General features: G+C 43.7%; 7 protein-coding genes across 11 annotated transcripts; 2 read left to right on the plus strand and 5 right to left on the minus strand.

Moving 5' to 3' along the window:
• Positions 1–24,304: 24,304 nt before the first annotated feature.
• Positions 24,305–26,400, plus strand: otx2b (orthodenticle homeobox 2b). Of its 2 annotated transcripts, none has more exons than XM_061083151.1 (3): positions 24,305–24,410; positions 24,972–25,138; positions 25,777–26,400. In XM_061083151.1, the coding sequence occupies exons 1-3, from the start codon at positions 24,305–24,307 to the stop codon at positions 26,398–26,400; spliced, it is 897 nt and encodes a 298-aa protein (XP_060939134.1). The 2 variants fall into 2 exon arrangements, with proteins under 2 accessions (XP_060939134.1, XP_060939135.1); XM_061083152.1 differs by having other exon boundaries at positions 24,305–24,401; positions 24,987–25,138.
• Positions 26,401–48,713: 22,313 nt separating this feature from the next.
• tmem260 (transmembrane protein 260) lies at positions 48,714–75,219 on the minus strand. The gene is made up of 16 exons (XM_061082880.1): positions 74,860–75,219; positions 71,246–71,277; positions 69,612–69,763; positions 60,605–60,782; positions 60,401–60,514; positions 59,311–59,490; positions 59,172–59,212; positions 57,213–57,299; positions 56,046–56,154; positions 55,364–55,536; positions 53,950–54,121; positions 53,030–53,169; positions 52,235–52,411; positions 50,967–51,020; positions 50,594–50,678; positions 48,714–50,455 (listed from the first exon to the last, which is right to left on the minus strand). The coding sequence occupies exons 1-16, from the start codon at positions 74,966–74,968 to the stop codon at positions 50,210–50,212; spliced, it is 2,049 nt and encodes a 682-aa protein (XP_060938863.1). The 5' UTR covers positions 74,969–75,219; the 3' UTR covers positions 48,714–50,209.
• Positions 75,220–86,412: 11,193 nt separating this feature from the next.
• Positions 86,413–96,974, minus strand: peli2 (pellino E3 ubiquitin protein ligase family member 2). The gene is made up of 6 exons (XM_061082624.1): positions 96,699–96,974; positions 91,708–91,837; positions 89,543–89,644; positions 88,369–88,566; positions 87,901–88,089; positions 86,413–87,776 (listed from the first exon to the last, which is right to left on the minus strand). The coding sequence occupies exons 1-6, from the start codon at positions 96,773–96,775 to the stop codon at positions 87,198–87,200; spliced, it is 1,275 nt and encodes a 424-aa protein (XP_060938607.1). The 5' UTR covers positions 96,776–96,974; the 3' UTR covers positions 86,413–87,197.
• A 4,498-nt stretch (positions 96,975–101,472) lies between these two features.
• On the minus strand, positions 101,473–120,155 carry ktn1 (kinectin 1). Of its 4 annotated transcripts, none has more exons than XM_061082235.1 (36): positions 120,042–120,155; positions 114,431–115,116; positions 114,047–114,205; positions 113,830–113,943; positions 113,590–113,720; positions 113,352–113,456; positions 113,089–113,229; positions 112,870–112,976; positions 112,472–112,616; positions 111,531–111,627; positions 111,248–111,432; positions 111,042–111,131; positions 110,911–110,948; positions 110,724–110,814; positions 110,351–110,419; positions 110,199–110,236; positions 109,992–110,082; positions 109,770–109,838; positions 109,645–109,682; positions 108,959–109,049; positions 108,760–108,872; positions 108,591–108,675; positions 108,324–108,364; positions 108,131–108,221; positions 107,309–107,395; positions 105,718–105,807; positions 105,520–105,606; positions 105,346–105,435; positions 105,175–105,267; positions 104,984–105,052; positions 104,786–104,869; positions 104,271–104,354; positions 102,978–103,061; positions 102,787–102,882; positions 102,571–102,681; positions 101,473–102,442 (listed from the first exon to the last, which is right to left on the minus strand). In XM_061082235.1, exons 2-36 carry the CDS (start codon positions 115,113–115,115, stop codon positions 102,413–102,415), a joined length of 3,819 nt encoding a protein of 1,272 aa, XP_060938218.1. In that variant the 5' UTR covers position 115,116; positions 120,042–120,155; the 3' UTR covers positions 101,473–102,412. The 4 variants fall into 4 exon arrangements, with proteins under 4 accessions (XP_060938218.1, XP_060938217.1, XP_060938220.1 ...); XM_061082234.1 differs by having other exon boundaries at positions 113,830–113,946; XM_061082237.1 differs by lacking the exon at positions 107,309–107,395 and having other exon boundaries at positions 113,830–113,946.
• Positions 120,050–123,936, minus strand: LOC133015746 (homeodomain-interacting protein kinase 2-like). The gene is made up of 6 exons (XM_061083014.1): positions 123,553–123,936; positions 122,978–123,159; positions 122,738–122,861; positions 121,932–122,113; positions 121,635–121,817; positions 120,050–120,284 (listed from the first exon to the last, which is right to left on the minus strand). Exons 1-6 carry the CDS (start codon positions 123,934–123,936, stop codon positions 120,050–120,052), a joined length of 1,290 nt encoding a protein of 429 aa, XP_060938997.1.
• A 3,324-nt stretch (positions 123,937–127,260) lies between these two features.
• Positions 127,261–133,944, minus strand: msh4 (mutS homolog 4). Its single transcript, XM_061083328.1, has 20 exons — positions 133,701–133,944; positions 132,783–132,947; positions 132,520–132,683; positions 132,294–132,404; positions 131,957–132,072; positions 131,694–131,867; positions 131,412–131,584; positions 131,246–131,313; positions 130,977–131,051; positions 130,785–130,849; positions 130,523–130,692; positions 130,285–130,421; positions 130,025–130,128; positions 129,366–129,490; positions 128,599–128,799; positions 128,392–128,531; positions 128,180–128,308; positions 127,800–127,974; positions 127,630–127,718; positions 127,261–127,458 (listed from the first exon to the last, which is right to left on the minus strand). Exons 1-20 carry the CDS (start codon positions 133,942–133,944, stop codon positions 127,261–127,263), a joined length of 2,823 nt encoding a protein of 940 aa, XP_060939311.1.
• Positions 133,945–135,411: 1,467 nt separating this feature from the next.
• Positions 135,412–136,900, plus strand: vcpkmt (valosin containing protein lysine (K) methyltransferase). The gene is made up of 5 exons (XM_061082752.1): positions 135,412–135,680; positions 135,790–135,903; positions 136,022–136,094; positions 136,234–136,353; positions 136,466–136,900. The coding sequence occupies exons 1-5, from the start codon at positions 135,424–135,426 to the stop codon at positions 136,568–136,570; spliced, it is 669 nt and encodes a 222-aa protein (XP_060938735.1). The 5' UTR covers positions 135,412–135,423; the 3' UTR covers positions 136,571–136,900.
• Positions 136,901–143,466: the final 6,566 nt, after the last annotated feature.

A 143,466-nucleotide genomic window follows, 5' to 3' on the forward strand; every position in this document is an offset into this window, starting at 1 on the left:
CTGGCAACTTCATTATCCCACAATAACAGACTAATTATTGTGTTTGTTAGCAACAAATCAGAGCACAACAGACTGCATGTTCCTGTCCTGTTTTGAGCATCTTAATTACTTACACACACACACACAAACACACACACCCATCCCTTTCTCTGCTGCCACTGCTGCTGTTGTTATTTTGCATATAAAAGGCAACAGCTAATTGTCTGGACTATAAATATTCGGCATGCAATTAGCGTCCTGGCCTGCCTCTGCGTTGTGTTATCACCTCGCTGTTTGGTGCGCGGTGCAGACCGCACACTCAATTCTCCATATCTAATGGGAGTTTGATAGCGCCACAGAACCTTTGTTTCGAACAACAAATGACAGCGAGCGCCTCCCTGTTGTCTCGCCCCTCCACTTGGCTTTTGAGGAAGGAGCGCGTCCACATCGTCTCTTGAGAAGGAGAGCGGTAGAAGGTTAATGCCTCACAGATTATACCTATGGAAGGTGTGCTAGGGGAAGACTTAAATGGACATGACCATATCAGACAGCTCTGGGTAACAACAAAGCTGGCTCTGAGATTACATGTGAACGGCTGGGAATAAAAAAAGAAACCCCACTGGCCTCAGGGACAAGGGGAAAAGAGCAAAAGCACGAGAAAGACATGAGGAGGGGGCAAGAGGGTCAAAACACCAGGGTACACCGACACTCTTCCACCTCACCTAAAATCAAAGAGAGCGGGGTAGGGGAGAGAAGAAAGACAGCTGGGGCAGACGGGTAAGAGGGCCTTCACGGATGGCTGCAGCCCAGTTTGAGCTGCTAAAGTGCGGACGTTGGACCTCTTTCATCTCGCTTCAGGGTCACTGTCCACGGAGGGAAGGGTCCTGTCATCCTGCTCTCACTCTCCAACCGCGAGCTTACCAGACCCTCGAGATTCCCACCTATAGCAGATCCACGGCACCCCATGAAAAAAACAGTAAACATAGCAGGAGCAACATCAGAGAAAGTTAAGGTATCATGTGGTCTGAAGCAAGTCAGAAAGAGGCCTTTACTTTCTCGTCAAGAAGGATGAGGCTCAATGTAGAACAGGTCTGCAGAAGGGCCGACAGTGATCACCGGAGTATAACCTATTTGTGGAGAAGCTACAGTTCTTGCACATGCACGTTTTTTGCACACAACAATGTTAATGAGTTAAAATACAAAAGAAATATTCTCGAGACCACTGCCAGCGGGCCAAACTAGCAGGTGAGGATTTGATGAGGAAAGAGGTGTAGAATGAGTCAGACTGACCCCCCAGTCTGTGTGGAGAGGCTGACTGGAGCCTGGACACTCGTTATCCTGAGGGCTCCTAATTGGGCTGACCAAGGCCCGGCAGTCTGAGAGAGCGAGAGAGAGAGAGAGAGAGAGAGAGAGAGAGAGAGAGAGAGAGAGAGAGAGAGAGAGAGAGAGAGAGAGAGGGAGTCAGTCTCAAGATCTGAGTTTGGAGAGGGGGAGCACTAAGGGGTGTGGGAGTTAATGGCGAAGGGGGCTTTCCAAGTCACATGAAAGTTTGTGGGGATGAATGTACACTAATTAGATTAATAAGTAGCTTAATTTATCGCAGCAGAGGATATCAGCGGCTCCACACTAGAGGCAGGCCAGCAGATTAGCCTCGATCGGCGTTTCCAAAACACGATTAGCCCCCCAGCACAAAGACCAGGCTCTTTCACAGGTTCCTACCACAAGGGCTGGGATTAGAGAAACATGTTGAATAATCAGCAGTGGCCCTGCATGCTCCTCAAGTCGGCACCGCAGCTGGGGGCACGGCGCAACCCTGTGCCCCCTCCCTGCCCTGCACACAACACTTATCAATTAGACCATTATAAGGCCAATTAAAGTCAAGAGCAGCGACACTAACACCAGGTTCGCCTGCACCACCCAGGTTCAGACACAAGACCTGCACGTTCACCTGTACCTGCCAATACATGAATCATCCTTTAATCATCTCAAGAGATCCGGTGAATATTCAACCAGTGGCATTTGCCAAGCAACTTAAGCCCATTCGATTTGCATCTTGGGGTGTGTATGGTCACTAAGTCATTTGGAATATCCCAGGAGCCCCTGGTGACACACAGCTTCATGGCTAATTGATTGTTCCCCCAATCTCCTCCAGAATGCCAATAAAGACCTCAGCATATGTTCGCTCCAGCTCCATCCACCGTCCACATGCTTCATGAATGCGGCGCTCTAACTAAGCTTTAGATCCCTTGATCCTCTACATCCTCCACATCCGGCCTCTTGTTTAACAAAAAAAAAGTGGATGAAAAAAAAAAAAAATCTGATGGGCCCAGAGCCAAGATCTTTGCAGAGTAGCCCGTCAATAGTAGAGAGGTTGCAGCTGGTGGTGATATTTTGGCAAAGCCAGAATGTGCGTATTACCTCAAAAGAGAGAACACCAGCACTTTACGACCTCTGAGCACCACACACAGCATCTAATGCCACTCCTGCTGCTTCCTATACTCCTATACTGCTGCAGAACCCTTGGATTGCAATGGCAATAAAGATATCTATCAACAAGAGACTGCTGCAGATCTCTGAGTGTGAACATCCAGTCATGAATACAGACCTTCTTCACCTGAGCATTGCTTATAAATCACCTCCCTATCAGCGAGACAAGTCCTGTTTACCCTTGAAAAACCAGCAACTTTTCCATTTCCCACTGCTGTGCCACCGCTGCGGGCCAATTATCCTGTGTGACTATGCAGCGCCATGCATTGGTGACAATGTGCGCAGAGTCAACACGTCCTACAGACTGAGCTCGCTGGCAGGGGCCGGCCCCGGCGAAGCCCCGGCCCACCCTGCCTCACAGGTCAGTACAGCAGGGCTCACCTCTGTTAGCCGAGCTGGAGGGAGTCCGTGGATGAGTGTGTGTGTAAGACTTTGTGCTTAGGTTGTTGGGTGTAGAGATCTGAACAGATCACATTAACTCCACCACTGTTCTCCCCTTACACACACATATAGACTGTTTGGAAGCTACTACTACTACCCATGCATTTCAGATATGCAGTTAACCCCATCGTGTCAGTACATGTTACTACAACAGCATCTGAAATGTAGTGTCTTTGTAAAATACTCTTAAAAGGGATTTTTACTCTTCAAAATAAATCCGTCGTAGACGAAACATCTCCACGCCCTCCCAAAAGCCTTTGTATCCGGATCCCGCTAATGAACACGTTCTCAGACCGTTTTTATAGCATCAAGTTTTTTTGCATGTTGCGTTTTGAATTTCACTCTTTACTTTACTTTTTTACATCTTTTATCTTTTATATATTTTTATATAGATATGTTAATGTCTAAATAAATGTTACATTGCATAAATATTAGAAAAAGTGAGTAAATAAGAAGTAAATAGTGAGTAAATATATATTGTTTTTTATTGTTTTTCTTATGTGTGGTGTATTTATTGTGTTTTTATGTTTCTATGTTCATTGTATGCACCAATAACCAGAGTAAATTCCAGGTTTCTGATTCTGATTCTGATAAAAGCTAAATTTACCTTAAAAGAAGAGCACTTGAATAAAACATCAGTGTGATAAGAAAGAGCTAAATGACAGATTCCATATTTATAGATTTTTTAGTCCATGTCCCATCCAATAACATGGGGGAGTCAGTTTTCATTATCTACACTGAAGCCAGCCATCAGGGGGGCGAATAAAACACTTGACACTCTGGCTTTACTTTTGGGGGGGCTGTCATGTCGTCCATCTTTATATCCAGCATGAGATCGACCTACTATATTTGGTGTCAGCAGTTTCTTATCCACCATCATTCCTTAACTAAACCTTTCAAGCTCTTTATTATATGAATTAGTGCTTAAAGTAGAAATCAAGCTTAGTTTCTCTTTTTAATTGGTATCTTGACCTTTGAAATCCCTCGGTGGCATCAGATTGTCAAATTCAAAGGGTGGCTGGAGTTAAGGAGAGGACTTACCCAGAAGGAGCGTCACCTGAGAGGAAGAGACAAAAAGTTGTAAGTGAGAGGTCATAAAAAAATTCGATAAACAGTATGTGCTGCGAGAGACAGGGAGAGACTTTGATGAAACATACTTTAAATCCGACTTTAATGGGGCCTGAAAAGAAATTCTTGGATGAGAATAAAGAAGTATCTAGAAGTTAGCGTTGATAATGTACCGAGCTATGATTGCCTTTATGGAGCCGCTGGGTTTGCCGGCTCCACCAGTGGTCGGCCAGCTCTCTCCGAAACCTCAGCCCAGCATCACGGCCCAGCACCCTCTGCTCTGGGCTTGTTAGATAGCAGCTGCTACGCTCGTTCCCGGTGAAGCAATGTCTGTTGCTGAACAAACGAGGGGAGAAAACAAACAAACCCTGGGCTTGATCAGGCCACGTGCAGCGTGTGGCGTGTTGCGCGCCCCGGCTCCGCTCCGCTAGCTACCCCGGCAGCTAGCCTTCGCTGTGCACCAAATTAGAAACCCTCGCCATCAGGCAGACAGCTGGCAGCCGTCCCCGGGGAATGCCAATTAAGTTTGTAAAACATTTAGACAACAAAACTGTAACAAGAGAAAAAACATCCCACGGAGGCGGTCGTCCCCGCAACTCCCAGCAGTCCTCACCATGACCCCCAGTGCCGCCACGCATCCGCCCCCCCCCATCTGCAGCTCCGCCACCTCCGAGCCCACGCGGGCCACAGAGGACGGCAAATATGCTCGGAGAAATACATGAATACCAAATCAAAGCCATTGATTTTGTCATGCTAATGTGTTGTTATAGCAAATTAAGAGATGATGTTTTATTAATAAGTTGGTGCCTTCGCCGTCAGATAACGATTGGCAGCGGAGTCTTCTCCCCAACAGTCACACGTTCACTGACAGCTGCCGCGACGCCGTAGATTTGACACAGTCGCTCGCTTTGACAGTTGCAGACCCAGCGGAGGAGAAAGAACGGCCATTGTTGGCGTCTTGTACCACACACGGTGTTGTAGCAAACTCCTACGGTAAGTGCAGCTCCAAACTTCAGCACCGATCAAGTGTCCAAAATGGTAACCTGAGATTTTGGCCTAGGGAGGGAAAAGTAAAAAGCTGGGGAGGGATTAGAATAATACCTAAGTAGCTTTCTGAAAATTGAACCCTTGAGTAGGAAAGGAATATGGTGGCCTTAGGCAGAGAGTGTGACCCACGCTCTCTGCTGCTGAATGCTCGTGCTGAGACTTTTTGTTTGTTCATCCAGTCGGCCCACTCCACAGCTGTATCCGTGTGACACACCAGGAAGTGACAGACAGAGTGACAGCGCGAGTAACTAATTGAGACGGGAGCCTTAAGTAAATGGAAGTGGGAGAATGCCCTCGTCTCCCTGCACGCGCGCACACACACACACACACACACACACACACACACACACACACACACACACACACTCACGGAGCACTATCCCTGCTTAGGGCATCTCTATTAATGCTAATTAGTCGAGCAATGATTAATGCAGAAGCTAAATGAAGTTATTTCATGTAATCAGTGTTTCCTTTGAAAGATCATTCATTATGTCAATACAAGTCTGTTTGAATTCCTTTAAGACAACATTGTTACAGCGGGAGCGGAGAGGTGACGGATCTGAGAGACCGAAAATGAAGAAGAGAGGCAGCGATGAAGAACGCAGCCTGCAAATTATCGAGCTCTCCACACAGACTCAAGTCATTCTTTCATGACAGAGGTTTCCTTTCATCTATCTCATTTCAAGAAAGCAGGAGTTTCAACTAAAGCGCCCTTCTTCACTTTACTCTCTGACAAACACTGATTCGTTAATGTTCACATGTAAAGTACTCGTCGCTCAATTACACGTGTTCTGCTTCACGTCTGTGAATTTAGATTCACCCCAAAAACAACTGGTGCAAAATATCTACAGCTGTGTATTAAAATTTGCACTTAGCGCAACATGTTAAAATGATTATTAACAAATTTTAAATGCAGTGATGGATTTGAACGTATTGGACGATCCCAGTGTTTTTGTATATTTTACCCAATGGAAGACTAATCATAAACATAACATTATATTGTTTTTTATTGGGGGATAAAGCATTTAAAAAGCAAGTACTGCAAGTAAACTCTAGTCAAATAGCAGGAAACAAGCGATAAACATCACACTGACTGTTTATTAATGTATGAAGTTAACATGGTGGAGAAACTTGAAGTTGTGGGCTGTGATACCAAAACAATCGACTGAAAGACATTAAAACGTTTCAGAGCTGAAAGGAGCTGTTGACTTCAGTTAACCTGCTGTTTCAAATCACAGCCTAGTTTTCTGATCGACTGCTCAAATTAGATTAGAGAAGCCGTAATGGTGGAAATAATGTCCACTACAAATGCAAATCAAACAACCTCCAGTAAATGATTCGTTGACCCTGATGATTGCCAACAAGAAAACTGATACTGCACCAAGGCAGATTGGCAGATACATGTATTCAGATACATATAAACCATGTAAACAGACTTAAGATATATGTTCCCTGATATATATAGTGGAAAATAATTTGTCTTACCTTAATAAATATCACCCCCCTAAAATACTTGATTCACAAATACCAGATCATTATCCGGATACGTGCCTTATTTCCCCTGTTCATAGATAAAAGCCCTCTTCACGTGTTTTTTATATATAAACTAGGGCTGGGCAAGTTAGCTCGTTATAACCGTGTTAACTCATCAATTATTTAATGCAGACAATTATTTTATCGCGCATTAACGCAGGTTTTATTATTTATTATATTATTGTGAAAGTCAGGCTTTTATTTTGTGAAAGTCTGTTGCTGACCGGAACCGGAAAAGAAAAGAATTGGCGAATAAACAAACATTGAGAAGGGTACGGAGCTTTTACATGGCCATTTTCATTTTAAAGCTCTTCCAGACGGCAGAGTCGACAGAACCAAAGTTATTTGGTTCAGTTTGCACAATAAATGTTATGGCACTTTCGTTCATATGGCAGAACCTTTAAAATAAAAGTGAGCTATACACTACTTTTGAATTCATTATTGGATTTTGCGTATAATCGTGATTAATCAGGGAAATCATGCGATTGATCGCGATTAAAACTTTGAATCAATGCCCAGCCCTAATATAAAGATATCAATATAATTACTTGATAAATTCATAAAAATTAAAAAAAAATTGCCCTGCATCAAGCCCCTTCATCAAATCCCGTCAAAAAGTTATTGTTATTCCATTAAACTTCCACCAAGCATCAAGAAAACCAATTCAGTAGTTGTTGCATAATCCTGTTAACAAACAAAATGACTTATATAACCTTGTTTAATCTCTGCGATTACTCAAGGTGCATTAACAACAACATATTTTTGACTTGATATTGAGCATTTAAACTGTATCGTCCTGAAGAAAGTGCACATGGGTGGGGCAAAACTTTGGCCACCGGAGGCAGTGCAGCACCAAGACTCTACTTCTAACTTTCCAGCGCTCCGACTCTCTGTCTTGTAAATCAAGAGCAGCAATCAGTAGATTAAACTGTTGCCATTGTCGGCGTCTGTGCGCCCGACTTCCTCCTCCTCCTCCCTCTCATCATCGCCGCTATCAGATGACCTCTCTTTCCACCGATGGCACCACAGCAGACACTGACAGCTTCATAATTCCCCCGACAAACAGCTCAGTAAATGATCACTTTGGCCCTGCGTTCACCGCCAGACTGGATGTGAGGAGCCAGGAATGAAGCCACACAATTTAATTTCAGCCGACTGTGCGCTCCATCTAGATATACTTTTATTAAGAAATGAAAGCTGCTCATTTTAGATAGAAGCAGTGTAAATGCACAGACGGCTAATGGAGTTCCATTTTAGAGAGGGCCTTCTGCTTTTTGGGGCTTTTAGAATCTAATCTAGTCTATTGTCAGGAGGGTCAGGGTGTATAATCATCCTTAACCTTGCATCAGTGCCATAACCCCCTTCTCTTTCCTCGCCCTCCAACAATTTAGACATGATTTTAACATAATAACGGGACTTTCGGCATCCTAGTCTCTGCACCTTCTACCAGAATAACCACAACTAATGGGATCTAATCTATACAATACGAGACATTAATATATATGCAAATCAGCCGGGGCTACGTCTCTTGCCGGGGAGATACAGGCCGAGTTGGCATCCACTTGTATCAATTCTGTCACGTGTCACTTAGTTGTTAATTACTGTTAACGCTCCTAAAATGCAAATATGTGCTTCTGCAAATGCTGCGGCACATGTATCCTTAAGTAATAATGTTCAGAGGAGGCAAAAAGGGCCCCCTTCCCCCCCCACCCCACCCCTGACTGAAGGTCCAGCAGTGTGGAGGGAATTTGAGGCACTGGGGGTTGAGGGGTTGCAGGTCGGCTGTTCAAAGCCACTCTGTGCATTGTTGGGCAGTCGGGGATTAGGTCTCTCCGGGCTGCAGAATTTGCTTTCTAATTAAAAGGGATAAGATGTAGAAAAATAGCGAGGGGGGGGGCATTACTACTGTAGAAAAGAAGGGGGTTGGAAAGGAGAAATGCTGAAAAGAGGGGATAGAAGTTTGTAGTGTCACCAACTGGTGTTTGATCACAAGACTGAGCAAGAGTTACCAACCTCTTGTTCTGCTGCTCGCTGCCCAGTTTCCCCCCCCCGCTCTGCAGCTCCAGTCTCATTAACACGACCACTTTCAACCTCAATACAAAGACTGTAAAGTCACATTTTTTCCCTTTTCACAAACTATTATTGTATAAAGGTGGTAAACATTCATTTTTAGTCTATTCCAATCTTTTTATTTACTCTATAAATTATCCAGTTATTAATATAATGATTACAGAGTTGACACAAAGGACACTTACTGTAGCAGTAACTTTATTGCATGTTACTGGGGAATCATTGATTTTTCATTTTGCCATATGCAGAACACATAAAACAAATTTGAGCAACATGTACTTTACTTGAATACAAAAATGATGCCTCATAAAGGAACATTTGAGCATTTTGGGAAATACACTTATTTGCTTTCTGCTGTAGAATTAGATAAAGAAGATTAATACAAATCTCATGTTTGTGAGGTAAATAGTAAGCTGCAGTCATCAGACACTAGGATTATTTGAGTCCCAGGACTGGAAACAATGAGGAAATAACAACTACGCTCCATCCAAAGGTCAAATCTGTCCACTAATTTAACAAATTGTATCTAGATCATCTAAACTGATCAAATAATTCAAGTTTAAAATTCATTGGTTTGCAGCAGCTTACACTCCCGGCCAAGAAACAGTCTGACACAAAGCTCCCACTGAAGATGGATGAAAAGTTTTCAGTTTTACACTTTTGACCTCTATGGAAGAGTATTAAGGGGCATAGCGAATCAAGGAGGAGAATGTTCTTTTTTGTTTTGCAATTTGAGAAAAGTCTAAATATTAAGAGTAAAGTTGCAATGTAGAGAATGAAGTCAAGGTAAATCAGAGGATGATATTTTTTGCAATTTAAGAATAAAGCTGAAATGTCAAGCGACTACAGTGCCGTCTTTCCAAAGTTGTGCAAACTCACCGTCTGAAAACCAAATTGTTTTTATGCTAAAAGCAACAATTTCACCAGTTCATCGTCGACATTGGTAGTTTGACTTTGTTAGATTTTGCCTTTATTCTTCACATTTCGACTTTATGCTTAAAATGGAAACAAAATAACTAATCTCTTATTATGCCTGGCCCAAACAGATAGATATATATAGATAGATGGATACTTTATTAATCCTGTGGGAAATTCCATAGACATCTGCATACAGTACACTCATAGTTGTCTCCACATTTCAAGTCTGTGTGCTACGCCAATGGACTGCAGTGTGTTGCTATATATTTAAAACCTAAAGTATTTTTTCTGATAATTCTCTGTACCTCTATGTAAATCAGCGTTAAGATGTAGGACTTAGAACAGAGGATTTTTTATACTGTGGTATTGTTACTTTTGTTTCAATAAAAAAACCTGAATACTTCTTTCACTACTGATCCAAAATGAGACCAGATCTCCAGTGAGGATTATTGGGTTAAAGTGAAGCATCAGAGAATATGGAAACACTTGATTTGAGCCACTTGACTGTATAATAGTGAACCCGGAGGGGAGGGGGGGGGGCCGGTCTGTGACCCAGCATGTGTTTTTATTTAACCCTTTGCTCCAGTGTCCATCCCTCCTCCAGCCAGCAAGCTGCTGTTTTGTTACCTCGTCCTCCACCAGGGGGGGGGGGGGGCAGCTCTCCGCAGGCACCTTACAAACGAACCCTGGGGTTTTAAGCACACACAGAAGCCTGATTCTTTTCCCCCTGAGCCCTGGGAGGCTAACGACATGCCAACGACATACCAGTGGAGAACAAGACCTCTGCCTCCCCCCCCCCCCTCCTCCTCTTTCGGCCAACCCCCTTTACCGGCGAGCACACGCACACAGGGATTTCTTGGTTGTTCTGCACCAGCACAAAACCACTCTAACACCTCCAAGCCCTGGAAACTCCAGCTCAAACAGAGCTCATTTCTTGGTATCTGTATCTGTATCTTCTCGGTGTCTGGTTGCTGGAGCCCCCCACCCCTCCTAACACACACACACACACACACACACACACACACTCACACACACTCACCCACCACCAATACCTCCTCTATTTTTACCAAGCTCCATGAAGCTCTCACCTTTTACTCCCAGGCAATCCGATCCTATTTGGAGTGTGTGACGAGGGCCATTCTCCATCACCTCACTGATCAAGAGCCCCCCCGTCAAGCAGGCCCAGGGATGAGCAGGTACAGATTTGGGGAGAAGAGGGAGTGGGGCCATGTAGTGAAAGAATCTGCAGTGAGCCAAGGAGAAGATTAAACGGTGGCTAACCGTCAGTACTCCTCACCCCCCCCGCCCGCCTCCCTGGTCCCTCCGCACTCCCTACTACTTCACTGGTGTCCTCGGGGGGGAGGGAGGGTAGAGTACCAGGGGGAGGGAGGGGAGGAGAGGCAGAGGGAGGCCGCTGGCACAGTGGTGGCTGAGCCATCTTGTCATCATAGCAGGACAAGCGCATTCAACCGTGTCCTCTGTACCCTCCCATCTTATTCCAGGCGCTGGTATTGCCCTCTGCTGAAGTCCATCAAAAGCCCCCCACCCCCCTTGTTGGAAGAGTGCTCTCCACTGGTGTCTTTTCTTTTTTTTTAAAGGGCAGAGATGAGTCCTGGGCTTCGCAGTCTTTTCCAAGCATCCAAATTAATTTGCGTCTGGGCAGCAACATAAAGCAGCACGGGGCTATTTGATGAGAGTGTAGGGCGATGACATGCACTGGCAGTCACGCCTTGATCTCTTGCTTTCTTCCCTTGTCACTTTGCACCTCACCTTAATGCCAGATTCACGCCGGCCTCATCCACACGGGCGGCACATGAGCCAAGACTTGTGCTTCTGAGAGGAGTAATAACTGCCGTGCTCTGGTAAAAACACTTCACATCTCTGCTTTTGTGCGTGCATCAAAAATCCTTCTTAACGTAAGCTTAAATTACCAAACCCCCTAAAACCGCCGGCGGCCCGAGAAGAAACAAACAGCCCACCAATCATAAACCGCATTGTCCTAACAGCGGATGAAATGAGGATGCACTCCATTGAGCGTTTCCTCGAAAATCCCTTTGGCTAATTTACTGATCAATACCTCAAGAACAGATCGATTTCACAACAATAAACACACTAAGGACATCTACAAAACAGCATTCCTTTAGTTTGATAGATGTCAAAGTGAACCTAATGCAATTTGACATGCATTTGAAGTGGTGATCCAAAAAGGAGACCACAGTTAATGCCTAATTAGCGTCCCTAAATAATAAAGCAACTTAGACTAATAATCATTGCATGTAGCCATTCTACCAATTGCACTGACAATTAACCTTTCTCAACTGGTGATTCGCAATTTGAGTAAATCCTGTTATCAGCAAATATAACACATGGCGCGCACACACACAAACACAAACACACACACACACACGTTTCAAACACCACTCAAGGAAATCTATGCAGTGTTTACGGTAGGGAAGCAGAACAACAAAACAAACAGCAGATATCCACTTTCAGTAAACACCACCCAACCACTTATGCAGTATCTTCCCAGTGGCTTAGAGTGGGTGGGGAATCAACTTTAGGTGGCTGCTGTGAATGTCATTGAACTACTTGTGTTTACGCAGGCTTAATATTGCTGGAACAAGGTCTCTTTAAACACACAGCGAGCGCAGCTGAATGTATCGAGTCAGTTTTACCCCAAGGTCTTGTTTTTATAAGAGACTGGCGTTTGCCGTCAAGAAACGGACAAGTTGAAATGAACAGCCCGTGGAGAGGTGGGAGACGTTTTACGAAGCGGCGATGGAGAACCTCACAAAGGAAAGTGCGGCCGACTCGGTCTCTGCTGCTGACCGGCGCTCACACGACAAACGCTGACCGGGTCCCTGATGTGAGATCACTGGAGCCAGAAATACAATTACCCCCGGGGACAAAATAAAGGTGAAAAGCGTTTCTCCCAAAATGTCTCTCCTTCTCCTCCCCAATTTGGCAGCACTTGGCTGGTTGCCCACTCACATTGTGTGGACGGCCCTGCCACTGTTGCCATGGGGATGTGTAGACCGGTGCAGGGCCCTGAAGGCAGAACGGGTCTGGTGGGGTGAGGTGGTGGGGGGGGGGTTATCGTCAGCAGCAGACTCTACTGGGCCCCCGTCCAGAGGCCTGGTTTGCAGGAGGAGCTGCGAGTTCTGCGGAAGTCACCCCCCCCCCCTCCACCTGCCTCCCCCACCCAACCCACCCCCCCGGTGGATGCTGCCATAGATATATATGAAGACTAGATGTCTCGTTCGACGGAGCCGGACGTCACCACATGGCGGCCATCTTGCCAGAGGTTGCCCGCTCCCCCATAACATTGTGTTGGTTGGTAGTGGTAAATAACCATAACTTGCTTAATTTCAACCGATTTCGAAACGGTCTGGTTTGTTATAAACATCAGAGATGTAGATATGACACTGTGTACTTCTGAATAATTATGTTATTTTCTAAAAAAATTAATAATTTATGCAGTGTCAAAACTACATCTCTGACGTTTATAACAAACCAGACTGTTTCAAAATCGGAGCGAGCAACCTCTGGCAAGATGGCCGCCATGTGGTGACGTCCGGCTCCGTTGGCCGGCAACGCAGACGAGACATCTAGTCTTTATATATATATCTATGGATGTTGCCGCTGTTTCCCATCCCAGCGGCGGCTCCGCGGTGGGACTCCGTGGTGCAGGGCTCCAGCCTGTCCACTGGGGGTCGGCTGCCTGACTCCCGTAAGCCCCGGGGCCAGACGGGGTGGGCCGAGGTGAGGAGGGGCCCCGGCCAGGCGAGCTGGACCGTGGCCCAGTGGCGGTGACTGCCTGTCTGCCCCGGCGCTGGGCCGCGCTGCCACTCCTCCCTGGGCTCGTGCCCCTGCACTTGGATTTCAAAGGGGATGTGACAGGGGGGGGGGGGGGGGGACTGGCTCTCTCTCTCTCTACGTTTGCAGGATCCCTGCCCCACCGGCAGCTTCTCCAAAGCCCCCTCTCTCTCCCAGCCCCCCGCCCAAATGCCCCTCCAACAGCTTTTCTGTTTCAACCATGAACCCAGGCTCCCTCTCACACTGTGCCATTCCCACCACTGCTGCCTCACATTTTGGGGAGGAGGGGGGGGGGGGGGGTTGTGCTGCTACACTGCACCCATCTGCCCCATGTCTCTCCATGCTGTGGACCATGATGCTGCAGCATGGCTCTCTGGGCGCCGTAAAGACTTTGGCAAGTACACCGGGGCCTTCAGGCACCCCCCCGCCCTTTGTACGCTCCCTGTCCGCCTAATGCACACACTGACGCACACCATCTGATTTAAAATGTATACTTACACAAAAAACAAATGCATGTGATCCTGCTGGTGTATTGGAGGGACAGATGGTTTATTGCAGATGGATGATCTGGACTCAAACTGCAAAAAAAGGACTAAACTAAATTATTTTCCGATGCTGGGACTCATAAATTGTTTAGGCTACCTCTGGTACACCCACTGAACCCCCCCACGCCATCTGAGGGAGATCTGAGTCAGATGTGGTGCCACCGTGTCTGTGTGGCAACCAGCTCGTTCAGCCACTGGCCCATCATCAGTGAGCATCCTACAGAACCCAAACATGACACTGACAGGCTGCATTTCAATTGGCTGAGATCTCCCTTTTCTCTCTCTCTCTCTCTCTCTCTCTCTCTCTCTCTCTCTCTCTCTCTCTCTCTCTCTCTCTCTCTCTCTCTCTCTCTCTCTCTCTCTCTCTCCCTCTCTCTCTCCCTCTCTCTCTCTCTCTGTCTGTCTGTCTGTCTAGGTTTCTCTCTTCATCGCTCGCCGCATGGCATTTCTCTGGCAGGTCCTTCCAGTGAAATTCCTTCCCTCCTGGTCTCGGCATTCCCGCAGCCAGCCTCCCTCCCTCCCTGCCTGGGCAGAGCGGAGTGGCTGGGGCCGGTGGGCAGCAGCCACGGCCGCTCCCCCCGAGCCGGGTCCCAAGCTATAAGGCTACAACTCCGGGCCACAGCACATTCCTCCAGCTGCTGACCAGTCCCCCCAGCAACCAGGAGAGAGGTGAAGAGAGGAGGGACGGAGGCTTAGGGCTGGTGTGTTATACACTATCTGCTGGAGTTCAGCACGAGTGTAACACCGGTTAGAAAATGTGCATGAAATACCTCGGAACTCATCAGTGTATTGTGCTGTGAAGAGCTCTCAGATCATCTTGAGTGATCTTTGAATTTTTCTACAAAGATTTGGTTTGATGAAAAACCTCCACAGTGATTATTTGATCCTCAAAAAGGAACCAATAGGAACCTGAAAATTCTCTTCACATCCTCAGAGTAGACAGTCCTGTCCACTGCAGAGACGTGACGGCGTCCCCATCACACTCTTGTCAGTCCAAAGCTGCTCCTGGACAGCTCAAGCAGCAGTAGGACAGGAGCCGGACGGTCCCCTCCTTCTCCGCTCCCTCCTACTTGTCTCCCCCCCCACCCCAAAGCTGAGCCAGGCACTGTGTTTACTCTCCTAATTACAGGGGAGGGGCCGGCTGACAGGCGAGCCATCACAGATTCCCCACAGGCCCGGGGCTGGGAACGCTACAAACACCCGCCGCTGTCTCCCGAATGTGACGGCGATGTCCAACTGTCACTGGGGAGCCTTCACTGGCAAAACCCAAGGGCCCAAAGAGAGATATTAAAGACATAAGAGGGATTGGCAGAGTTGGCACTAACAGGGGGTATGCTTGAGAAGTCGGGAGTGGGGAGCTGGTGGCACCGCCAAAGTGTCATTCAAAGCAAAGTGGGCTTTGGACAGGGCACAAACACTGGGTTTACACACACACACACACACACACACACACACACACACACACACACCATGGCTTTCGGTCTTATCGAGCTGAGGCGGGAGAGTTACATCTACCAGACAAGAAATCTATCGACCGGAGAAACCGATGTGATGTTGACAATGTTGGTCAAGAAAATTTCATTTCAAAGTTCTCAAGTGAAAATGCTGTGCAGTGACTCTTTTTGCATCTGCATCAGCAATTATTGGTTTTGTAAACACACACACAACTTATTTTTGTGACTAAGAGGCACATGATATGTAAAGGAACTCCTTTCCTCCAAAATAGGTTTTGTCTTATTGTTACTTTGCTCAAATGTTTTACCGCCACTAAAGATTCTGACACTTGAAGGCTGTTTTCAAATTCTAGTTTACAAATTAGCTATAAGTGGAAATATTTATCTGTGTCACCACGCCTTAAATCTGAGGTATAGACTTCATGACATCAGACTGGGCCTTGCAGTCATTACTGGTCCAATGTGCAACTTTGAAAGTATAGAAAAGCATGGACTATGCTGGACAGAGGTGATGAAAACCAGAAGATAAGAAAATATCTGCAAACAAGGGAGACACCTAAGTTGTTATGTGGTGAGGAAGGGCCCAAACGTTACTGAACTGGGATATAAAATAAATAATCCTTACAGTTTCAATAGGGCCTCTCACCATTCGGTGCTCGGGCCCTAAATATATATATGTGGGAGCATCGACTGGTTTCTACAAATGCGACGTGGAAACTGTGCCGAGCCACTGAGGATGGACTTTACAGTGAAGATCGAATAATATCTTGTTAGAACTTTTAAAATGTGTAATATCTTCCTGTTTTTAACTCTGGACTTTCGATTTTTTTGACAAGGGAAAGAGACTACATGTTTTTTCAAAAATATTTTAATAAAGCAATGAACTAAATTGTGGAAAAAACATATCACTTAAGTATGTTTTGAATATGACTTATAATACTTTCACACAAAAATAAATAATAAAACAATACAATTTCCTACTTAAACATAGTATGAAGGATTTGAAAGGGCTTGATTAAGAAAGTAAAACACACACTTACATAACCTCTACCTAAAGAGTGTGTGTGTGTCCGTGTGTGTGTGAGAGAATGTACACTAACCCTTCTCCCAGGGAGGTATAATCCACTAGAGGTTGTAATGGTCCAGTGCTGTTGGGGGGGGGGTCTGAGAGAGCGACTGACCCTATCACATATTCAGGTCAAATAAACAACACCGTGTTGAGAGAAAGGTTAAAACGTCCGAGTCATCCCTCCACCAGCCTCTCCCATCCGATGGCAACAGACACCTCTCCCCCCCGGAGAGGCAAGACAAGAAAACCATTTGATAAATCATGAATAGTCACAGTTGTGCGAAGTGCTGTGACCAGTTCTAAAAATGTATTATGGGGATTACACACAAAATCACACAATGTAACCTTTTTTCAAATGTGTTATGAATGCCTCCCAAAATCCAATTCAAATCCTAGGTTACCAAATAAGCCTGAACAAATCCCCCCAACATTGAGTTCCTTCCTCCTTTGAAGACTGGAGAGGTCCAGTCTGCAGGGCAGGTTTTACCACGCCGTGCACACACCTCAGCACACAGGGGAGAAGGCTACTGGTGGAGAGGTGAGCCGAGAGAAGGAGAGCAGAGGGAAGCTGTTCAAAACTGATGTCTTTATTTTCAGAAATCATCTTTAATCACTTCAGAGACAAAAGCGATGACACTTAAATACAAAATTAATTTTCAATGGGAAAACAGTGTGTGTGTTTGTGTGTAGAAGAGGCAGACGGCAGCCGTATTGTGTGGAGATGAGCTCCTCACACACTTGAGTCAGTCAGTTTTAACCTTGAGGCGGCAGAGTCTTCCTCCCGCCTTCCGTTCGTCCTTGACTGTTTCCTGCCCGTCTCCACTTTGCCTCCTCATTGATGATCTGAGGGCGAGTGTGTTTAATTGCATCCGTTTGTTGGCAAACTCCTGCACAAACACAACACAAACAATTATAGCACTAATTAAAAGGCATGTCATGTTAAATGCAAGAGCACACTTGGCAAACACACACACACACACACACAGAATTTACGGAGAGGCACCACATTTTAATTCATGGGGAGATCAGTTTTGATTTTGTGATCAGAACACCTTTTCATAATAAAAGCACAACCTGAGAATTTGAATACAGATTTATTATTATTTTGTATCATTTCAGGCCAAAAAATGTAACTTTAACTAAATTCATAGGGATAGAATCTGATGCAGAGTGCAAAACTGATCTCAAAACAGACACTCAATGAGGTCTCACCCTATTGATCCCTGGGGGCAGCTCTGAATGTGTTTTGATGACCTCTGGGGTCACTTACATGTTACACTACACAAAGGTTTAGCTCCTTTGCAACAAGGGAACAGTGTGCAGGGGGAAGCCCTCAGTTTAGACGTCTTGCTCACTAAGCAGTGCACCTATTTTTTTTTTTCAGCAGAAGCACCAGCAACATATCCATCAAACCTGCCAGGCTAATTAAAATACAGCTTGTGATTATCCTACTTCAGCTCATCTCTCTCACTCACACACACACACACACACACACACACACACACACACATACACAGACATACACACTCACACACACACATACACACTCGGTTCCACTCTACAATAATTACTGTGTTAATTATTGTGGCTCTTTCCCCAGTAATTTTATCAACTCCACTTTTAGCCGTGCCCATACCCCTAAATCTTATAATAAGGAATTGTAATTTATTTTATTTTTTAACTAAAAAGTGTAAGAGTTTTAAAATTTTCATATTTTGAAAATCCTGTTAAAGGAGGCTTAAGAAGTAAAATCAACTTATTGTCCAGCTCAGAGTTGAAATAGATAATAACTTGTAATATTTTTGATATAAGAACAAAAAGACAATTAATAGAGTTAAAATAAATAAAATTTAATATAAAATAATCTGAGGGTGATTTTTGCTTGTTTACTGTGACACGGCAACAAGTAAATAGGAATATATAAATCCCAAGTACACCAGAAAAAAGCTTTTCCTTCACATTACAGATTATCTACATTTCTATATAAATATGCTTTATTGGATTTTATCCCTTTTTTTTCTTTCTCTCTTTTTTAAAGCTCAGAATGAAATCCACCAACACATTCCCCAGATTCAGGCATGCGGTTATCAAACATATAGGAAGAAGAGGAGAAGAAAACTGCCTGCTCATTTATGTATATAAATAAATATGTAAATATGCAGCTTTAAATTCAGATCACTCAACAAACAGGATATGTGATTTGTATTATGGTTGTTGTTTATTTTGCAAAAGAGGCAACGCTTAAATTCCCAGACTGTTGTTTTTATTTGTTTATTTAGAAATAAAACATATATTCAATCTATATTGTTTTCTTCTTATGTGTGGATAAGAGGCAGAGCAGAAAAAGAGGAGAGGGCAGCCTGACTATTTCATTATCCAGTCCTGACATGCGAATTATTCCTTTTCAGGGAAAATCAAACAAGGGTTAAAGATCCAGGCCTGGGCACTTTGATTTTGGAAAAGCATGTGTAGGCTTCGCATTAAGTGGAAGAAATCACAGGTTGGAGCAGGCCTGCAGAAATCCTCAGCCTCAGGTCGAGTGCAGCAGAGGCGGAGATAAAAAAAAAAAAAAAGAAAGAAAGAAGAAGCCGTCGTCGTCAATTAGCCGCGAGTCAGAGGCAGCGCAGCCAGAGGCGTTTAGCTGCTTCTGCCTTTAAACGTCCTTTTAAAGATACCCGGTCCCCGCGGAGGGCCCGGCTCCACTCTTTCATAAATTATTTAGCTATTGAAACGCTCAGATCCCGCAGATAACCGCATCACACGTCACCATTCTCCACGGAAAGACTCGCGTTAAAGGCGCATTACCACGCATCTGCTAGACGTGGGGGGAAATATTCACTTTTTCCCTCTGTTGGAAATTGTGTTTTACGCAGGCGAATTGTTTGTGTGATGTCTCCAGATGTGAGAGAAGTCCTGGTGGAGTCAGAGGAGGCAGCTCTTAAGGTGCGCGTGTAAAATAATAGGCTGCAGAAGCTGAATTTCATTTAAACTTTTCATTCTGAGTTAAAGGGGACGATTTTTAGCATTGAGTCTGGAGTGAGAGGAATAAACTGTAAGCTCAGCAATATGATTTAAAAAAAACATAACACACCTACAGATGTTCTATGTGTCCCATCTGACACTTGAATCAATATTTTTAGAATATTCCAATAATACATTGGTGTTAACAGAAATAAGCATGATTCAAATTAATAAAGGAAATAAACAAAACGTGGATACCTGGGTGTGTTGCAGCTCCTCTCATCCAAACTTCTGCTCCATCGGATCCCAGGTTGGAAAAGAAATCCAGACTTTATGATCCACACTTCATCTGATCGAAATCTGTCAAAAAAGACACGTCAGAGAGTTTGTAAAGAGTTGATGCAGTGTATGTAAATCAGTGTGTGCGTGTGAGTGCGTGTGTGCATGTGGGTGTGTTTGTGTGTGTGTGTGTGTGTGTGTGTGCGTGCAGGTCGGAGTGGAAGCCAGTGTTTCCCAGCAGCTGTCACAGCGCACCTTTGACTCTGGCCTTCCACACGAGCCATAAAGAGAGAGAAGAAGAGAAGGAGAGAAAGAGAGAGGGAGAGGGACAGAGAGAGAGAGAGAGAGCGAGAGGGAGAAGGAGAGAGAGAGAGAGGGGCAAATGACGAGTCACATAAACCCACGGTCTGCCTGTGTTTATAAATCTAAATCAATATTCAAATCTGTCTGAAGTGAGCTGGTGTGTCCGTGCAAAGCGTGTGTGTGTGTGTGTGTGTGTGTGTGTGTGTGGTGTGTGTGTGTGTGTGTGTGTGTGTGTGTGTGTGTGTGTGTGTGTGTGTGTGTGTGTGTGTGTGTGTGTGTGTGCCTGCGTGTGCGTGTGTGTGTAGGTGTTCCACAAAGCCTCTTAAGATGATACATTTACCAAACCGTGACAAAAACCCTCTGCACATTATTTTGAGATGGGCACGCAGGTTCAAATTTCAAGTGACGTAGAGGAAGGAGGCTGATGTGTAGCCAGTGTTCAGCTTGTAGTTCTTCCACCAAAATAAACAATGCAATTACAATACTGCATCGCAATTATTTATTATAATTATTATAATTATTAATATTATATCAATGGATTATTACAACACAAGACCGAATAAAAAAATGGCACTTTCTTCCCATCCAATATAAAACAGGCCTACCTTTATACAGAAGTCTGTTATCCTCTCTCCTCCTGCAGTAGAAAGAAGTGGAAGTCACCAGCTGCACATCACATCAGGCCTATGTCTGTGTTTTCTCCTTCTTGTGTGAATCCTGCTCTCTGGATGATGGAGGAGCTCCGGTGCCCGTGCGTGCGTCCTCGGCTGCTCGGTGTCTCCCGGTGGGAACTCCCCTGTAGTACCCATTGTGGGTGATTTTTGGGGTGTGTGCGTGGTGCATGCAGGCCCGCATCTGGGCTGGTGGGAGCACACTGGCTGCCTCTGTGAATGGGAGGACAGTTTTAAGGAAATAAGTCGCTCTAAATCCCCCTTTTTACGAGACGCGCTGGAATGTGAGAGGACAGAGCAGCAGAGTCCTGCTCAGTCCAACCGGCTTTTTTCTTCCTGCATGTCTTTTTATTTACCTAGTACTCTCAGTCTTTACAACAGTAAAAGTTTCACGTTATTCCTGTTGAGATGACAAATAAAAATAGCCAAAATATCCAATTATTTTATTTCCTTTATTGTTCCTTTGATAATCCCCATTGTTATAGTTTATTAAATCGTATTTCTAATAACTGAAAATATTTTTTGGTGTATTTATACATTCTCAGCAGAGGTAGTTTTTATACCAGTATATATTATATATTCCCCTCCTCATCCAGCCGGTCTTTATGTAACACCTCAAAGCTTAATGCTTCCGTTGACTAAAATCAATGCTTGATATAAAATTAAAAATTAAAAAAAATATGAGAAAACTGTCTGTAAACTCCACTTCTTGTCATCCACTTTTTATACTTATTACTCTCTCTGCGGTGGGATGGGGATGTTGTCAGTCGCCCTGTCAGCTGCCATTGGCTGAGGACTGTGCGTCGAGAAGAAAAAAAGTAGCTGGAGACATTTGTTTCCCAGAGAGAGAGAGAGAGAGAGAGAGAGAGAGAGGAAAAGAGAGAGAGAGAGAGAGAGAGAGAGGGAGGGAGAGAGAGGGGGGAGGGAAAAAAAGTCCTCCCCACCAGTGTGAGGGACGGAGACAGAGAGACAGACCTCAGCTCAGTCCTGCGGCTCCCATTGGCTGACACTTTGTACAAAATCCAAGTCAAACCACTTCACGCACAACACATCAACAAATCCTAAAGGCGTACATGCAGCCGGCTCCATCCCTCCGCCGCCGCCGCACCGCTTCACAACCTGATGCAGGCGCACGACGCACAACTTTCCTCCGCACTGTGGTTCTCCCTGTAAAGACGCCTGCTCCTCCTGCTTCTCCTGCTTCTCCTGCTCCTTCTGCTCAATCTCCTCCTCGGTGCTTTTGTGCGCTTTTATTCGCCAGGACGTCGTTGATCTGTGCTGACTTTTATTATTTCTCCTGGAGGAAACCCAGAAGACAAAGAACTTTACACTCGTCGATACCAGGGTAAGTCTTTTGCGTCCATCGTTATTATTATTATTGCTATTATTATTATTATTATTATTAAACACAAAGAAAATAAGCATTCGTGTTCCATTAAAATACAAAAATATAGGCCTATAGAAAATTACAGGAATAGTAAAGTCACACTTTAAAATAAATATATATTTTATCTTATTATATTACAATGTTTAAAAAAGTACGTGCAGAAATAAAATCCACAATGACACTTAAACAGAGAAATGGCACAGAAGAGGGCTCCAGGGTGTTCAGAGGCACCAAGAAGCATTTGATGGTTCCTTAAAATGTTATATTTTATTTCAATTTAAACAGAGACAGTTATGTGTGTATCTCTTCACTAATTAAAGCTCCCTGAGACCGACAGGAGCCTGACAGAGGTAAAATGGTGCAAAAACAAACCAACTTACACTATAGTTTATTCTGGTGGAAGAAAACATGAGCGTCTCTGGTATTCAGGATTGGAGTTTTCCTAATTCCTGGAGCTCTTATATTTGATCCTTTAAACACTATCACAGGATTCAGGGTCCATGAGAAGTTTCAGGCTAAAATGGAGCCGATTCTTTTTTTTTTGTCTTCATCTGCCACACACTTCTCCTCGCTGTGAAAACCAAATGCAACACAAAGGGATACTTGTGGAGGCGTTAACCTGAAAGCTGCACTGCAGGAATAAAGAAAGAGCATTTACAGGCCTCAATACTCTCGAGAAGAACGAACTGTTTCAGGCCCTCTCTCTCTCTCTCTCTCTCTCTCTCTCTCTCTCTCTCTCTCTCTCTCTCTCTCTCTCTCTCTCTCTCTCTCTCTCTCTGCTGGCTCTGCGGTGTCTCCAATGATTAATAATTCACAGGGTAATAAACCAACATGTCATATTCCATATGTGTTTACTCGTGTTTTCCAGAGCCTGGTGACAGATAGCGCGTAATTGGGGAGTTTAGCTTGATTAAATTAAACATGATTTAGAATTTCATTTTGAATATTTGTTTCTGACGGAGTAAAAATTTTCTAGAATACATATCTGACTAGTAAATATTTAAATATAACATGGCCGCAATTCACGCACCCAGACGTGCACAAATTATTGAAGAGACAATTACAATGAGAATTCGTCGATACCAAACAGCAGCTACATTTGGATGCCACTCGGATTATCTCGTTAATTCATCAACAGAGGAGAGAGAGAAAAAAAAAAAACATTTATCACAATCAATTCTGGGACAGGGTAATTATTATTGAGCGGGTGTGTGCGGCTGTTAGACGGATACGTGTGTTTAAAGTGTGACAGATTGGGATGAGGGGGTTAAAACCGTTGGATATTGAAAAAAAAAAGTGCAACTAATCAAGACGCACAGTGGGGACATAACGGGTGAGTGTCAGTGAGGCTGAAGAGACACAGATCACACGTTTACTCATCAACGTTACAACCTTGATTTGGACCCGAATAAAAAACTAATCAAGTGTTCAATGAGGAAGCATGTGTTCTTTTTATGGAATTTAACTGCATCAAATATTTTCTGGTTTGATTATATTTGTCTAATACGTAATGGCCTTGATGATTATTGTCAGTTTTATTTTGAAAAAAAAATTTGTAGTTTCTTCATGAAAATAGGTTTATCATCTTAAATAAGAAATTATGTCTGCAGATAATTATTTTAGTCGTTTTACAAAAATTCAGTTCCTTCTTTCATAATCTGAATGGTTACTTGTTTAAGTTTAAAAGACGAGTTATATTTTAAAAAACAAATTTAAAGTATTAGATAAATTAAGTTTAAAAGTTATGCCCAAAGAAAATAAAACACAGTGAAAAAGATGTAACATTTCTGCCTTGGAAATGGAGGCTGAATGAGTGCATTTATTTTTTCAGTTATATTTTAGGAGCCTTTGCTTCCGCATATCAATCTGTTAAATGTTCCTTTATTTGGTTTAATTGTGAACAGGAAGCAGTGGCTTTATTTTAACTTTACACTTTACAGTGACTTGTTGCAGTTACAGGGTTTTTCTTTTAGAGGAGGGGGCGGTGTTAGCGATAAGGACAGCTGGAGATGTGGTTGGTGCAGTTTTGGTAGAGCGCCGTGCGCTCTGGAGAGGGCTCATTTAGCCACAGCGCCATTTTAACAGACCTAAATATTGAGTGTCTTTATTTTACCAGGTCACAATCTGATCCATGTCTTTTTCTTCCTCTTCATTTTGGAACAGGTGTCCGGTTTAACACGGACCACTGCCCGGCGAACAGAGAACACCAAGTGCACCTTGGAAGCTCATCAGTTTTCAAGATTTTTTCCAACTTCAGCCCTCAGACAAACATTAGCATGATGTCGTATCTAAAGCAACCACCTTACACAGTCAATGGGCTCAGCTTAACCACGTCTGGCATGGACCTCTTACATCCATCAGTGGGCTATCCAGGTGGGTTCACACTTTCTAAAGAATATATGATAGGGTTTAAATGGCTTGAGGCTAAAAGTATAATGAAGTGTGTGTTACAGTGTGTAACCAGCAGCTATTTCAAGAACTTTGAATTTAATGATGACTTCTGAATTTTGGGAGATAGAGAAAAAAATAGTAATTGATGTCAGTATGTTTTAGGTCAATCAGTCAAACACATGAAATTACACTGATTATTTTACCAAACTTGAATGAGCATAGCTTGGAGTGAAGACCAAATCATCCTGTGTGATTTTTTTATATTTTTAGATTGGCCTCTCGAGTGATTTACAGGCAAATTGCTTTGATTTTTCTTCCAACTGCATCAAATTTTAGGTCCACTAGACTCTTAACTATGTCAAGTGCTACAATTTGCCAAGGGCGTTTAAATCTCATAGGACTTGTGCGTAATTACGCACACATCAAAAATAAATACTGGGAGCTACATCTCTGCCTTTGATTATTTAATTTATCTTTTTTGCTCTCTAAAGGTTTTTTATGGATACATGAGTAACGTATTCATTTGATTATATAATTATATAATTATTTTTTGTATTTTCCCTGCAGCAACGCCGCGGAAGCAGAGGAGAGAGAGGACTACTTTTACGCGCGCGCAGCTCGACATTTTGGAGGCGTTATTCGGAAAAACTCGGTATCCGGACATATTCATGCGCGAAGAGGTGGCGCTGAAAATCAATCTACCTGAGTCCAGAGTACAGGTGAGACAACCACGTGATCTGTCAAGTAAAAAACTGAAAAATATCCAAACTAATTTATTAATCCTGAATTCTACTGGGCAATTATTTTTCTCAGAAACTTGAACTTTATTTAATTGTTGGATGAGTCTGATTGAACAGAGTGTTGTGTTAATTAAAAAAGATGGATCATAAACGTAAATCCATATCTCATAGAGAAATAAATACAAGTGAAACTTTTCAAAAGTCTACTTTATAACTGCGCTGCGGGAAACATTCATCTTAAGCCGTGACTGGAGCTTACAGCATTTTGTCTTCCTTAAATCAAGTGGAAAACTTCTGCCAGTGGGGCTGAGATAATTCAACTTAGCGATAGATTGTTGTGTAGAGAAATCGGCCAATTAAATGAGACGGATCAGTCCACTGGTACCAGAATATGCTAAAATTGAATTTGAGAAAAGGTCTGGAAACAACTTTATGTTGATTGGTAACAAATTGAATTAGTCAGTTTCTTTTTGCAGACAGTTTGTTTAGAAATAAGAACAGACATTTTGATTTTAAAAGGGGGTTTTACTGGACCAAATGTTGAACTGTAGAGTGATTGGGGGGAAGTTGTGTGTATTTGTTCATAGTAAAATAATTGTGTATGATTTTCTAATCAGGTCTGGTTCAAGAACCGACGGGCAAAGTGTCGCCAGCAGCAGCAGCAGCAGCAGAACGGAGGTCAGAACAAGGTGCGACCCGCCAAGAAGAAAAGTTCCCCGACCAGAGAAGTGAGCTCAGAGAGCGGGGCCAGCGGACAGTTCACACCCCCCACCAGCACCACCACAGTCCCGGCCGTCTCCACCAGCACCGCCCCGGTGTCCATCTGGAGCCCGGCGTCCATCTCTCCGCTCTCAGACCCCCTGTCTACCTCCTCCTCCTGCATGCAGAGGTCCTACCCCATGACCTACACCCAGGCCTCGGGCTACAGCCAGGGCTACGCCGGCTCGACGTCCTACTTCGGCGGCATGGACTGCGGCTCCTACCTCACCCCCATGCACCACCAGCTGTCGGGGGCGGGCTCCACGCTCAGCCCGATGAGCACGAACGCGGTCACAAGCCATCTGAACCAGTCCCCGGCGTCCCTCTCCACCCAGGGCTACGGGACGTCCGGCCTGGGCTTCAACTCCACCGCAGACTGCTTGGATTATAAGGACCAGGCGGCGTCGTGGAAGCTGAACTTCAATGCCGATTGCTTGGATTATAAGGATCAAACTTCCTCGTGGAAATTCCAGGTCCTGTGAACAGAGCCATCAGCTGTTCAGAAAAAGTGCACAAACAGTGACGATCACATCAGACACACAGTGCTGCCATCCCTCAATAAAACGCACCAGACTGGTTGAAGTGGGAGCCGGGCGAGGCTGAGCTCTCAGGGGCCTCCACGTTTGTTTTTGTTTTGTTGGCATGATGGTCTTTGGTCCTCCTAGAGGAGAGGTTTAATTTATTTTAGCACTGGCAAAGAGATCCCCCCCACCACCCACCCACCCACCACCCCTCCTCGTTCATTCACAGGTTGTAGCCCCTCATCCATGTCTGTCAGTGTGTGCCTCTGTGCGTAGGAACACCTGTTGAGGAGAGAGCGCACAGAGAGAGAAGAACAACACAGCCACGGAACTAACGTTTGTCCAAGAACTCGAGTCCAGCTCACTGTGACCTGGTGAAGAGCTCGGGATGGACAGACCCTCCCGTCAGCTTCTCACACTCAGAGGGACACGGGGCCGGCGTGTGGACATGGATGCACTACTTTATTTAAGAAAAAAAAAGTGTTTATAAGGAATCAATATGTAGTTTCTAAGAGACAATCAGTGTGTGTCTTATATAAATGGTACATATGTGTGTGTTTTTTTTTATCTGTGCTAGCCTTCGAAACTGTGATCTGTTGTATTGTATGCAATTTGTGAGCCCCCACCACCCCCCCCTCTCGCATCAGACTCTCTGCTGTGATTTTAATAGATTTCTAACTTTTTTTTTGTCCCCCTCCTCCTCTGAACAACAAAAGATGCTAATGGTTAAATCACCGGCATCACAAAAGAGAGACGAGACTTTCCAGGCGCACGGTGGTCGTAATAATCCAGGGTTAGCCATACTGGAAAAGACTCTCGGCTGCTGAGAGCTGCGCATTTGCTCCCCTCCATTGATCTGAACGCACGGTGATTGTGGATCCTTTATTGGCTCCAAAGATGGTGTGACCTCACCGCTGAAAAGACATGAATAAAGGTCCTGTGAGCTTATACTCTTTCATCGAGAAGCGATCTTTGCTTGTGTGTGTGTGTAAAAGTGTGTTTTGTTTTTTAAAACTGGATTTCTTTGGGTTCCGGGAATATTTATATATTTATTGACCTATTTTACATAATATAGAAATACATTTTGGCAAGATATCATTAGGTGACAAAAGAAAATGCAGCATTACATGATAATATGACTCAATATTATAGATTTTCAAAAAATAAAAGCTAATGTTAATTTTAATTCTTTGGTTTTGGGCTAGGGGTGGTTGGATAATAAATCGACTTTTACATATTTACCATATTTTCCAGTGCACTTATGCCTGTGCATAATTTGGACCAACACTATTTTAGTAAATATAATAAGATATAAATGTGTCCTCATGCATCAGCAGTTATTCCAACACACATCAACTTCAGTTCACATCTGCTCAAATCTACTAACTTCTTACTTCCAACTTTCCAACAATTATCTTAATCGATAGGAATTATAAAGTAAAACATATTTAAAATATGAGTCTGGTGTCTATTAACGAAAAAAAGGATCTTTCTTTAAAACATAATTTCTGCTCAGGTGGTAAAATCATTATGGTGTTTTCTTTTTTCCCCTCATTGGTTTCCGGTGTAGTTGTATCGTCAGACTGTCGAAACAAAGACGGTGCATGTGCGCCTCATGGAGAAAACAGAGTTTAATCCCGCGGCCTCCAAGTAACGTTAATCCCAATATTTCCCCGGCGGGGGTTTGTGTGGTGCGCAGCAGCAGCGTGGCCCCATTCAGAAGCCACCGCGTGGTCCCTGCGAGCCTCACATGATCAGTGAAATGTGCCCCTTCAATATGAAGCTCAGTATTTCATCTCATAATAACACAAATCATGTATATAAGCAGTAATACTTAAATAAATAAAGAAAAATATAGAGGATCCTAAAGCATTAATAGTGTTGTTAGCCCTGCATTCAAGGAGAGGACAAACAACTTAAAACCCTCAAGAATATTAGAGTTAAAATGAAATTTAAAAATTCTACTGATGATTATGTTAGCTGATCTTTTTTTATCATAGTCAATGAAGCTTATTATCTCTGGGTTTAAATAAAAAACAGCATCCCAGAAAAGGAGAAACTCAACACTATGCCTGCATAAAGCAATTCCATGTGCTGTATTTCTGAACCTGAACTCTATAATGATCATTAAAAAATATGATATGGGGTTTAAAGTATTTTTATGACGTTGAAACACATAAAATGATTCGTTTTTTGCCTATATTATCTTTTCTAAAAGTACTTTTCTAAAAGTACAATTCAGTCATTTTCACTCCACTCTCAACCTCACAGCAGATGTTGTGGCTCCTAAAAAATAAAATTAAGGAGTTTGTAGGTTAAAGGCTGCTTTCAAAAAGGAAGTCTTTTTTACGTTGCCTTTATTTACTTGGGCTGCTCCAACTCTCTGGTCCAACTCCACCCGTCAGACGTGAGGACATGAGCGGCTCCGGGACGCGTAATGAGTCGACATGGCTCTGAGGTGGACTAATTGTTAGAAGTCCAACATTCAATTAGCATCCTTGACATTGCCAATAATCTCTCTTTCATTGGAGTCTCTCGCTAAAGGAGCGCACTAATTAAAAGCGTTGCTTGAAATAATCGAAGCGTTAAAGAGAAGAGCGACTTTGATTCCACTCCTGCAGCCTGGACACACAAAACAGGTGTGTGTGTGCGCATGTGAGCGTGTGTTATTGAAAGACTTAATTATACAATAGCCCATATCCATGACTTATTCAAGGGTGAAGTAGAAATAGCTGTTTATATCCAGGTTCTGACGCGTGCATAAATTGTGTTAATATATCGGGTTTTTTTTATAATAATCGAGCATCGATAATAAGATCGCGCAACGCAACGCCAAGTTCAGCAGCGTTCACATGCAGCGTTGTGGGAATTAACAATGACACAATTGAACTTGGAGACAATGGGGGCGCGCACAGGCCTGAATATTCATGAGGTGCGTCTCCTTCCTCTCTCAGCGTCAACAATTCCTCCATCCCTCCATCCAGACTGATGCTGGAGGAGTGGGAAAGTGTCGCAGGGTCACTTTGAGATGACACAACTCTTCTCTCTCACCGAGGAGCAGCGATACGTGCGTGGGAGGAAGAAGACAGAGCCACGAGAGAGGTCTGAAGAAGAGGAGATAAAAATAAAAAAAAAGTGGGACGGGCGTCATTTTGAATCCAACAAAAGGCTTTTATCATCTTTATCTAAATAAATCCGGATGATTAAACGACATTTCCATCGATTGCAAGACCTCCATGAAAAATGAACACTACTTAGAGTCATGCAAAGTCACCTAATTGGGCTGCAACAACTATTTGTGTGGCCCCCTCGCCGTTAAACAACACTTGTCACTTTGAGTTTCAGTTTTAAACAATGCACCAACATGTCCTTAATCACCGCTCACTGATACCTCCAATATCAAGTCACACACAAAGGCCTCGTCCAGCGTGTTATCGTAACCTCGCGTCTTCAAAGTGCACAAGTCAGGAAAAGGATTAGAACACGCGGCCCTTCACAATAAAAGTCCATACATGCACTGGGAGTTTTTAATCAAGTCCCAGGCCGGAGCTGCGGGGTCGAGGAGCATATGGGCCCAACAGACGCGGAGGGTTTAATCCCTCCTGGTTGTGGTCTGACAGCGGGGCCGCCCGGCGCCCTGTCCCCGGCTCTGGTCGCTGTCCGCCCGGGCACAGACACCGCGAGTTCATCCGCCTGCGTGAGAGCAGAAGGCCGCAACGCCTGCATGCGAGAGGCTGGAGGTTCAACAATTCCAATGAGACGGTTTAGAGACATCTGATTTATAAAGAAACACAAACACACACAAAAATCAACAGACTATTACTGGAGGTGGTGGTTATTCGAATAAGGCTGTTACGGTTCCCCTGCAAAATCCAGCAGGTGTTTTCACCCAAATCCAAGCAACTCAAATCATATTATAATCTACTTTACACTGAAACTTTAAATAAACATATGTGTCTTTGTATTTGTGATGAAAAGGCAAACAAAAATATTGACAGAAAGACAGAGGAGAGATTCTAAGAACTTCCCAACAATATGGGACAGTATGTTAATATTGCAAAAAACAACTGAAATCTCTCAATTCTTTCATTTGGATGAAAATTAGTTGCTTTTAGTTGGTCTTCATGCAGGCTGCTTTATATTTATATAAATACAGCATATGCATGTGTGTTCAGTGCGAAATATTGTATTGGAAATCTAAATAAAAGCAATAACATCATGATGATGTGGGAAAATGTGCTAAAAAAATAAATATAAATAAATAACATGTTTTAAGCTAATCCAGCGGTATCCCCTTGAAAGTGCTTATCCAGGCTTAGTCAACATTTTCTGAAATTATTTAAGTTAGTGGCATCATCAATGAATTTGATAATCTTGTCAAAGATTAAATTAAAAGGGGTTTTGTGAACCCCACATAATAACAGATTTAGATGTTTTAAAAAATGAAATCTAAAGAGATTTGAAGTATAAGCGCAGTAAAAAGCATGTTATTTTAATTTCTCAGACTGCTCACACAAATCCACGGATTTACCGAGATCCAGAACTGATAATGATACCAGCGGCGGGAGGTCCGATGCAGGGAACGGGCCACACAGCCAGTCCTGCAGCGGCAAGAGAGGAGGAACCAACTAAAGAAAAGAAATCAACTCAAAATATTTCAGGTCCCTTCTGTAACCTGCAGTGAGTCATTGCCTCCGGCCCATGACTGGATGACTTTTTCCACCCACACAAATATGAAGGGACACTTTCACACTGTGGCAACTGGAGAGAGTTTATTTTTCCAGCCGGGTCCTTTGTCTACATAAGTGCTCTTTAAAAAACTGTCTCTCCAAACATGCCTAAACATTTGGCTTATGATGTTCGTATAAGCCCCACAGGACACAGAGGGCTTATCAGTTCATTAGCCACTTGATGGCCTATTTCAAGTTATAGTAGGTGGGAGGAGGGCAGTGGATGAGGATAGCACCATCCATTACTGAGGCATATTTTTGTTAAGCTATTCAGAGGGGCAGGGAAAAAAGCCTGAAACCCATAAGAAGCTTACCAGATCTCAGCATATGTTCAAAAACACATTATTACTATGCTTATGGGTCGAGTTAATACCTAGTTAGTTAAAGCTCACCTAGTTAGGACTAAAGAGGCTGTCCACTAAAAGGGACATTTCTGCTCAAGTTTCTATGTTTCATGCTGACGGCTGCGACAAAAGCCGTAAATCAGCTTTTTCTGAAGCAAACGTCAGAACAAAACAACACATTTAGTTAATACACATATGTTGGATGATCATTAATATGGAACAAAGTGTTCCTTGACGTAGTGAAAACATTTAAACGGTGACATGTAGCGGAGTAAATACTTTAAGCTCGCAGGTCTTTCAACCTCCTTGGATTAAATATTCCCTGGTCATTAATACAAAAAATATATATCTTTATGAGACAAATGGAAGTATTTTCACAGGGGATTACGCATCGGCCTAATGGTGATGTCCCACACACACACACACACACACACAAACACACACACACACACACACACACACATACAAACACACAGAGCAGAAAGCAAAGGCCTGATAAATAAGTTATCCCTAACTGATGACTAAAGGTCAATTATAATGCAGAACTCCCAGAGTTAAAACACATTTTGGCAACTCAATATTTGTGGAGTCACATCTAGATTAGTTTTTATTATTGTAACAGAGGTTTCAGTTAAATATACACAGCATTTAATGAAGATAAATCCTTTCATATGCAAGTTCTTGTCAAAAACACAATAATTCCCCAAACTCTCTATTATTGTAATGAAAATATGAATTTAGTTTTGCCAAGCTGCTGTTTCCCAGGGTCGAGGATGAACCTTGCAGCTCCAAACCTTTCTGCATGGTTCAGATCAGAGCGTGTGGTCTGAGCTGAAGAACCGTCAGACCCTAACCTACATCTGAAATCCAGCTGAGTCGGAGCAAAGTGAGGATTTCAAGGCCTCGCACGAGAGCCGGAAAAAATACAGCACATAATAAACCTCAGTGTTTGTATTTAAAAGCCTTTACACAGGAAGCTTTTGATATTCTCCACTGGCTTAATACTTACTTTCAACTGAAATTGGGGGGAAATAGCAGGAACAAGTGACATTTGACATCACGTGTTAAGCCCTGATCAAACTCCATAGTTAATGGCCTGAAAAACACCTTTTGATCACAAATAGCTTACAAATTTAATGACTTCATGGTGAACGCAGCCAATTTCTCTCCATTTTTTTCCCAAAGTCTTCTCACCACAGGCTGCACGGTGTATCAAACAACAGTGTGTCTGAGAGGAGAAAAAGTAGTGCAGCAGCATAATGTACTAATTTCACATTAATCCCTCAGCCCCGTGAATTCGGCAATGTCAGAGAATTAATTTGTGAAAGACGGGGAAATCACCACCACCAGTGACATACAAAACCAACACCGTGTGGTTTCTCTTTAACAGTTGTTCAGATTACGTTTCGTGCATCTGGTTCCCACTGAGCCACGGCGGTGTTTACCTGGGAACGAGATCCACTTCTCTCCTCCTCCGCCGGCCGCTGAGCTCATGAGACCTGTCATTACCACAATTAAATCAGGTGCATGCGAAGAGGCCTAGCTCATCATTTACACCTTTCTGACATACACTCTATCTATTAATCTCCTGCAAACACCGGCTCTCTTGTGAGACATGGGGCCTGCAGGAAAAAAACCTCAAATTAATTATCTGTATCCAACAGATTGGAGCTCAGAGGAACCCCCCCCCCCCCCCCCCACACACAAACACACATTCACACATGCACGTACACACACCGACACCACGAGATGGACAACAGTTAGTCAGGCTGCAGTGCTCAGGGGGAGGGGAAAAAAGCAAATGAGAGACAGAATCTCCTCTTTTCCTTTTGCCTATTTCAATATTTCATTGAGTGTTATACATCAATGAACTGTTTCCAGGGTGTCATCGCACGAAAAGCTAAGCCCTTTGAATTCATGGCCCACGAGTGTGTGCCTCCACCCAACGTGCCCTGAATACATGAGACAGACGGCGCCTCCGAACACACAAAAGTTGAAAACAGAACTTCAGAACTTCCAGAAACTGCACTCCAGCAATTTTGCAGCACAGAGACTCTTCTTATTGGTTAAATACTTTACAGTATGTGTTTGTACATATATTTTTTAACTAATCTTGGGTCACATACGTGGTATTGATGTTTGGTGTTTGTGTCTCCTAATCAGATACTACACATTGTTTATCTATGATATGTTGTAAGGTGTCCATTGGTGTCTATAAAGGTGATGTGAGATTAAATGCATTATCATCATCATTATATTCAATTAAATGGTTGTAAGCATCACTGAGAGCAGATTTTCATAAAGATGGTGCAGAAATCCCAACGTTGTTAAGGCTTTAAATTCAGTAGATGCCAGTTACGTCAATGATGAGGCAAAAACAGGAAGCAAAATACAGGTGGATGGACAGTAGATGAATCATACGTGGTGGCTCACTCAAAGAAATTATAATAGGTACTAATTTTCCTTCCAAACTGTTTTAATTGTTAGTGTCAAAAGGTTAGAAATCTCATATTAAAAGTGAATACAGAAGAAAAAAATATCCATATCGTTTTGAAGTATTTGATACAGAACCTGTGCCAATAGTTTTGTCAAGTAACACTTTTGAGTTTAATTGTATTAAACACAATACAAATAAAGTGATGTATGGAGGACTTTTCACACAAACATATTGACTTGTCATAATTAGGTGTAAATAAAAAAATGTCTGTGTGCCATTTGGATAATCCAATTGATAACTATGGACACTGTAGCCCAAGACCTTTTAAAGACCTGGCTCCACTAACCTTTGTCACTGCATCTTTATCCTCTGCATTCGGTTTATGCAATTACTTTTGCATTCAGTCACAGTTAATAATCTCCCATCCTGATGTACATTTGTTATTATGACAATAGTTTCAAGCGGAAAAAAACCTGAAAATTTTGCACAATATGTCTCAGATTGAAAAAGCTTTCTAAAAAATACAATGCATCTATAATAACTGTCTTTCCGATATCTATCAGGATAGGTATTTGATGCAAATGAGTTAAAAGCATTTGGAACGATATATTCCTATACAATATATAAAGCAGCTCCATGTTGTTCTAACATTAATCTATTTCCATGACCATGTGATTATCCAAATAAGCCGTAGTGTTGTTTTCATCCTGTTAAAGCGTCTAATCTCAGCTTTTTGCACCTGACAGACGCCAACATCTCTTGTTGGCATTTATCTTGTTTTAACAGCTGTTCCAAAATATCTCAAATGAAACTTCTACACATACTCTAACCAGAACTGAGATGCTGTGGTTATATTGTGGTGAAATCTCTACTTTTTGCAAACATATTTTTTCTCTCAGTGCCTCTGGTATTTTCTTACATGTTAAACCGATATCTGATGTTAGACATTTACTCATTTGGAGTTTTTGACCAAAAACTTGGTCAGTACCCGAAAACCCAACTTGGTCCAGGGCCTTTTAGAGACCTTCACATGTTAACCCACAGATGAGGTTGTGGTTTGAAAACAGAGCAGCCGGTGTGAACACACAAACACAGCGACAGTTGCCTGTTGAGGACTTGACGCTCCGGGGCCTGAGAACCACAAAGACCCCCGGGGCCGAGGCAAGAGACCTGCTGCTCCCGCCGATGGCCAAACATTGAATATGGCTTAAGGGTTTAAGAATCTCGTCTTAAGTGAAATCTTCCAGGGACATTCAAATCTCTCTCCTTCTCCTTATACAGCTAATTTGACAGTTTCAAAATCCCTCTATCCTCCGTCGTCTGATCAACTTTACTTCTCTTAATCCCCCCGGTCCTCCCTCCACCTGTTAGTCTGTGTCTGCATGCGAGTCTCTCTCTCTCTCCGGGGAGCATATGGAGCAGTGGCTGACCCGGGGAGTCGTTGAGAGTGGGGACAGATGCAGCTACCCCCCCCATCCCCAACCAACCAACCCTCGCGCCCACTCCTACACCCTAACCCCCATCCCACCCTCCACCCCCCCATCCATACACCCACCACTACCAGCCCTTCCCTCTCGGATCCACCTGTTTGGGTCACAGACCAGGGGGATGAGTGGCTGTGCGCGTGCCACACCAGCGGCTTGGCCACTGCTTTGTTATCCCGCCCGAGACAAAAGGGGTATTTAGGGAGGCCGGCTGCCTGCCCAAGGGGGGGGGGACACAATGCCATGAGGCTGGCAGGCCTGTGGGCTCGGGGGCCGCCGATCACGTGCCCGCTTTCTGTGAATGAGCGTCAGGGGGCATCTGGTGTGAGTGTGTGTGTCTAACCTGAGAGATTCTGCCAGACGAAGGGGCATGAAACAAAGAAAACGACGGGTGTGTGCGTGTGTGTGTGTGTGTGTGAGAGAGAGAGAGGCCGGGGTGGGGGGGTGGGTGGTAAACAATTGCATCTATTATAATTAAGTGCGGTCGAAATGTGAATGCATCATTGACTAGTAACAGGTCAACTTCTGTTGCTAATTGAAATTCATACTGGACTACTTAGACCCATTTATTGTACAATGAATGTGTTTAACTAATTTTAGATACATCGATGCTGCTTTATGAAAATCACTATTTAATCACATAATAGTGGATATCAGTAAAGTGTGAGGCTCACTGACGATAACACATCAAACTGCATTCAGAAGAGTCCATAGAGGAAAGTGAATACAACCGAGCTCTAAATCTGCACATGAGGAAACAGTAAACCTTGGTCGGGGAAAAAGGTCAGAAACTTGTGTCTCCATCTCCTCTCCTCACGTATATCGCTTCACAGATCGATACAATTGATCCGTTCAAACAAGCCATGATTAGCTGCCTCCCATCGGCCCCCTGGTTGTGTGACTGTGCCGCTGTGTGATTTATGAACTCCAGTGGAGAGAAACCACACTGACACAGCAGGGGGCCTCAGGGTCAGGTCAGCTCAGGTCACCAAGGTCAGGTCAAGTCGAGCCCGTCCAGGCTGCGTGGATCTTGACCTCCGGGTCGGCGGAGGAAAATTAAGTAACACAACACACGATTCAAACTGTGACGGGGGGGCTGTGGCTGCTGGTCCCTGACAACAGTGGTGTGACTTCAGATTAAAATGAGTGAGATGTTTCACGAAAGAAAGTAGATCTGACAACTTCTTCCACAGAGAGAATCTTTCCGCTGATCATGACTTTATTCAGGATTATTGTTGTGAAAAATATGAACAAAACATTCTACTCAAAATATTTATTTCAAAGACTTATGAATAATATTTCAATGCTGCAAACAAGTACTGAACTGTATGTAAAAGGCTACCAGCTCTAACCTTACACTTTACCATCCTATTGAGACCGATGATCCCAAGGAGTTTAACTTCTTTCCAACTTTATATTCACAGTTTTTAGCCACATGGGCAAAGATGCAACTTCTTCTCCTCCGTCAAGGAGGTTATGTTTTCACCCCTGTCTGTTGATTTGTATGGTTTTGATGGTTTGCAAGCAAGACTATACACAAAAATACTGAACAGATTTCTATAAAACTTGGTGGAGGGGTGTAATACGGGTGAAAGATTTTTTTTCACTTCCTCAAACATTGCGAGATAGGATCTAGATTCTTACCGATTTACCAGATAAACATTCATGGATCTTAATGAAAAACATCAAGCACATTTAGAGAACTGACATCTATGAGTGTGTGGATTTTGGTGCAGCTTGATTAAATTAAAGGCGAGTGTTGAATTAAATCTTCCTTTTTGAATATTGTACAAAGTTTAAGGGTCTTTGGATCTCCATTTATGTTAGAAACTCTTTTCTGCTGAACATAAATAAACTGGAACTGCATTTAATGAATCTTTCCTAAATGGTATAATGTTTACATTTCATAATAATGTCGTGTTCCTGTAATTTTTTTCCACTCCTTGTTTGTCTGATTTAAAAAAAAAGCCATTAATGCATGTGTTTGGTTTGTTTAGTCTAGACAACGTTACATCATTCTGGCAGGCCTGTTTGTATGTTATTGTGTCTATTGTGGCTTAGTGCAGCGTGTCATGCTCTCTCGACAGGCACGGTTACACATGGCTTGTGGCGCCCTGACCTACAACTCCCCCTCTTGTTTGTCAGCAGTTGTTTGGCCTACTTTCATAAAGACAAACAAGGCCATTTGTTTTGTTTTGCATTTCCATGAAAATGGAATAAACAAATGGCAGCGAGGGGGGACAGTTGGAGCCGGGGGTTTTTTTCATGTAAGGCGGGGCACGGCCAACGGGAACAACCTGCAAGCACTTCATAAATACTCATCCTAGAAAGGTTCATTAGAATTTTTTTTTTAATAATATTAGCAAAAAATATATAAACTATGAAGACCAGTTTACCACTCTAGAATACAATCAGACCTTCTGGACTCCAACTGAAGTGAGTCCCCAGCAGACCCTCAGACTGGATCCACCCCTCCCACCCCTCCCACCCCTCTTCTCTCACTCCACGGACAGTAAGGATGCTACAGTTCATTATAATGAGTCCGCTCCATGGCTCCTTAAGAGTCCTTAATTAGTGGCACACCGACACTGGCCGCCCGCGGGAGGGGAGGGGCTACCCGGAGGAAAGGGTAGGCCTGCTGGGGGAGGGGCGTCCAGTCCACATGCCTGCCTTTATAGAAACGTGTCTTAAAAAGAGAATGAAAATCTAAAAAGGTCATGAATCCTATTCTCATCTTATCAGTCCGCCAGGGTGAGTCGGAGGAAAATCAATTGTTTTGACACGAGGAACTTGATCAAACAAAATTGATTAGGTCTTTGAAAGGGTGTGACATGGATAGCACTGTGGGGCTAGGCAGTGGACTGTAGCAAACACGTGTGATTGAAAGGCTTTAAATGGGTGTCAAACAAGCAGGGGACATAATGTTTGACTTAAATTACCAGTGGTCCCGCAGGAGGCTCCTGGACGCTCCCCAGGGCCCGGCGTGTGCACGGAATACCAAAAGGGGATTCGCCCGGTGACCAGCGGGTCAGCGCTCGGGAGAGGGAAGGGCGTGTGGCGCTCCTGTGGGACTTGGACACATTCCTACAAGCGCGTCTTTTAATTTGCTGGATGTGAACACCCCCCACCCCCACCCGACACCACCACCCGCCTCACCCAACCCCAGCAGGCGACACAAACACGACAGACAGCACTTCTAACATTCAGCCACAGTTGCTCTGACTGTGTGTTTGTAGAGAGAAGGGCAGGTGGGGGGTGGGGGGGTGTTGTGTTGGGGTGTGGGTGGGTGGGTGGGTGGGTGGTGGCTGTTGTAGGGTCCCAGATGGGTTAATGGGGGAGTTTAGCATCAGGATTACAATGCAACAGTGTCGCTGCGGATTGAGTAGTGATTATTACTCCAAGCTCACTGTAGCTACCCCCCCGACCCCCTTCTACTGCTTACCACCACTGGGCGAACAACACTGGACGAGCTTGTATCAACAAATAATATGTATAATTTCACAACTTTCAACGGTCTTTAACGAAGCTAAATTAAATTAGCAGAAATTGCTTTATGTGTGGCCAGGAAATGTAAAGCAATGACTTGGAAGTCTGATTCCCCGACTCTCATAGACAGATGGTCTGTGGAAATGAACAGTTGTTTTCCTCTTGAAAAGATTACATATAGTCTCAGCAAGAAATATTAGTTATTTTTGAAAATATGGCAGCCTTATTTGGAGTACATGGATACACCACCAACGGTACCACAGGACTGTAACTCTTTGGAGCTCTGAATTACATTATGTACTCTGTCATTGCGGTATTTCTCTGTGATGTGTCATCCTATGCACCAACTTTTTTTTGTTTTTTGTTTTCTCTTTGGGTGGGGGGAATTATTTACTTTATTTATTTAATTAGTTTTATTTCATCTGTGTGTATTTTTTTTAATTTTGTTATGTCATTTTCTGTAATGTTTAATGTAGAGTGTTCTGTATGCTCTGCATGTTCTCTTGAATTGTGAAAATATTTGGAAAAAATAAAATATTCTAAAAAAAAACAAATAATATGTATGGTCAAAGTAATCTCAGAATACTTCTAGAATAACATTCAGACGTACTTAAAATTTCCACGGTGTTTTTGACCTAAAAAAACAAACAGATGCTACAAATGTCCTTTAAAATCATAATTTTTGCAGGATATATGGAAATTCAAAAACCAAAACAACACATAAACAGTGTTTCTCCAGTTTAGCTCTCGTTTAAAAAAGAAAAACAAGATATGGTCTCACCCTAGCCGAAGCTTGTCACTGTGAGTTTATTAAATCAACATATACAATTAATGATGTTTCTTCTCTGTCTTTATGTTTTTCATCCTTTCTGTGGTGCTCCATCACCTCTCGCAGCCTGGAACACACTCCACCAGAGTGCTGGACTAATCTGTTTGTCAAACACGTGTCTTGGTTCTGCACCCTAGATACCCCCTGATCTCCCCCTAGCCCCCCCCCCCCCCCCCCCCCCCCCCATTCCTCCCCAGCTGCTGGCCATCGCAGGTCCAGCTCCGGCACCCTGCACCAGGCAGCTCAGCAAGATTGAAATGTTAAGGGCAGGGACAACAGCTCCACTAATTAAATTCCCCAGGTTAATCCCCGTCGATCCCCTCATCGCACTCTTCAACCAGGCCCCGCAAGGAGACCGGGGGGGTGGGGGGGAAAGAGACTGGGGGTGAATGACAAACAAACATTCAGCTTTGACAATGGGCACGAGGGTGGGGAAGAGAAAACCAAAACAAAAATGGAGGATGGATGTGAAAATGAATAGAAAGAAGTGCTGCATAAAAATCTCGAAATTAGTACATAAAGCACTTCTGGCAAGAATGAGTGTTATAATTTGGGAAATATAATTTAAGTGTGTATTTACAGAAGTCAGTATTTATGATTGAAAATCAACAATTACTATATATTATATCACCTCAATATGAACAGCTATGTACCACTTCAGATTGTCCAAAACATTTCCTTGTTCTTTCATTCTCATATTCATACAGACGACATTGGTCTTCAAATATATAACAGGCTATCTAGATTTAATTTTAAAATACAATATTATAAAGTGTTTTTTTTTTTTTTTTAACAAGCAAATGTGTGAACAACACACATCACCGGACAAGCATGTGCACATTGCTACATCCCAAGTGGATCACCCTCTTTCTACATCCTCCTTAAAGATGAAGTGAAATCCGGATAAAAAGCTCCTGCAACGGCTGATTTGTTTATTTGTTTATTTAGAAGGATCCCCATTAGCTCTACCCTAAGACACAGCTACTTTTAGTGGGGTCCACACATACAGATATCAAACATTTAAAACATACATTACAATACCAATATCAAACATTTAAAACATACGTTACATTACAAATATCAAAAGTTAAAATACATTTAAATAATGATCATACAATTTTATATTACAGATATCAAAAATTAACTTAGTGGTTATGCAGTTTTACCTTTGTCACTGATATATCCAATTCCATAGAAGCAAAAACTGCAAACCATGTAATAGAATGCTACACATTTATGTACAGTACAACACCATCTAAGGTTTAAACCCCGACAACAACCACCGGGTCCACCGGCTGCTATGTGCCCTCACATTCCTCGGGACTGTGCCATGACAAAGTGTTCATCAACACCGGCCTCAGAGCCGTCATCTTCTCAGCGTGTACAGTGGCCTTACGTCTGACCCCCGTGCCACTGTACTATAGAGGACAGCTGACATGCTGGCCGACGACTGGAAAACTATGTGACCTCGGCTGCGTCCCACAGAGGCCGATAAATGCCACCGCCTCACACGAGCAGGGGGAAGAAATTACTTTTCAGAAAAACATCTCACTATTCTAAAAGGCTTTTAATCTGACAGGGACAATAAATTGGCCATAAATCATCATCTGAGGCATAAGGGGAGGAAAGGAAATCTTAATTTGTAATCTATCAAACCGTTGATTCAAGCTTGATGAGCCCCTTTTCCCATCGTGCTGTATTGTCAAGCGTGTTCGTTTATCCTTTAAGAGAAGAAGAGCCGAACTCGGTTTGCTCAATCAAGAATTTATTTAGGAAACAATGAACAGGTTACAGCAAAGCAATGGGCTTCCAGTACACTAGTTGTATCAGAGCGCCACGAACATCCGGCGTCTATCCATTTTATACCAGTAGATCTTCGTTCCTCCTCCTCGGAAGTGCGCAGGCGTAATCCATCCTCCTGGCTTTTGGAATACGGAAGTGAACAGGAGACACTCCCAATGACGTTCCTACTACTCTGATAGTTGCTAGACAACTCTATCCTGACAGTCTGATGTTGTCTCCTAACCGAGCCTTGAGTAGAAAATGTCCTGCTCCTGCCATCTCGGCTGCACCAAATGAGCCATAACAAACTCTCTCTAGACTCTCCTATCAAGACAGCTGTGAGACTGACCATCGTTGTGACGCACACACATTTCTAATTTGTAGATTAAACATTATAGGAAGGAAAAGGTTATTATTAAATAATTTGTAGGAAGCCTAATATCTAGCTAAAACTACTTCTAGCTTTATTTGGTTGGAATTCTGTCAGCCCAGACTGTAGTTAAAAATTTGAAATCCTAACAGTATGTCAAAGGATTGAACTTGAACTGTTATTATGCTGAAATTTACAAAGAAATCTACATACTTTTCTAACTTCTACTACAAACAGAAGATGCACAATGCAGGAAACAGTGTGTTATTATGAGAAATGGTGTTGGCTGGTGGAGGGATGTGGTGGAAAAGAGCAGGTGCTTTCATCCAGAGTGGGCGTGGTGTGGAGGTAGACGCGGGCGTATTACACATTGTGGGCGTGCTGCGTCACACACAGCACGCGCCTGCGTTGTGGCTTCGCTCAGAGGTGTAATGCCTGATTAGGGGATTACAGGAAAGTGCTTCTTTGCAGTTCTGTGAGAAACAATTATTAACATGTTGGTGTCTCTAATCCTGGATAAACACAGCTTTTCAAGAACAACAGCGAGTCTTTCTTCCCCTCTTTCAAAAAAAAAAAGAAGAAATGTGTTTAAACCCCGTAGTCACTTGAACTCCAAAGCCTAAGTAATACCAGCGGAGGAGACAGGCCAGCCGGGTGGAACACTGTCATTACAGAGGTTGTGCACTTGGTGGAAGACATGGCCGGCCAGCAGGCCTTCACGTCAGAGGGGAAATCCAAATTGAGCTCAGGGAGAGGAAATCATTGTGTTGTGCAGTGCTTGATGAAAGGGCTTTAGACTGAAACATGTTCACAGCCTGTAATCTTTTATTTGTTTGTACACTTGTCTCATGTAATCTGCTTTTCAAGTAATACAGAGACAATTTCCTAAGTCATGCTGGGGAGCCCATGAATAATGGATCCAGGTGGGACGGTAGCACAGAGGCTAATGTCAGGTTTACACTGCGTTCGACTGACTTTAGCATTTCTGTTAGTTTGTTAAGGTGTGGGACTTAAAGTGGTGTTAGTTTGCATGATTCAGTTTGGTTTGTCTGTTAGTTAGCAGGAATATATGCAAAACTATGAGACAAATTATCATGAAAACTGGCAGAAGGATTTTGTATAGGTCAGGGAATAACACGTTAAATGTTGGTGCAGATCCAGATCAGCACTGTGAGAAAGTACGTTTGTTTTTACATTTCCGCTTAATTCATGAAACATTATGAAAAAAATCTGGCACATTTAGAGACTGATATTTATGAGTGTGTGGAATTTGGTGCAGATGAAAATCTGGATTTAGTGAATTTAAATGTGGTTACATACGGGCTCTGTGCCTTTCTAGTTACATATAAGAGGCAGCTTAGTCTCTTAGTGGACGACTAACGGGTTTGTTGTACTTTTTTTCCAACTTTATTTAAAGATTGATGATCACAGTGAGGCTGAACTGACACAGTACCAGGCCACAACAGGTCAACATTATGACTATCAGACCTATTGGCAGTAAAATCCCAGAGAATCACTGAATAAAACAAATTTCCTTTAGGAGTCAACGAATTAAACATAAAGAAAAAAAAACTACATTTCCAGAACATTTAGTGCCAGTTGTGTGCAGTCAGTCAAGCAGGAAGCAATCAACACACTGCTGATGCCTGAGCTACCAATCTACAGTTCCCACTCACACACACACACACACACACACACACACACACACCTGCACACAGCTACAACACACACACACACACTTTATCATTTCAGTGTTGCCTGTGGCTCTGCACATCAAAACAACCTGGGAGTTTCATTTCCGACCCCCTAGAACCTGCTGACTGGCCATTTTGTCCCCTAGCTGCCACTGTGAGCATCTCCTGCTGCCACTGTCGCTCGGTTTGGTCCTGAGAAGAGATGGTTGACTATGCATTCACCCACGTGTCTAAATACATGTAAATATTAATATAGTGGTGTAAACCTCATCTTGAGGGAGAAGTCAGTTTCATAAATGAGATGGATTTGTATGAGCTGGAGGAGATTTGTTTGTTTCTGTCTCCAACATCATCAGAAGCATGAAATGTCACAGAAATACACTGAACACAAAACTGTGAAATTCTTATATTTTGATGATTGTGATGATGTGTTTCATTGACTTCTGTGTAGGTCGAGAGTCATGCCAGCGAGCATCACCCTGGGTCCACTCCACTGAAGGGGGGGGCAGGGCGAGTGGAGTCCTAAAGGTGCTTGTGCTCGATGTTGAGGATGTGTTGTGCCCATCTGGCAGGGTTAGGGTTTAGCCCTAATCCCAGAGGCCCTCGGCAGGGGAGCCCCAGACTGTTGATCGCTGCCCCCCCGCTGGCACCCCACACACACTCCTGACCTCCTCAGCGCACAAACACACAAACCCCTGGCACAAGAAAACACACAACATCTGCACATAAATCGCACAGCCCACTGATGATGGAGTGTGCGAGACCTTCATATTCCACAAATATTTTCCTCATCTTTCAGGTTGTGTGTCAATAGCGACTTTATGTGCAGCGGAGCCGTAACAGGCTTAGGGAGCTGCAGTGCACAAACACAAACAGACAGTGGGAAAGAGGAGGTATGACCCCGAACAGGGAAACACAGAAACATACCAACACGCGTGCAGATGGCGACCGGGCTTGTTTTTGTGAGGCAATATGGAATCACACATTTATCAGACACACAAGTAGAGTAAATACACACACACACACACACATAATTACAAAAACATAGACAGATAGGCAAACACACAAAGACACCCAGAAGCAGTCACCCAGCCATACACACCACACACCTAACCACCGATAATCCCCTAGACACAGGAACACACACACACACACACACACACACACACACTCACAGAGCATCATTATGTTTATCACTGTGAACCAGCCCACCGACACCCATCACTCTAATTCCATTTGTCTGTTTAGATTCGTTTTGCTTTAATCCTCCCTTGTTTGTGCACATCTGCAAGCACTGCAATAGTACAGACGCAGGGAGATGAGAGGGAGAGAGCGAGAGAGAGAGAGAGGAAAGAGACAGAGAGCGGAAAGACAGGAAGAGAGAGAGAGAGAGGGAGAGAGAGAGGGAGCACTCCCTCTACTGACACCCTGGTCCCCGTAGCTCCAGCAGAAGGGGGCAGACAGGCGTATCTCCGTGCCCAGGGAGGAGCTCCCGGGCCCGGCCACCGAGCCGCCGCCAGGCCCGCAGGCCGCGGTAATCACTACACACAGTCACACACACAGTCACACACACAGTCACACACCCAGTCACACACACAGTCACACACCCAGTCACACACAGCCTCACACAGCAACACAACATTACAGGCTTTTTACACAGTATTACACCACATCTTATTATCCCATTCAAGTCCCTCTATTAGCTCAATTGGATGGCGGGATTTTCATTTGTAAATTGGGGGGGATTTTAGATTAGCTCGTCCCCCCCCCCCCCCCGAGACTGTGAATTATGTGACCAATCACATGTGAATCAATGCGTACACACAGGAAGAAATGAAACTACTACTTCAAATCCAGATTATGTAGAGTGAATATGCCGCGTCACAGATTTGAATCGGTCTCAGCTCTGTAGCTGCACGGTCACAGGTTACATCCGTCACAGTCCCCCCCACCCAACAGGATGCGGAATCATCCTTAATGAGTCCACAAAACGGGAATGACACCATTCTCCCTTGTAGCTGACAGTGAGCAGTGCATCATATTCAGGTCTAATGGAGAATTATTAAAGAGATACACATTAGCTGCTGTACACACACACCTAGCAGCAACATTATGCAGAACTGAAAGCGGGTTGGTTGAAAGGAGGCAAATGAATTACCCCCTCTTCCTCCCTAGGCCCTCCATTCAGACACGGAGAGAGAGAGAGAGAGAGAGAGAGGGAGAGAGAGGGAGGAGACAGAGGGGAAAAAGGCACCCCGAGCCAGTCAAGAGACCCGGCAAATTATGAAAATGCCTCTCTGTGTCCTAAATGGAGGCCGAGCTCTTTAATGTGGCACAAAATTAGAACCTGGGGGAGGAAGTGTGGCCCGCTTGATTGGCGAAACCCCTCCTGGCCCACTACCCTCCCATCCTCACTCCCTCTCTCTCTCAAAGCACACAGAGATATTATCCTGTGCCTGGTAGCGCTCTCTTGTATTGGGGGAAACTCGAGGACCCCAGAGAGAGCCCAGGGGCGTCCATAAAGGTGCCTAATTTGTCAGTTTACTCCTCAATTATTTAAATAGATCTAAGAAGAGAGCGGAGAATGGGGCTTTTTCTGCCTCTCCGCAGTCAAAGCAGAGAGAGACCTTTCTCCACGGTAGCCATTTTCAATTACGCTCTGCACTGCTGTCTTTGATATCCATAAGTGCCATAGTGGAGAGGGGCTGTGTATCAAATAAACAAATGTGTGTACACGAGATAACAAGCAAAACTCGGGGATAATATTCAGTTCGCTCTGAAGAACTCCAAAGTTATTTCACGTATACGCAAATTTACAGATTAGAGCAAACTTTGCTGTGCACATACTAAACACACAGACACACATTGAAGCATGTACATTAACTAATGTGTTGTAAACAGATATAGTCATGAATTTACACATTTATCGTGGAGGATTAAAGAGAGGTGATAAGAGAGAGGACCTATTGTTACTCATTCCTCTGCTTTTTCACTCACACCATCAGGATCCGACCCCCACTCCCCACTTTCCAATCAGCACCTCTAACCCAGAAGGAGAACCAGCTCCCACCAGCCTGGCGATGCCGGCCCTGAGACCAGAGACCACTAGGGGTACATGAGGCCTGGGGCCGGAGATTACTGAGCGCTTGAAGATTGATCCTGGAAATGGAGATGTCGCATTCCCCAACCCTCTGACCTCTAATCCCTCACATCTCTGCCACCATTGTTTGATTTGTTTTCGAAGGGTGAGGTCGTGCAGGCTAAGGAGGATGAGGATGCTGTGAGTGATGAGGGTGCCCACACAGGGTCCGAAGGTGACCTTATCTCTCACAGGCATTTGGCGGGAGCTGGTAAAGAGCCCTCTCAAGGTCTGAATGCTGCGCCGCAGACCCCAATTGAGATGAATGCTTGTCTGTGCAGCAACAATCACTTTCAATAAGCTCTATATCAGCAGCGAGGTGATCGCTGGGTCCTGCGGCAGCACAATAGTCTGGCTGTGCCTACACAAGGATGTGTGACAATGGTCGCTTAAATACAGGAAAGACTCTTACAAACAGCAGAAACACATTTTGACACAATAGATGAGAAGCCGCCCAAATACAAACATGAACCCAAGGAGGGCTGCTGCAAACACCTGTACAAATAAAGTCAGTCTGCAAACACACTGTACCTGGAGTCACACACAGCGGCCACCACACACTGAGTAACGCACAGCAAGAGTGACAGCAAACAAGAACCTGAGACGAGTCTGTCGCGTTGTCGTGTCAACACAGACTGTGCTAATGGGCCTAATTCTACCCAATACACGTTGATAGGAAAATGTTTGTTTTAGCTAAAATAACAATAGTTTAAAAAGGTGTGAAAAGATTAGTACAGGTAAAGAAGGACTTTTAATTAGGAGTCAACCAGACGACAGGAAGAGTTGCAGTTTCAAATGAACCTGCAACTTTGTGCACCAACAACAATCCCCGAGCTAAAAGTACGTGTGGAGAGGAACTGGCAACCTCCACAGAGATGGGTGGCACCTCGTAAACATCCTTGAAACAGGTTTCTCATGCTTAGGAGAGGGATCTGCAGGCAAAGTTTTCCAGAGTGCAAGATTCTGCAAAATCTGTGGCCAGCTCAGTATATCATGCCTCTCACACCCTCTATTCTCTTCCCAAACACTAACCAACGCCGCCCGGCCCTCCGCCTCCCTCCACTCCGAGCTTCCATCCAGCCAGAGAGAGGAGAGGAGATAGGCCCAGTTGCTAAAGCTGTCTTTTCAGCCCCTGCTCCCGCTCGGTCTATCTGAGATACACAGCAAGCGGAGGTGTCGCTTTTCCGCTGGCATTTCGGACAGTATCTACTTATAGACGGGGAGAAAAAGAGAAAAGAAAAACAGAAGGGGTATTATCAGGGAGGGATGAGAGCAGCAAAGGCATTTTGTCTTTTTATTCCCCTCCTAAGCCCTGGGCTTTGCTCCCAATCCGATTGGTCGATACGGCCAGGGATGTAAATGAAATGCAAAGAGGAATAAGGCTGGCTTCCCATCTCCAGTGTGTGCCCCCCTAAGTCCCCCCCCACCCCTCTTTTTTTCCTCCGTCTTGCTCTCTGGGCTGTTTATGGTGTTGTGTTTCTGTCCCCCCCCCCATTGACAGACTTGCTGCTCTCTCCCCGTTTCCGTCTCACCCTCCACACTCTGCCTCATCCCTCCTCACCCCCCCGCCTCGCTCCTCTCTCGCTGCATCCCTCTCTCGCTCCCTGGCTGGGCACACAACTCTTATCTCCTCAGACGCCCCACATTCCAGCGTTGCCGTGGCTCCCTGCCTGCATCCCTGGTCACGGCGATTCCATGGGTTCCCACAATCCTCAGCAGCTTGCTGATTTAGGGTGGGCAACTGACTCTCAGAGACAGGGGAGAGCAGAGAAACAGAGGGGTTAGGGAAAGACAGGGTGAGAGGGGATGAGGAGGCAGAGAGAGGGTGGGAGACAAGGGACGAGAAAGGGGGAGGAAGAAAGTAAAGTACGAAATAACACAAGGGCATGAGACAGGAGGCAGAAAATGACAGTAAACATAAAAACACACATGACGATGTAAGTCAAGTAAAAAACAGGATTTAATACAGTGATTTTTATTTCAATTTAACAAATATATAGAGATTTATTGTGGATAGATATTTGTTCCCCAAAAAGGCCGAGTCTACTGTGGAAAGAGGTCCATAATATATAAAAATAAGTCTTTATTGTAATATCTTAATCTGTAGAAGGTAGAGTTACAGTTTTCCCTTTTTTTTTTATGACAAAACCAAACCATCTGTGCTGCAGCAGGTTGAATCTCATCATCCAGCCAGCTGACAGCTGCTAACCAGGCCTGCAAACAGAAAGGCCAGATTACATTCTGAGAAAACTACACATGCACTTGCTGTCCTTTGCTCTCTAGTGGTATCTCAGACAGCCGGCTCCTTCAGGCGGTGGTTCATGCAGCTTACGGCGACGCACCGGGCTGACCTCTGCTTGACGCATTTCACGCCACAAGGCTTATTAGCATCGGCACCAGCATTCACGTGAACGTACGGTTTGTGATCCCTAGGGCACGTCAAAGACGAGCGCTTCTGGTCCGTACGCCGAGTTTGCATCATCACTGTCTTACAGGTAAACACAGGGCAAAGAGTCCATTTTCCTGAGAGCTGACAGTTGTGCGTGTCAACGTGCGCCCCTGGAGTGTGCATGATTTGGTTCTCCTGTGCATGATGATCAAAGCACTTTGCTTTTCAGTGTCCCGATCTGTTTATCGACTACGTTTGAAAGCAGCTCTGGCAGGAAAAAGGCTCGGGTGGAGATTTAAGCATGTTCACACACGCACACATGTAGACATGCAAACACAGATCAACACACATGCAAGCATGGGCGCACACATAAACACACACACACACACACACCTCTAAAAGGGTCCCTGGCATTGTGACATTTCACATTTCATTTAAATCCATGGGGGATTATAGCCCTCTGGTTAGGAAGGAAGAGAGAGAGAGAGAGAGAGAGAAAAAAAACACTCATCGAATCCATTAGTTACAAAACATTTCAAGGACCATCTAAGATAAACTGATGGATGAATTGAAGGGTGGGCAAGCAGGCGGGTGGGTCGGGTTGTTAGTGCGTAGTGAGGACTCTGTGGCACAGCACAAGTCTGTCCGAGATTAAACAACGGCTCTAATCCCCCATTTCTGCCCCCAAATTGGGTTTCCCTCAATCTTGGCCTCGCCATCCTAATGTGGAAAAAGAGAAGTAGAGCAGCAGCTGAGGCTAAATAATCACCAGAAGAGAGGAGAGGGGGGGGAAAAGAACGAGATGCAACGATAAAGCAATCGAATGGTGAGTTTAGGGGGAGCACGCACAGCTTGATTGGGGTCAGTCGAGGCTTCCTGAAGTCAAGCTCTGTCCCCAGTTAACTGTAAAACAGTCATTAAAGGAAGCATGGCTCAGTCCTTCTCCCTCCATCCTTCTGTTCTGTTACTAGAACAAACTAGATAACTAGATTAACAGGAGAGCAGTACTTGTTGGTCCAGTTTGGCCAAGTCTATGTGTCTATGAGGTGTTCCAGCTCCACGCAGGTCTCCTCATTGGATGTGCTCTCAGCTCTGGCCGAGTCCATCTCTCTCTCTGAGCAGCTGAGTAATGGCCGAGCGTATGGCGGACGCCTGGGGATCTGTGGGTTCCTTCTCCAGGTAGAGACTGAAGTGCCGGGTACTGCAGGTCAGCAGGCTGTCTGGAGTGTAGCCGCGGTGACCCGAGCGGAGCAACCTCTCACAGGCCAGTGCCAAGTTCTTGTCCCAGTTCGGAGGGTAGTGCGAGTGGGTCTCCACAATCTCCTTATACAGCTGTCCAGAAAACACACACACAGACAAACGCACACAGAGATACGCATACATAAAGGTGTTACCGAAAGTGTGGCACTTCAACCTGCACCTTTATGATAAACATCGGTATTGTTGCATGTTTGTGGAGGTCACACTCACAGTGTAAGACAGCTCAAAGAGGCGAGCTCTCCCCTCTCCCTGCATTCTCTCTGCCAGGTCAAACAGAAAGAAAGCCGTCTTCATCCTGAAACAAAGCACGCAGGCTCAGGGCTAAGTGCTGGATGGATGAGCCATGCAGATCCACACTTTCAGACGCACCACTCCAATGGAGTGATTTATGTAGATGCCGCCACCAAATAGAATGTACATGTAGATGTAGATGCTCTACCACACCAGACTGGTTTATGGAGATGTTCTGGTGGGCTGGTACGCATCGTGACACAGCATTCTCTCTCTCTCTCTCTCTGCACGTTGAAGATCACAACCTCTCCAAAGAGGAAGCCTACGTATGCTGGAGAAAAGTTTTGCGTACCTGGCCTGCCACATCTCCTCGTTAGCGACCCGCTCCCAGGATGCAGGATGGAAACTGTTCACACATGAAGAAGAAAAAAAACAACCATTATATCTAGACAGCTTCAGGCGTTTGGCTAGTGCACAGTTCCACTAACTATAAATGATTATTTATGGGAATATATTGTTCCACTCGACTGTGCAGGTTCGGATTCACTAAACATCAATGTTTGCCGAAGCAACAATACCAGCTAGCACATTAGACATGGAGTAAAACCACATCTCCCCCCTTTTCACTTTGTTGACTGTAAACACTTGACCTCTTCTTCAAAAGAATATTTTAGCAAGGTTCCCGAGCTAATATTTGGCTCGTGGGCATCGGCGGACACGCTTGTCGTGAGGGTGCGGGAAATAATGTCACAGTATTCAGCTGCGGATATCTGAGTGAATGAAGGGCTGCTGGCAACGGCAACAGAATATGGAGCTTTGACTAATTCCACTTTTGACACAGTTATTGACAAAACGCAATAAGAAACTCATTATTTTCCATCTTCAGTCTCATTTCAAGCGGCCGAGGGCCTAATGTCTTGCACTGGTTGAATTCACAAAGAGCTGGATCACAGCACGGAGAACAGAGGAGGACAACGTCTCTGAGGGAAGCTTTGTGGAGTCTGAGGAAGGATAACTGAAGACCACAGAGAGATGAGGGGGTAAGTAGATCTTTTCTGCTGTCGGTGATAAAACACATGGCGATGACTAATTTGTAGGCGTCTATTGTGCTCTCTCAATGAATCTATTTTTTTTGTGAAGATCATGGCTTGTTTTAAACGTGCCAACGGATTTGTTTTTTTTTCTTAGCCAACAGTAGGCCTCCGAAATTTACATCCTGCTAATCTCGCCCCTTTAAACCTCAACAACTCGCCAGTGGAATAGTCTTTGCAAACTCACGCTGTGGAGCCAGAGAGTTTAAACACACTGAACTGCATCTCCAATTGTATTAAAGCTCCCAGGTTTCACAGGGTTTATAATATGTCAAATGTGCCAGGCTGAACTTTGGGGAGATGTGGATAAAAATGATGCTCAAGACATCGATACGTTTTTGTATTTGATAGACTAAACATAACATAACCTCACTGAGTTGCTGCAGATGCATAACGCACCGTCAGACACTGTGGAACAAGATTATGTTTTTTAACCATGATGCTATGACAAAGGAGAAAAAGAGGAAAACCATGGATCGAAAAAACGAACCTGTTCAGATTTATTCATTGTTTTTGTCTGTGTTTGCACCTGTTGTGTGGCTCGCTCCAGTTGTAGACGCTTCTCGTGCGTTGAGCCCACTCCTCAGGGTTAAACTGCCTCTGATTCGGCACCAAGTATTCACACACACCCATGGGCCAGCGAGTGAAGCTAAGTTCCCAGCTCGGGTCTCCATCGGGCAGCCCAATGCAGGCGAAAACATCCCTCCTGCAGAAAAAAAAACAGGTACAAATAGTCAGATGGAGGCATGTTCACATCCTCAGTTATTATCTCCAGGTGACTGTTGATGATGGGACACAGGAAAAACTCTTAAACAAACCTTCCCTCCTATCCCTAACCCTTGTAATGTCTCTCAAGCCTTGTGCTGTTCACCAAAGCCTCGAGCCCCGAGGGTTAATCCCACAGGTCAGTGTTGCCCCAGTGAGAGACAGACACGTTGGCCTGGCAAACACTGCCCCCTGGTGGGCTTGGTATTAACAGGTCTCCTGCCAGTGCCTGAGTCTCCCTCTCTCCTCGAGGAGTGAATGTGAGAGCAGGGAGCAGCAGTAAGTCCACCAGAGACTGTTTAAGCAAATCAAGTAGATTAGTCGACTTCTGTAGTTCATCAAACTCCTTTTATGGCCTCAATAGTTCTACGGGCTTATCTTCTCCCTGCACTCACCGCCGTGTCGACCGTCCCACTGATCTCTGCCTCGTCAGATCACCCACTTGTTCATCTGGACCATTGTTGCCCTCCCGACTCAGTCTCTCTTTTAATTTAACATCCTTCTTTTCATCTGTTCAGACCATCCCTTCACTCCCTCTCTGCTCCCTCCGGTGACTCACTGCGTGTTGTGGGACAGGAACTGCTCCAGATTGAAGGTGTCTTTCTCCTCCGGGTGCACCGGGTCCCACCAGCGGCCGGGGAAGTGGACCCCGGGGTAGTGCTGCCCCAGCTTGGCCACATACCAAGTGTATGTCATCATCTATAAAGGAAGAAAGGGTACCACCCAACTCGGTTCAAATCTTTGCATCCACTGTGATTAGCGTAAGTTAACACAGTGCATAGTTAACATAAAGAAAAGGATTTACTGACTTGTTTAGTGGCTTTACTCTCACCTAATGTGTCCACTCTTCTGTGTGTGTTTTTAATATATGTCAACTTTTCGGTTTTGACCTGTGGGGTATGGTATTTGCCTCCAAGTATTTTAAATGTGTTTTTAGAGGTGACAATTAACTGATTCTGAACCTCTATACGTGAGGTTACCAACAAGGTTTGACTTTCCACATAACTCTAAAGATAGATGGTTTTGTTTTCACCTTATTTAAAAAATTTAACAATCCCTTTAGGATTGTGATGTTGATATAAAGATATAAACTTATTTGCACTCAGTGACTACGCACCATAATTAGAAAGCCTGCAAGACATTTTCTGACTATCCAACATCAGGCTGCAATTTATGTATAAAATATATTTTTTTTTACCCAAAAACCAATCCTTCTTAATGATCTAAAGCTTTATATTTCTTACATGACAACCAAAAGAAATGTGAGTAATCGTATCATACATATAATTCCTCAGCATCTCTAACTCCAGAGTGAACAATTAATCTAACACAACACACAGGCTTTCTATTACTTCCTATCTTGTATACCTAAGTTAACAATACTACTTGATCTTGAATCCTGAAATTAAAGTGCTCGTATTTGTGTAAACTATAAAAACTTCAAAGATCTACAATACACAGACAGGACAAAGCTCTGACCTCCTGGTCAACCAGTCGGACGTCAGGCCTCACACCCTGGCAGTAGTATAAGTAGCGCAGGGAGTTTCCAGGCAGATCTCCTCTGGTCAGGATGATGGAGTCTTTTGGGACGGAGCCCAGAAGCTCCCTGCCGAACCGCTCCACCACACTGTTCCTGCTCTGATCGCACTCCCTGAAATCAACAGCAAACACAGTATAATATCATCAAAACACAAGTTGTGTTAACTTGCGTTTAAAAGGGTGTCGAGTGCGGCCTCCCCCCCGCTTAGAATTGTGTGTGATGCGTACAGTCGTGTGCATGTGTGTATGTGAGTGTAGGTTTTAAGGTGCTCTGAGGGTAAGTTGTCAGTGCCCCCGCCCCCTCCCTTCTGCAGCGGGCTCTGGCTGCCTATCGAATCCCAGGGAGACAGGTGTGATGGCTCTGACAGCACGGGCCATGCTCTCCCCCGTGATCAAAGCCACTCAGTGATGGCTGTCTGGCACTCCCCGGCAGTACGCTGGTGTAATCTGCCTCCTCGGACAGCTAACATCTCAGACTGAGCCCTGTGAGAGGAATCTATGTGCTAACCGTGCCGCTCTTTAGCCCTTACCATGGGGTGAGCAGGGAACAACCTGACACGCCGAGTTCAGACCTTCAGCACGAAGCACAAAGAAACAAATCAGGTTGACTCAGGGAAAACTTATGCAGGGGAATTTGAGAAGGTACTAGAATGAGAGGGGGGATTTTTTTTCTATTGCACTTTAACTTTACTACACAAAAGTACTTAAAAAGTCACTTAGGACACATTTGGCTCCAGTGTTATAGCAACAGCAATACTGTAGTAGTAGTACAATAAGTACAACTAAATAACTGCTGAACAAATGCTTAACTGATGGTATCAGGTATTTATTAAACATCGAGCTCTAACAGACATGTGCAAAAGACGGCAATGGCAGACAACCTTATAGATCCAGCGATGATGTGTGACTATTGTTTAAATTGTTTTTCTCTTTTTTTCCAAGTTCATTGATCTATTGTGATCACAACCATTATTTGTTGGTTATTAAACTAATTTAACTGCAACTACTCAGCAGTAGTGATGGAAATGTTAGTATCTGGCCGTTGTTTTTGGTGCTACACTTCAGACCATTGGATTTGAAATATAAAATGGAAATGGGAAATGTAAAATGACGATTCTTTACTTCATTTTGAATAAGCATCAGTAATAAGTCAAAAGCAATTTCACTCCCAAACGCATTTCAACACCAACATATATCTTTAAACTCAAAATAAATTGACTAGTCACCGTTTCATATTATTCCATTTGTTTAGCAAAAGAACAAAAAGCATACATTATTGTTCTAATATGTATGGAAGGCGTTGTAAGTTTTAATTACATCTCACAGTTTGTTACTAATAACCTGCAGCGCTCACCTGTGATTGTTGTGCAGCATTTGTCCCAGCAGAGCCACAGTGAGGACCCAGCCGGTGGTCTTCCACACTCCCCCAAGGCCCAGCCTCCTCTCCAGCTCGGTGAGAGTCTGCTTCAAGCCGAGGCCGGCCAGCACACACACTGCAGCATCACTCTGCAGCCAGAAACGCTCAACCTGCAGGAAGTGAGCGCACACATGCTTACAGACATGAGACATGAGTATTTTCTTTAAGTTTGAATCTCATGGTGCATTCACATGGTGTTGGAGTAATCTGAAAAATGAGTTCTTGACAGCGAACCTAAACGCCACCTAAAGTTGGAACAACTCTGTAAATCTGTGTGATCTAATGTGAACTTCTCAAATGTTACACTTTTGTCCTCTGCAAACTGAATGTCCATCTCTCACAAGTTTTAAATCATCAATATGCCTGTCACACCTGATCCTTTTTTTTTGCTCTTCATTTTTATACAAATATTGGACAGATGTTTTCAAGGTGTTGTTTAGAAGCTCTAAACACATAAATAAAAAACAGTTTGTACAGTGTCCATGTTTTTTACCACCTTCCTAATTCAAAACACATGAACAAGTTAGAAAATACACCTAACACTTAAATGCACATTTAGGCAAGTCGCAGGTTGAATAACAATAGTAAAAAGTTAAGTTGAATGAGTCTCTTCACTCACCACTCCGAGCAGCAGGGGTCTCCTGATGTCCAGGTTAGCTCTCCAGGCAAAAAACAGTGAGTAGACCACCAACATGGCAGCAAACAGCCAGGACACTGAGCGACACGTCCTAGGACAGGAAAACACAGCCACAAATTATTTAGTGTACAAATACTGATCTTGCTTTCATATCGCTATGTGAATATTATTAAATATATACTCTCTTTATATTTCAATAAACACAATGTAAAGTAGTACTTTGTGTATATTCTGCAAACAAATATATACCTGTTTTGAATATATCCCTGCAAATATTATGAGTCAAGGAACAAATGTTTACACCAGCCAGCTAAGAGGTGAATGATGCAGGCTGAGTCACAATGAGGTGGTGCCAACTGCTGAATCACTAAGTCATTACAGTAAAGCTGTAAAATCTACTTATACACAAAATAAACATGTAGTTGCCCTTGTGGCAAAAACAAACCATCATCTGAACCTGAAGAACATTTTCAAAGCAGGTAAAATGACTTCTGGTTTTCCTGCTGATTGGATTTTTGTTTTAACCGGCTGGCCACTGACACACAATATCTAACTTTATATATATTTTTAATTCGGATCTTGTTACGCGCAAGTTAAAAATTTAATATTTGACCCAATATGTTCCGAAGCAATTCCACTCATCAATCCAGTGTTAGGTGCATTTGCATGTTTTACTTTTGGTGTCCTAGAAAATGACCTCTCTCTTTTTCATCTCTGTGACTGTAGCCAAGATTATCAAAGAGCGCCCCAGGAGAGGGGGATCAGGGAGGTGGTCTGTGCCCTCCAGGGCCGGAACAGTCTTTATCAGCTCCACCCAATAGACCCCAGTAACCACTGTGAGAAATAACTGGTTCACTCTGCCACATGCAGATACATACAAGCAGCAATTTACTTGTACACACCAACATATTTTATAAGATCCAAAACGCACATCAACCCCCTCTTGATGTGAATGTGGAGCGTCACGACAGCTTGACAGTGAGGTGCCTCAGTGTTGTTTTGTATTCTTTTTCTCTGAGATCAGCATTTTGTCAGTGGTTTTGTTCCCTCCTTTTACTCCAGGGGATTATATTTTGTGGTTGAAGTGGCTGCTGAGATGTGTGTGACAGAGTTTGGTGCTTTGCATGCCGGGCGTCTCGCTGATCCTACCTGTCCCACGCCGAGAGGAGAAGGCCTGTTCCTGCCAGCACCAAAACGGGAATGGAGAGGTCTGCAAGGCAGTGGTCCATCTGGGCCCTACACACACGTACACACACACACACACACACACACACACACACACACACACACACACACACAAACATTAACACACATGATGGACACCGTAGACAAGCTCAATTACCCTCCCTGCTACTGGAGTCAAGGACACCAATTATTAAATGCCCTCCATCCCCTATCATAACAAACTCCTTGGACTGTATGTTCCTCCTTTCAATCGGATTGACAGATACGAATGACTGTGTCACCCCCCCCCCCCGCTGCCCCATCCTCTTGTCACAGCGCCTGTCAGTCACCGAGCACTTGCTCAGAGCAGGGGGATAGTTTCCTGCCTCTTCCTTAATACCCAACTCTATTTGACAGCTTATTGAGTCTCTGTATCTCCCGATGTACACTATGTGTGAATGTGCTCATGGGCGTGTGTGTGTGAGTGTGTGTGTGTCAGCTTCTCCAGTGGCTTTACGTCGCCAGTGCGATATGCCTGTCATGTTCGCCTCTCTTCCCCATCTCGAAGGTGTGCTTGTCCATCAAGCAGCATGGGCGACGGCAAGGGGGTGGGCGTCTGGCGGAGGGGGGGCCCATGGTGGGGGGTCTTAAGACGCGCACGCACCCCCCATCCCGTCAACTGGAGGAAGATACCAGGAGTGGGATGAGTGCGGCGGCGGAGGTGGTAGTGGAAGTGGGGAGCAGGGGAGGGAATCGGATGGAGGAGGTTTTGGGGGAGGGAGGGAGCGGTGGGGGGGTTGCTGGAGTGGAAAAATACAATTTCTCCAGCTCTATTGCAGTGTCTGTCATCACAGCTTGTCACGCTTAAAGACCAGAGCTGAGTGATCATTTCAAACTGCTGGAGAAACAGAACACAGCGATTTGGCCCTCTAAGCAGGTTCAGTTCTGCTTTGATGGGAGAGGGAGAGTTGAATGGGAAGAACAAAAGCTGCTGGGGAGAGAGAGAGAGAGAGAGAGAGAAGGAGAGAGGGAAAAAGAAGGAGAGATGGAGAGACGGGAGAGAAAGAGATGGGCAGCAGAAATGACTGGGCTCTCTGAAGAGACTGATGTGATTGTGGTTAAATCTGCGTGAAACACCAGAACCGGTGCCGAGTGTGCTTGGGAAGTCCACTTCTAGAACCGTGTGCGCCCTCTATGGGCCAGGATCAAATACACCCAGTTTCCTCTCATGTCTCCTTCCAACTCTATCTTAGAATCTATAGAATCTTTTTAAATAAAAAAAACAAATCACCAAAGACAAAAAGACACAGAACTGTAAAAAATAATAAATCAATATCTAAATTGACTATGCTGCACATGCAGACAACATGGAATGTCATGACCATAGACTGTGAATATAAATGGACGACACGTCTCTATTTCCTCCCACTATCCAGAAATTAAGCTTAAACGAAGAAATCGTACGCCGAGGGTCTGTGCAGTAGCGATTGGGGGTGGAGCCATGGTAGCGAGGTCACACAGACACACATGCTCCACCAATCAAGAGTCAGTGTCACCCGTCAATCATGATAAGTCACCCTGTTTTTAATAGCATCAGACAACTGATTGAAACAGTACAAACTTGAATAAGAACAACCTAAAATAACAGAAACCATCTTTGTGAAAAAGCTACTTCACGTGTTTTTTGTCTTTTTAGTTTGGTCCATGTCCCATCCTCTAACAAGGAGGAGGCTGGATTTATGAACGATTCTCTAACAAGCCACCAGATGGGGATCAAGATTCTTTGGCTTCACTTATGGGGAGCACTAATGTCGTCCATCTTTATATACAGTCTACGGTAATGCCAAACAATAAGGGAATGTGCATTATAGGAAATACAGGAAAACCAGTTGTTTTTTAATGATTGTGAACAATTTAGACAAAAGGAAAATAGGAAAAACTTACTGTAGCATAGTGGTGATGTTCACAGAGCCCTCAGTCTTTGCCTAGCAACAAAAACGAGAAAAAAAAATCAAACTTGCACGTAAAATAAAAAGGGTGCATATAAGGTAGGTAAGGCGGGGGGGGGGTCAGCAGCATGTACCAGGCTGAAGGTGCCGTACTCAGCCCTCAGCAGGTGAGCCAGCAGGCCTGACAGAGTGGTCTGATCGCCCCAGCTCCACCGGGCTGTGTTGAGGTAGGAGGAGACAGGAAGGTAGATGTACGGCAGGAAGCCGGCGAGGAAACACACTCCCAGAGATACAGCGACACGTAATGACAGCTCCTGTCAACATCACATGAGACGCATGTGGTTTAGGTTGATGGCATTCCCGAAAACAGATTTCAAACATTTAGTTTTATTGTTGTTACATAGAAAATCTGGGTATTTAATATAAAATATGGTAAATACCTACACAGTACATGTAAAGATAAGGAGACTAATGGAAACTAATTACACAATCACAACCATCCTTTCTCCTGCTAGACCATCTGAAGCCTTGTTCAGACCTGGTATTGTAACCTTAACGTGATTGAGGTAATGAGCTGCACGCAGATCTACTATGAAGACAGATTGTATCAAATTTAAAAAAAAACAGGAATCATTATGTGTTATGTTTGTCTGTTTTGATATTGGGATGGATGCCACAAACAAATCCACGTATGATCACTGATAAACATAAAAAAGCAGGTCAGGACACATTTCTGTTCACACAGCAAAAAGAATGTGGCCACTCCTCAGGAATGGATTTCAGGACGGATGTTAATATCAGGTCTCAACTCGGTCTGAAAGACTAAATCTAACTTTAAGATTAAATCAGTTCATTGGGGACCTTCGCTAACAAAATAAAGTGATTCTCTGAGCCCACTTTAATAAACTAAGACACTTCAAGAGGTTAAATAAAAGTTTAGAGTAAAAAAAGTGTATCTACTGTATATTAAGGATCTCCACATTACTCCGCATAGAGCCAAAACAAATGTATGTATTGTCTTGTGAATGTGCTGGACTTAAATAGAGCTCTTGTAGTCTTATCAACCACTCAAAGCGTTTCAAAGTAAAAGTCACATTCATACAATTCTTCTATACACAGCACTTTTTCTATCACGCTATTTACACGCTGTCAAGGACATTTTGGGCGCTACGGATTTAAAATGTCGTCTATGTGTGGTTGTATTCATGAGGCTGCAGGACTCACCTGATGAGAGTGGAGTCGGTGAAAGACCCAGGGAATGACGACCAGTATATACAGCACCAGGGTGTGCTGGTTACAGAGCCCCAAGCCACAGCATAGCGCCGCCCAATGTGCAATCTGATGAGGGCAAGCAGGTCAGTACAGCACAGGGAGTTCAAGAGAAAGACAGAAGTTCTCCAGTCTAGAGTTGTTTTTCTGCCATGTTACCTTTGACCTCGTCCTGGCGTCTTGAGCACAGTGGAAGCTGGCGATGGAGAAGAAGAGCAGACCAACAAAAAGGTTGTTGAGGGTGAAGACCTCTGCCACCATGGACCACTGCCAGCTCAGCCTGGACACAGCAAACAGGCCTCCGGTCAGCACTGCGCCAGGACCAGGACCTGCCAACCTGAGTCACAGAGAGGAGACCTTGTTATTATACATGACTTCAGAAAGAGCTGTGACAGATTTTCCAGGAATGATATGGGTCCGCAACTATTTTATCTTTAATAACATTCATAAATGTTTTACTATAGTGTTGCTGCAACCATCAAAAAGTTTTCTAAAATAAAAGTAAAATATTAAAATTAACCAAGCCTGGGCATCTATTTGTTTGAAAGGCTTTCAGTATTTTATTATTTAAATTAAATTTAAATTTGATAAAATTGTACACTCTAAAAGCCACCACTTCCCTCAGACTAATTTGGGGACCCATTATAATCTTTCTATGACCCAAGTTTTCTTCCTCGGACGAGACCTTGAAAAACATTCTCAGTGATTTGGGGCAATTCACACATGATGAGAGAGAACTCCCTCCCCGGCAGCCGCTTGATCTGGAGCAGACTGGCAACGAAACCACCGTGGTCGAGATAGCACTTTATCCTCAGCTTCTTAAATATAATGTGCGCACAAAAGTTTTTCCCCTTTCTCCTCTCCTGTACTGTCTCCATCTCCTTTGCGGTAATTGAAGCAAACTTGGGATAATCTGTCATACGCTAAGACCCACCACTTACTAAAATCAGAGACAGAGGGGGGGAGAGAGAGAGCGAGAGGGGCGACAAATGGTGGCGAGAAGGGGAAGAAAAGCAAAACAGTGCAGAGTGTGTGTTAAAGGGGTGAGGCAGTGTGCGGGATGAAGGATGAAATATAGAAAAAAGGAAGAAATAAGTTCAAGAAGAGAGAGGGTAAAAAAGAGAAAAGAGGAGAGAAAAAAAAAGAGTCAGCCCAGTCCCCGGCATGCTGGCTCTGAAATATGAGCAGCCTCGACAATTAGGGAAGTCAGGCAGTATGGCCCTTTCCGCCATTGTGTGGAGTGGCTTAGAGTCCTCATCAGCCTATCAGCTAACTGACAGGCAGAGAGCTGCTCTATTCAGCACCGCAGATACAAGCTGCAGGCCAAACGGCTGCCAGGTCCCTTATGACCCCACAATCCCTTGCCGGTGACAGCTTCAAGCTCCATAGCAAATTAGGCGCTCTCACATTACAATCGCAGAAGACAGATTCCATTAACGGTATCTGAAATTGAGTAGAGAGCAGGCCCGTTATCAGACCTGACTCATAAGCACCGCCATTAATCACAAGGCATGATACCATTTATACATTTCCAGCTCTCTGCCTGCCGCTGTGATAGTCAGCCACAAAAGGCCTGATGAGACTTAGGCTAGGGGAACAATGGAGCTTTCTGAGGAAAGCGCGGTAAATCAGGAAAAAAAAGGAGAGGGAGAGCGAGAGAAGGGTAGGGGAAAAAAAAAAACTCTTGCTTGCTGACTACTTCCCCTTTTTTCTTGGGTTTTTCTCTCTGCTACTCGCCACTATATTTCCTCTGTGTTCACTATAAGGCAAGCTCGGCGGATGAGTGTGTGTGTGTGTGTGTGTGTGTGTGTGTGTGTGTGTGTGTGTGTGTGTGTGTGTGTGTGTGTGTGTGTGTGTGTGTGTGTGTGTGCACGACGCACTTAAAAGAGGGGGGGGGGGACTGTGTTGATGGGGAGTCTGGGAGTGGGTCTTAATAAGAGATAGCAGCGCCTTTCTCACTGCACCGCTCCAGGAATTAGTTGTAACTTGAAGGAAGGATGAACACGGGTGCGGAGTGGGGAGTGGGGAGGGGGTGGGGGGGCAGACAGGGACTTTTGTTGAGGTGCCGGGACCCTCTGCACCCAGAATTTTACCTCCCTGCGTGACAATTAACCCGTGGCTCATGCACCTAGCAGGGGGGCTGGTTTTGGGGGGTAGCACAGGGTTCAGAGCAGTCGTGGGGGGGGGGTCCACAGTCGGGTTATTACACCAAGTCGGTTCCTCCTGCCTCTCAAAGCCCCCATCTGATAGCCAGGCAGCACTCATCACATATTCAGACACACACACAAACACACACTCCTGCTCCTCCACTTCTTTATTCTCCCTGAGTGCCTGACAAATCTCTCTGTTAGAGCTTGTCAGTCCGTAAGAGCCCAGTGGTGTGTGTGTGTACAGCGCAGCCCGTAAATGACCTGTCTGTCTGCGTCGGACCACCTGAGTGCCCGTCAGCCTCTCAGCCTCTCAGCCCCCCCCCCGCTCGGCACAGCTCATTCTCCAGGCCGGGCTGCTCCCAGGGCGCACAGATAAAGCTGGATCCATTCTGACACCAGTGAAGCCTTGTTCCCCCGTTATCACAACTCAATGCGGTGCAGGATGCCGCTGTGCTGAAATGTTGTGGCTCAATGACAATGGCCCTGGTTGAGACATGGCAGGAGAATAACACAGCTGACAGAGAGACTATTCTACCCTGAACTGATCCACGCTGTGCCAAAACGTCTGTGTCATCACTCGGGTAATTAACTAAATGACAAATATTATGCATTAAATGTGGAATAAGGCACAAGCTTGGAACTAATGTTACAAAAGAAAAATCACTAATAATTCAGCTGAAAGTTACACATGCGGCATGAAAATGATGAAATAGTAGGAAAATGAGAAAAGCAGGTTTAAAAAAGGGAAAGATCAAAAGGTAAACAGAAAATAATGAATGACAAAGATACAACAGGCTCTGGTGAACAATGTCCCCTTCAAGGACACAACACAACAAAAGCTGTGTATAATCGCTCAAGTGTCAAAAAGGGACCTGCCTCGTTCACCCCCTCAGTTCGACAGGATGGGCCGTGCCAGCACCAGTCGCCTGTGCTAAATAACAGCACACAAAAAAAAGCCTACACCAGCACTCTGCACTGAATGAGGCTCCACAATGGAGCTGGCCAAGGGAACCACTGTCACACACCACCCTGGGGAGCAGACAATACCACAGCTGTGCCATCGCGGATCAGCGCCGCACTGTTCTCGAAACCGAGCGCTGGTTTGGGGGAAGCAGCGCTGGAAAAGAATCACACATTCCTGAAGAGGGTAGAGAGCCCGAGAGAGGAGGTGGCCTGCTCGGGCGGAGGCTTCGGTTTCCAGCTGGCCTCCACCAACACCCCAGGGTTCATCTTTGGCCAGGATGACGGGCAGGGTACTTAGTAGCTATTATATGACAGCGGTTAGTGGTAACTGAGATCAAATACGCCAGTGAAATACTATAAAGTGTTCTAAAGCTAGTCAGGGCTCAGACAAGGGCTGAGCAACATTTCGGTATTATTGTCAGTGTCATAACAATATCAGCATATCAGTGTTTCATTTTTAAAAGTTTTGTGGTTTTTAATGGGCACATGATGAATTGTACATACATAGCTCAGTTTATTTGTGAAACTATTGAGCGCATGAGAAGTGAAAACTTTTCAAAGTCGCAACGCCATCATGCTGAGTTCGGGTTTTAAGGTGACACATTTCACCAGTACACCTGTGTTACAGAGTTGTATCCTGGTAAAAGAAGGTTTGATACCATGAGCTAGAGGCTTTGATTTTGATCACATATTTTTTAATTAATATCTTCATAGCACCCTTCCTTTATCAAAATGCAATTTTAAATAAGTGGAATGTCCATATTGTAATTAAAGATCAACTATATCATATTATTGTGGTTTTCATTTTAAATGTGTAACAAGCAAAACAATAGAGTTATCCCTAACGCACTATAGACTTTCTATAATAATGAATTATGAACTATATTAATTTCTGTTATATTACTCAGCCACAATATGGATATAACACTGATATCATTATATAAATCACATTCACAGCTCTTCTGACTGAAATACAGAGTGAACGTCTACTTCCTCTGTCTCCAATAATTTTCATTCCCAAAAATAATTTCTTGTGAAATTACCTTCCAAAATAAAGAATATCATCAACTACGGTAAAACATTTTTTTTTATTTTTGCAGTATTTCCCAGCCTTAATCCTTTTTACTAAGTGACTTTAAAAACAGCGTGTGTAAATACTGGTTGTCACAGTCTGATTTCCAGCCAATCACCACACCAGGCACTCCTCTCGTCTTCCTGCCTCATCCAGTGTGTGTCGAGGAGGCCGCCTGCCTGCAAAGAGGGTAAATAAGAGACCCGGCTCTGCCGCTTCGACACCCCTCCTCCTGGAGAGCGCTCCACTGCTCAGTGCGTGCAAAATTAATCACCACAATTTTGCTCAAACAATGCAGCCACTGACATGACAATTTCTCCCAGAATGCCATCTTAATCTCCACCCAACACACAGAAATTACAGGAAGAGGGGAAAAAAACAATTTACAAAAATCCTGTGTTTATGCAATTCACTGAATGCCATTTTTCATTGCTCCTTTTTCCAACAAATTCATTAGGCACACACCACTGATACATAAATGTTGCTGTATAGATTCCATTAACTAATTCTGGGTGAATTGTAATTGCCGAGTCTGATCCGTCTCCGTGCCTGGTGCCTTATTAAGACTGCCTGTGGTGGGTGAGGAATGTAATATTGACGTCCGAGGCAGACACAATCTCGGGCCCAGGGGCGAAAGGAATATTAAACTGGTAGTGTATTCTGCTGTCTATCTAGCTCTCCTCCCTCCTCCTCTCTATCCCTATCCCGTAGCCAGTAATGAGGAAATAACATCTTCATTAAACATCTGTTTAACTGTATTAGAGGATGAGTCCTGGGGGAACCATTGGTCATGCTGAGGATGGGGGGAGTGAAGGAGGTCTGTTGGACTACAATGTGAACAATGAGATACTGCGAAAACGGAACAAAAGGTCCAGAGATTGGGCCTTTTAAACAGACAACCCTAAAATTGTATTTACAGACGAAAACTGAAATGGGTGTTTTCTCTGCTGCCACTTGGGGAAAAAGATTTTGATCCAACCCTAGCAGATGTGAGAGGGAGGGGCCATGTTGCCACCTACAGGGAGAGGTGAGAACATTGTCCAACAAAAACTATTCAGCTGTTTCCAAGATAACACAACTTACAATTAAGATGTCTGAAGCTATGCAAACGGTTGCAGAAATATAACAACTCCCTACGCATCGCTCCTTACGTGACCCCGAAAGGATACACACGCCTCAACCCCTGTGGAATAAACAACCACACCTGAGTGAGGACGGAGAGCGCCATCAGGACCATATGGTGGAGGTCCTTATAAGGAGATGGGGACACAGCACAAGGCGGGGGGGTGGCACCACGCCCGCCCTCCGGTCCACTGAGGTATCAGCTGTGCCACATGGGCCAGCAAGGAGGCTCTCGCAGGGATACCGTTTTCTTCCGAGGGCCGCAAGGAGACGGAGAGGGCCCGACACATTTGATGTGCTCAACAAACTGTTATGCAATCATGTGATCATACGGGGAAAAAAAGTGCTGATGACTGAGCGTTGCAAGGTTGTTTTTCTGCTCCGACGGCTGTCAGCACGCTAACGTGTCTGCTCCTGGTTTCTCAGGATAAGCCCGGGAATGGAGAGAGATTCCTCTCAGGTAGCAGAGATTCGGAGCAGCTTTAGCAGATAAACTGTGAAACGAGAGAGAGCGCAGAAAACCAAGCTGTCTGGATTATCCCGCTATGAAGGGTGTATTCCTCTGGAGACTCTTGGCTGAGGCCTTCAGCGTTCCACGGGCCAAATGTGTCTTTCAGTGAACTAGCGAGTGCAATCGATGGAAATTATCATTACGTCCACCATCCTCAAAGGCTTGTCAGGCCATGGTGTGAAAACATAACAAGACATGCAATTTGGCCATCAAACCATATGATCAAGCCAAGAGAACTGTAATTGACAAATCAAAGGGAGGCTAAGTGCTACATTTTGACTTGCGCAGGAGAGAGAAGTGGCTTCCAAGCCTATCAACTTACATTCCCCCACATTAAACACGGCAATCTGGCCGACTAATTTAAATTGATACATCAAAGGGTTGCCATGTTGGGTGTATTCCAGATGAATTTCAAGGTCTACAATTTACTATTTGAGAGAAACTGCCTTCAAGTACCCGAATTAACTCCACTACATTTTGCCATCTGAAAATAATCACACAAAGCAATGATTTGTTTGGGGGTGGGCGGGTGGGTAGGGGGGGGGCCCACTCCTCGGCTGATACAAACCCAAAAATTAAAACTGGGGAAAAGTTTATGAGGGTCTCACAGGGACAAAAAGACATTTCAGGATTTAAGTTTGTTGGGAAAGACAGAGTGATAGGACCGGGCAGGTACGGACGGGTGTGGACTGGTCAGGTTTGGCATTTCTTCTGAGGGAACGGCCTGGCCAGGGAGTCCCTGCAGGGCTGTGGCACTACATCTATGCCAGTCTTCTCGGTATGGTCAGAGCACCCAATGCCCTCCGTGCCAGAACAGAGAGGGAGGTCTTGACCATCCGGAACCCCCACCCCCTCCTCGGATAATTTTCCCTCTCCGGTAACCCCTCACCAGGCAGAGTCTGCCAGCTGATCCACGGCCACGAGCTCATCCCAAACTAGGTCCTGAACAGATAACGACTAAAACCTTTTATGCTTATTTTTCAAATTGAAAGCGTAGATTATATGTTCATACTTAAGAGCTTATATGGCTGGTGTGACTGTGGTCCGGCTCAAGTCCTCACTACCCACCCACCCTAGCTGAGGGTGGGTGGGTGGGTCAGGTTGGAGGTCCTCATAATGACTTTTTGCTTGAACTTAATCCAAAATTGGATCTAAATCCTCAGAGATTACAGAAAGGGCTACAGTTAACATGTGCACTGGGAGCCAAATATCATCCAGACTGCATGGATATTTTCTGGCCACAAAATATCTGTCTGTAAATGTCTGGCCAAGAGCTGTGTCCAATCCCCCAATTCACTGCTATACATGGCCAGAAATCTCTCTAAAGAGGCACGGTGTTGGCTTCTTTTCTTTCCTTCCTCTCTTATTCTTTTCGTCTCACCTGTCCTGTTCCCGGGCGGAGAGGTTGAATCCAGCAGGTTTTAACTCACCTCTGAGGAGCAGTGAGGCAGGACAGGGTCCAGGCTGATGCAGTCTGGGCTCAAGGCCAGTCCCCTGAGGAGCACTTCCTCCCCAGCGCCTGCCCTCCTCCAGCAGGGCTGACCCTGTACCCCGACCTACTCCGGACCACCTGCCACCCAGCACACACTGGCCAAGCACACAGGAAGTAGGCCCATGCAGGACTGAGCACGGAACACAACTCCATTTTCACCCGCTCTCCCTCCCAGGCTATCGTGGTGTACAGGTCCAGAAATTACATCAAGTTCAACAATTCCTATTCTGGGAGACTAAATTAGAAGTATATGACATGCTTGGAAATGTCCCAGTATGCATAAACACTGACAAAAAGGAAAAATGTTGACACTAAGCTGCCACTAACAAAGCAATGTGGAAAATCACTAAGATCAGCAAAAGGATGATGTAAGGTACTCTGGCCAACCGTGCAAGATCAACACGCACACAAAGAGGCAAAGGGTGAAATACTCCTCACATGATGGGGTCAGCAGCAGGCGAAACTGCAGGGTGGTAGATGGCAATGCAGAGAGCGTAAACTGGGCTCATGACTGAGCGAGGGGAGAGGTGGTGAAAGAGAGAGGGGATAGGGAGGAGCGGAGTGAGTGATCCTGTTCCTCTAAGACCCAGGAGGCAAGAAGGGGGAGATTAGAAATCGTGCCGTGTCAGGATTGGGAGCGTGCTGGGCAGTGGGGGAGCAGGAGAACAGGGATGTCGGCGTGGGTGCTGGAGGGTACGATAATTGTGATATACATACACACACACGCACGCTCACAACGGGTGGCTGATGGGTAAACAGGCAGGGCAGGGTGGTGGGAGAGAGGAGGGCGGCTGGACCCTGCTCCTGAATACTGAACAGCGGATCAGGAACACTACCGGCAGTAAGTCAGGACCCAAAAATACCACTCTCTGTCCCAGACAGCATCAAGATGCAAAAAGTCATGAGGGGATTGTTTAAAGACCCCCACCTCTCAAAAAATCTTAGTTATTTCACTCAGATATTTGACTTTGACTGAGCCGGCTGATGTTTGTGTTAGACTGTGTGAGTTCAGTTTTGTGACAATAAATCTAGTGTGAAGACTTGAGTCATAAAATAGCAACTTAACAAGAATATTATTTCGGGGGATTTGTTAACTCCTTATATATATATATATTCCATTGACGGCAGAAGAGGGAAGTCACTAAGTAAAAAAACTGCTGTACTTAAGTAGATTTTATTTTCTGTTGGAGCATTTATTTTTCTGACAACTTTTTCCTTTTCGCCCTACATTGTTACACTAATATCTGTACTTTTTATTTCGTCATATTGTTGAAACAGGCTCGTTACTATTGTTTTAATGGATTTGAGGGAAATTATTAATTTTTTATTTTGAATCATCAAGTGCTTTCTAACATCAATACACATTTCAATCTAAATGGATGGGACATTAACACAGAAAAGATGATTCCTTGTTTTGCATAAAAATAATACGGCATAAAAGACTTATCAAGACAAATCTGAATGGACAGGGAGACTCAACTTTGGAGAAAAGGCGCAGCGCATGTCAATGACAAGAAGTAACAATAAAACATTCTCTATCCCACAAATTTACTCCTGGACAACTTTTAATGCTCATAAATATTTTCTTGCTTCAACCCCTGATTTTATCATATTGTTTTCTATTTTTTTTAAATTAAAAGTGGTTAAAAGTCTTAAATAGTCTTCAAACTATAGTCTCACATTGCTTTGCACAGATGTAGCCAGTAGAAATGGTCTTCAGCGTTTTTCAACTATCTGTACGTCTTCTAGAATGTGTGTGCTTTTACCACCTCTGATCAATGGCGGGAGAGGAAACACAAATACATCTATTATATTGTGGAAAAAGAAAGCATAATCATATATATTTACGGGCCTACCTGCAGACAGTAATGCAGAGGGCACCACAAGCTGCCGCCCCCAGCAGACCACCCATCAGGTTCACGCTGTGGGCTGGAGAGAGGGACGGCAGCAAGAACATGGCCAGGCGAGCTAGCAGGGTGAAGAGAGGGTATCCTGGGGGATGAGCCACCTGAACACACACAGTGACACAGTCAGCATCTCAAATCCAGACACACAATGAAAGAGGAATTCAGAGGTTCAAGAGAACATCACATAAAACAGGAAATGTTTCACTGAAATGTGCACGAGATGTGACCACTGACTAAGATTTAAATAGAAGTCAAATGTTTTTTTGTACGTAGCCCTTCATAAATCTAGCTGCTCTTCTGCCCCCTATAGATGCCCGTAGTGGAGTGCAGAAGAGTCCCAGTAACAGAGAGGAGTGACACACATCCGCCCGCCCTGACCGCAAACTGGGACTGCTTTGATACCAGAGCCCTCCCCTCTCCCCCTTCTCACTTCTTTCCTCTGGTCTCTTCCCAAGGACAGTGCAGCTCCCCAGAGCCCGCGATAGAGCACGTGGTGCTCGCCAGCCCCAGCCCCCCAAACCACCTTCGAGCCGCAGTCATCCTCGCCTGGGGGATCTCGGCAATCACAGCAATTAGCTGCTAAGTCTCCTCCACCCAGATAAGGGCTCAGTCATTAAACACAGACTCATTCGCCGGCGCTGATAACACGAGCCATGCGGGCAGGGAAAAGGGACAGCTCCTCAAAATGAGCAGAGAGCTGAAAGGTGAGAGGGTGACTACCTCCGCAATCACCTCAAATTCTGCTAGCCTACTATGCTCTTCGGTTACATTCAGATAACACAAGCAACTTCCCCACAGTCTGAGAGAGGGGTTGTTGATGGAACATGAAGGTCAGAAAAAGTCGAGAAGCAAAAAAGGGGCGCAGAGAATGAGAGAAAGGAAAGGAGAGCAGCTCAGCCGACAGTTTGGTGAATTGAGCGGTGCTGTCGGACAGGTAGGTGACTTGTGCCTGTCTGAGGAGGGACTGTGTGGCCGACAGGAGTGGACAGATATGCTGCTGCAGGACAACTGAGGGACAAAGGCCACAGGGAACATGGGGAAGCAGAGCCGTGGAGCTCTGGGGATCAGAAGGGGGGGGCCAGCTGCCTGGGGCCCGGGGATGGCCTGCAGGGCCCTGGGGAGGCCCGGGAGGCAGACAGACAGGCCACACGGACTGCAGCACTAACAGCAGGATTACTGGCATAGTGACACCGACACAGCCTCCCTAAAAGGATCACACGGCGTAATAAACTTTATTAAATAATAAAACTTATTATAACTGTTAACCCGATTTAGTTCATTCTTCGCGGCTTACACACACACACACAAAAAGAGGGGTGGATATAATAAGCCTTATACCATACATAAGGCAAAGCCTACAAAAGCCATCGCCTTACCATTGACTTTAATTGGATTTGAGGAACGGGTTGCAAATTATGGCATTCTCTATTTGCAACTTAGTAAAATAAGTGTATAGAAAAGAAGGGAAAAAACCTGTGGACTGAAAGTAAATTAATCTCCTTTCTGCCCATGCTTAATTAAACTTCCTTAACGCTTATAAAAGTTAATGAGTGAATTGATTAAACAATACAGCTAATACTTACCCCCAGCTCACAAGCAGTGGTGATCAGCTCTCCTGTGGAAGAGAATAGGGGAGGAAATTAATGTAAACCCAATAATTATTATTAAGAGACAAGACTGCTCCCAAAGTTTTCCCAAATCAAATACTTGCACTGGGGTTTTGCATTAATTTGCCAGGATCAAAACCTGCAAATCTTCCCAGTGTGACATTTCCTAAGCGGCACGCTCCTTCTCTTCATCTCTCCCTTCTCCCCTGATGCCTCCCTCCCCTCCTCTAGCACATGCTCACGGATATAAACACACACACGCACACACACAAACCATTAGACTGCCTCACCAATGCACTGTCACACAAAGACACACACATATGCTGATCTGAGAATAATGCTTGAAGTCCCATCCTCCCCGTGCATCGGGGTCCTTTCCCTTCCTCTTTCTTCTGCTGCTCTACGTGCCTCTCTCCTGCTCCCACACTCCCAATGTCTCAGTGTCTCGTTTAGTCCGTTGGGCACAAACAGAACAGCGATGCTGGTGACAGTCACAGAATGAGGTAAGCTGTTAAAATAAGAGCCGGTTGCACAATTTCTTGACAAGCTCTGTGTGGCGCAGCACGAAGTGAAAAGAAAACCCCTAAAAGCTATTTTAGGAAGCTTTAATGTACCCAGAGCGTTTCAAATTATGCTGATTTCTCACCCAATGTTTTCATCTCCCACTCATGAAAATTGAAATTTGGTTCAGATTAAATGACATTGATAAATGTTTGGGTTTGAGACGGCTCCCTCTACTGGCACCAGATGGGCAGTCGTCTCCTCCATCCACAGCAGCCAAAAGACTGTGGCCTCATTTGCTGCAGCAGCGACAGAAAAACATTCGATCACTTCACCAGCGTTCAATCTATATAGGAGGCCTGGTTAATTGATACACTACATATAACCTGGGGGGGAGACAACATTAAATAGCTAAACGCTATGTTTTATTTTAAGAGTTTAAAAATACTGGTTAAAATGAATTGATTTCTAGCGTTACAAGTTACATTGGCTCACAACTAATTTATTTTAAAGTGTTTTCCATGTTCAAAATAAAAAAAATGGGCCATGATGCAGCGACAACTGTTATAGAACAGCGGCTGAGTTTCAGATGGCATTGGCTGCTTCGTGTGTTTTGCAACCTTGCCGATACACTGAATTACGATGCCTAAATTTCTGCCACATGAAGTGCCCTAACTCTTATCAGTCTAATGGACCATGAAGTCAGAACTCCTCCACCTGCACAGCTTAAATGTTTTCACAGCTCCATTTCACCTGACATGAGCCGCCAGCTACCTGCCATCACTTTATATCACACTTCCCCTCATCAGTTTCTCAATTTCCCTCATTTTCCCCTCAGTAGTAGCAGACGCTTGCACCATTCAACATGGAAACTCAAACTAATACTGAGCCAAAGCATCCCTCTCCGTGCCACAGAGCTGGGGTTCTGCAGCCCCTACGCTAAAAAGGCAAAAATATTGACTCGACGGGGTAGCAGCAAGGATGCCAAGAGTCTTTGTGATAGCGGAGCATGGGCACCCACACCAGTCTTCCCATAATCCCCATCATTTCCACACTCCACATTCCTAGACAACAGCGTGCCCGCGGGGCTGCGCTCAAGCCTCTCCAGGGCACATCACACCTAAAGAGATTAGGACACAGAGACGGAGACCTGGAGAATTCGGAAGGGTGTTCAGCTGGCACTATCAGAGCGGGCATCCTGCACCGTCCCTAAAGACTGTGGAGAAGGGGCTGGCCATTTTTTTTCAAAGGGCCCCCGTTCACTAGGCTGCAACACAAGCAGCAGGGCGACTCAGCGCTCCATTTGCCTGCTCTCTCCTCGTCTCTGCTTGCCCATATCTGGCCGAGCTTTTCATATGCTTTCACTCTGCAAATTGTGCATTCCCCTCTCCGCAGCAGCTTGTACGCCAGAGCAGTGCAAACCTAACAAGCAGAGCCTTCATGGCCTCAAGTCCACATTTGCAAGTTTGTAACCTTGCTATCACTTCTAAACAGTTTGTAATTGTGCAAATGCGTTACTTCATAAACTGCATTACAAGAACGCCGGAGAACACATTGGCCTACCACATAGGAAGGTGCTGAGGGAAAGCCTTATTACAGAAGAGTGAAAATTGAATTTATGCATACGCACATCATTTTGAATGTAAACAAACAAGCTAAATTATTCCGCGAGTCAAGGGCTGTCAACAATGCTTTGCCATTACAAACGGTGTCTCCATGACCCAGTACTGCAGTGCAGTCGGTAAAAGAAACAGTACGCTGCTATTTACTCCTCGTGAAGACAGACAAGGGAACATTCCTGCAGATCTGTAAAAAGGGCAGAAGTTTTGACAAAGTAAACTTTTTTTTAAACTTTATGAACGACAAATGTTTGGTCATGATTATCATTTGATAAAAATAATGTTGATCCATTGGTTAAAATCTTCCATGGTTCCCACTCTATTTAATAATTCATTTCCAGGTCGTTTTTCTTAACAACTCAATTAATTGGGCTCAAACAGTCATAGGATTTAACAATAGGCCTATTGACACATAACTGCATAAATATTCCTCCTTTTTTAATGATGTTGTGTTCATGATTATGCTTCTCTATTACTGGTTAAGACAACGTCCATCAGAGTTAACCGTACAATAAGGTTGTTTGACTTCTTTTTCTTAGTCATAAACACTTATTTAATGTTACCTGAATGCTTTATTCCGTTGTGGCATTCCAAACAGTCCAAACAATATCTTATATCCACATCCTTCGTATGAACTTGGAAAAAAAAACACCACGGTCCACCTCTAAAACAATTTTGAATCACACTATCACAGCCTTTTAAAGACAGTGAGATCAATTTCAAACTAAATAGGCAATGGAGTTTCATTGTTAATCTATTTAAGGGGTCAAGTTACAATTTTAAAGATCCAGAACAATAGAAAAAATACATTGGCATTTTAATGAATTTCAAGATTGTTTCCATAACTGGAAATGTACTCTCAAAAATTCCAGGTTTTGGAGGATGTGTGGGAACTTTCCAGTGACACGTGAGATACTTCAACAAACCTGTTTACATGGAAATGTAATGAAGTGCATCCAACATTTAGGGACAATTTGTCTGTCAAACCAATAATGGGAATAAATATGGCTGAAATACACATAAGAGAAGGATATTTTTTTTAAACACCTGAAAAAACACAAACAATGCAGCACTGTGACAATTTGACACATTTAAGTGTGTTTCTTAAAAGAATAGTAGTTCATAGAAGTATACAATTTGTATCTTAAATCCTCAGTTTTTTAGAGTTGCTGTTTGAGCTTTAGACTCAAATTCACTTTTGCTAATCAAACTCTTTTATCTACTTTTAGTCTTTTTTCTTTTAAAGATATAAGTGAGTTTCTGTTTTCCTAATCGCTTCCTGTTTGAGATGTACATAGATTAGATTTGTCTGCCCTGGTGAATCTTTACATTTACACATGTGGTCTGTGATCTGCAGCTGCAGCACCACGGACAGCGCCACGGACGCTGCTGCCAAACGTGATTGGCTGCCCAGCAACATAACAAAGCCACATGACCCCATTAGCATGTAGCTAGCAGGCTAGCACCCACCTGAGTCTCCCCCGGGGACCGTCCTCTGGACACAGGGCACGTACAGTGCGGTGACACACGCCACCGTGGCCCCGGTCAACATCCAGCTTCTCCCGGTGTCCGCCGACATTTTGATTTGAGACTAAACACCGATAGTTCTCAAACAACCGCCAGCTAATGACGAGCTAACGAGCTAATGCTACCAGCTCCCATTCATTAAGGGCTGGAGACGTTAAACGGGACTCAGAAGCGACCGATTACACGAAGACATGTGTCAGACTGCAGCTTGCACGAAGTCAACGTGACACAAAACAGTGACTTCGGTTTAAATGTTGTAGTTTCAGCAGTTAGCTCCTCTGACGCGGTCACTTCCGGGGTTAGCAGCCGCGCCCGACGAGCTGAACTCGCGATACGAACAACCGCGCCATTCCTCAAACTTACACCAGCGTAGTGGTTTGTGAATGTGTGTAGTTTGTGAAGCCAGTTACGCAAGTGGCGCAGAGAGAGGACGAGTGTTTTCCCCTTCGTGCGTGGAGCGCTTCCGTGGGAAACCTGCGATGACAAGTCACAGACCTCCTCGTTCAAAGTGGAGACTCCTCATCGGGGGGGGGGGGGGGGGTATAGTTAGAGTCCAGCCTGTTCACTTGTTACATGTTTTACTGTTTAACTTCATGTCAAAACACGTACAAAATCCTATATCTTTTATATTTGGCTTCCATCAGGGTAGGAAATTTACATATTTTGTAGGGGGCAATTTTCCCTCCACTGACCGAAATCCAGGGGCATTTGAAAAAAATTGGGGACACTTTTTGAAACTTGTGAAATAACATTTAACCTTTGTTCAAAATAAAAAATATACTTATTTAGGCTTACAGTATATGAGCAATTGCCATCAAATGGCAATAATAAGACTACTAGGCAGTAGTCTACAGATTCAAAGTGTTTTATTCGATTTTTTTAACAAAAAAACAAACAGAAAACATAAATCAGACAATCATATTCAATTTTATTCTTATTTCTTTGTGGTTATTTCTTGATATTATTAGATTTTTTGGATGGATTTGCAACTTAATATTCAGGGGCAAAATTATATTTCTTAGGGGCAGTTTTGCCCTTTGCCCTCGTGTATTTCCGACGCTGGTTTCAATACTCTGCCTCAGGTAATTGTGTCTTGCAATCACTTTATAATTAAAACATTGTATTGTCAATATCTCCATTAGCACATACGTCTTTTTTGGTGGCTGGACTTCAATCTCACTGCAGTGAACCTATTTTAACCTTTTTTTATCCTTAAACTCTTGTGTTTGGATGTTTTATGAGCTACTGGATGTGTACATGTCCCTCAGGATCAATCGATTCTCTTTCTATCTTACCTGTATCTTTCAGCTTTGTTTTTTTAAAGCCTTTTATTAATGTGTGCATGAGTTTATCAAAGAAAAGTGATGATACTGTGAAGAATGTGGTCAAGGACTGTGTCCAAAGTCAAAAAAATAACTTTTGATCTGGAATTCTCAACGTTTATATTTCTTATTTTCCCTCTTTTAAGTCATCGGCTGAGGAAGATCATGTGATTTGATCCAAAGCTCAGGAGAAACTGTATATTGAGGGGGGGTTTTCTGCTCAGCAGCTGTTTCTAAAGCAAAGAGTGAACCCACAGTGTTAACTCTGAATCATGTCTCATTTCATCATGTGTCTATTCACTCACAACCTAAATGAACCATGAAAGTAATAAGTATTAGTTTAAGAATCTGTGCATTGCAAGAGGTTCAATACTGAGTGTTGACATCCCAGGTAAATCCAAATTTAAACAAAGTTCATTCATAAAGCATATTTGAAAAAAACTATTTGACCAACAAGGCATAAAATGAACAATACAAGGATATGAGAAAATGTATAAACACAGAGCATGATTAGAAAATAGAAAAAACTGCACCGTTAATATATATTAAAATATATTGCACGATGGAAGATGGACTCAAGGTTTCTACTTGAAAAGGAAAGCAGGTGAGGTGGTGTTTTAGCATAGTTTAAACATCACTAGGGTCGGAGTTCTGGTTCTGAAGGTAAACTGATGTAGATATTAGGAGCAGCCACTGCCACCTCAGCGACAGAGATCTGCATTGTCAAATTCGGAGACCTAGAAACATCATAATCAGTGTGTGCGATGGATGGATTTGTTTGAAAGTCCCAACTGATGTTTTTTCCGTAACTCAGAAATGTCTCACAAGTGCCTATTGACACATAACTGCATTAATATTCCTCCTTTTTTAATGATGTGTTCATGATTATGCTTCTCTATTATTGGTCAAGACAATGTCCATCAGTGTTAACCGTACAATTAAGTTGTTTGACTGCTTTTCCTTGAATGCTTTATTCAGTTGTGGCAGTCAAAACAGACATTATCTTATATCCACATCCCTCGTATGAACTTGGGGAAAAAAACACCTCTATAACAATTTTGAATCTCACTATCACAGCCTTTTAAAGACAGTGTCTACATGGAAATGTAATGAAGTGCGTCCAACATTTATAGACAATTTGTCTGTCAAACCAATAATGGGAATAAATATGGCTGAAATACACATAAGAGAAAGATTATTAACACAAACAATGCAGCAACAACTGTGACAATTTGACACATTTTAAATTGTTAAGTAAAAGAATAGTAGCAAATAGAACTACACAATTTGTACCTTAAATCCTCAGTTTGTTTAAGCTTAAGACTCAAATTCACTTTTACTAATCAAACTCTTTTATCTTCTTTTACTCTAGTTTCTTTTAAAGATATAAGTGAGTTTCTGTTTTCCTAATCGCTTCCTGTTTGAGATGTACATAGATTAGATGTTTTTTTCGTTACCAAACTTCCCTAAAAAACAAATCAAAAACAGCTCAATTGTTATCTGCCTGTATATAAAGAGACCCTTTCCCTTTAGATCTTGTATAGGAGAGATCATTAGAGCTTATGCTGTATACCTGCTGCTCACACCCCATTAATTGCAGCAGCGAGGCACCAGATTAGAAGTGAAGCGAGATACATGCACTCAGAAATGTCTCACAAGTGTCCATATTTCACAGGTTGAAGGGTGACTGCAATAAAGAAATTGCCCTATTGAACTGATAATAATCCCAGCCCACCGTAAATGAGTCTGATCCCTCAGTAAATTGAGCCCTTGGTGAGGTGGAGTGGTGTCAGCACCTAGCCAACTCTCGGATGGCTCTTTAATCCTCGCTTCCCTCTCACCACCACCCTCGCCGTCTAATCAGTCTTGAACACACACATATATAACTCCCATCTGACACACACACACATACACACACACACCCGGGCGCTCACGCTTCCTCACACTCGGGCTCAGCCGTCTCCTCGGTGTGATGTCACTGCTAATCCACGCTCGGTGATCCGCCGGGCTGCGGTGCTGGCAGAGGGATGTGCGGGAGGAGATGCAGTGAATTCGGGAAGATGGCGGGAGGTGGGGGGTAATCAGGCACGTCATGAAGTCTCTTCTCTCTCTAAAACTACTGCTTCCAACCAACACCATCACCACCCACCCCCCTCCTCCTCCTCCTCTTCCCAATCGCCACACAGACAACCAGAGGCCTTGAGCCCGGGCCCGGCCGCACTGCAGCTGGAATGGAGGAAGTGAATATTCTCGCTCTGATAGCCGAGATAAACACCAGGCTGCGAGCACATTCATCGAGGCCTGTGGCTCGGACCGGAGGCGGAGGGATCATTAGAGAGTCTGCTGGATTAAGCACATCCTCCCAGCACCCCCCCCCCCTCTACCCAGTGCGTCCAGAAAAAGCAAGGCCCCTCTTTATTGACAGCTTGTCCAAAAAGAGGAATTACCCACATGGCTGAGAGCCTCGTTCCATATGGCACCAGGCTATTAACAAACATTAGTTGACTGTAACAGCAGTGGTATTAAATTCATTATCTTTTCAGATTATATGTGAGGTGTGTGATTGTGTGTGTGTGTGTGTGTAGTGCATGTACACACGCTCAATATGTGCCAGTGTGTGTGATTAGAGAGTTCTAATGTTCCAGCTCTGGGGATTTGTAGCATGAGATAAGAAAGGGCATTAATGGTGAATTGTGACGGTCCAACAGAGCAAAACTGTTGTTTGAAACGTGTGTGCGCGAATGTGTGTGTGTGTGTGTGTGTGTGCGCGTGTTTTTACATTAACAATCTACATATTGTCTCACACCATTTGCTGATTCTTTTTAGGCTCCCAAACACAAACAGGATATCCATGCATGAGCAAGCGGCTCACGAGACCACAGAGTGAAATTCAATCTATTTGATTTTGTATTTTCCTCACTTACCCCATATCTGTTTTAATCTTACCTTAAGCATCCTTGAAATGAGGTGTAATCCACTTAAGCCCTTTTTGAATCTGCTTCACAGCCACAATTCCAGCCGTGCGTCGTCACGTAAACATTCTCGCTCCGGAACAGCACCGACAGTGTCCATCAGACAAAACTGTGGCATTTGCATTTGTGCATTTGTGATTCAGGGACTGCAAATGAACACCAGTGATTGTTTGAATAACAGCGGGTTTATAAAGGTTATGACATTAAGTAATATGGGAATATACTCGATTTTAGGCACATTCTGACACAGTAGACAGTGGAAATGATCATTCAGATGTATGAATGTTGTTCAATTGGAACAAATGATGAATATACATATATATTACATATACACCCTGTCCTCTTACTTTGAAAAACATGGAGCAACATCCTGGACACCAGCTCACATCCATCAGCTGGGTTATATCTTGATTCTGTTCACATCTCAAATCAAAACACATCAGATTACCCAACATGACCTCACCCTTTCTCTATGTACTGTCAAGTGTCTTTGCCTCCTGAGCTAATTTAAACCATTTGCTATAAAACCTCTGTGATGTTTATGTCTCAGCCAATGTTTGCTGGTATGGTGCACTCAGAGCCTTATTGGGGTTTTAAAGATGTCTACCTGATAATAACCACAAGCAATACAGATGGTATGGCTGATACTCACCATTTACTTCTGTTTGATCCCATTAATCAGTAAAAGTGCAAGTCGTGTTTGTGATAAAAAGTAATAAAAGGAAGCAATTATTATAGAAATATGGGTAAAAATAAAACAATTACATATGAAACATCATTTTCATTATTGTTAATGTTTAATTATTTGACCTTGGTTTGAAATTGAACAGATTCATGCCAGTCTACACAAATCGTGAAGGGCAGGATTTCGCTATGTATGTGTTGTATATGTATTTCTTTTATAATGTGATTCATTTATAATGTGTCAAACCAGGCCGTAACCAAGATTGATGAAAATACTTAGATCAGTATGTTTACTTTCTCTCTCATTTAATATTTTTTAACCTCAGACTCATTGGCGTTGGCTCATTTTGTGTGAAGTCACTGTGCCTCAAATATTTAATTGCATCAGTTTTTGTTTTAGTAAACATGGAAAACACGTCCCAGAGGCCAGATTTCCACAAATAGTTCATTATTCTTGTGTTTGTATGTGATGTACTGTGAGGTGTCCTTGGGTGTTCAGAAAGGCGTCATCAAATAAATGTATTATAATCATTATTAAAAACTGTGGAGCGAAAGCTGTGAGACACACAAGCTATATTAATATTGTTTGTATCAAAAGCAGTTAGAGCTCAACAAAACAAACCACTTTTCTCCCGTTTTCTGCAAAGTGTCCATGTAGTGAGGCCTTGAACCGGTGAGCACGTCTTCAGAGAGATTAATTCTCTGCTGTGATCCTGTTCTCATTACAGGAAGCAGGGGACTCAAACGCACGTAATAACAAGGCGGACCGCTGTTCCTTTGTGCCATGTGGCTATCTAAATGTTCCTAAATAAGATAGATGACAAGGATAAAGCAAACCATAATCGGCACTTTGCACAATGGAACAAAATAGTCTGCGGAGAACAAGGGGACGGACACAGAGAGCTCCTGTTTCCACCGCCCGGAGCCGCACACCTAGTCGAGAGCAATTAAAATGAGAGGATTCAATTTTGTCAAACACCAGGAACCTAAGATAAATCGTGTATCTCATCTGCCAGTGGAGGACACTCCCTCTCTCTCGGCACCATCATGTTTGTTATAGTTTTTTTGTGGTGTGGTGTGGGGGGGGGGGCAACTCTGTCAGCTGGCTACTGACAGAGTTGGTAGCACAACTCTCCTTCCCCTGAAATGACGCTTTAATCCCAATCATTTCTGTGGGACACCAAGGGGTGAGGGAGAGGGGAGAGCCGGGTGAGACTGCGAAAGAAAAGACAATTTTTAGACAGAGATGAGGGAGGAGGGTGGCGGGGGGAGCAAGACAGCACGTCGCTGCATGGTTTCCATGTGGGAGCAATCCACTTACTTCAACTGATAAAGATTTAATTAACACAAGACTGCAATTACTCCATAATTAAAGTAATTTGGCCCCTTGTTTGGATGAGTAGGCAAGACGCCACATGTGCCGGCGTGAGAGCAGACGGGAGAGAGAGGCCGTGACGGGTTCAAAGACCTGAACACTCCTTCACCACTGTCGTTGCTTGAATTCAGTGGTTGATTTCCCTCCTCATATGTTCTCGTGAAATACTGGCATCAGTGTCTCTTTAGCCCGTGTTTACTTGCCTTTTTATTTGACAACTCATTTGTTATTCATTGGGAAAGTAATAAGCTGAGTAGGCCCGAGCACAAAGTATCATCAAGAGCCACATGAAATAGTAAATAGGCCTGATATAATCATAATCCTCTCCAAACTGCACAGCACACACAGCTTTGAAATGTGTAATGTTACTGCTGCAAACCTCCCCCCCCCCCCACAGCAACAGCAGAAAAATAGGAAAAGACAAGATCGGCTCTGACGCCCGGTCCCGTGTGAGCAGTTTGACCTCTGGCCTGGACGGAGGACAAAGTAAAGCCGACTATCTGTGCAGCGAAATGATGAAAACAATCTGCACGACTGACCGACACAGGACAGGAGCAGTGAGGAGGTAACCGCGGCAACCCGAACGTGCCACCGGGCACACGGCAGCCCAATTTGCCGGGAGATTAAAAAACTAAATGTCTTGCTCCTGAGTGGTTTGTATGTGCTGTTGCTTTAATTGCCACGAGTGGAAGAAGAGCCCTATCTGCCAGTTACAGATGATGATCTGCGTATAATTTGCCTCAGTTGCATGCTGGGTAATTGAGGTGAGTAGTACAGCCCTCACCTTGCCAGGCGGAGGTGTCCTGCTGACAGCTTGGCACTCGGCCCACAGACACCTGTGGCATCTCCCATGTTTGGTCTCAGGGAGGAAAGTAAAGGGATGAACCCTTCAACTGCAGTTTATTGAACTTTGAGAACGTGAAGCTTGGTGACAGTTTAACTGCTGCACATTATATTCCACTGTAATATAATGTGTTGTCAGGAGGAAACTTTGAGAAGGAAATGTCTGTTTTACATTTTAAAGTGAATCTAAACAGTTTTCAAATAGTTTCATGATGCCATCCTTTCCCAACAGTCATTAAGTTTAATGCATAAACATCAGCAGTAGCAGAGGAAACACAGCAGGACCACACAGCAACACATTTCTGAAGATACTGTTACATATGATTCTCAAACTATAAGACCAAGAGTTTGTTTGCTTATGCTTGTGTTCATTATAGTTTTAAGCATTATGTACATTTGTAATGTGGCCTCTGTGTGTATGGTCTGTTTGATCTGTCTGCTCACAGTTCATGTAGAACGTAAAGTTATCCTGTAATGGAATCAGTTGAGTCATATAACTTCTCAACATGCAAATTAAAATAAAAAATTAAAGTCTTTGTCACAGTCTCCCTTCTTCCATGTAAATTCACATCACTTTAATCTTACCTTCTTATGACTTATCAAGGTCAATGTCGCTTAAAGCTGCCAGGTCTTTGAAAGACTGCAACACGGGTCAGTCTGCACTTCTTGACCACTCCTCCTCAGCCACTGATAACAGTGCCATTGAGTTGCATTATGGGATTTTGTGGGAGTTGTCAGAGCATTCAGTTCAGTTCAGTTTTGATTAAACCTCTGCCAATGTTTTCACCCCTGCCCAGTTGTTTGTTTGATATTTCTAAGCAAGATTATCGAGATATTGTTTTTTTCAAGGGAATAATTGAAGAATGTTGATGAAAGAAATCTGGCACATTTTGGAACCTGATGTCTCTTGGTGTGTGAGTTTCGATGCAGCCTGACTGAACTTAAGGGGCCTGTTGGGCCTTAGTGAACTTCACTAAGCTGAGCTGCCATTCCAGTTCTTTATGTTTCTTCTGATTCCTCATCTTTGTACAGAAGCGCTAAATTTCAGCAGAAGTTCAAAGTGTATTCTGTATGCACCAATACGTCATCTCTCCCCACTTCACTTCCTCCCTTCACAAACTGTCGGTCCAAATATCATAGCTGTGCCTCTGGTGTGTGCTGTTTTCCCAATGTCCACATTAAACCAGCAAGAAATGTGGGTTTTTAAGGGGTTGGACAGCGGTTGTGTTTCCTCTGCAGCGCTTTGATCGTGCTTTGTGGGTCTTGTTTGAAAACCCCTCTGAGGCTGCGAGGAGCCTGAGAACATCATGTGCCGTTCCCTCTCCCTTCAAAAAGGAAACATATGGAGGCAAGTGCTATTTATCCAAATATAAATGCAGCTGAAATATGATCCAGTGAAATGAAGTTTCTTTGAAAAGTGTTGTTTGTGACTCCGAGAAGTTAATTAGGATGCCAAAAGGTGATAATAGAGTTTGGTTCATATCAAAGGAGACAAGCATCAGTGCAGCACATGGATCTTACTTCTCATCCAGGAAGCTGGCTGGAGAAATAAATAAAAAAAATATTGTACCATTGCACTTTATTTGCATAACCCTGCCCTGCTTAAGGCAGGGGAGCCACTGAGCGATCTCGAAATTAGCATGCTGTCACCTTCAGTGTCTCTTCTGTCATTCAGGAAAACAGGCGAGTGTGCCGACACATGAACTCATCTCACATCTACTGCGGAAATGTTAATTAGGAAGCACGGCGTCCCACAGCTCCGTTTCTCTCCACACGCCTAACTGACATGTTATGTATTTAAATCCCTTTCATGTGCCCTTATTATAGAGCAGATGAAGTCACAGGCAAAGTGATGGAAAATGTCATCATCGTCGTTGTCGTGGAAAAAATGTTTTTGCATGCACAGAAAAATAAAAAGCTAAAAATTGCTCACAAATGTGCAGTTTTTTTTCCCCTGGGAATGTTTTATGTGCGACGCCTGGATTTAAAACTAAAATAAATCTAAAGGCAGTATAATTAATTTTCGGGGGAAAAACGCAAAGCCAAAGACATTTAAAATGCTCAAGATTAATGTTCAACTCTAAATATATAGATTCCCCCCCCCTCCCAGTCCACATATTGCACATATAGAGGATTTTCAGGCCTGTATACAGAGGCATGTCAATTTATTTAGTTCAGTTGATCTTCATTCAGATGCATTTACACTTAGACACAAAAAAACATCAAACTTCAATTTCTTAGCTCTGTGCTTTCGGCTCCTGGATGCCGCAGGCTCTGTAGTTGGTGCCAATATCTCTATTGTTGAGGAAATAGTGCCCTCCTGCGGCTACAGAGGGGAACTACAGCCTGACCAACACAACATGGGTTTCTCATGCAATCACTTCCTGTGGTAAACATTAAGATAAGGTTGATAAGATTAGAATATGAAATGGAGGAATTAAGAAAAAAAAACACTTCAAGAAAACTCTTTCCCTTATCTTAAACATGTACTGTTTGATGGCACTCATCAACATTCAGAGCCTTTTTGTTGACCAAGATAGCAGAGAATGATGAAACACGTATGTAACTGTGATAAAACGTACGCTGTGCTGTGGGATCGCAGCGTAGACATCTGCAGATCAAAGCCAGGGGATGAATCAAAAAGGAGCAAATTCTCTATAATTGCTTGTACCTTACTTATTTATTTAAAGCAGCGTCCGAGAACATTAATGTCAGCAGGCCCAAAATCAGAGACAACCGACTCACTGGGGCGTGTTTTTAAAAAATATTTTATTCTTTGCAAAAGAGGCATTGGGAGCATCAGTGCGTTTGTATGGCTTGTGTACAGAGTTCCTGTAGGAGACAAAAATCATAGAACAAGCCCTTGGGTGAACCGAGGGCTCCACCCATGTTTACCAAGGAGGAATGTTTGAGGCTGCTACTCTGCAGCTGTTACAGAACGCGGTCCTAAGCAGCGGGCATGGTGTCGGAGCTGAAAGTGTTAGAAAGGAATGCTACTGTACAGCATGTGGCTTAGTTCTCGACCCGGTGCGGCAGCTACATAAAATCTGGAGAAGTCGAGCGATTCGGAAACGCTCTGTGGTTTGAGTGAGGCGTAATGCTGCAGATACTTTTTAAGAATGCTTAGTATGTTTCTCTTAGGAAGGAACCAGAAAGGGAAAATGCTCAACCACTACTGTGGAGAAGCTATCTTTTTTTTTTCAGTGAGGTCTCAGAAGTCTTAGTGAAGACTCTGCCCCTGCATCTCTTTATCCACCATTTCACAACTTTGGGAGAATATTCCACCGCTAAAATACAAAATTGACTGTCACGTCTCATAAATTTAATGCTCACTATTGTATTTGATGAAATAGCGTCAGAATTAATGCTTGAGACTACACTTGACATATGGGCACCGTCTGCGAAGCTAACACCGCAGAACGTGCAGATTCGTCCCAGATTCTTTAGTTTCAATTCATCTGCTGCTTTGTTTTGGACAAGTCGACTCATCCTCACACGACGGAACCTCACCAAGTTTGGCTTTGTGTGCGATAATATCATTATTCCCCACGGAGCTTGGTGCATTCAAGTGAACAGCCTCGACTGTAATCCAGAGCCTGTCAACACTCGGCACAGCAGCAGTTTGGGTTTACATCTTGCATGTGAGGAGAGGAAAAACAGCTCCTCCTTATATTTGGTATAATCTCTGAGTGCTGCTGAGACCGTGCCCAGGTTTGCGAGCGTAGAAATCATTGGATCAGGCCCAGCGTGGGATAAAGCTAACAACAGTGCAGACTGAATACAGTACTTGTGCGTGTGTGTGGTGGGTAGGGGGCGCAGCACGCTAGCCGGCTTGCAAGCAGGCGTGGTTACGTCATGTGCTTGCACAGTTCCAATAGGCATTACCTGTACCTTTAACAGCACAGATAATGAGTAAGCAGGTTGTATGTGTGACGCGCCGCCAGTGAGGAGAGTCAATGTGTGTGTGTACATTCATTGTCAGACCCTGCGGAGCTCGGTTTTAATTCCTGTGTTCTCTCTTTTGGGAGGTGGGCGAGATCACAGCGAGGGGGGGATAAGGGAGGGGGGGGGGGGGTTGGTCGGAGATGATGCAGGGCGATGCAAACCAAAAGGCCCGTGGGCACCCACACAGTCCAACATGCGCACACACTCACACATGCACGCACACACTCCGAACATTCTTGCACACACTCTTTATGCAGGAGAAAAATATATTAACATTTGCATTAGGAAACAGTACAAGGGCCTCAGTGTAGCAAAATACCTCTTCTGTCCGATAAAAATGTGGAGGAGAATCAGCGTGGGTTGTCATTTTATTTTGTCTGAAAAATGACATCTTTCTTTGCCCTCAATAAAATACATTTTCTCATTTATGAAAAAATATCCTCACTGTTAAATGACAAATACCCCCCCTCTCAAAGTTAGTTGATTAAATGGAAGCCACCTCTGGAGTTACATGATTAGAATCAGGGGTTAAGGCTGAGAGGTCGATGGGGAGCAATTGATTAGTCATCCATTAGAATTAGGCCCCAAACTTCTCCTGGTGTTTCTCCCAGCCAACAGTCCAGCTGTCTGGCTTTGTAAAAACTGTGTCTCAGACTCTTCAGGAACTAGCCTTTAAATCCTTCCTTCCCCAACTACCCCTGCTTGCTATTATCTGGTTGAGTCTGATTCATGAGTAAAAACGATTCATTCCTTCTACAACCTTAATCCTACTGCCCTCTGATGGAAAACCAGCAGGCATTGTAGTTTAAAAAGCCCAGTGCTGGAGCCATATTTAAAGCAGTTGGTTGGCAGGACAGCTGAAAACAGTATTTCAGTCCGGCAAAGCCAGGGATCTGTAGTCCAATGTGCTCCACATCTCTGTATCCCACAGTGGCCATCCAAACTGCCCCAAGAGGCCCGGAACAATGAGTAGTGGCTCTCTGTTGTGCAGAATCCACAGTATATGACCAGAGGTTTCGAGACTTACTCCTACCCACAGCTGGTTTACATGAACAAAAGAAAGCACAAAATAATCTGAACAGTTTCACAGCATGTTGGCAATCCCATCTAATCTCTTCTGCCAGAGCAGGACCCTTCCGCTCAGTCCACTGGGCCCTGGAAGATTAGCTTGAGACAGCCTTGAGTAAGGTTGAGCTGTGTAGCACAGAAGGGGCAGGCGGCGTGGAAAGCGTGGGTGCCGTGAGGCAGAGGGATCTCCGCCCAGTACTTGACGGACTTCTCTGAACACACGTGTCCACATGGTACGAAGGCATGCGTGGGGGCACCTGTGTCCACGTAGAAGGCCGCTTCGCAGCCCAGCCACAGTGGTACATACGGCCCCACCACCCGGCACATGGGACATTCCCGCGTGGGGCTGGCGTCGTGCTCTGAACGGTGGCCCCAGTTGTGGTAGCCGTGCACGTGGCCACACGCCAGATACACCCAAGGTTGCTTGTCCTCCAGGGAGGAGAGGGCCCGGCTGCGCTGCATGCTGGGGAAGGCGAGTGTGTTGAGGCCTACGGGACACTGGGGCCGCCCGGCGTTGATCTCCTGCCTCAGAGCCTCCAGGTGTTTTTGGGTGGGAGTGTGGAAGAGGCCCTCTGCTGTGCGCCACAGCAAAGTAGCTCCACATAGATCCACCAGGGAGCCGTCCTGCAGTGTATTACTCTCATTCTCCACCTGCAGAGGGTGATGTAGCAGACACAAGTTAGTAACAGTACACATGTTTAATACTCTGTGATGCTTCAGATATGTCACAGTGACATTTAAAGCTGCTCTACAGGGTTTGTTTGCAGGCACTGACCAGTTTGCCGGGGGTCTGTGCTGAGCGGGTCTCTCTCAGTGTGTAAACGTCCCCACCAACAGAGATCTCTCTCCATACGCCGGGTTTGGACTCTTCTGTGAATCCACCCTTGGGGTGCATTACCAGCACGCCATTGGTTGTTAGGCCGTCCATGTGACCGTCAGGGTTTTTCCATTTAGCAGCTTTCTCCTGTAGGGGACACGGACAGCAAAGATGATGTAGACTGATGCATGCTTTGTGGAATTCCACTTCTTTGCATAACAAGAAGAATGAAAAATTTTGATAGGCGCCTTTCAGAGCACTCAAGGTCACCTTACACGGCAGAGATAAAAACATAACGACAAACAAAACAATGTATCAAAACCAATACCAATGAAAAGAAAGTACGTGTTTCTATGCTGACAAATATCGACTGAAAGGGAGATAAAGATTCTGGACATCTACTATCATACACTAACTAGTAATTACCCCAAGGAAGATGTTTTTGGAGGAGTCGAACCCGGCTGCATAGATGCGGGCAGTGAAGGGAGGGAGGCGCTCACAGACGACTCGGCAGGCGAAGCGGGAGATGGTGCTCTGAGTGATGGGAGTCTCCTCTCCCTCCTGGCCTCCTGCTACTGTGTCAGTCACCACAAAGTCTATGGGACTTTCTGTGGAACGCCCAATCTAAAAACACAATAATTAGTCAATATCATATCATATTGTTGTGCAGTTCTCTTGTCGATACACTGGCATGAACACGGACGCTGGCGTCGGTTTCTTTTTAATTCCCTGCCGACGATTGAACTCTGAACTCTTCGGATTTCCGGCTGCTCAGCCTTTTTGACACTTTGTGGCAGTTTGACATTTGAATGAACGCACAAGATCACGTTGCCGTGTGAGTGCGGGTGTAATAAAAAATGCTGAGACAGGATACACTGGGACACAAAGTTCTGTACAGCAGCATGTTCTTATATCACTACATCTGAGGGGAAAACCAGTTTCTATTCCCCCCCCAAAAAAAGAATATTTCAGTCTTATTTTATATAGACCACAGAGTTCCACACTGAAAACGTGTCCAAACAATCCAAAAGCTGAACCAGCAGAGGTAAAAATAAACAATTCCCCTTTTTGCTTCCTTGTTTTTTCCTTCAAATCTCAAGTCTTTTTTGAAAGGTTTTCATTCTCTGCAGTGTCTTTATCTTAGTTATTCAGTGTTTAAAAGACAGAGAATAAACACAGGCCTGAATGTGAAGCATGTGACTGCAGTGCTAACCTCCCGCTGTTGTCATCATCTCCTTGATGTGCATTCAGATTAATGCTACAGACAGAACAGCTGAGTCTACACACACACTAGACACACACTCTCCCTTTGAAGATGACTAGGTTCAAGAGAGGGAAAGATCATAATATGTGCAATAAAAAAAATGTAGAGGATCCAAAACAACCCTTACATACAAAAGTGCCATTGAACAGGCTTTTTAACTGTATTTTGCTTAATATTTAAGGATTTGGGGATATTTTGTTCCTTCATTTGAAAGGAATAATGGAGCAAAACAAAGAAGGGCTAACCAGGGTCTCGCTGCTCAGTGCCCATGTGGTGTCATACCCCCCCGACTCATTTACTGTAGCTACAGGTCACAACTTAAATACTGGCTTTTACCTGAAACATGTCTGTGTCTTTATCATGGCAGTACTCCACCACTACCGTCTGGCTCCTGGACAGTGTGTAGGAGATGCTGTGTTGGCCTTTACAGTTCACAGCCTGAAATTAAAGTAAATGAACAACTCATTATACACATATTAATCACATCCAATGCATTTTATCTTGATGACATATGTATCCGTGTCATAGAAGTCTCTTCTGATGTCTTGGTCTGTGGCTTTAACACCAGATGTGACTGTTCCACAGGTTCACAAACAGGAACTATTCTATGCAATCATTGTACCATTGCTGAGGTTAATTAAAAGATCAGGGGAAAACCCAGCCCAGCTATTTAAAGTGCATGGCTTTCAATCTATAATTCAACAAGATCTGGTTGTTGACTTGATAAATGGATTATATGTATTACATCAGTATTACCTATTATATTATTATTACCTGAACCCCTGTGGCAGGAATTTCTCGAAGAGGGACAAAGAAGAGCGTGTGAAGTCACACTCTCATATCAGTGACCATAAACTGCCCAGCACTACCTCAGTTAACACACGCTCGTCTGGAAGTGTGGGTTAAAGCCACTCAGGCCCAGCTCCCATCTACGCTCTACCACATGCCACTATCATCCCACTCTAATCTTCAAATTCCATTTTCAAAACACCCCCCCCCCCTTCCATCTCTGTCTCTTTGTCACGTGCAGGAGGGAAACAGAGAGAGAGAGAAAAAGTGGGTCATCAGCACTGCCACTCTCTGCTGTACCATCACAGACAGACGGGGACAGATGTCGTCATCACATGCAGCCTCCGCTCGTCTGCACAGTTACAAACAAATGTTGCTGCACCTGTTTCAACGGCTAAAAGAAGTTCATACGCGCTCCAAACGGAAAGATGTATTTGTATAAACACCACGCCTCCAAAATGTCACGCACCTCCTCCCTGAGCTGAAGGAGTAAAAATAATAACACAACAATGTGCCCAACCAACCCCCTCAAAACAAAGCCAACGCAAACAAATCGCACGCACAAATGGTAGTAATTCGGAGTGGGGAGATGAGAAACCAGAGGCTGCGGGTGAAAGGGGAGCTGGCAGTGGCATCATGGGAGCTCCTTTTTATCTGTCATGAACACCAGAGTGTGCAGGGACACGTGAGCCTTCCCTCTCTGCATCTCAGCCGCAGAGTGTTTGTTTGTATGAGGTTGCTGCAGGGTAAAGGAACAGGAGAAGGTAAAGGAGACAGCTAAAAAAATATAATGTAAGAAGATGGCTATGCTCAAATCAAGCAGACCACGCTGCTGGTCTCTTAAGGATGGGCTATTTTGGAGCATGTGCTCAGCTGGGAGTGGAGGGCCAGCCTATTGCAAAAACTTCCTCCTCAGTTCACCCTCTAATCCCAGGCCTGGCAGCAGTGTGACCAAGAGGAACACTGGTGAAAAGGGGAAGGAAGGTAACAGCAGTTTCCATCTCTGAAACAATCAGTGAGTCACAGTGTAAAATAGCACACTTTGCTCTTGGGCTAGGCAGCAATAAACTTCTATTTTAAAGTCACAGTGACAAACACAAAGGAAACAACACACGGTTACTGATTAAAACTCCTCAGTCACAAGTAGAGACCTCTAAGCAGAATTTAGGAGTCAAGTTCCTCAAGGTGAGAGTAACCCGAACCTGGGGGCCCTCAGCCAGCCAGTCTAACTCTCAACAAATGTTTGAAATATTGGCCCCACAGAGGTGCAGAGGTAAGCAGGTCTTCCAGCTTGTTTAGCAGTTTTGCTTGGGAACCAAAGGCAGGAATGCAGGAGAGGCAGACATGTTATACTGGATGGGGCAGTTTCTGGCAGGCACTGAGGCCCAGCTAGGAACTGCCTTTATTGTACTGGAAATGTCAACATTAAGGTCTGCCAACAATAACGTAAAGGGGCTTACTGCATGTTCCATAAGCTACTGAAATAATTGAAAAGAAAACACGCCGCTGCTCTGAAAGTATTGTGTTTTTCCAAGATCTAAAATCAGCTGAGTTCAATCAAAATATGAAAGTACCAAAGTGCATTACTCATCACTCTGTTGAGGTTATTAGTTTGTCTAAAATATACATAAAAAAGTCAAACTGAAATGTGTAACTACCCTCTGAAAATCTCTTCATTAAATCCCTGACTCATCTCATGATCTGTTTTGTACCTTACTGGCCTGGGGTGTGTTGAGGATGTGCACAGTGCTCGGCTTAACACCGTTGGCTTTGGTCCTCCTTAATAGCGCAAATCTGCTTTTCCGTCGACCCCGATCTCCATTGGGCAGAGAGCCATTGTACCTGTTACAGAGGGGGGGGCAGGGTGAAGGGAAAGCACAACAAATTCAGTTAGTTTTTTATTCCCAAAGAAAATGTTTAAACAGTTTTTGTAGCTCAGAAAAAAGGTGTGTCTAATGAGATTTACAGGCAAAGCTCTTGTGATCATGTAACCAGTAAACACAGAGAATTAGAAACATTTGTGCATTTTGAAAAGGAGCTTTGCCACGCATTACGTCACTGGCAATCTAATGCACCCTATTAGCAATTTAAGCATTACCTTGGATAATGTCTCTTGTTACATAATGCACTCTGTTGCTTGTAATTTCAGCGAGCTAGCTCTGTGTAAATGGCAGCTGTTCTTTTTTTGCTCCGTGTCCTGGCCAGGCAGGAACAGGTTTTTCAGATGCACATCAGGTTTGCTATCACTTCGCGTGTCTGGGCGGAGAACTGGCTCAACACATTCTCTCAAAGCAGAATTTTATACACACATACAGAGAGCTCTAAGATCTCGACGGCAAAGCCTCAGCACGAGCGGAGAAGCATCAAAGAGACAACTCTATTTTCACCTCTCAATACTAGATTCTGGTTTTGCCCTTTCAGTCTGCTGCGAGGCCTCTACCCTCGGATGCTCCTTGTGAATGAAGGAGCCCCTTCCGGTAGCACTGGTCCTCTTCCCATCCACCGGCTGGTTCCTACAGCTGGGACACCCCATGCTCTACTTCCATCCAACACACAGACCTTCTGTCACACACTCACAAGTAACCACAGTGTGCTGAACAGACACTATACACAACGGAAATAAATGTTTTGAAAGCCTCCAGTTTGCTAGGCAGCGCATTTCATACGGGAACTACCCCAACCCCCCTCGATAAAATCTTGTTGCTACACAAATGCAACAGTAGTAAACAAAGCCTCCTTCTGCTGCTCCCCACTTCCCTCCCAAGCAAGTCCACCTGTCCCATGTCTACACACGGCTGGTCAGGCATGGAAACACATGGTCCCAGTCTGATCAGTACAAAGCTGGCCTGTAGGACAAGTCACCCACAGAGAGCTAGAGAGGCAGATGATTCTGTGGACAGAACTCCAAATAATACATGGACAGCCGGAGACAAATAACAATATGATAGTGGAAAGAAAACTGTAATATTGTTTTAAAAGGTTTAAATGATCAACCATATCCCTGTCTTTAGGTTGTACTTCTAATTTTGATGACAATGATTTTAACATAACATGGAGCACACCAAGATTAAAGTAAAAAAAAAAGGAATTCATGGGGCCTTTATACATAATGATGACCAGTTCCATCAAACCCATTCTCGAAACTCTCCTCCTAAATACAGATTCTAACCGCAGACAGAATAAAACATGGCTCCCTGAGAAATGGCACACATGCTCTCTATTATTCATCATTGCATTCAGGAACAATGCTCTGTCCGCCTGGAAAGGCTTCTGTCCTATTAGCTAGGACAGGCTCTATAAAGCTGTGCTCAAAACAATTGTGATCGCTTTACCTTTTGACCTGCGCCAGACAGACAGCGGATTTACCTCCCAATAATTTAGGAGCAGGGATTAGAGGACTCTGGCGTATCACCTTCACTCCAGGGTTGCACTAAGGAGCCAACAGCACCTCCTACCTCTTATACTAACAGGAAAGGTCAGTGTTTGCAGAATGAGGAGGAGATATGAAGAGTTGCTGGAACAACCATTAGCATAACACGGAGGCGGGGTGGACTTAGAGGGTCACAAAAGATGGCCTATGAGTAGAGACAAAGACTATGGGCTTGTGTTCTAGATGAGGTCATTCCAAACTCATCAAATTCATCTTCAGTACATGGGCGGCCAGATGGCAGCATGAGTAAGAAGAGCATCAGTCAACTGACTCAGATTCAAGCTGCCATGGCCCCGAGTATCCGTCTGACTGGTCTGACCTTGCACATGACACACGGACACCACACCCGCTCCATCTACACTCTGACCTTGAGTTCAGGAAGGCAACAGGACAACGCTTCTCCCTGGACGAGTGAAAGAGGCATCACAGCTCACAAAATCAGCACCAGTTTGTACCAAAGATTTGCTGAAGTTGATTTGTCCACTTCCCTTACAGAGCGTTTTCTTAAGGGAGACGGTTCAATCAATAGACCCAGTCTCTTGGCCACAATGGACAGAGAAAACTGAGGAGAGGCAAAGGCTGGATCCTGATCAATCCATCCTTTCATTTCCAGGCTACCCACACAGCACCAGCCCCACCTCCTCTAGCGGACCAGCACCAAACCAATCCACCCGGGCAGAGATGGGGGGCAGCCATGCAAGTAATAAGAGCCACCTCGGTCATGGCAACAAACCGCTGAGGGAACTGCTGCTCAAACAAGCTTTGTTCCAAGCTGTTAGCTATCTTGTCTACCATCGGGTTTATCAATGGGATGTGATGACATGGCAGTGATTATACACCCATCACATCTGATTCAAATATGTGCCTGTATGTCAAGAGGGAACACAAAAGCATCCACTTTGAACGCACCACATGTGCAGCCCGCGGTAATAAGCAGTCAGCACTTTTGTCCCTTGTAATAAGCAGTATGGCTGTGAGTGTATGGGTGGAGGGCGAAGGACAAAACCACAACCTCTACCATGCTCTGTATATAATCTTCATATGCATCTCATGACAAGGGCTTTCATCAAACACTACATACATGTGATCCAAACCAGCACAGACACCTAAAATAGTGATGTAAAAGTTGTGATAACTTTCAAAGCAGTTTCCGTTTGTGGAATAACTCAAATCACTGATGACACAGCAGGTGTTTTCCATTATCTGTTGCAGCCGCTGCCCTTGACAGTTTATCAATACAAACATGATTGTTTACAACGATAACTGGCTGCAGTTTCTTTTCAGAACACATTCAGAAAACCACAGAGCAGTGGGTTTGACGTGGTTCTGATATAAACAAAGAAAACGCCTCGCCAGTGTTTACTCTGTGGCAGGATGAGACATGTAGAGTCTATAGCTGCCATGGTTTGTTGTTTCACTTCAACAAATAATAATGCCATTGTTGGAAACTTTGTAATTCCAGTGAGAAGTACACATGGTTTTATTCTAGAAAGGCTTCATATAAACTTATATAAACAAAGACAAATTAAGCCATAGCACAGAACAGTCTCCACACTATGCAAGTACTGTGCACCGATAACATGGTCAGATTACTTGCATCTATCCAATGATGGTAAAACTAAACAAAACTTGACCGGGCATCTGACGAGAACTTTCAGTACCCAACAATACAGTAATACAATGGTAAGTTGACAGCAAATTAAACAGTCATTACAGTAAATGTGAGCAAATGTTTGTCTTTTTTCTTGGTGGAAAAATGCCTTTCAGTCATTGGTTCCAGCTTCTCAGCTGTTGGGGTTTTTCTGCTTCTGTGCTTTACTGTAAAGAGAATAAATTTGAGTTTTTGACTAAACAAGCAGTTTGACAAAAAGTACAAACAGACATGTGAGATTACAAATAACGACATAGTACATAGATGCTCATTGTATTCACCTTCTTAGAGAAAAGGCACTTTGTCTTCAAAATAAGTCAATGAGAGTTTAGGATCTCTGATGAAGGGCGAAATGAAAATGTAGACTGGAGACAATAAAACTTAGTCTCTACCTAAGTTTCTTAAGTGCTGCCCATAGATGCACTGTATGAAGATGTGTGTGAATGGCAAACTGTAAAGTACTGTAGTGTAAACGATTTGAGTGGCCATCAAGACTAGAAAAGCGCTATATATATATATATATATATATATATACATACAGATAATTTACCCTACCATCTATACTGTGGTATACATACTATTTAATAAAAGGCCCTTGTGGACAATTATGTTAATACTTATCACTGTTATCTCGCATTATTTGATCTGATTTTCGATGCACAATGTGATCGAGTACATTGATTTTGGAAGTGGAAGAGATATATGATTAATAATTGAATCCACAAACACTTTCCATCATACATACATATAATATATATATCTGCTATAACACCCACTCATGGGTTAGTACTGTAACAACCTGGTAACAGTTAAGGTTCCCTTCTTTGACCATGTGACCATCAGCCTGAGAGAATGTAAAGAAAACAACTTTTGTATCGAGTTGAGCAAAAGATGTGATCTCCATCTATTGAATGAAGCAATAATCAATCAGTCAGATGTGGCCTTTCAGAAAACAAAACAAACAATGACCCGGGGGAGCAGCCTGGGACACAGTGTTGTGCAGATGTAAAGTTGTGTGGTCTGAGCCACAAATGAGTTTTTTAAAGAAAAGGGAAGAACAGTAAGTGCTGGGGGGGAAGGGGCCAATACCACTTCCGAATTCCTTTAACCCCTGCCAATCCAACTTTCTGGTGGGAAGTAGCGAGGCAGCCCGGGTTCGAGCTGCTGACTGGGAGATTTCATTTCACCTGACTCGCTCGAAAAAAGTTGCTGTGGTCGCGTCTATTCACCGGAAAGGTTCACGAAACGTAAAGCGACCTGTGACCGACTAATTCCCGGTTGAGAGGCGGTGAACCGTCGCCTGGCTTGAAAGGGAACAACCGTACACAGTCGTGATTGTGCACATGTCCGGTTGGAGGAGTTAACGTGAGCGAACACATTTCCTCGGCTCGACTGTACGTGTTACTCCACGCAGCTTTGAAGTTTGTAAAAATAAATCGTTGTCGGATTTGGTCGAAGTCGAAATTTGCACTTCTTCAGAACGTCCCGAGTGGCGCAGCTAAGTTAGCTCGGAGAGAAACTCCCTCAAGTGGAACACTCGCTTTCCACCTCCACCTGTAAAAAGTGTCGTAGCGGTAAACAAATAAACACAAACATACATGAAAGACCCGGAAGCGACTCACCCCAGCACAACCAGCTCCCCGTACTTCACCGGGTCCTTGGACGGGGCGCAGTGCTCCTCTTGGCTCGACGAAAACATGAGGCTGCTCCGCGGTCGGTCCTCCTCTCCACACGGTGCTAGCGGCTCGGGAGTCAGCAGGAGTTCCCTTCGAGGAGGACGGGACTCGGGCTCATCTCAGGTCGTACGTCCCGGCGGCTCTCCGTGTTCCTGGGAGCTAAACTGTGCGGAAAGTTCGTCACCGTGACATCGCAAAACGTAACTTAGTTTGGCGGTTGAATCGGAAACTGAAGCGCGGAGGAAAACAGCGAGGAGCAGGGCCGGGGCGTACCATTCTCTACTTCCCCCACTTTGTGCAGGGGGGGCGGACTCCGCGGCAACTCTCACCTCAAACTTTTATCGTGACAAATATATGTTGGATATCATCTGTTGAGTGTAGTCGTTACAACAACAACATTATATTACATTGAATCAACTTCTAACTAAACGAAATTGTCGAACTTGGAGTGCAACTCCGTCCTCGCACCCCCTCACATGGTCACATGGTTCGCCCCTCGTGTTATGTAAACAAAGGGTACAATCTGGGGATTCTTAAAGGGATCATGAGTTTCCTGAATGTTTGCATCGCTCCCAGTTTCCTAAAACATTGAAGAAAGGGGTTTTTATACACACCCTCCCCCGTGTATACTCATCAAAGGACAAACTTCCATCTCAGCAAATAATTGTAAGGTTCCCATCATTTGTAAATGTAATTTCTATTAGATGTGACCCCTCTGTATAAACCCACACAGGCCTCAGTGAGCAGGAGTCACATGGTGAAAATGATGATCCCCTGGAATATATAGAGATAATTTAGCAAAGTGAAAGTAGGGGCGGAATCCAATTTGCTTTGTTTTGTTGGTGAGTCCCCAGGACCCTTTCAGGGGCTTTATTTGATTATGACTCTGCTGCAGTTGGCTAATGCGTGTGATTGATTAGGCAACCTCTGCAAGATTTATTTCCACATTGGCATTGCTCATTTTTAAGACGTCGCGTTGTTGTCCCGCTTCCTTTTCTCATCTTTTCCTTTGGATAAAGTTGGTTTCATGCCCACAGGCGTATGCTTGTATTTTTTTCCCTGTATAATCCCATTGTTCAAGTGGATGCCAGTTCATGGGAAAAAATGCAATAAGATCCAATAGAAACCTCAAAACCCAGTAATTACTTTACTGCCCACTGAAATCTCCTTTTCTCTGACAGACCCACAGATTTTATACTGCGACCAAATGCCTACACCTCAAGTGAGGACTTCAACGACCCCTCTCCAGGATCCTGCATGTCCAGTTGCTGTCACGCCTTTCTGATGAATGTGCCACTTCTCCACTCTGGTCTGGCAATCTCATCAACACTTTACGGCCCCTGTCTTGTTTTCACAGGAATCTACATGGCTGGAGGTGCCCTCGCTGCTACTGGCCCCCTAGGCCTCAGCAATTATGGCCCCCTGTTTGAACTGGTGTTCAGTTTCAAAGTGCAATAAGACCTGACATAAAAACAAAAGGCAGTAGGGTGTCACTGGGGGCCTGTGGATCTACTCACCTCCCTACTCTTTACCCTGCAACTTAAACTCTGCACTGCAGCAAGACACACCTGATGTATTTTAAAATTTGTAACCAATACAACTTGGATTAATCCGTGGCATGTGTTGATTCTGTTCATAGCTGCACATACTTGTCCATTAATAGTACAAAGGAGTGAACTCCAGCGTCTTCAGCAGTTGTGCACATGGATCAAGCAGCATTAGGCCTTTAACTGCAGGCCTGGGGGCCGGCCTTAAAGCTGTGGGTATAATGAATGTTTACTGCTCTTTTGTGTCACTGTCTCTTTCCGCTTTGCTTTCATCCACTGGGTATTGTCTCTGTGAAAGAGCACTACAGTCTTTTCTGTGTCTGTTTGACTCGCCCTCCTGTATGCACAGACACACAGACACACACACACACACACAGTATAGTTGGGGGGGTGGGGATCAAAGACTCTCTAGCACATACCACACTGATGGAGAGCAGATGCAGGGAGTGGGCTGCTTTGCTGAAGTTGCGCTGGCCCAGTGTCAAGTTAAGCCAAGTCAGTTTTATTTATAAAGGGCCAAATCACAACAGAGGTTATCTCAGGGCACTTAGCACACATTGAAGGTCTAGACTGAAGTCTTTATAATATTATTCACAAAGACTCAACAGTTCCTAGCTTGAGCGAGCACGTGGCGACAGTGGGGAAGGAACCTCGAGCAGAACCAGGCTCAGGGCTGGCGGCAGTCTGCCTCGACCTGTTGGTTTAGAGACAGATAGAGAAGGAGGTAATGGAATATGGCCCCATGCAATTTCTATATAGAGATGTTAAGTAACGGTCATGGTTATGGTCTTGTTCAAGGCAACAGTGTAAGTGCCAGTCTATGTTTGTTGTGTTATCAGGCGACAAGCATGCAGAGCAGCCGCTTCCTGCAACAAGTTAAACAGCACAGCAACAGTGTGAGCAACGGTGACGTCAGAAAGACAAAGCCCCTATTAATTTCCTCACTGCTCTTTGGCAGACGTGAACACATCAGACTTTCGGTGGAAGTCATGAGACTGTCTCCAAGTGTATGACGAAGTGTAACCTCTCGCATGAGGTTTTGCGTTCATCATGCGGTGGATTCGTTGCCAGCAGCGTGTTAATTATACTCCGAGGGATCACATTTAAACTCATGATCGTATGTTCGGGCTCAGACACTCTACAGGGCGGACTGTGCACTTAGAGAAACGCACAGAACGGCCTCCTGGGACCCAGTTGGTGACAAATATGCCGGAGATGCAGCGCCACCTGTTTCGTCGCGAGGTTTCCATGAAGGCAAAAGCTGGATCTCCAATCAGCTGACTGTAGCATGACAGTGTGGGAGAATGTGAGGAATGTGCTGATCCCATGTTGCTCGCGCCCCTGACCTGACCCCCCCACCCCCCATCCCCGTCCTCCTCCCATTCTCCTCCGGCCAGCACAACAGCCCTGTTGTTTTAAAGGCTTTTTAACATGCAAAAGATGAGAGCAGGAGTTTTCTGTCCAGAGACACAAAGTCAAGTCAGTTCAAGTGGACCGGAATCGGTGTTTCTCTTTTCAGCAAAATGGAAAGCTGCTTGTAGAAAAGATGAAAACACAGCACACACATTACATTACATATCATTTAGTTAATGCCTTTATCCTAAGCAATTTGCAATACGTGCATTCAACCATGATGGTACAAACCCAGAATATCAAGAATCATGTGAGTACATTAGCTACAAAAAGGCCAAACTGGTAACCAGTGAAGGGAGCGGAGGAGCGGAGTGGTGTGAGAGAACTCAGGTAGGTTGAAGACCAGTCGAGCCGCTGAATTCTGGATGAGCTGCAGAGGTCGGATAGCAGCAGTGGTGTAAAGTTACTGAGTAAAAGTAATCTGTTACAGTAGTACTTTTTGGAGGATCTATACTTTCCTTTAGTATTTATATTCATCAGGACTTCAACTTTTACTCCACTACATTTGAAAGAAAAAATATATACTTTTACCGTTCCATCGACATTAGACACCTCGTTACTCATTATAATCTCATTATAAATCCAATACTATGTGAACCTCAGCATCTGCGGTTGAAACTTTGTAAAATTATACAGTAAATGTATATTTTTTGTTTTATTGTTTGTCAACTGAAATAAAGCCTGGAGAGTTTGTGTGTAGGCCTACTATGAAAAGCACTTAGCATTTGTAATTGTGGTAATTGTACTTTTACTTTTGATACATTTCAACACCACATACTTCTGATACTTAAGCACATTTAATATGAGCTACTTTAAGACTCAAGTCATTTTCTTACGGGTGAGTTTACTTGAGCCACTTTCAGGTAAGATATCTGTACAATTTCTCAAGTATGGCTTTCAAGTACTTTATAAACCACTGGATAGAAGTAGCAGGTAGACCAGCCATGAGGGAGTCGCAGTAGTCTAGGCATGAGATGACAAGAGCCTGGACTAGAACCTGTGCCGCCTTCTGAGTGAGAAGGGGAAGTATCCTCCTGATGTTGTGCAGCATGTATATACATGATCGGGTGTTGCAGCAACGTTGGCTGTGAGTTGACTGTCTAGTGTCACACCCAGGTTCCTAGCAGTCTGGGTGGGGTCTACCACAGAATTGCCCGTGGAAGGAAAAGTAGCTGGGTCTTGTCAAGGTTGATTTTTAAGGGGGATAGATGCCAGACAAGCAGTATATATATATATTGTGTTAGTCTTTTGCAAATATCATATATACACATTTTTATATTCTTCCCAGAATTCTTTCTCAAATGACAACCTAGGCAGAGGTTCTCCTTGATAAACTTTGGATTATTTCAACCTCTAGTTCCCCCCTCCTTTCCCATGACTTCTTATTGATGGGAAATAATTTTAAAAACCTCATGCAGGAGCTGAGAAAATAAATAGTCCAGGGTGATTATACAGCATGTTACCATCACGAGAAACTGGTCACACCCCAAATCCTCTGTAATTGAGGCTTGCCAAGCGTAAGCGTCGCTGCCGTCATACACTACTGCATGAGGGACACGTACAAGGAAGTCAGATGAATGTTTTTTCCAGGCAGAATATACCTCCCAGCAAAATCTACATGAACAGATGCTTCGTCATTCCCCTGTGCACGTCACGTATGAATCACATCAGTCTGCATTTTCTACTGCGGCTTTGTGCTGCCCCACAGTGGAAGGGAGAAAGAAGTGCAGTGGAGGAAAGAATCAACACAATGTCCTGGACAGATTTATCAAGCATCCCTTTTTATTAACATCACCAGTTACAAAAAGAACATAAACTTCAATGTTAATGAACTTAGCAATAATATAGCGAGTGTTGATTACAGATGATATGGGACACTTATTCCTAGAGAACTTGCAGTAGGATTTAAAAACCTCTACACTGCTAACCTGGACCTTCCCCAGCCAGGGTCCCAGACTTCTGTCTCTCTGGAGCTGCAGTACAGATCTGACTACAGTTTGTCAATCATCTCCAAAATTACAGTCACCTAGTGACCCATCTGATATGCTGAGACCCCAACAGATCTCCCTCTCCCACCCAATACTGAGCCATGGTATGCATGGAGCTATGAATTAATGAATGCACTAATATGCACAGTTTTTCTCATCAGGAGACAAACAGATAGACAACATAGTGTGTTTCAGCAGGCCCTAATGGTACATTTAAAAAAGACATCTTTAAGTTAAGGAAAAAAAGGACTGAAAACCCAAGTTGGAAATTTGTATCACTGCCCTCAAAACAACAAAATCTACTGCATGAAGATTTCAATGAAAAATACAGATTTTAAAGAGGAATGCCACGCTGATTAAATTATGCTGGATGTGGTTTTAAGTTTAGAATAAAAATTAACCGGCTGTGATGCTGAAGAAGAGGAATGTGGTGGGAGTGGAGTAGTGTGTGTTTTGGTACAGTGTTTGGAATTAACAGTATCATCTGCCTGCTGCCTTATGGCCAAATATGAGTCTGGGAGTTGTTTGCCAGCGCCTCAGCCACAGTCAGTTGGCAGCTGCATACAGTGCCGGTGAGGTGTCAGAGGTTGGGTGAGGGGAGGTGGCTGGATGTGACAGTACGGTGTAATGGTGGTAAGTGATGAGACCAAAGGTCATAGGTGGTCTCTGTGGTCCAGTCAGGGTGGCTGCATGGGCGTCGATCCTCCTCTCACTATACCTTGGGCAGATCTTTGTCACCCATCTGGAACAAATCACACATGTTCAATGTTGAGACTTCACATTGAATTGCTGTGTGTTATAAGTAAAGATACAAGACTTTGGTACTGTAATGTTGGTTAATTGTGCGATGTGAGACGGCGTCGGCCTTACCCCTTCCTGGCCCTTGGCGAGTTTCTGGCTGACGCCTTGTAGCAACTGCTGTAGGTCTCGGACTGTCTGGTTCAGACCTGCAGTCATTTTCTCCCTTCTGTCGATCGCCTCCTGTCAGAAACAGCACAGAAGGTTGAGAGCTCAGTGCAACCACCTACATGCGAATAACACAAACCACCAACTGCTACACAACCCCAAAGTGCCTGGGTCTCTCACCCCCTGTGATGACGGACTGCTATTCTCTATCAGGCCATCAGCATTGTCCGTCACATTTGAGAGCTCCCCCTGAATCAGATCAAGAGACTGCTGGGCCTGTGCAAAGAACCACAACGTTCCACTTGTAAACAATGTGACCGGAAGTTGCAAACACATCAGAAGTGTTATAAAATATGAATAGACCTTCTTACCTTATACAAATCACCAGCCACCTTTTGCCTCTCGGTCTCTTCCACCTCCAGTTTGGACAGAGTCTCGGTGAGCTGGGTTTTCAGCTGGAATTAAAACCACACTTATCACATCATTGCATGTAAATGTATTCAAAACATTTAGCCAACACAGGGTACATCTTATAATAAAGTACTAGAATATTTGCGCAGATTCAATCTTGTCCTTCAGCCACAATCAAACCAAAAGTAGCACAGTGTTAAAGAGTGCGTCAGTATTGGCGTTTGGCTTCATGTATTGGAGAGAAAATGAATCACGTTCAAGAAAGTCCAGTTTAGCGTAACACATTCCTATTTTAGACTTATCATACACCCACTGCACAGGTGATAAGATGTAGCAAGTCTGGAAAGTTGTCGCCGCTTTCTTCTTTGTTTGAGCCCTGATTAAAATGAATGAGGAAGTTGTATTTTTTCACAATGCTATTGTGGTTTTGAGTGCAGCCAACATATGGTACAAACTGTAAGATTGCAAGACAAAGAAACAAAACAGTGACAGAAGGTTTGTGAGACAGCTGGAGGGGAAAACAGTGCCAAATGGAGCATTTTTTGGCCTCTGCGCAAGGAGAAAAGTCCCCAAGTAAGCCACTGTGTTAAAGCTCATTTATGCTGCCTTTATGTATGAAAAGAGATGCGTCCGTTTCAAACCATGTAATATCACTGCCTATATAGTTAAACGGCCTCTTCTACCTTGTCATGGTTATATAGCAACATATCCACTAGAGAAAGGGGACAAAGCGGCCATGTTGTCTGTGAGGCAATTAAATCCAAACAAAATAACATACAGATGCCTGTACTGTCTTATGAACCTAAACTCAAAAAACATTGTTAAGATTTCTTCCTCTTCTCCAATGTTAGTCTCACGTGAACTATTGGCTACACTGCACCCCCATGATTTGCATTTTGATCCGTAACCTTCCAGGCAACGTGAACAAATACGGACAAAAACAATGCAGAGTACGGAGAGAAGGCTCCGCCACTTTCTAACGTTGAGCATAAAGGAGCCTTTGGATGGCAGTGAGTAGAGTGCCAGTGCAGGGAAGAGAAGAGTTAGTCTTGTAAGCATCACCAAGCGTGAGGGCGAGTCATCATTCATAATCTCAGATTTTTGCTACTTCACACAACTCCATGTGTACAGAGGTTATAAATGATGACTCACGGTTGCAGAAGAGGGAGAACACCCCCCTTCCTGTGGCAGCCCAGTAAAAGGATAGGTCTAAAAAAAGGAGCTCTAGCTCTAAGAGAGTGAGCAACTCTTACCAAACTCAGCTCCTCATTCTGTCTGAAAGCCTCTGTATATGAGCCATCAAGTCTGGTCTGCAATTCAGTCAACAGATCTTTGAGCTGAAATTAAGTTTGAGATGACGTGTTCAATCGGTGTCTGAGAGTGTCGGTGAAGGACACCACAACTAGCACATAGTCTACGCATCTATAAAAAGGGAATCCTCTTAATATTCAGCCGTGTGGCAATAAATTAAGCACAGGATCGAGTTCTGCATGACTGCAAATAACCAAAGGCCATCTATTAAGTTAGTCTGGTAAGCGAGGTAAGTCAATTTGTGCTAGAGCTCACTATGTGTTCCTTTAGTATAATAATACTTAATGGGTGTGTTGGGTACTTTTAGACAGCCAAAAATAAACCCGGTACAGGATGTCAGAAAAACATGTAATTGAAGCACAACGCAGCTCATCCTTTTGCCACAGGTGGATGAAAGCTGTCACATGAAGGAGGATCACAAGCGACAAAGAGGTGAACAAGTCCAGTTTCTGCTCACCTCTCCGACCTCTGTCACATAGGTGGCGCTCTCACGCTCTGCCCTCTCCAGCTCGGACTCCAAATGCTGCTTTTCTCTTCTCAGCTACAGAACGAGGCGAGGTGCAGAAACACAGCAAACCGAGACAAACAAGTTAAAATGGCAGAATGCTTTGAGTTTGAAAGAAATGTTTGAGAAGCGTGTTTCAAGCGTACGCACATTTTCCATATCTGCTCCATCTGATAGTCTCTCAATCTCCTGCTCCAGAGCTGTGACTTTCTGGTTCATCTACAGAATTGGAAATAAGAAGAATGATGCAATTAAAAAGAGCAAACAAACAGGATTGATATCATATTAGAGATTTGGTATTTGACCTGGGAGTTGTTTCCTGCTAAGCCTGAATTACATACCTCTCCGGCTTCCCCCTGCGCCACATCCAGCTTCACCTTCCAGCGAGACTCCTCCTGCTCCACGCTGTTCTGCAGGCGTTGCAGGATACCCTCCTATGGACACAGCTCAGTTCAATCACAGATACAGCACAACTGGGCAACTGTTAACGTAGCACAAATAACGCAGCTCACCGTCTCTGCCAAAACCTTCTTGTACGTCTCACAGTCTTTCTGTAGGATTCTTTGGGATTCTTCAGCTTCTTTCAGCTTCCCAGCCATGCCCTGGTTAGAGAGAAGGATTCGTCGATATCTAGTGCCTACAAAAAGTAAATCATGCTCGACTTTATATAATTCTTCTTTGTTTACCTCAGAGTCCCCTGATGCAGGGGTGGACTGTGCAGCTGAGTTTTCAGCTACTGCCATCTCAAATTTGTGGAGCCACTCCTCGTGGTTCTAGAAGGAAGGAGATGGTAAATAAACAACATAATCAACACACAGGAGGAAAATTGCAAAGAAGTAAGGAAGCATATTTAAATACAATCTGGATGGACAGTAAATCCATACCTGTTCAGTGGGCAGAGGCACATGGGGCAGAAGTCTGTGCAGAACATCTCGACACTCGGCCTGAAATGTTGCCAGCGTTGTCTCGTTCTCCTAAACAATGATGGGAAGGGGCAAAAACAAATGTGTGGAGAGTTTGAGCGCTGACTTTTTGATAATAATAATAATTTGGTCAATTTGACGACAGGTTCCAGTGGTCATGTGAGTGGATATGATTGACCACCTACCTTATTCTTATCTAAATAATCTGGTTTTAAACCAGTCATCACACATTCATTCATTCATCAAGCTGCTCCAATCAATGCACAGGAATGATTTAAGTAGCATTTTAAAAGATAACTGTAGGGCACTGGGATAAACACTGTCTCACTCCCACATGCAATTAGCTGCAGCGAACATCAGCATCTTTAAATACGCCACACCTACAACAAATGTCTGCAACCTCAGATTCTGAGCATATCCCGGTACTAGAATCCTCCTCAAACCACAAGTGCATCAATCTGCTTTCATCCAACTGCACTAAGCACCTTGAAACTCTTCAAGAAATAAGAAAAGAGGTAGCTATCAGTCCTGCCACAATGGGCCGCCATCATGCACTGTCACTGTGAGGCCTGAAGGGAGAAGGTATGCCAAACGCTAGCCAGCTGGCACTGCGACCACTATTCACATTAACACACTGTGTCACAAGGCAGATCTGAGACAAGTGTTGAATTCAGCCATGCAGCATGCACTGACAGTACACAACAGCTGCCAAGGAACACCCGGGCTCAGCTGCGAGAAGGTGGTTTCTACTGTACACCGATGGCAGAGAGGCAACTGCTGTGTTGATGGTTCAGCATGTACCCTTCGCTAGTGTGTGTGTGGGGGGGATGGCAAAATATACACGTCACTGAAATATATATACATGTCTGTACGAGGAGACTGCTAGCACATGGAATTTTCTGTAGTTGTTGTTTGCACTTAGAAAAAAAGCCGTTTCAGTAGTGAAAACTGAGCATTGAGTAACATATGGATACTATTGCATTTCAGTAAAAAGTTTTGAATGATCATACATCGTTCAAAAGTGATCATCAACATTGAAATCAAAGTGAACTCAACAGATTTTCTTTTTCTGATTAACTGGTGATGTCGACACAATGGATGTCACAAAGCAGAATGGGGGAAATCATGCGAGAAATGAGTCACATGACAGAAAGACAGGAAGTTGCAAAATGATTGTCAATCTAACGGCATCTAATGAAATCGTTGAAGTCACTGCACACTCATTTCCAAGCCATCAGCCTGACTCAAGGCAAAATCTTTAACATTTCGAAACTTATATATATGCTTAAAATAATAAATAAGTTTATACAGTCTGTGATTCTACAGGTATGTGCGATGTGCTCACCACACAGCCAAATGAGGACTGGGGACCAAAACACAAAGGGGGCGAGAGTGAGGTAAATGAGTATGCAGCTTTTTTATGGATGATGGTAGGGAAAAAAATCTCCGCCGGTCAATTATGGCAAAAAAAAGAGAAGAAAAAAAAAAGCATTTGAGGGGGGGTGCATCAGATTGGAACTAGAGTGAAGTAGACCGGGTGGGGTTGTCGAACCTTGACAGCTTTGCTGAGTTTTCCTTGAAGCATGGACTCGGTGGCAGACAGAGCTTCCATTGCACTCCAGTTTTTCTCCCGGAGCTCCTGTTTTGGTCAGTTCCAGAGAGATACTACTTTCAGTTCAGCCTCGGGGAGAATGTATTCAGTGACCCTTTAATACAGACTGATAGAATAACACAACAAACCGAATGCATGTCTCGCAAAAATCACTACAATCAGCTTTCCTCCCATACTCCAACCACTAAAAATAAGTATGAGCAAATCCCATCGAGAGTCCAAGTCTCACACCTCGTGCAAAAAAGTATAGTAACGTGTTCTGTAAGCACTTACTATTTAAATGAATGCCATGCTGTCCACATACATATTCTTTTCATGTTAAGTATGCCAAAAAATATAAAAGGTAGGCAGATTTCTAATGCTCTGAATCACCCACAAGCACAGACAAGCTTGCTGAAACAGTCATGGCCAAAGGCAAGCATAACAAGAGTAGGCTGGAAGCCTTGTTATGCAACGCTCTGCTTAGAAACAATCCAAATCAAAATAGACATCTGTACTGATGTGTAAAATAATGTTGCAAACACAACTGAAGTGAAATAAATCTTTCTAGTCTGCTTTAAAATATCTGTTTGAAAGAAGAAAGAAAATTAAACAAGTGAGACTGAGTGGCGGTGGACAAGAGGGACTGTGGTAGTTTACAGTCAGGTGTATTGGACAGGGCGGTTTCGGGGTACCACACAAGATAGGGTGGATGTCTCGCAGGGCTAGACCACAGCAGTCACTGGTTGTACATAGCTCAGGTGGTCACAGCACAAAACCTACGTTGTTCTTCTTCCTATGCAGGTCCAGCGAGTCCGTCAGCTCCGCCACCTCACCCCGTAGATCTGCCACCTGCTGCTCCTTCTCCGACAACCTGAAAGGCAACATAACGACTTGTTATAAACCTGATCGTGTAATAAGGTGTATTACTTGTATAAGATATACATGTAATGATATGACGTGGCATGTTACTCACACTGCAAGAATCTCTGGGGTTGGCCCTGAGGTTTGCAACTGCTGTTTGGGGAAAATGAAAACAAAAAAATGTAACTGACTAAAATCAGAATTTGACCTCATTTGTCAAAATGTACATCTAAATTTAACATCAATTGAGAGTATCATCTGCAAAATCCAACTAGCCTACTACATTTAATTTAATGCTTAATTGAAAGTATTTAAATTCTTGATTTAAAGCAGGAAATGTGTCACACTTTATACTCAGTTTTTGGAAAGCCTTCCTCACCTGCTCCATCTTCTCACTCATGTCTTTAGTCCGTGCCTCCAGCTCAGCTTGCAGCATCTGGATCTGCTGGTCCTTCGTCGCGAGGCTGTGGGTCAGATTTGCTTATCATTAGTCCAATATGTCAATGCTACGGTGGAGGACTGCCAGGTGTTCTGTTGGGTTAACTCACTGAGCCTGGAGTTCTTGGAGGTGAGCAGCCGAGTTGGTCAGCTCATCTGGGATCTCCTTCTGTCTCAGCAGCTCCATTTCTGCCTGCAGGGCGGCCAACTGCTGCTCCACAGACTGAGAGACAAAAAAACTGCTTCAAACAAGAGTCCAAAGGACAATGCCTAAACCAAATACTTCTTTGATAAGAGAAAAGTCCAAACCTCAACTGTCTTGTCTCTGGTAGAAATGCCGTCTTGTGCTGCCTGTAAACTCTCCTCCATTGATTTTAGCTTCACATCTTTCTCTTGGACCCTACAAAGGACAGTGAGACATGAGGTCATGGCACAGAACTATTTAAAATCACTTAGCATCTGCTGATATTTACATTTATAATGCTATCTTTACATTTAATCCTGTACAGCCACTGGTGGCAGCAGAAAACTGAATACTATCGTGAGTGAGTTAAGGGAGTGTCCTGAGGTTTCCTGAGGAATACGTTTTGATAAGTTCGCTTACAGCAATGATAAGTTTGAAAACATGCCATTATGACTTAAATCTTCTCCTTTTCATCTCAGCTGGTTGGCTAAGCTGCTGCCACCAAATGATTGGACCTAGATCATTTTATATCCATCTACTTGGCTATGTCTGCATGTGTTGTGGACAAGGGTGGGTGAATAAAAACTTAAGTAACTAATACATTATCATGAACCAGTGTTTCCCATTAATTATCTAGAACTACTCTAGTCTGTGTACCTGTCATTCGGGCTGTGTCGAATGTGACCGTAAACTGCGTGCATGTGCAGGGGCGCCTGTTTTACCGCTTTACACTGAATCATTTCTGAGGGAAACACTGCATGATGCCTATTCACATGTGTACAAGCATACAAGTGTACATCACTGATCTTACTTGCTCTGGAGCTCCTCCACTATCGAATCTGATGATGCCTGTGGTTCGGGGGAAAACAAAATTAATACACAATAAGATGCAAGACTCATGAAATCCAGTTTAATGCAGATTTTATATCAACTTACCTGCTCTGCCGAATGCCCCTTAAGACTCTCGATTTCTTGTTTTAGTGTCTCGTTCTCTTCTCTTACAGCCTGCATCAGAGAAATAATGGATTTAAAACTTTTACCCATCACAGATTGTGATTACAAGGCAAGCAACAAAATGCAGTGTCAGATAAAAGATGCTGATGTGAGTCAAATGTAGATCTGTCACTGTCTCTCTCTAAACCCGGAGGAAACCGATACCTTGAGCTCTTCCTCCTTGTTGGCCACTTCAATCAGCCCCTTCTCCAGCAGGTCCTCTACGGTTTTAATGTTCTCCTCTTTTTCCCGGACACTGGGTAGGAAGCAATGTTTTATAAAAAGGTCATTGTTATTTTCAACTTACATGGATTAACAAGCTTAACCAGCTGGGAGGGTTAAAAATATGTCCCAGTTCTCACACACACACACCTGTTCTGGAACTGGTCCAACACCAGCTGGGACGCAGTCTGCATGAGGAGAATCAATGGCAGACAGGAGAGGGTGTGTCACAAAGAAGAACAACATTCCTCACATAACATCAGGGCGTTTGGAATAAATTAAAATATTACGGGACAACTAACCTGATCAGAAATCTGTGCCTGTAGATTATGAACCTCTGCCTTCATTGACATGTTGTCATTGTGCATGGCCTGAGGAAGTGAAGACGATAGGCCATTAACATCTATACATTTTAACCAAAGGCTCTGACACTATGTATGATATTTGAACATGGTCATGGCGCTCCTAATACTGTTTTACATTTGTAAAACCATTTCATAAATGATATGGATTTGGCAGCAGTCAATGTACAACAGCCCGTCCTCATTCTGGCAGGGCAGTGTGCATCGTTTTCATCCATATTACTGCTCAGCACATTGTAGAACAAATTCCTGCAAACTAATGAACCCATGCAATGTTGGTATAGCTCCAGATGATGCACTCTTGTGACTATACCTGCATGTCAGTTTCTCTACCGGCCATACTGCTCCTCTCAGCATTTAGAGAATCCTCCAGACTCTTCCTCTGCAACTCCTTTTCAGACAATCTGGTCAGAGATGGGGAAGAGTTGGGGGAACACATGAATAATGGCAAACTTTAGATGTAATCATTTTATCTGAAAATGTAGGACTTTATTTCTTACAGCTTCTGTATCTCCTCGATGTGAGCGAAATGAGTTGCCTAAATGAGAAGAAAAGAGATCTCATTAGCCTACACAGTTACAGGGGGGGATTAGTCTTACTAAACATAGGTAAAGGAGGTTGACCCATATACCTGTGAAGACATCTGGGCTAGCAGATTGTCATTCTGGGCTTGCAGATTGTCATTCTGGACCTGGAATACCTTGTTTTCATTCATAAGCTCCTGTTAGAACACAGACAGTGTTGTCAGTGTTAGCAAATACTGGATGTGAGTGTTGCTCTGCTTCATAGAGAATTTTTTTATGACGATTTTGAGTATGCAATGTTTCGACGACTCACCTGAACACGTTCCTGCAGTGAGTCGTCAGGCATACTGTGGTGGGACATCTCCATAAGCTCCCTCACTCTCTGCTCAAGCCGCTCCTTCGAGACCATGGCGTCTGTCAGGCTGCTGTGTAGAGTCTGGATCTCCTTGTTCTTGTTGTTCATCTCTGTCTCGGCTGCCAGCATCTGGCCGTGGAGCTCTGCAAACATGCACACACGGAAATTGAGATGCTGAATGAAATCTGACTCTACTTAGTTGTGTCAGAATTGTCAACAATGGGATATTGTGTTTTGATACCTTGTTTAGAGGCCTGAAGATTCTCTCTCTCAGCATTGACATTGTGGAGGAAGTTCTGCAGTTCTTCCCAGCGTCTCTTGGCATCCTGCAGTTGGGCCTTAGGGTCGAGAGATAAATGGAAATGAATTCACTTTTCTTCCAAACATTACCTGGGCGCTTCACGAGTCGTTCAGGTGTACATGGACAACTGGACATGCTTGTATTTTTTGGAGGGGGCCAGAACTCAGAAACCCAAGAAGTCCAGTTGCGTAAGTACACGTGTACTGTAAAAGGGAGCTTAAACCTTCAAACTGGTTTTGTTAGAACTAAGATAATGAATTATTTCCATATTCTTCTCTCTCACTGACAATACCAACATTGTCAGGTAATTGGTGACGCTTGATCTGTATAAACGCCATCATAATTTCAACACGACCATGAATCTATAGTCAGTCTTTTTCTTCAAGAATTCAAACAGAGCCCCCTTTGTCTCAATAAGTTAGAGGTAACTTTGCATTGCAAAACATCTTGTGGACATTTTTTTTCAAATAAACTCATTCCCATCCTGTCTTTCTGTGGCATCCCATATTCTCTGCTGAGACTCGTCAGTATCAAGCCAGCAACTTAGATTTCCATCTTTGATCGTGGTCGATGAAAAGACAGGAAAGCCTGATGTGGGTGTTTAGCAGGAAAGGGCTGTTTATACACTGCACAAAGCCTCAAACATTCCTGCTTCCAAAGCCAACACAATCCTCCCAGCCCAGGTTCTGTTTCCCACAACCCTCCCCAGGATTTCCACTACACCCTCCTCCCTTTTCCCTGGTAACGCTACCACACCCTCCGACCAGATTTAAAAGCTGTGCGAAATACTCAGTTTTTGTGTAGCTCAGTTCGTTTATGTCTCAGCTGAGGAAACTGAGGCAGGGGCTAAATAAACACATTGTACATCTGGATTAGCGTACCTCCAGCTGGGACACGTTCTGCTTGTAGCCGACCTCCAGTGACTTCCTCTGGTGCTCCTCCTGCTGCAGCTTGCCGCTGTTGTCTGCCAGCTCTTTCATCAGACTGGCGTACTCAGAACGCAGCTTGTTCAGCTCTGCTGAATTCCTATCAAGAAACACACACAAACACAAGAATGTGTTTTGACAACAATTAATGGGGCTCTAAAGAGAAGAGGTTGATGAATTATAAAATATATAGTCTGCAATATCAAGAGTCTTTAAAGGGCACAATCTAACTGAATGCAGATGGATCTATAATGTTACAATAGGACTACAAACACAATGAGCTTAAATTTTAATATGAATTGAATTGCAAGGTATGACCAGTAAATTCTCATCTATTGTAATGTGGCACTGACTTGCTCTCCATCTGGTTGGTGGCCGAGCTGACCGCGTCCCTCAGGATGCCGTTCTCCTGCTGCAGGCGAGTGAGCTGGCTTTCCAGCTGCTCCCTCACCTGTTGGAACTATGCAAACAATAAGGTTCAGTCTCCATTCAGTCTTGTGAAGAACGTGATTCACATTTTTAAACACAACTGAATCAATCTGGAAACATAAACAAGAAAGTAAAGCCCTCACCTTTATCTGCATGGTCTGGTTGTCCTGGTAGGTGCCCTGCGCCTTGGCCTGGAATCCACCCAGTTCCTTCTCCATGGCTGCACGTTGTTCTCTCATCATGGCCTCCACCCTTCCGGTCTTTTGCTTCTCCATGTGAAGCTCCTGCAGCGCAAGGTTATATAACATGTAAGGCACATTGCTGTAAGCTAAGGAGTTGCTGAGGTATGAAGAATGAGCTGGAGATTGACGATTAATCATATTGTGGATTTCGTGGGGATCTAGACCTGGCTGAGTTGTTTCACTTTGTCCTTGGCAATGGAGGCCTCCTCCTGGATAGTTGATAGGAGTCGTTCTCTTTCCTGGGCAGCTGGGTCAGGCCTGGCTGCAGACTGGTAGTGAGAGACAGAAAACAAAGAATGTGAGCTTAGTACATTTAGTTACAATTACAAGGTCTCCTGCCATCTGCATATGGACCTTAAACACAAACAACTGATTCACATGAATCACTTATGAATGTCTCACTTTGTGCCAGGCATCCAAAGCACCGGGACTCTTTTCCCTGAGGAGGGCCAGCACACTGACGGCCTCGGCCTCCGACAGCGCCAAGCTGGACAGACCAGACAGCAGCTCCTTCAGTTTCACCTCTGTGTTCTCTGTTAAAACACAAAAGACACAGGAGGGAGTCAGGTAGATGTTTGTATGACTGAAAATAATATAAAAAAAGAAACAAAGACTGTATCAGAGTTGTTATTTTAATCTTACCTTTGTCAGTCTCATTCTTCTGTTTCTTGCCAGACCCTTTGGACGGTGCGTCGTCATTTTGACCAGCCTGGTGGTTGGCAGAAGCCGCTGAGTCAACCAGAACGTGGGCATCATCTACTGAATTTGAGAATAACCGGTTGATTACAACTGATTAATATTTCAGCACATATCTTTATGAAACAGACACATAACTAAACATGAGGAATATCTTTATCACCATGCTCGGTTTTTTGCTTCTTGCTAGAGTTCTTCTTCTTCCCAGCAGTAACAGTTGGGGTTGCACCGTCCAGAACTTTGGTTTCAGCCACAATGGGAGCTTCCTTCTTGACTGGTGCTGGAGCCTGCTCTGCTTTAACCTCTGGCTGCTGCTCATCCACTGGAAAAGGGACAAGCAAAGGTAGATTACTGTCAGTGTCAGACAGTGTGCCATGAGAGTGACCAAAATATCATTTTCAAACATCATCAAAAAATACCTGGGCTTAACTTATAAACTTGATGCAGCTACTCACATTCAAGTATTTATTGAATCAAACAAGTAGTTCGAATTTTTTGTTTGCCAAAGAAACACAGCTACACAGTGACCGCACTCTTGTTTTCTTACCATTCTCTGTTTTTTGCTTCTTCTTTTTCTCCTTCTTCCCAGAGATCTGAGGAGGTGTCTGAGCCTGAACAGGAGCAGATTGGACCTGGATCTGAACCTCTAGCTTGGGAGAGGGTGGGCTGGACTGTTTGCTCGCAGCCAGAGGTGTCTCTGCCTTGCGACTTACTGGCTTGGATCCGTTCACTTCTGGCTCCTCAGCGGAGGGAGCTGTAGCTGCAGCAGCGGCGGCAGCTGCAGCTGCAGCAGCCCTGGCAGCCTTTTTCTCCTTCTTCTTTCTCTCCCTCAGACCGGCAGGAGCCTCAGTTGCCACCGGAGCAGCCACATAAGGAGTTGGTGGCGAAGGTTCTGGTGTAGCCACAGGTTCAGTTTCCTCCTCTCCCTCTAGAGTGGAACTGTTGGCGCCATCAGCAATATCAAAGTCTCGCATATCCTCTTCAGACTCTCCTCCGCCACCTCCACTGCCTCCCCCGCTGCTGCTTTCCTTCTTCTTGCTCTTCTTCTTTTCATTCTTCTTACGAGTGTCTGGCCTGGATGGTGGCAGCTTCAGGTCACGCTTCTGCCTGGCCAGCACCTCATCGTAGGAGGTTTCCTTCATGAAGAGCCAGAAGAACAGGAACAAGAGCGCGATGACCAGAGAAGGGGCCAGGATGAGCAGGTACTGAGAGTCATAGATATCCAGCGCCATTCTAATTAAAAAAAAAAAAGACACAGGGAAACAAGACCCCAGTTAGCACAGAGTCAACACCAACAGTTATAAAGATTCAAAGATATACATCTGCTAATATTTAACATATAGCGTGTGTTTGACATTATGCCAACAGATTTATTTAAGCAAAGGCTATTCAAAAGTAGAGAAGAACATAAGAGCTAAACGTTTTGATGTACTGCTCATGATTCTGTGATTTCAGCTTGCTGCTAACATTCTATCCAAACGAAATCCTGCTGCACCTTCCTAGGCTCTTGAGAGAATATTGTTTGCAGGTCAAGCGCTGTTACTAGCCCTGGCTATTCAGCGACGTGTGAACAGGTGTCTATACATCACTCATGTTCAGAGGGTGTAAGTGAGAGGGGTCGCACTGACACACCCCGTCTTCTTTTAGTGATATGATCCAATTAGGCAAAACTTCCTGCTGCCACACAGCTTGTTACCCTCTTTACCTTTATATAAGTTCAAGGAATTTTGAAACATTTGTAAGATGGTTGAAAAATGGTAATAAAAACACCCGCTTCACCCATATTGGCTAAAAGGTTATAAAATAGGTCAAACGTATCAAAGACAAGTAGGCTAAAAAGAACACGGCTCACAGCCTGTTTTAGTGACTTCCCCTCCTCAGCCCCCACATGGACGACATGGTGGTGTTCCGAACTCATATTAGGATGAATTTGCGAGAGGCAAAAATACACCAACATGCAAGTGTCACCCGCTGAGGTCTGATGCAGCTGCAGTTTGGGCCCCTGCCTGCTTTAAGCCAAGGGAGAAGAGGTTCCTCTTCCAGCGTCAGCAATGTTTACAGAGTCAAGAGGTCCTGAGATTTCAGCAGTTTAGCATCTGGCAAAGATATTCTTAGGAACGATGTGATGTCTCCTCCAGGCATAAACAGCCATTGCTACGGCGTAAGAATGAACTAGGATGGAATCAATGAAGATAAAGAAGAAATAATATGCACACACAATGTGTCGAGTAGCTCACAAGAAGTCACTATAAAACCAACCAATTGTAAGCATTAGCAGTTTCTGATAATTTGCCATTATCTGCTCAAAAGTCCTGCACAATGGCTTTTAAGATGAAGTGGACATAAGGGAGATGTCACTGTACAGTTTGAAACTATTTATTTTAGCTTCAATAGCTATTTAAAGGATGTCATTTGTGTGTATTCTGAGATGTATCAATGGGTTCTTCTTCATTGTGATTGTCAAACTAGATAATAAAAGAAGTTGTATGGCATTCATCTTCTTTGCATTTGTCTTTCAAAGGGTTTAACCTGGTCATCATCAGTTCCATACACTTCACTAACCCTTTCTCCTGTTTAATCAGCATGGTCACCCCCCAGGTGCCAAGGTGCCATTACAAGGACTGAGATGGTTCTTGAAGTTTTTTCACAATCAAAAATAATGAAGTTATGAGTGTCTTTCGCAATTACATAGCAAGCTCTGGGTGACAACAGCAGCATTGTGTAGTCAACAACACAGAACGTCAGCAACACACTGAGTGACCTGCTGTGCAATCCCGTCCTCTACCCAGGAAACGTGCCAGTGGCGTGGGAGTCACTGTCGTCGAGCAGACCTCATTAGTCATTTGGATTAAGGAGATTACCCATGATAATACATGTAAGAATAACTTTCTACTGCAGGGCTTCCTGAGGACTGACAGGCTTAGGCTATAGTTTGATGTCGACTCAGTTTTCACTACCACCTTGAAAAGCCTCGGCTCAATACGTCTTCCTCAGAACTAGCGACGCGTCTTTCCAGGACGAGATTGGAAGCGTGTGTCGAGTGAGCCAGAAGATCTGTGAAGCGCGCATCTAGGCGTGTGTTGATGACGTAGGTGGTGACGTTCAAAGCCTCAAGAGCCTATAGTCGCGAGTCAGCCGTACCACGTGACCGAGTCAGGAAATGGGTCGCGGGTTTAGCGTGCGATTCTAAATATAGATATCTATAATTCTAAATATAAGGAGCAGCGAAACGCAATGGACCCCCCCCTTTGTGGACTTGGTACTCTATGCGCGTTTGTTTGCAAAAAAAAAGAAACCGCCTGAAACCCAGCACTGTGGAAAAGTTTTAAATTAAAATGAATAAAATGTTGTCCATATTTTACGTGTTAAATGTTGTCCGTAGTAACACGAGCAAATTCAAATCACAACCCTCTGTCAAATTTTTTTTTACTTTCCCTTTTGACCCCGCCCCCATTGTATCATAAAGACAGACACCATATTAATAAATTCATAATTTATGTATTGGCACCACATACATCATCCATTCATTTATTCAATTCAAAGCTTCACACACCAAAGCCATGGTGTTATTATAATCAGCCTGTTTTACATTTATTGTCCACTTGATTGCGCAGTGGAGCAAATGAAGCATCATGAAGCTTCGGCCCATGAGTGAACCAATTGGATGGAAAGCATCAATGCTTCATGAAGCTTCATCTCGCCATCACTACCTGAAGGGTTAAAATGTTAGTTTTCTAGTTCTAGCTTTTCCTCCAAGCATAAACTACACAGGTCCAAACTACATAACATTTCTAAATCTATTCTCTCAATGGTTTTTGTTATATAACATTTCCAGAAGAGCCTTGAATCAACCAAATACATTTTAACTGGTTGATTATGATTTTTTTTACATTCAACATTTCACTGTATACTCAATATGCTACAGCTGGGGACAAACTCATCAACATTATGACAATAATTATGTTAATTGTGAGGAGGAATGTGAATACATTAAGACTTTATTGGAGGTATTTATTATCTGCTTGTCTGCTGTAAAGTGTTTTCTAATCTGTGGCCATATAAGAAGTTGTGTCAGTCCTATGATACAGCCTCGTGTTAATAGATAAACCAGGCACTAGTGCTCCTGGGCAGTGTGTAATAGGAAGGTCTCAAAACCTGCACAAGAACTAGCCAGACCACTTTGCAACTTTAAGAAAACAGGACCAACGACAAAGAGGAGCTATGGAACAGTATGTACTGAGTGGGGAACGGGTTACTTTCTGTGGCTTCCAAACCAGGAAATCATTTACTTATGTAAGAGTTACTGTATGTTTAGGAAACGTCCATGTCAGACCATATGAAGCTGTTAAATAACTCCTAAAGCAACATTGCCTCTTGGCATATAAAGTATGGGTGGAGTAAGTAGTAAGGAACTGTAAAAAATGTGAAGCCTGTGTGCTTTCTTTCAGAGCGCAGAGTGGAAGGTGTGTGAGTTTCCTTGTGCAGCCCGAGCCTTGTCCCAGCATCAGAATGAGCCCAGAGGACAAAGCACTCTCGGGCTGTTGGCTCCCCGGAATCTGGCCACTTGGCTGGCCAGGCCTCCTGATTTGGCAGGCATGGACACGGAGGGAACTCCTGATGATTACCAGGACCCAAAAAGCAGCACAGACAGTACTTGGGGAAAACTAGGTCACGACAGAAACTTTCACTTTAAGAGGATAAGAATGTTTGTCTATGAGTAAGTGAATAACTTCGGAAAGTGCAAGGGTCACAAAAGCCACAGTTTGTTACAGACTAGCGCCTGGGCGAAAACATTATGTTCAGGCAACAAAACTACGACGAATAAGAGCCACAATGGTTATAATCTTTTGACTTGTATTAATCCCTGAGCTAGATCAATTATGAAACAACTTCTACTGTATGTTGTCGGCACCTTTAATCCAAATAGTTTTAGGGATTACAGGCTATTACAAATAATCTAGTTTGTAGTAATAAGTAGGACAAAAGGCAAATAACTAAGTCTGAATAGTTTAACTATAATGATTATAATCTGACACATCGCCTTTATCAGTATCCAGGTAAAAAGTGAGCAGACAGAGGCAAAGTGTATTTTCAGACATCATCCAGTTTTACAGGAAAACATGAACAAATAGGCGTAACTCTGAAATGCTTTGATCCTTCTAAGGAGGCTATAACAAGGAAACTTTGGAGCTGAGATACTGATTTAAGTAAGACACCATAGATAAGAGTTTATCTAAAACATCAAGGAAATGGATAATGCCACCAAGACAGAACTGACAGCTTGCCATAAGAAAGAGAGGGGGAGATCAGGAGAACCTCCACGTACTAAGTTGATGTCCCTATCACTCAGGTTGAGAACTAAATGTCCCAGCATGCTAGGTCGTGTCAGATCCTCGGCCTCGGACAGACTTACAGAGACTCCTGACACGTAATGGCAGCTGCTATTCCTCTGAGGAAAGACTGCCTGCCTGATACAGCCTGTAATCACTGGGAAAGCAGATCTAATCGTCCTAGCTCTGTTAGCTTCCCGGCTAGCACCCAAGTCACACGTTCTGATGAAACGAAGCATGAAAAAGCGAAAGCTGAGAGCCACATGTCGACGGGGGGCTCACTTCTCCAGCACGGCCCGGCACGGAATGCTTACAACGGTGGGGTCTCTACGTGGTCGTGCGTGCGAGTGGTTTAAATGATAGTTCGATCCGCACAGGAGAAGGCTTGTGGACACTCGAGCTACACGTCGGCGCTTTGAATGAGCTAGCTAACATCAAGGCTAGCCAAATATCGTGAGCCGGCCAATTCAATTGTTAGCACAGAGAAAGTAAAAATAAATAAATAAAGTGGATATTAACGATAAAAATGTGAACAGGGACGCCCAAATTTGAGTCTTCCCCTCCGCCCCCCCCCCCCCCGGCTTTGAGAGCCGTGTGGAGGCGTGGACCGCTGCCCCGGACGGGCCTCCTCTCGCCGGTGACCCAGCCTCCCCGTCGCCTGAAATCTCTGACCGGCTCCGCGGCTCCGTTCCTCCTCGTTCCTCCTGAGGGCCGTTCCCAGGCCTGGACCCGGAGCTCCGCAAAGACCGGGACGAGCCGCCGTTCATTTGCGATTTGAAAAAGAAACAGACAAAATGTCGGAGGAGGAGGCAGCCGCCTGTCACATACCTGTAGCTTCAGTGCGACGCTCCCGCAGCCAGAGGTGAGATGGCGGTGTGCAGCAGCAGAGTAATCCGGCGGCCGCTGACTTCCCGGGGCAGCAGCAGCTCCTGCTCGCGTCTCTGTCCGTCACCGGATCTGCTGCTGCTGGTTCGCGGGGGCGGGTCATCGGCAGGCGGCGAGGGGACGCTTGTTTTGCAACGCGGGGGCACGCCGTGCGGAGACGTGCGACTGGACGAGCGACGGCCCCGCCTTTACGGCACATCCTCGGTGTTAACATTTTTTTTAAATAGACAAAAGCATCCAGGGGAGTGGTCACTGCACTTCCCCAAAGTCTGTAGACACGTGACTACGGAGCTTTAATATTTCTTAACAGACATTTCTACGGAATCGTATTGCATCCAGTTGAGAAACAAAAATCTCTGTTTCGAGATAGTCCCCCCCCCCCCCCGCCACCAACATTAATCCACTGTTTTTTTCTAAATTGACGAGATAATTTCCCTTAATTCTCTGTCTTCAAGACAGAAATACGATTGTTTTTCTAAAAAACTAAAATTATAAAAATGTATTATACAGTATATCAATTTATAAATATCAATTATAGCAGTATGTAGGTTGACTTCTCATTCACTTTTTTTTGTTTTATCTCCTGCAGCATCAGGACAGTATTTGCTCTGCAATAAAAACTAAATTTTTCATATTTTTTTAGGCAAACAAAGCCCCCACATTTTTTAGAACATATGACAATAGAGCGGCCTCCAACCAGAAAGTGCAAACTAATCTGGAAACGCTTTGGCATTCGTGCTTCCTTTATAATAAAGACACGTCCTAAGTTTAATCATAACTTTTCAGAGAAATTATTTACTTCACATGTTTTATCTCTATCAAACAGTATGGAAAAAGTTAATAATAATACATTTCATACAAAATCAATGATACATCAAGTAAAAAGAAAAGATATAACGCAAATTGGGTTCTTGACTTGTCCTCACTCCAGTCTTTAGTTTGTCAGAAGACTTGTTTAACTGCCGTTTCAGCCAATTTCCTTCTATTCCCTGGGCAGGTTTTGTCCAGCACTGGCAGCTCCTCTTCGTCCCTCTTCCTCCTCTTAGGGGAATGCACCTGGGTTGAGTTGGAGGTGGCAGCTTGTTGCCTCTGACAGTCCGTCAGCTCTTTTTTGAAGCTCAGGTTTCTCTGTTTTGTTGAGGAGTTGCAATTGGATGTGGGATTGTCCCTCTTTCTCTTCCTCTGGGACAGTAGGGGACCCGGTTGACCACTTGGGCCCTATTATCTGGAATTGGAGTGGACTGGTCTGTGAAGTAGATAAAAACATTTTTAACTCTTGATCTCAAAGCAGCGGTTTGACATTTGAAAAAAAATGCACATTATAAAATGCTCTTGGCGGCAGCTCTACAGTTAATGAGAGTTTTATCATTCTTCCCATTAAAATCTGGGCAAAAATAGAGAATATTTACCAAGATGTTCAATTATTCTTCTATAATATAAAATGACCAAGACGGGGAGATATTTCAAACACCCACCTGTTGCCAGGATTTCAGTTTTGCACTCAGTTTTCTTTTTTTCCCCCGACTGATGATGGACCTCTGCAAGAAGGAATGCTTCTCCTCTCTAATCCCAGCAGGGCTGCCCTCCATGGCTGGGCCGGCAGTGCTGCTGAAGGAGTCCTCGTTCAGGGACATTCGCAGGACCATGTGGTCTACATGTGCTCCATCGCCAGAGCTCTGATTCAGGCAGATGTCCATCAGACCCTCAGACGATTTCGTACTGGAAGACAAATTAAGTTGCTGAGCCAAACACCTTAAACTCCTTTCATCCCATTTTTTTTTAACCTTTATCTTTCAGCACAGATTTATACAGACCGTTTAAGCACACACTTACTAGAGGCTGTTTTTGAACACACCCTTAAGGTGGCTCATCGTGATGAACGGATGCTGGAGAATTAGTCTGGGGTCAATTCTTTCAAACTGATTCGTCATCAGCATCTGTGCCAGTAGATCGATAAAGCTCTCCAGGTCACAGTGTTCAGCTTGGACGTCTTCTCCGCAGAACTGATCAATCACCTTTTATAAGATGAGAAAAAACCATTGTTTGTTAAATGTGTTTGGATTATGAAGCTAAATGTTTTTCAAAAGATATGTTGTGCCATTATAAATTCATCCAGGCTGTTGATCACAGACAATAATTGAAACTATTGACTGAAATGAAGAATAGTTTCATTTAAATAGATTGCTCCAAAGGCAGTGGATGACAAGGGAAAAGAAACACAGACTGAAGGAAAGACATTATAATAGTGAGATATAGACACAGCTAAGTGCTGGTAAACTAATTTCTTACCATAAATCTGCTCTCCATCCAGTATTTTGGCCAGAACCAGTATGGAGTGAAGTCTCTCTCATGCAGTGGCTTTGTAAACACAATTTGCCTCATCTGTGAAAAAAAACACAATGTCAGGAGTGTTAGTTTACTTTAAGTTTGCAAACTCATCAGTGTTGATGCATTTATATTACTGAGACATATGGATGAAGTGTCTCTAGTTTGTCTCATTAATAAAATAGTAGAAATTAGTGATCTTCTCCCAGAAACTCTCTCCCTATTCTAATCAAGTGTGTAACTATTAAAATATATATATCACGGCAGAAATGGGCTTGTTTGTCGCGTTTGCAGTGCAGTCAGGTGATACTGACCAAACTGGCCTCATCCTTGGCAGGGAACAGTGGTTTCCCGATAAACAGCTCGGAAGCAATGCAGCCTAGAGACCATACGTCGATGGCCTCGTTGAAAGGAACACATTGCAGAATCTCAGGAGATCTTAGAAGAAGACGAGAAACACAAACATATATTACTACAGGTCTTGTTTAATTGTAATTGTTTAGTTTAGCAAACACAGCTGTCCCAGGTATAGAGCTGTGCTGTCTGTTACATACCTGTACCACAAGGTCTGGAGGGTGTGTCCTGTCTGTTCCCCAGGATTTGTGCAGGCTAAGCCAAAGTCAATGAGTTTAACTTTCAGTGGCTGCCTGACACGATCCACCATCATAACGTTTTCTGGCTTCAAATCTGAATGGATGATCCCTGCGCTTTTCAGAAAGTCCAAGGATGTAGCCAGCTGAGATCATGAATAACATGATAAGTACAGAGAAATACAGAGTTCATTTCATCAACAGCATATATTCATTGATGGCAGCCAAAAACGAAACAACTGAGTATTAGTCAGATATTCCAAAGTCGTACAGTCGACTATAGGATCAGGTTATTAAGATAGTTTGGAGATAGACCAACATACATAGCACTAGTGATTGTACACACTAAATTTGATGATTTGAAGAACTGAAGGTGTCCACGTATCCTCCACAAGTCACCATCTATAGTCTTTAAGGACATTATTTAACTTAACTTTGTTATAATCATTATTTAAACAAAATACTGTGACAGAAATTTTTTAGTTCAGCCTTCACCCTACAAAGCAGTAAGTGGAAGAACTTCAGTTTAAAAAACAAACCTGCTGCAGAATGGGGCGGATCTGCTTCAGCTGAAGGTGTTGACCCGGGCTAGTCTTCATGAATTTCTGCAGATCCATATCCAGGTGCTCAAACACAAGACAATAATGTCTCTTGTGGGTGAATGAGCCGGTCAATCTGACGATGTTGAACCAGTCTGAGTGGAGGTCCTTCAAGGCTCGAAGGATTTCCTCCTCTTCCTTCGCACTCTCAACGTCTTTTGTCCTTTTGAACATTTTTAAAGCCACCGTTTCATTGGTTGACACATCCCGGCATTGGATGACCAGTCCATCGGTGCCACAGCCCAGGTATTTCTGGGCCTCATAATTTGTAGTGGGGGAGGAGATCAGGTCTCCCATGAGGACTTGGAACTTCTTTTGAGACATTGTGACAGAATGAATCTCCTGCTGATTTCTCACACCTGTCAGGAGAATAGGAAAGAAGAGATTTAGACACAAAACCACATATGCTCTCACACAGCTGGTTCCCATGGATGTAGCAGAAAGGTTTACAGAAGTTTCATCATGCTCAGTCATTAAATCTTGAAAATCCACAAAGACTAAAACTACTGCTTCAAACAAAGATACATTACAGAACAAAAAATATTGCTTATTTCAATCACTAATACTACTCCTATGAATATTTGTATATATTTATTGTATGCAATAAAAAATGAGACCACACTATATACTAAGTAAGATATATATGAAGATACATATCATGACACAAACAAATATCTTTTCCCAACCTTTTATTCCAAACTCAAATTGTAACAACATACTTTCTAATAATTAATAACATACTTAATCTGCTTAATTCAACACGTGTCAGGTGGAAAATAATCTACTTACCAGAGGGTTGATCCAAGGAAGGTCTGTTTGGGTATGAAGTCAAAATCTTTAAAAACAGTGTTAAATGTCTGAATTTATGCAAGATTTTGCCATGCTCCTCACAATAGGTTAATGTGACTGAAATTATTTCCGTGTGTCTATGACCAAAAATCATCATAAACCCCCGGCTTTGATGTCAAATTAGATCAAAGCCATTTTTGTTACATTCCGTCTGTTATTGGCTTTAATGTGTTTATATAAATATTTGTGAAACATCATGATTTAAACAGTAGGTGGCGGTAATTCACCTTGACGTTGGTTGCCACCCGCCAATAAAACAGACAAAGAAGAAACAGCGGCTAGTGATGTTACCAATAGCTTGATGTAAAACCAGAACGCACAATACACTGCTCCACGCAAACTCAGTCTGCGTTTAAGGTCTAATCAAACAGATTCAGTCTGGAAACGCTGCTACACAAAGTGTGTTTTATCTCTTCATACAGTGAAAGCTACACTTCAGACATACAGGACTGTCTCAGAAAATTAGAATATTGTGATAAAGTTCTTTATTTTCTGTAATGCAATTAAAAAAACAAAAATGTCATGCATTCTGGATTCATTACAAATCAACTGAAATATTGCAAGCCTTTTATTCTTTTAATATTGCTGATTATGGCTTACAGCTTAAGAAAACTCAAATATCCACCTCTAAATATTAGAATATCATGAAAAAGTATACTAGTAGGGTATTCAACTAATCACTTGAATCGTCTAATTAACTCGAAACACCTGCAAGGGTTTCCTGAGCCTTGAAAAACACTCAGCTTGGTTCAGTAAACTAAATCACAAGTATGGGGAAGACTGCTGATCTGACTGCTGTCCAGAGGACCATCATTGACACCCTCCATCAGGAGGGTAAGACACAAAAAGAAATTTCTCAAAGAGCAAGCTGTTCACAGAGTGCAGTTTCAAAGCACATCCACAAAAAGTCTGTTGGAAGGGGGAAATGTGGCAGGAAACGCTGCACAACCAAGAGAGATGACCGCAGCCTTAACCGCATTGTGAAGAAGGGTCGCTTCCAGAATTTGGGGGAGCTTCAAAGACAGTGGACTGAAGCTGGAGTCCAGGTATCAAAAGCCACTGTTCACAGACGTGTCCGGGAAATGGGCTACAATAGCCGTATTCCCATGGTCAAGCCACTTCTGAACTCAAGACAACGGAAGAAGCGTCTGACTTGGGCTATGGAAAAGATGCACTGGGCAGTTGCAGAGTGGTCCAAAGTCCTCTTTTCAGACGAAAGCAAGTGTTGTATTTCATTTGGAAGTCAAGGCGCCAGAGTCTGGAGAAAGGCTGGAGAGGAGCAAAATCCAAGTTGCTTGAAATCCAGTGTGAAGTTCCCACAGTCAGTGATGGTTTGGGGAGCCATGTCAGCTGCTGGTGTTGGTCCACTGTGTTTCATCAAGTCCAGAGTAAATGCAGCTGTGTACCAAGAGATTTTAGAGCACTACATGCTTCCGTCTGCTGAAAAGCTCTATGGAGATGAGGATTTCATTTTCCAGCATGATCTGGCACCTGCCCACAGTGCCAAAACCACCAGTAACTGGTGTACTGACCATGGCATTACTGTCCTCGATTGGCCTGCCAATTCCCCTGACCTGAACCCCATAGAGAATTTGTGGGGTATTATGAAGAAGAAGCTGAAAGACACCAGACCCAACAATGCAAATGAGCTAAAGGCCGCTGTTGAAGCATCCTGGGCATCCATGAACCCTAAGCAATGCCACAGGCTGATTGCCTCCATGCCCCGCCGCATTGATGCAGTAATCCGTGCAAAAGGATTCCCAACCAAGTACTGAGTGCATTAATGGACATTTTCAAATGTTTGATTTTGTTTTGCTGTTATAAATCTTTTTTTTACTTGGTCTGAGGAAATATTCTAATTTTTTGAGATAGGATTTTTGAGTTTTCTTAAGCTGTAAGCCATAATCAGCAATATTAAAAGAATAAAAGGCTTGCAATATTTCAGTTGATTTGTAATGAATCCAGAATGCATGACATTTTTGTTTTTTTAATTGCATTACAGAAAATAAAGAACTTTATCACAATATTCTAATTTTCTGAGACAGTCCTGTACACAGAATAGACACTTAGTTACCAATTTATTAGGTACAGCTCAGTAGCCTACTGCAGTTTAATATAGCAGGTGCGCAGTCCCAGGTACCCACATGCTGAGTCAAGATCTCGAAATAATGGCCCATAACGTTTTCAGGCCTTTAACCCGATAAAACATTAACTGTAGAAGTTATGGTTTTTGGATTGATTGGATAACAAAGGATTAATCCACTAACCTAAAATTATTTTAAAAAAGAAACTGAAAAATAATTGTTAGCTTAAGGGACTACTTGAACAAATATTCAATTGATTAATTGATTTGAAAACAATTGCTTTACTTGCTTGTTTATTGAAAAACACAAACACACCCAGGACAATAACTGGTAATGACAATTTCTCCCTGGCTGAAGGAGCTTGTTGAACAAACCTGAACATTGATTTTTCTTTTATGTAAGAAGCATATATTCTCTGGCTCCCCTCTTTCCAGACACACCAGTGACAGTGTGTTAGCTAACCGCATGCGATGCTGCACGAGTGGTTGAAAAAATATGCTATACAAGACAGATATACACAAAAGAGCTAATTTATGCAAATAATAAAACATACAATTCTTTTTTTAATACTACATTTGTTAGAATTGTAATAATGGCAACAAACATGGCCATTGGCTTACAGATAAATCTATTTTAACTTCAAATCCAGCCAATATAAATAAATGCCCAGTGACGTGCTGTCTCCCCGTCCCTCCCCTCTGTAAAGCTGAGTCAGTCACTCCTCCTCTGTGTCCATGGACTCTGGCTGCTCTGCGGCCTGCAGCTCTGCCTCATACTGCTTCCTCAGGCCTTTCAGATACATGCGCAGGCTGTCTGGGTCCAGTCTGGAGTTCCTGGCAGCCTGCAGGAGGCGAGTGGCCAGGTGGTACACAGCTCTCTGCCTCTGTGTTTCTGGATCACTATGATGTTTGGCCTGAAAGATAAATGACACACCTAGGGTCTTGTCCAGCACTTCTCTGAAATTAACTAGGATTATTTATGGAACAAATAAAACACGAGTGCCATCTGTCACCAGAGGCCAAAAACTGGTTTATATTAAATTAAACTGGTAAAAGAGAAAACGTGTGATATTTGTGAAACATACCAAGAGCTGCTGGCTGACATTAGAGGCTATTATCTTTGCCTCTTGGATTAAACTTAAAGGGAGGGCAGTCATTTCAGCTGCTCTCAGACCTAGAAAAGCAAAGACAAGCTATTTTACTTTTTTATAACCAATTTCAACAGAATGGCACTTTGATTTCACTAATTCTGTACCATAGTGTCTTTCCTCCGAGCATCCTCGACTCAGCAGATACGTGTACACCACACTCTCATCGTCAGTGTCAACACTGCGCGTGTGCTGAACCTCCATGTGCTGGTTCTCCACGTTTGGGTAAAGAGACTCCAGTTGACACAGCTCGAGAAAGTGCGTGGCAAACAGGGTGAACGCCTGCAAACAGCACACGCCTTGAAGATTAAAACACAAGGCAATGTGCACTAGTCTTGTATTTCTGCTTTACTGTTGACCTAAGAGGTGTTCCACATCAGATAATGACACGTAAAATGATTAATTCAAACAGCAGGCATCTAATTTGTCAGTTGTTTTTATCCTAGCGAAAGGAGTGGCTACATGACAACAATGGCAAATACCTCACCTTGAGACCGAGGAGGAACTCACACACTGAGTGACAGAGGCCGATGCCCTCTTCAGCACTGGTACCACGTCCCAACTCATCTATGATGATCAGGGACTGGTCACTTGCATTGTGGATGATGTAAGAGATCTTTGGGGAGGAATTGTATAGTCAATGATAATTTTATGTTTTCTTATATATACATATAGATATAATGAAAGAAAGAAACATACTTCCTTCATTTCCAACATGAAAGTGGAAGAGTTAGTTTCAAAATCATCGTCGACACCAATTCTGGTAAAAATCTGATCAGCAACACGAAATGAGGCGTAGTCTGCCGGAACGAAAGATCCTGGAACAATGATGCAAGGAGATTTACTCAAAAAAGTTAAAAGTAAACATTTGTTTGTTTGTGTGATGCTGAAAGGTTTGCTGCTGACCTATTTGAGCCATGATCTGACACAGCGCCACCTGTTTGAGGTAGGTGGACTTGCCGCTCATGTTGGGTCCAGTGATGATGACAAAGTTGCTGCCCTCGGAGATGTAGCTATTGTTCGATACGGGCTGCTGTCCAGCCATTCGCTCCAGTATGGGGTGACGACCCTGCTTTATTGCCAGAGTGTCTGTGAACTCGGGACGCACTGGCAGACACAGCAGGAAAAAAAACACAAATCAATAAAAAATTAACTTGATTGATTAGTTCTTTGTTTATATCATAAAAAAAGCTATATACTGTAACTAATTACATTTCTGGGTACAATACATACCAAATTACAGTATTTGATTTCATTTATGATTTCACAGTATAATAACGTATTTCTGACAGATGAGTGTGCAGTGTTTAAATGCAGCTAGCTCCTCTGCTGGGAAGAGTTGTCGGCGCACCAGTGCACACTTATGTAACGAGGGTGATCTGAGAACAACTGGCAGCGATGGAAAGGGGCAGGCAGTCAGCACGTGTCTATGGAGAGACGCTTTCAGACAGCTGAGGGCCAGCGCTCCCCACCCACGCGGCTGATCGGGCTGGTGCTGCCCACAACACACACACACAGAAAAAGAAACCAGCGGAGCAGCCAGCTCTGCGGACACCTTTCCTGCCTGATGTGCACACAGTACTCCCTCAGTCAATAGATCACACCCCAAGGTTCATTTCACAGTTTGACTGACTTGTTGATGGACAAAAGCAAAGTTTGCCATAGTAGTTTACCATAGTCTGAGATGGTGCAAGCGTTAGCCAGTGACAGCAGCATGTCCAGCATGGAGACAGCATCAGAGAGCTTGTACAGGCAGTGGATGTGCTCGTGGACGGTGCTCAGCAGTTGACATATCACCCTGCACAGAGAGAGGTGAGAACAGGCGAAAAGCACTGGAGAGATTAGGGCAAACATAGAGCAACCTCTGGTGGACAAAAGAGGAGTATAAAAATCGATTTCAACAGGTTTGACAAGATGAAACTTAACCAATCTTTAATGAATGAGCTGATAATTGATTATTTTGGTCTTTTTCCAGTAGTAGATAATTTCTGTGTTCTTTGTGGAGAATAATTATGTGTTATATGGTCGTCACATCTCTCGCAACCGAATAACTTTCAAATATACTTGTAAAATGAATAGGCTCCACATTTTAAGACCTCTGCATAATCACATCCATCTATGGTGGGAAATAATACCGCACAAATAATTGATCAGACTAAATGAGCTAATCAATTATTCAAAGAAATACTGTGATTACGCAGCTAAGAAATTGTGCAGACGAGGACAGCCTCTGTACAAATCAATTTGTTAGTCATTAAACATACGGTACAGTGAAACGTGTTCGGTAAATTATTGTGCGTGTTTGTGAGTCACATGATCATGATTTCCTCACACATAAGAAATGTGAAAGATCTCCCTCAGGGCCTCCTCGCAGCGGTCGTTCATCTTCATCAGGTCTGCGGTGGTGAAGCCGTAGTTGTTCTTGTGCTTGGAAACCTGAGGTGACAAGTGATGAAACACTCTTCATTCTGTGATTCAAAGACTATGACCACTGTAGGGGAAATTTAGCTTCCTTCATTCAAAGCTGCTGTTCAGCATTCTTTGTTAATCTGTTGGTCTGTGGTCTCTTTGTGAATCTGTGCTGGACCGTACCTTGATGAACTCTGGAGGCAGGTTCCCTCCAGGCAGAAGCACACCTTCAAGCTTCATCTGGATGAAGAATCCTCGAGCTGTGCTGAAGCTGGTTCGCATTGGAAAGCCGTATTTCTCCCCCATTTGGTTCACTAGCCCTGGGGAACACGATGATAGTTAATGGGCCTTTTGACGTATGCATACTTTTTACAATCACTGTAAAAGACAACCATATCTGCTTAACAGCCAGAAAAAACACCGGCAATGTCGTCCACTATCTCAGTGTAGGCTCTGCGGGCAATGTCGAGGAACTCGTTGACATTGGGGCGCACGGCGTAACACTTCTGAGTGCGCATGTTCAGACTCCCCTTCAGGTAGGTCGTGTCGTCATTAATCACTGTCTTAATCTGCTCTAGGATCAAGTCAAACCTGAGGTGGACACAAACAGAAACACACAGTGAAAGTCTTGTGTAGACAGTTTCCAATTAGTTACTTTACATCGCAGGCAGAAGGTCCAGTACCTGGTGTCTTCAAGTGAGGTGCTGTAGGCTTTAAGTAGAGCTGTGTTGCAGTTCTTCAACACCATCTGAGAGGAGTTAGCATTTCTATAATAACTAAGTAACAGTGAAAGGAAGAGTAAACAGCTTTCTTCCCATTTAATAAATGACAGTAGGATGATTTTGAACTGATGTCATACACCAACATGTACAGACCCTTAACCTTGGCACCAGATCCAATGTGTGTTTCAGCTGAATGACATGTGTGATCTTTGCTTCAGCAACCTGAACCTGTAGAAAAATTGATTTGACAATGTGAAGTGTGCAAAAAGAAAAAGACAGAACAATACTTGAAGTGTGCTGAATTTGTGCCTTTTAGCTAGTTCAGCATTTTGAAGTACATGAATTCCCTCATACACGTGAGGACATTCCACTGCAATGAAACCCTCCTCTGCCCTCATGACTAATTGAAGTGCAGTACTTACCGTTTCCTGCTTTGGGATTTGAACGAGAACCGAGAGCAGCTGGTCAATGTCAAGGAAATGACCGATGGCTGGTGGGGGTAGAAGAACAGATATTCAAATCCCTTGTCTTGGGCTCAGATAACAATATTTAATATGTGATTGAAAACTGATTGTGCTTCTTCCCGACCATTTTTCAGGCCAAAGAAGAGATCCTCGTCCTGTAGCAGCTCATGTACAGCGTCCAGTCGTATGTTAATGGTGTCCACATCGACCAGAGGCTCCAGAATGTTGGAGCGTAGTCTTCTAGCACCACCGGGGGTTTTTGTGTGGTTAAGCACTCCTAAAAGAGAATGTTCGCTCCTGTATCCAGAGAAGCAACAACAGAGGAACACTGAATTTATCTGTCATTACACACACACTACATATAAGTACAACTCTCTCACGGCCCTGCCATTACTTTTCATCATACCTGTGGTCTCTGTTATTGACCACCAGCTCCAAGTTAGTGGCAGATGCTGAGTCTATCATGGTCGTCTGCTCACTCCCTTTAAAGCTCACTTTAAGAGACTTGGCAGCATAGACAGAGTTCTGGATGAACTCTAAGTATTTCAGCAAAGCAGCTGCAGCCGCCAGGCAATAATATCTGGGGAAATATCGTGACGCAAGACGGTAAAAGACTGTATAGTGCCACAGTATAACTATTTATATGGATTACTGTAAACAGTGGCGTACTTAGCTTGCACTTCCATGAGGACTGTGCCAAATTCTGGAGCGCACAGCTGCTGAATGTACTCCAGTCCCTTTCTCTCATTGAAATACTTCCTTTGGATAGCAGTGAAAGCGACACACTGACAGAACATGAATGAGACATGAAGATATTACCTCACACCATAGACACACAATGTCAACAGATGGGATACACTTTAACCAGGTAACGGTAATTCAATGTAAGAATGAGTAAATGAGTGAGTGGATGAAAGGAGACATTAGTGGGTGAGTGTCTGTGTTAAAATGGGTATTTGTTAGAAAGAATGGTGTTTTACTGATAACAACTATTGTGGTTTGGTACCGGGAAGTTCTCAGTGATGAGTTTGAACAGCTTGGTCCCTTTTCCCTTCTCACTCGCCGTGTCTGGCATTAGTATCTCCAGTGGCACCAGGATGTGAATCTTGGTTATGACCTTAAAAAAAGAGGGATCCGTGTTTGTGACATACATTTCCTTTGTGTCAGTCAGTTCTGAGTGCTGAGGGATAATGAAATATAGTAGTTTATTGTATATTTAATGAATGGATTACCTTGGCATACGTCCCAGTGTCTGCAAACTGACAAAGTACGAGCTCTGGACACTTCAAGTTGAGACTGGCCATGCCGATCTCTCCCCTAGCCAAACCACGCCCTTCAACCACTGCTACAATCACAGAGGCCGCAGAGTTTGGAGTGGCAGAGGAGCAACTTGTTGCTGTGTAAAAAGGAGAGCAAACTGAATGAGAGCAAACTGAATGAGAAACTCTGCCTCAGCTAATTATTCACTTAACTCTACAGATAATTTAAGAAGTACCAGTGTGATCAGTAAGTGGTGTCTGTGCAGGATGTGTGCCTGCGGCCCCAGGGGTCCTTCTCAGTCCGGGTGTTCCTACATGGCTGCGGAAGGAGGAGCTGTCCGAGGTGGTTGCAAACACTGATGGATTTATCCTCCCCCCCGTGACGCCATGAGGAAACTGACCTATGTTGCAGGGAAATACAAGGAGAGGGCGTTTGTCATTAAATACAACTGCAGTGCGCTGACCAGAGACAAGTCAGACCGTCTAACAAACGTGTCCCTGTTATCGTTTGAAAGTCAAACTATAGATACTTGATATTTTAAAATGAAATGACTGTTTGTCTCTATCTGTCAGCCCTGTGATGTTCCCCGCCTCTCGCCCAAGGTCAGCAGCTGGGATTAGCTCCCGCCCCCATGTGACCCTCAAAAGATAAGTGGTATAGATAAGGGATGGATGGATACCTGAAGTTTTATTGTTCATTACTCATACACAATTACAGTATAAACTAGGACTGGGCAGTAAAACAATATCTATAAATTTCATCAATAGCAATATAAAAAAGTTCTCATTAGTCCTTAAACTTAGAAGATATAATAATGTGATTTAATATGATTTTTAATAAATTCATAATTATCAACATCGACTGATATGACATTCGTATGGCCTCATTGCCCAGCCCCTAGTATAAACACAAACAAAAGAAAGAAAGATTGATGTAGTTCAAGAGTTTTAGGTTTAACACTTGGTCTGGAGTCCATCCATTTCTTGTTGTGAATCTGGAATTTTCCAAGTTATTTAAACAATTATGAATATAGAAAATGAATTCCGTCAAAACATAGACAAATGTCTTCATCCCGACACTGAATTGTTCACACATTGTGGTCTCTTTCTGGCTCCATCCCTCCAGGAGACGGTTTCATGCTAATGCTAGCTACCGGCTAACTCCTCCATTAGTTTACCTGGGCCGGTTGTGGGTAGTGTGGGTCTGGGGCCGGAGCTCGAGCCGCCTCCATCTAAACTCTGACGGGACGAGCCGGAGGAGGTGGAGGAGGTGGAGCGGGGACCGTGTGAGGTGGTCTCGTTCGGTCCGCCTCTGTTCACCGGGGACGCCGCCCAGGTCTGTCCGCTGTCCGAGGCGTCCCCGCCGGGTGTCACCTCCTCGGTGCTGCTGCGAATCATCTTACAAACTGGTCAATGGAGGAATGGCGTCCAACTCATGAAAGAAGAAGAAGTTCCTCTGTTAGCTTAGCATTTACTTGTCCAATGTTAGCATGATGATGGTGCAAATTCCCGCCGCCAGCAGGTGTCGCTGCGCATGTTTATCGTCATTAGTGTGGTTACTGGGTCACGTGACATGGAAGCTATTTAAGTTTATTAAATTTTCCCCCCAAAAAACATTAATATAAAACAGAAAAAGCACTTAAATCCAATATAAAGAGCTTTGTTCTATTTGTCAAAAGTAGTTAAACAAGCTGGCATTGATTTGGGGTCACTGGGCCACATGACATTGAAGCTATTGAAAACAAACTGCTGACTTTTTATAATAAATAAATAATAAAATAGAAGGACTGAAATGCTTTATGAAGAGGTATATCCTAAATGCCAAGTGTAATATCACAATTCAGCTTTGATTTAGATCCCCTGGGTCACATGACATGGAATGGATTGGGAAGATAAACATGAATTTTCTACAAAAATATTAATATTAAACGGAAGCACTAACATCTGATGCAAAGAGGTTTGTTCTAATTATGCAGTTTAATGATACGAGTTTGGATATATATAGAATAACTGGATCACTTGACATGGAAGGTTTGGAAAAAAAACGTTATTTTTCTATAAAAAATATTAATTTCAATTCGAGGAACGACTAAAATCGAATATTAAGAGGTATGTTCTAATTATCCAGTGTGGTAAGTACATATTGGGATAGATATAGTCATTTGGTCACTTGACATGGAATCCACAGATACTTAAATAAAAGTTCTGGTCTACTTCAGCACAGACAGATATCCACCAATTAAATGGAAATCAACAATTAGAAATTTAGCATACATTTATTTCGCAGAATTTTTTTTAAATACACAGAAAAAACAACAAATAATATACAGTGCAGGGAGGAGGCAGAAAACCCAGCTGCCTTATTTTGAAGCCTCTACTAAAATATTAAATTTCACTTTATAAGACACACTGAAAATCCATATTTATATCTCAAAACTACGGTGGCCCTAAAGTGCCCCTTCATCCAATCAACAACAAGCTTTGACAATAACAGGTACCTCCTTTTTCTGTTAGAAATAATAAACTGTTGTGTTTTCTTATTTGGTATTGTGTAAAACCCTCTTATTTGTTGTCCTGTTTTGCGATCTGTCGTTCGATTTCGCAATTTAGTTTTCTTGTTATGAATATGTGAATTGTGCCATTGTTGTGTTTTCTGAATCTTCTGTTATGCTTTCTTATTTGTAGATCTGCACTTCTGGGCCACTGTACTAAACAGTTGAAATTGCTTGTTAGGTAGAGATTATTCTGTAGTAAAAAGACTTTAATTTGTCTTTCACCCTGTTAGTCATGCTCCACAGCTGTTTTGAGGCCATGCTTTTATTCTGAAGATGAACACACACCGGAACTACCCTCCTTCAAGTTCCTGCCCGGGCCAACATGGCGGCGGACGCGAATGAAAATGAATATTTTGTGCGAGAAATCGAGAAGAACGACGGCTGTGCCCTGAAAGTGAAGCAGTGCTACCTGGGGGATGTAGGCTGTGTGGTGTGGGACGCGGCCATTGTTCTCGCCAAATATTTAGAGACGAAACAGTTTCACGATCCGTCCGGAGGAGTGAACGTGTGGGCCGGCAGGAGGCTGCTGGAGCTGGGAGCTGGGACCGGAGTGGTGGGTCTGATGGCAGCGACACTAGGGTGAGAGGAGGAGCGGTCAGTGGGTCCAGCTACACATTCATCTGCTCCTATTGATTTGCAGAAATTCCTTTAACTGATCACGATCAATAATAGATCTTAATTCCCACAGAGCTCAGGTGACTGTGACAGACCTGGAGGATCTGCAGACCCTCCTGCGAGTGAACATCCAGGAGAACCAGGCTCACATCAGCAGTGGATCCGTAACTGCCAAGGTACTGAAATGGTTTGTATGTTTCCTATTTTATATTCTGTTGCATTTTTTTCATAAAGGTACATCCAGGCGGCATGTTTAACCTATAGTAAGAAATAAACTGGTAATGGTATGATTTCCTTCCTCATAGGGGTGAAGATGTGTCTGACTTCTTGCCTTCTCCACATTATGTCCTCATGGCGGATTGCATCTATTATGAGCAGGTATTTTATTCCAGTTTTCTTCTTTCAGTTCCACTGGCTCTGCAAGATGTCACCATCATTATCATAATTCTAAAGAAAGAACAAACCATAAGTGTTGTGCATTTTTTTTTCTCATTGTGACTCACTTATTCCTCCATAGTCGATTGTTCCACTGGTGGAAACCTTAAAGCTTCTCTCCGGATCCGACACCTGCATCATTTGCTGCTATGAGCAGCGCACCGAGGGCGGCAACCCACAAGTGGAGAGGCAATTTTTTGAGGTGAGCATCAAATAGTGTATTTTCAATTTGTTAATCCCAGCAAATAAATAAATATACATTTTAGCAAGTTGTCAGCTCTTGAGTCCCTGTGGTGTTTTGTGTCATCTTCTAGTTGCTGGAACAACACTTCAGGGTTGAGAAGATCCCTTCAGACAAACAAGACCCGGAGTTCAGCAGTCCAGACATCCACATCCTGCACATCCGGAAAAAAATCTGAAAGTTTATCTGCTGAATTTGTGTGTGGGTAGACTTTTCAGTGTATCCTCATTTCTACATTATTTTTTTAATCATTAAATATTTTTTAATATATCAGTGAATACCGTCCTGGTATTTGATTGGAATGAAAAAAGAAGAAGATCCCAATGTAAGAATTAAATTACTTAAATACATGATATTATCAAGCAGATTCTCTGGTCTGTGTAGTTGCAGGACTGTGAAGGTACAGCAGATGGCAGCCACGTGGCCCATGTGCAAGCACAGACATGTCACACAGGGGGATTGTCTTTAATAAAAATGAGGTGTTCAACCTGCAGAAGTCACTCAATAAGATGTGGATGGGTCTCTACTCCTTCCTCGATTCAGACCTAACACCTCAATTAACTTCACTCAACTAAAACGTGAAAAAAGTACTTGACTACGCATGAGCTCTGCCATTTTTCTGTTGTTCATAATCCATAGTTCATAATATACACTATTTGGTGGGTGATAATAATATGCACATCGTATGTTTATTAAAAGTAGAAAAGATTCGCACATGTTCTGGAGACCCTCTCAAATAAGGAGTAACTACTGACTGATAAACTGCAGTCAGATTTGTGAATGAGGTATATAAATTCCCGACATTTCCCATTTGGAGCACTAGGGGGAGACAGTTGTTTAAAAATCCAAAAGTCCAAATGTTAAACCAGTGCCATAAAACTGCTATTAGATCACTAATATTCAAGCCACGCTTAAAAAATGTGCAACTGAATATATTATATTATGTGGACAATATTAAAATGATTAACCCTTCAAGTGAGATGGGAAAATAAATAATCACTAACATTCTCAATCTATATATATTTACGTTGGATTACTCACATAAAAAAAAGAATTAAGCCAGAATTGTTTCTGATAGCTACGGCCTTCCATGCGAGGGGAATTCCCACCCAAGCTCCAGATTAGCTGGAAGATTACGGCTGTTTTTCAGAGATAAACCATGAAGTACGCCCCACACTCCCACCGGCATGCAGGGGCCCCTCACCGCCTTTCATGCTGCACTCTGTTTACACAGTGGAGCTGTAGTGTAATGAGCAGGGTGGCCTCCAACGCTCCGACCAAATCAAAATGTTTCTGCTGATGTTGGCTGGGGTGGGGTTAACACTGAAGCTCCCATTAAATACTCTGATCACTTTATAGTAGAATGATGGGGAAACAAGTTTTGATTATCTATCAAACATAATTGTAAGATACATCTCTTGTATTTCTCTGTAGAGATCCAGGAGTAGAAAGATAACTTGCATGAAATGATGATCTTGTCAGGAAACATCTGTGGCGACACGTTGCCTCAGACCCATGAAAAAGAAAATGTATATATATATTTTTTAACAATATATTTATTGAGTTTTACATTTAAGAAAGATACATTCAAACATTTATAAACATACAAACGTTTATGAACACCCCCAACCCACAATCAAACACTCAGGGTAAAGAAAAAGAGGCAGAAATTAAATAACTTAAATAAGATTAAATAAAATAATAAAAAAAATACATATATAAAAATATAAGAATAAATGGAAGTAAATAAAGACATAATTATACAAATACAAATAAATTAAATTAAATTCCAATCAATCAAATCAAAAGCCTAGATAAAATAACGTAGAAAATATGTCTTATTTGAATGGAAGCAACGCCTCTGATCATAATCAGAAGGTTATTACCTCCACCACAGAAGTTATGTTTTCATCACTGTCTGTTTGTCGATTCGTTTGTTTGTCAGCAGGATTACGCAAAAACTACTCAAACGATTTACATGTAACGGTCAAGGAAGAACCCTTGAACTTATAATGCAGATCCAGGAATTTTTTTATCACATTCTTTAACCTTGTGTTCTTCAATTTATGAATCTAAGGGGAGTGTTGGGCCTCTGCGGTTGCATGAGCTCTCCTGAAGGCCATTCTAGTTTATTGTGCATATGAGTTACTCCACATTCCATCCTTCACATAAAAGATCAGAGCTGTCATCCAATGCGCTTCAGAAAAAGCACTTTCATGCACAATATTTCAAAAACGTCCTGCGCCAACGAATAGATTAATAATACACCAATGTCCCAACAGTGATTATGAAATGTTTACTGGAGCAACACTGAGGTGTGGTTGGGGTGAATCATAGTTCTGATGAACGTATCCCTTCAGGCTTCGGTCAGTGATAATGCCTCAGAGCCTTTTTAAAAACAGACATTAGAAACACCTGCAGAGGATCATTTAATATAATTACTCCCACCTCTGCGTGGATCAGCTGGAAGGCCACACCGGTATCAGCCTGCTCTTAAGGTCTCCTCTGGCCTTGACCAGGATAATACGAGCTAATTAATTTGCCTCACAGCCGGTTTCAAGTCTGTGTCCCCCAGTAGGTAGGGACAGGTCCCAGAGGGGTTATTGTGAAGATTAGAGGGGTAAGGGCGAGCTCTATGTTTCATGTTAAAATTGTATCCCTCTGTCGTCCCAAAGCACTCCCAGTCAAATCCTTCAGAATCTATTTCTCTGTCTCTCTGGTGTTTTCTTCCGCCTCAAACGTCAGAGATAATTAAAGTTGTGTAGCTATAGTCTTGAGGTTGGATAATTAGGCTACCACTACAGGGGAATGCAGGGAATAAATGAGGACAGCCCACAGTGAAGCAGTGGCGTCGCTGTAATGTTCCCATACACTTCACAGTCGATTTTGAGCGTAGGCATTCTTTACTTATCATGTGGTAAATGTGCTTTAAACATGCAGACAGAATGGGTTTCATTTTCCTTTTTTTCCCTCAAAGAATCTGTTAGCTGTTTTCTCAACTAGCACAAAAATACAATGTCAGTGAAATAGTGAACAAACAAAAGTGCACAAAAAAAGAGAGACATGAACTTCAAAATAAAGAAATATATATAAGTTTATATTTATACAAAAAATAGCATTTTTTGGGTTTAATGATGTTGCTGACAGATGCATTAGGGAATAAGCTACTCTCAGGAGGTACTTATACTTTTGATACTTCAAGTATATATATATATATATATATATATATATATATATGCAAGCAGAACATCAAAACAAAAAATAGAAATGGACTCATAAACAGTAGTTGGTTTGTTCTTTTGTCTGCCATGTAAAAATCTAATGATAAAGTATTAACCATTCACAGATATTTGTGAAGTCAAGCTCACCTGTGTATTTGAGGCTGACATCTTATTACTATATGATTCCATCATATATCTAGTTCTCTCTCATTTGATGAAAATATGTATTTCCCTTATAAATATAAATTCTGAACGAAATAATAGGGTTTTTTTCTGCCAACAGATGGTGCTGTTAGTGGATAGAACTCTTACCTGTGTGGAAAACCTGCAGCAGGAGTGAAACAGTATAACTGAATGAACATGCAGGGAGCTCCACTGCAACACTGCCGGTTCTTTGTAGTACGGATAATGAAATTGTGTGAGGTGAATTTTTATGACCATGCATGAGCTTCATGCGAAATAAACTCATCCAGTCTGCACATTCTACACATAACACATCTGCAGGAACCCCCCTTGCGTCCCCCCCTGCAGGTTCATTTAAAACCAGATAACATGAGGCAGCAGTGCAGCAGTGCAGGCCCCCCCCCTCTCCAAAGCAGATGGGACGGAGGAGGGCCTGACTCCAGCAGCCTGCCCTGCATGGTGTGTGCTCCTCTCCGATGCATCACGGCCAAGTGACACAGAGGGTCCTTTGTGTCGCCATCATCACGCTGCCTGGAGCCGAGGGACACTGTTCCAGAAAGGAGCGACTCATTTCCTCACTGACTATCAGGGAGTGGCTCAAGAATAGACATCAAACTGGGCTGAATAATTATAGAATGCGGGCTGTGTGAATGTGTGACTCCTCTGATCCTGCAAAAAGAGAGAGCTGGCCCTTCTCTCTGTCACACGACAAGCTGAACTTTAAGAGACAACAGGCCAGAGGTGCTTTTCAAAAACTAGAGCATGTGATTAGTGTTGTTTTCACTCATCTCTCCATCTCCATCTCCAGTAATGAGACACTGCCACGCTAATAACTGGTGGCCCTCTTCTTCAGTGGATTTGAAAGCAAGAGCTGGTACGGTGCCAGTGAAGCAAAGCCTGGTGGGACAACCAGCTTTATAGAAACACAATGCTGGCTCCACCCTTGCCCCCCCTCCCTGCCATTCACACCAACCCCCCTGCAGGGGGACAGGAGGAGGGCGGGGGTGCTGTTAAGACAGCTGTGCTGCAGTTGAGAGGGGACACAAACCCAGTACTGTGATAATATTGTGAACACTTGCTGCCTTCTTCCATTTCCCCTAAATGAGATAATAACATCACAATGAGATTATAGCCACAGCTTTCAAACACATGAGTGACTATTAGACAAACTACCGTCAGTTTTGCTTCAACATAATTTGAGTAATGACATTTATCAATAAACAAAACACTAACACTGACTACTTCGATAAGTCGCATTTGGCTGTGAGTGCTGGACACACAAAGACACACACACACAACCTTGTACTTTTATGTTTGTGAGGACATTCATTGGTAAACTGTATTCCCTTTCCTCTTACCCTCACCTTAACTATCCCAACTAAATGCTTAACCCCAACCCGTACTTCAACAGTTTAGGTTATAGTAATAAACTATATTTGTATAGCACCTTTCATACAAGAAATGCAGCTCAAAGTGCGTTACATATAATATAGATAAAAATAAAGATATTTTACTTAAAAAAACATGATGTTAAAATTGCATTATAAAGAAAACTAAATAAATACAATTATATTTTTCAAATGCAGAAAAAAAGAAAGTGATACATAATATAAGAGTGCAAGAGGTTAGGGTTGGGGTCCTTACCAAGGACCTCACACATGAAATCTGAAGTCCCAAAGAGGCATCAAAAACAAGCACACACACAAACATGTTTGTTTGGACTTTGAATTGACTTCCATTCATTGTGGGCAGCCTAATGAAAACTGTATCCATAACATTAACCATGACCAGTTAATGCCTAATGACTAACCTAACCACAAATCACATGAGATCTACTCGTCTGGAAAAGGCCCTAAAGACGTACAATAAATGACTAAACACACACCCACGTATATAATCAATGAGGGATTATCTCCACCATGGCATCTATAAAAATGTGAGCGTATCGATACACTGCTAGAAATACCAACCTCCTTGTGAAGGCCATGCTCCAGTGCAGTGGTGCATTTGTTATCATCAGGACGTGTGGTGGCCCAGCACCGAGGGGAGGGCAGCAGCATGAGTGTGTAGCATTTCTTTCCCTGAGTCATTACTTCTCAGTACTCTGAATCTGGACTCTGTGTGTGTGTGTGTGTGTGTGTGTGTGTGTGTGTGTTTGTGTGTGTGTGTGTGTGTGTGTGTGTGTGTGTGTGTGTGTGTGTGTGTGTGTGTGTGTGTGTGTGTGTGTGTGTGTGTGTGTGTGTCTGTGTGTGTGTCTGTGTGAGTGAGCAACAGCAGCACTTCCCATGGATCTGAGATTTCCTACCAAACTGTCTCTGTCTAATCCAGACACACTGTCACTCGAAACACTGGCTCTACTGTAATTACTGTGATCTTGTCGGATATACAGATGAAGTCGGTCGTGGAGCGTGACAGTGCGTTGGCAGGCTGCTGCTGGAGGAGGAAGAGGAGGAGGAGGAGGAAGAGGAAGCCTTCTGAGGTTACTTTGCATGGATCTCCATCATTCTGTCAGACTGTGTGTGAGTGAATCCATGTGGCTGGCAGATAATGCAGCTGGGTGAAGGACTCTAAGTGACTGTGCACTGCGGCATCTAAATCACAGTTCGGTGTTTCTGCAAGGAACTTGTGTAAACACAAACAACAGATGCCACAGGGCTGAGGTCAGTGATCTGTGTCCTGTAGGAGTAAGCCTCTGGCAAATACAGTGACCAAACAAGTGATCTCATAAACACGCAGTGGATGTCAATTTGATTCAGGGACGAGATGCAGCCGAAAGACTCAGGAGGACTCGAGCTGCAGCATCAGCTATATAACGCCACCCCCCCCCCTTCCCTTTACTGATATATTACTTACATCTGAAGGTACGATGGATGTCATTCGGCCACAATTCACTTTACACTCAGTGTTACAGCTGGAAAAACACAGCATACGAGTCCAGGGACAAAAATATTTCCCACTCTCACACAGCTGCAATCCTCAAGTGGATCCATCCACATTATCACATCATGTAATATAAATATATGAGGTTTGAAAAAAATGTAATAGGACCTCGACTGGAAGTTGGAGAAACAGCAAGTGGAGATTATCAGCTGCTGAAACTTGTACAAGCACTTAATATATACATAAAAACACAAATTGGCTGTGTCATCTGGACTCTTTAACACTTTATAATCATTTTCTGGTGTCTGAAAGTATAATTCCACCACAGCGAGTGACCTTCAGTTGCAGATACGAATGGAATGTATTTTGGACCGATGCCCAGAGTGCACCTCGGACTTCAGAGCCTTGCTTTTTTTTCAGGGAGGGTTCACACTGCAGTGAAGCCCCATGTGAAAACTTAAAAACTCTTAAACACCTGCAGTTAAAACCAGTCACACCTACTGAAAGAAAAGCTTGCATCTGTGTGAAGGCAACCTGTTGCGTTTACTGTGTTTTTTCAGCAGGAAACCTGAGACAACTTGCAGCCACTTCCGGACCTGTTTGACTCGGAACTCTGCGTGAGTTCATTGTTAACCGTTGGGTGGAGGAGGCTGCTGGAGGTGCAGAGGAGTTAACCTCACAGAGAACACACACAGGTTTCGTAACCAAAGAGGCTGCTTTGCTGTCCTTGAGGGGGAGCAGCCCCTGAACTGTGGCTTGCAGAGTAGGTGTTTCCTCCTGCCATTCGCCA

The sequence above is a fragment of the Limanda limanda genome, chromosome 12 (assembly GCF_963576545.1).
Source record: "Limanda limanda chromosome 12, fLimLim1.1, whole genome shotgun sequence".
NCBI lineage: Eukaryota > Metazoa > Chordata > Actinopteri > Pleuronectiformes > Pleuronectidae > Limanda > Limanda limanda.

Coding starts and splice junctions, on each gene's coding strand:
- ktn1 (XM_061082234.1), bottom strand. CDS start 115,115: ATGGCGCTGGATATCTATGACTCTCAGTACCTGCTCATCCTGGCCCCT. Junction 113,457..113,589: donor CTTTGGATGCCTGGCACAAA/GTGAGACATTCA, acceptor TCTCACTACCAG/TCTGCAGCCAGGCCTGACCC. Junction 105,808..107,308: donor AACTCAGCAAAGCTGTCAAG/GTTCGACAACCC, acceptor ATCATTGTTTAG/GAGAACGAGACAACGCTGGC.
- LOC133015746 (XM_061083014.1), bottom strand. CDS start 123,936: ATGTCTCAAAAGAAGTTCCAAGTCCTCATGGGAGACCTGATCTCCTCC. Junction 122,114..122,737: donor CCAAGGATGAGGCCAGTTTG/GTCAGTATCACC, acceptor ATCTTATAAAAG/GTGATTGATCAGTTCTGCGG. Junction 120,285..121,634: donor AAGCATTCCTTCTTGCAGAG/GTCCATCATCAG, acceptor TGTGCCGTAAAG/GCGGGGCCGTCGCTCGTCCA.
- otx2b (XM_061083151.1), top strand. CDS start 24,305: ATGATGTCGTATCTAAAGCAACCACCTTACACAGTCAATGGGCTCAGC. Junction 24,411..24,971: donor GGGCTATCCAGGTGGGTTCA/CACTTTCTAAAG, acceptor TAATTATTTTTT/GTATTTTCCCTGCAGCAACG. Junction 25,139..25,776: donor TACCTGAGTCCAGAGTACAG/GTGAGACAACCA, acceptor TTTTCTAATCAG/GTCTGGTTCAAGAACCGACG.
- peli2 (XM_061082624.1), bottom strand. CDS start 96,775: ATGTTTTCGTCGAGCCAAGAGGAGCACTGCGCCCCGTCCAAGGACCCG. Junction 88,567..89,542: donor AAGACACAGACATGTTTCAG/GTAAAAGCCAGT, acceptor TTGTGTTTTTAG/ATTGGGCGTTCCACAGAAAG. Junction 87,777..87,900: donor CACAGACCCCCGGCAAACTG/GTCAGTGCCTGC, acceptor CACCCTCTGCAG/GTGGAGAATGAGAGTAATAC.
- tmem260 (XM_061082880.1), bottom strand. CDS start 74,968: ATGTCGGCGGACACCGGGAGAAGCTGGATGTTGACCGGGGCCACGGTG. Junction 59,213..59,310: donor AGTACGGCACCTTCAGCCTG/GTACATGCTGCT, acceptor TTTTGTTGCTAG/GCAAAGACTGAGGGCTCTGT. Junction 56,155..57,212: donor CTCCTCTCGGCGTGGGACAG/GTAGGATCAGCG, acceptor TTCCTGTCCTAG/GACGTGTCGCTCAGTGTCCT.
- msh4 (XM_061083328.1), bottom strand. CDS start 133,944: ATGATTCGCAGCAGCACCGAGGAGGTGACACCCGGCGGGGACGCCTCG. Junction 131,052..131,245: donor AAATCCCAAAGCAGGAAACG/GTAAGTACTGCA, acceptor ATTTTTCTACAG/GTTCAGGTTGCTGAAGCAAA. Junction 129,491..130,024: donor ATCTTTCACATTTCTTATGT/GTGAGGAAATCA, acceptor CTCTCTGTGCAG/GGTGATATGTCAACTGCTGA.
- vcpkmt (XM_061082752.1), top strand. CDS start 135,424: ATGGCGGCGGACGCGAATGAAAATGAATATTTTGTGCGAGAAATCGAG. Junction 135,904..136,021: donor ACTGCCAAGGTACTGAAATG/GTTTGTATGTTT, acceptor CCTTCCTCATAG/GGGTGAAGATGTGTCTGACT. Junction 136,095..136,233: donor ATTGCATCTATTATGAGCAG/GTATTTTATTCC, acceptor ATTCCTCCATAG/TCGATTGTTCCACTGGTGGA.